This window comes from Carcharodon carcharias, chromosome 10 (assembly GCF_017639515.1).
Source record: "Carcharodon carcharias isolate sCarCar2 chromosome 10, sCarCar2.pri, whole genome shotgun sequence".
Classification (NCBI taxonomy): domain Eukaryota; kingdom Metazoa; phylum Chordata; class Chondrichthyes; order Lamniformes; family Lamnidae; genus Carcharodon; species Carcharodon carcharias.
The window spans coordinates 148,896,226-149,040,404 of record NC_054476.1 but is presented as its reverse complement, the minus strand read 5'-3'; the positions used below and the strand labels follow the sequence as shown (position 1 = coordinate 149,040,404).

Sequence of the window (144,179 nt, the reverse complement as noted above, 5' to 3'; positions counted from 1 at the left end):
CCCCACCACAGCCACCTCGAGGGCAATGTGCAGAGTGGTGAGACTCCTGGCGTGTTGGAAGGATCTGACGGGGAGGGCCTTTCTCACCACCAGCCAAACTACATCTTGGTGCTTGTTGGAAAGTTCTGGCAATGAGGCATTCTGCCAAATGACTTTGACAGTCTGCTCAGGGAACCATCCCACAGGATCCATCCTCTCCTTTTCCCTCAGGGCCTCTAAGACATTACGTGTCGACCACTGCCTGATGGACTTGTGGGCAAAGGTGTTTCTCTGCATAAATTTTTCCACGAGGGACAGGTGGTATGGCACGGTCCAACTACTTGGAGCGTTCTGCAGCAACGTGGCCAGACCCATCCTTCGCAACACCGAGGACAGGTAGAACCTCAGCACGTAGTGACACTTGGTGTTTGCGCACTGAGGGTGTACACACAGCTTGATACAGCCGCACACAAAGGTGGCCATCAGTATGAGGGCAATGTTGGGAACGTTTTTTCCCCCTTTATCAAGAGGCTTGTACATCGCGTCCCTGCGGACACGATCCATTTTCGACCTCCAGATAAAGCGAAAGATGGCTTGGTTGATCGCCATTGCACAGGAGTCTGGAATGGGCCAGACCTGCACTACATACAGCAACAGTGAGAGTGCCTCACACCTGATGACCAGGTTCTTACCCACAATGGAGAGGGAGCGTCACTCCCACATGCCCAGTTTCCTTTTCACCATAGACAATCACTCCTTCCAGTTTCTAACGCATGTCCCGGTCCCTCCGAACCATATCCCCAGCACCTTCAGGCCGTTAGGCCTGACGGTGCAGGGGACAAAGGATTGGTCAGCGCAGTTCTCAAAGAACATGGCCTTGCTCTTCCCACGATTTACCTTGGCTCCCGAGGCCAGTTCGAACTGGTTGCAGATGTGGATCAGTTTGCGCACCGACAGCGGATCCAAGCAGAAGACGGCGACATCGTCCATGTACAGGGAGGCTTTGACCTGAGTGCCTCCACTGCCTGGGATCGTCGCTCCTCTTATGCCTGGATCCTTCCTGATGGACTCAGCAAAGGGTTCTGTGCAACACACAAACAGGACAGGGGAGAGAGGGCAGCCCTGCCTGACTCCAGATTTAATAGAAAAGCTATCTGATTCCCACCCATTGATTGAGACTGCGCTACTGATGTTAGTGTAGAGCAGTTGGATCCATTTGCGAATTCCCTCCCCAAACCCCATTTTGGAGAGCACATCCACAATGTAGGTGTGCAATATTCTGTCAAAGGCCTTCTCCTGATCCAGGCTGATGAGGCAGGTATCCACACCCCTGTCCTGCACATAGACAGTCATATCCCTGAGCAGCACGAGGCTGTCAGAGATCTTCCTGCCCGGCACAGCACTGGTCTGGTCAGGGCGGATCACCAATTCCAGAGCAGACTTGGCCCGATTGGCGATGACCTTGGATAGAATCTTAGAGTCCACATTCAACAGTGAAATGGGTTACCAATTTCTAATTTCCTCCCTTTCCCCCTTGTGCATGTAGATGAGGGTGATGATGCCTTTCCTCATGGATTCTGACATACTGCCGGCCAGAAGTATACTCTCGTATACTTCTAGCAGGTCTAGGCCGATCCAGTCCCACAGAGCCGAATACAACTCCGCCGGCAAGCTGTAGTTTCCTGGAGTTTTACTCTTCTCGAAGGACTCAAGGGCCTTAGTCAGTTCATCAGGAGTTAGTGGTTTGTCCAGGCTCTCCCGTGTAGTGTCGTCTAAGACCTCCATAATAGAGGACAGGAAAGACTGGGAGGCCGTGCTGTCTGTGGGCTTCACGTCATACAATCCGGCATAAAAGGATTTGCTGATCCTCAAAATGTAAGACTGTGATGACTTTACTGAGCCGTCTTCTTCCTTCAGGCTGCTGATCACAGAGCTCTCTCTGTGTACCTTTTGGAAGAAGAAACGTGAGCATGTCTCGTCCTGCTCCACGGAGCGGACTCTGGAACGGAAGATGATCTTGGAGGCCTCCGAGGCAAAGAGCGAAGATTGCTGGCTCTTCACCTCTTGGAGATCCCCCTTGACGTCGACCCCCATCGACTGCAGCCGGAACAGGTTCTGCATGTTTTTCTGGAGTTGGGACATTTCCCTCTGTTCCTTTCTAGCTTTCTGGGTGCCTTTGAGGATGAAAAACCTCTTGATGTTTCCCTTGAATCGCTTCCCACCAGTGTGTCAGAGACTCAGAGAGGGGTTTCATGGTTCTCCAACCTTTGTAATCCCTCTTGAGCTCCTCAATGTTCTCTGGGGTCAGCAGTTGCACATTTAGCTTCCATGCCCCCCTGCCCACCCTCTGGTCTTCCTGCAAGTGACAGTCAGCCAGTAGGAGGCAGTGGTCAGAGAAGAACACCGGCTTGACGTCAGTGGATCTGACTGCGAACGCAGGGGACACAATCAGGAAATCTATCCTGGAACCGATGGACCTGTCTGGCCGCGACCAGGTGTATCTATGCTGTGCTCCATCTGCAGGGTCGCTGAAGACATCGTGCAACTTGGCATCCTTAACTGTTTCCATCAAGGATCTGGATATAGCGTCCAATCTGCTGTCAGTCCTGCCGGATCGTCCAGCCACATCAATGATGCAGTTGAAGTCACAGCCCAGCATGACCGGCCTGGAAGTTGCCAGCAGCAATGGGAGCTGCTGAAAAACTGCCAGCCGCTTGCCCTTTTGTGCCAGGGCGTACACGTTAATTATCCGGAGTGGAGCATTCTTGCACATTACGTCTGCTACGCGGAGGCGCCCGCCCACCACCTCCTAAACCTCGGAGATGATGAAGTTGCCTCCCCGCAACAGAATACCCAGGCCGGAGTAACAAGAGTCATTTCCGCCTGACCAGATCAATGGCCCATGGGACCACCATCGTGACCATTGCCTGTAGGAGCTGAGGTGCGGTTTCGCACACTCCTGCAAAACAACAGGTCAGCTTTGACCTTGGCAAGGTATTCCAAGGTCACAACTCATCGCGTAGTAGGTTTAACGCTACGCACATTTATGGATACAATCTTTACACCCATTTTAAAGCATTTAGTCTCTTACCAAACCTATTGCCTTTGAGAGTTCCAGACCTTTGGTCTGCTCCTGCATACCCAGAGTGTTCACAAATTGCCTCACTTTGGATGAGCTGAGGAAACTGTCCTGAACCACCCCATTGGAGATGTTCCGCTCAGGTGGCATCTAGGGGATCGTGCCAGGAACAAGATTTGAAATGTTCTCTGTTGGAGAAGACTCTCCGATCCTCTCCCCCTTTGGGGTGTTGCTGCTCCCGGCTTCCCGGAGCTGGAGTGCGTTGAGCGCTTCACTGCTCCCAGATTCCTGGGGCTGGGGTGCGCTGGCCTCTTCGGGTTGTGGGCAAAGTTGGGGTGCGCTGGTCCCTCATTGTCTCCAATGTTCTGGAGCTCGGGTGTTTCGTCCTCTGACTCCCTAGAGCTTTGCCGCTTCTTCTGTAGGTGCGGCCCTTGCCCTTCTTAGTCTGAAGAGCAGCTGCCCTTGTCATCCGTGTCGGATGGGAGACACCTCTTGCCACTTGTCTGGGAAGTGGCTTGGTCCCTTCTTACCCCGTTCTTTTTTTTGGCTCTCTTCACCAGCTGCCACTCCCCCTGATGATTTTCTGCTGCTTCCTCCTCCATTGATTCGCTCTCCTGAGGAGTGGGAGGTTCAGGGGGCAGTGCAGTTGATTGGCTGTCTGCTGCCTCAATCTTTTCCTCCACCTTGTCTCTCTCTATGCCCTCCTTTGTCTCGTTGTTCTCACTGGGGGCCTTGGTGGTTGGGGAGTTGCAAGTGTCCTCGGTAGTAGTGACACGAAGCATTTCATCTGCTTCCCCCTCATTGGCTTTGGCTGCCTGTGCATAAGTGAGGCAGTGTTTGGGGCAGTTCCTGTAGAGGTGGCCTGCCTCGCCACACAGGTTGCAGCACTTAGTCTGTTTGCAGTCCTTTGTCTGGTGCCCTTCCTGTTTGCAGTTCTTGCAGAGGGCGGTGCTGCAGTTGGCCGCCACATGACCAGACTTGCCGCATGAGCGACAAAGTTTGGGTTGCCCAGCGTAGACAAGGTAGCCACGGCTTCCCCCAATAGCGAAGCTGGAAGGAGGGTGGAGGATGGCTCCCTTACCATTGGTCTTGAGCGTGACCTTAACCTGGCATTTGCATGTCCAAATCCTAAAGGTGTCTCTAACCTCAGTGCAGCTCCCAACCTTGTCGACGTACCTTACGAGGAAGGTGAACACATCGGCCGCAGAGACGTGGGGGTTGTAGAGATGCACTGTCACACACGGTGCCTTTGCAACAGCATAGCAAAGAGCGACTCCGCTGTCAGGATCTTCATCTCCGGCTGGTCTCTCTTCTCCTCAAGCACCTTCTGGAACTTGACGGAAGCTGCCACACTCCTGAAAATCACGTCGAAAAATCCAGCATTGGGGAAATCTTGCAGGGAGTAAATCTCCTCCGTTTCAAATCCGCATGCCTTCAACAGGATCCGCTTGATGAAGAAGGCCTGATCCATGGGTGCTCCTCCTTCGCTGTCCTTCACCACCACCCGAACAGTATTATGTACCCCATGGTATGGGGCTCGACTGGTTATGGCCATCGCTTCATGACTACACTTGATCTTAGCCAAAAGGCCGAGAAGCGATCACCTTGGTAAAGAAATACATGCATAAATATTTAGCTCTTGTTTTGAACATAGAAATGAATCAAAGTTTGCTGGAGCCTAAATCCATGACTAGCCCACTGGTATCTTGTATAATTTCTCCAAATCTTCCTGTACATCCAGCAACCACTGGATTGCTGAGAGGTGATCCCTCCTTTGATTTTTATCTGGCTGCAGTCTGTTTTCTGATCGCACCCAATGTGTGAAAAACACATTTCCTTTCTTTTCTGTGGAAGGCAATAATCTTGACCAAATTTGGTGTTCACTCTTCTTGCCCAAAAAGACACAATTTTCTGAACTGCCAGCATTTCTTACCTGCCCACTATGTAGAACCTAACAGCTTATTTTTTTCTGTTTTACATTTGGAATTTTATACAGAACTATTTAAGCTGCTTCAAATGTCTCCAGCCCTTAAAGCATTCTTTGGCTTCTTCTCCCCAGACACCAGTTTGTTAACTCAGCTTGTTACTGTATCTGAAATACAATATGCCTGAAACAAAAATACCTGGAAAAACTCAGCAGGTCTGACAGCATCTGTGGAGAGGAGCACAGTTAACGTTTCAAGTACGAATGACTCTTCATCAGAACAGTCATTCGGACTCGAAATGTTAACTGTGTTCCTCTCCACAGATGCTGTCAGACCTGCTGAGTTTTTCCAGGTATTTTTGTTTTTGTTTTGGATTTCCAGCAACTGCAGTTTTTTGTTTTTATTACAGTATGTCTGATTTGCTGCTGCAACATTGGACAATGCGAGATGGAGCTTCTGCCAAACCGTTTGTGATAATACAACTTTTAGAACTCTAGAAATGGATAATTAGGCTGTGAATGTCTGATAAATGTAACAGTTTTCTAAAGCTTTTATTAGTTTTATACAAAGTAACACTTTTGAAAACCTCTCAGGAACTGTTCCTCAGTCATGGCAAGATCACTGTTTATCCTATATCCTAGCTTGCTCAAAAGCAACTGCTCTCAAGACACACAATCGTTTTGATAATATATAAATTGGGGTAGTATTCTCAGCTCTCACTTCTCTACGAAAACTTGGAGGCACAATCCACATGATTTTCTGACCATTTAGAATGACTATAAGGTCATGCACAGAGTGTGCCTGAGTTTCCAATACGTGTTCTTGCTGGGTACAAAAGAAAAGGAACAAGTTGGAAAGTTAGCACTTTGATTACTTGCTTCCCTGGCAGAGGGGAGACCATGATCAAGAAAGTGGAAGATGCGCTTTGGTCTACCTGAAACTTGCTGGTTTTCAGTGTCAGTGACCGAGTGTTGCAGACTGGCACATTCCAATGTCCAGGACTATGTGCAGAGGGGCGCTCTAAAACTTGGGGTGGTCACTGCAGGGGCACATTTGGAAAAGGCCACTTTCTAAAATCTTTCAGACATAGTACACCGAGGGACTAGATCCTGTGTAAAACCCACCAGGCTGTTTTTGACATGAAATGAATATTGTAAATATAACCTCTAAGTATAGAGAGGCAACTCAAAGTGCCACATACTGTGTGGAAAGAAACTGCTCTGTTTGTACTTTAGGTAATGTTAAATTTGAAGTCCTATGAAATGTACAAATTTTATGAATAAAATGCTTTTTGGAGGGGAAAATAAAAGCCCTTTGATTTCATCCATAGGTGTAGTACTGATTTTCTTTAACTCTCCTTTGCAGTGTTGTTCAAGCAGCAGAAATTGAAATGATCACGGAGTTAAACCTTAATCAGCCAGCCCAAACACTGAACGGTGCTCTGTGTAAAGATGAGATGTAAGCAGTTATTTATCCTTGGAGAGTGATTTTTCAACCTAAATGGATATGTGCAGGTTTAATCAAACTATCTACTAATTGTATAGATAGGCCAGCAGAATAACTCCCCCAATTTCACACCTTCCCACCTAAGAGCTGCTGGTTTCCTTGTAACAAACTGAGAGCCAGAATCTTTACATCATTATAGTACTTTTGGTGTAACCAATTCTTTGTAACCAACTGTGGAACACCTTGTCTTTGATTAGAAGAATTTTACTAGTGAAATAATAACTTTCCTAATAATTGCTAATAGAAAATAATAACATAAGAAATAGAAGCAAGAATGGGCCATATGGCCCTAGAGCCTATTCCGCCATTTGTTCAGATCATGGATTATCTTCTACCTTAACTCCACTTTCCTGTCCTAATCCCATATCTCTTGATTACTCTAGAGCCCAAAAAATGTTGCTTTGCAACCTTTGCTACAACGAACAAAGATAATGTTGATGCCCTGTCCATTTCCAAATCATAATCCTTCTTGAGAAGTAAAGCAGTGCTTGTATTTATGATTTCTTTCACTTGAAAGACCAAAGCAATTTTTTTTGATTTAATTAGCAGCATTTTCCCCTTTGATGGTGAAACATTGGTTGCTCAATTTATATTTTTTTGTACAATTAGCGCAATATGTGAAATGGTCGCCTTTTTCAAGATACACATTGTCATATTTGTAACCTCTGTTTCTCTTTTTAATTGAGTATATGCCTGAAGTGTTGTATGGTTTATATGTACCTCTCTACATCAAAAGTCAGACAAAAATGAGGTAATTTGTCTTCAACTGATTATTCACTGGATTCCTTCTTGCTAGGCACAGTACACACAAGATTAAGATTAGATAATGTTAGCTAATTCGTCAAATGGCAAGAAGTACCTGTTATCTGTAGGAATTTAAGTATGTCTCTAATTTGTTCTGGTGGAATAAAAATTGCTTTCATAAGCTAATGTCTGCTAAGTACAAAGCCTGTAGCTCTATTCTTTTCAGAACAGTGTCCCTGGTGTTAATTTTCTGAAGTCGCATGTGCTTAATTGGAAGGTTCAAGAAATTCCCTGAACAAGCAAATGCCCTATGTATTTAGCATGCTTTGAATGGCTGACCACCTCATGTCCTTAGGAGAAATAGAGAAATGTAATTGCTTTTCATTCTTGAAATCTTCAAAGCAGTTTGGAGCTATATCGTGAACTGCTTTGGGTCAACTAACCAATCAGCTGGAAGCCATCAGAGCTGCAAGGCTAATCAGAAGCTCCATGGTAACAGATAGTCATGTAGAATGTAAGTCACCATGTTTCAAAGGCAAGTCTTATGTTAGCGCAGCAGAAGCACCTATGTTGCTATTGATACAAAAATGAGAATGATAAGGTATATAATTACTGTAAATCTCAACTCTGTGTGATAACATGCCCTTTGAGACTGGGTTTCAGTAACGTAATAAAAAACTACATTAAATCTAACAGATTACTGATAAGGGATGTTGTTAATTTGCCAGGAACATAACATTGTGAGGATAGATTCTAGAAAAGATGCAGTTTTCAGATCAATAGATAGGTCCACAAATGAAAAGAAGCAACTTGATTTATAAAGCAGCTTTCATGATCTGGGTTGTCACAGCCAATGAAGTACTTATAAAGTGCAGTCACTGTTGCACTGTTGGGAATGCAGCAGCCGGTTTCTGGTTTGTAGACAGCAAGGTTCTACAACATCAACTTGCATTTTTATGGCACCTTTAATGTAGTGAACCATCCCAAGGTGCTCACAGTGGTATTATAAAACAAAACATGACACCGAGCTACATAACAAGATACTAGGGTAGGTGACCAAAAGCTTGGTCAGAGAAGTGGGTACAAGCAGCATCTTAAAAGAGGACAGTGAGGGAGAGACAAAAATAAAAATATCTGGAAAAGCTCAGCAGGTCTGGCAGCATCTGCGTAGAGGAACAGGGTTAACGTTTCGAGTTTGTATGACTCTTCAACAGAACTAAGTAAAAATAGGAAAGAAGTGAAATATAAGCTGGTTTAAGGGGGGGTGGTAGAGCTGGATAGAGAGCCAGTGATAGGTGGAGATAGCCAAAAGATGTCATAGACAAAAGGACAAAGAGGCGTTGAAGGTGATGATATTATCTAAGGAATGTGCTAATTAATTAAAAGCTGGACGAGCAAGGTACAGATAGCTCTAGTGGGGGTGGGGTGAAGGGAAGGGATCGAAATAGGCTAAAAGGTAGAGATAAAACAATGGATGGAAATAAATTTAAAAATAATGGAAATAGGTGGGAAAAGAAAAATCTATATAAATTATTGGGAAAAAAAGGGGGGATCGGAAAGGGGGTGAGGAGCCTTCCGGACTGAATATTGAGTTCAACAGTTTTAGATCATGAACTCTCTCCTCCATCCCCACTCCCTTTCTGATCCCCCCCCCTTTTTTTTCCAATAATTTATATAGATTTTTCTTTTCCCACCTATTTCCATTATTTTAAAATGTATTTCCATCCGTTGTTTTATCTCTACCTTTTAGTCTATTTCAATCCCTTCCCTTCACCCCACCCCCACTAGAGCTATCTGTACGTTGCTTGTCCTGCTTTCTACCCTTAATTAGCACATTCCATAGATAATATCACCACCTTCAACACCTCTTTGTCCTTTTGTCTGTGACATCTTTTGGCTATCTCCACCTATCACTGGCCCTCTATCCAGCTCTACCACCACTGCCCCCCCCCGCCACCTTAAACCAGCTTATATTTCACCTATTTTCTATTTTTACTTAGTTCTGTTGAAGAGTCATATGGACTCGAAACATGAACTGTGTTCCTCTCCGCAGATGCTGCCAGATCCGCTGAGTTTTTCCAGGTATTTTTATTTGTGTTTTGGATTTCCAGCATCTGCAGTTTTTTGCTTTTATCTCAGTGAAGTAAAGAGGTGGAGACAGGGAATTCCAAAGCTTAGAGCCTAGGCAGCTGAAAGCACAGTCGCCAATGCTGGAGTGATTAAAATCAGATGCTCAAGAGGCCAGAATTAAATGACTTTAGATATCACAAAAGGTTGAAGGGCTGGAAAAGGTTACAGAGATAGGGAGGTGGCACAAACCTCAATGAGATAAATGACCAGGGAATTTCTCTTAGTGATGTTAATTAAGGGATAAATGTTTGCGAGGATTTTGGGAGAACTCACCTGCTCTTCTTCATAAAGTATTGCTGGATCTTTTACATTCATCTAAGGAGCCAGCCATGCTTTAACGTCTCAATCAAAGGCAGCACCTCTAAGTAGATTATGTGCTCAGATCTCTGGAGCGCAGCTTAAACCCACAACCTCCTGACTCAGGGGCAAGAGTGCTATCCACTAAGCCACACAAGTGACAGTAATTAAAGAAATTACAGTTATAAAAATGCCACATTTGTAATTGTGTCCAGCCCACATATGCTGCATTTCCTGCTCACTGAAATATGGAACTCCATCTCAGGGACATATTCTCACCAACAAAGTGTCAGTGAAAATGTCAACACTGTCTTCACTGTGAATAAGATCCTGACACTAAAAAGAACTTTCCTGTACTCTTAAAATATCCCTTTTTTACATCTTTTCCTTTCCTCCCTCATACTTTAGATTGTTTTCTGATATCCAGGACCTTTCCTGTATTTCATGTGATGGACATTTCACTAACCACCTTCTGTTATCAAAAACACCTGTATCAACACTCGCTCCTATCGATAACAGTACTCCATATTCGCTCAGCACAGGTATGTGGCAAGCATAAGGAGCTGTAAAAAGCAATTACTTGCTGTAGCTCTTTTAAATTTATAGCAAACTTGACATAACTGGAGCCCAACATATTAGTATATCATCACATTGTGCAGAAGGGTAGCAGGAATTAATAACGAGCCGCCTGCCTACACATTATGGGTGGGGGAGGCGGGTGTGGGTGGTGGGGTTGAAGCACATGTTATATGTTATAAAGAAAATATATTTTAAAAAAGGATAGAAGTTTATTTTCAATTAAAACATCTAGTCTGTTACAATAACAGGTATGGTGCAGCGATGTTCATTATTTACCCACTCCATAACTATGTAAAATATCCCTCTCGTAGAAATACATTGGTATATGTGCAAGTGTCACTTAATAGAGCAGTAAGAAGGGCAAAAGAACCTTCCTCCTTTAGTTGATGTGTCCTTCACATAAAGAAATGATGGGTATATATTGTGCTCAAGAAAGTGCTTTGTATGAAAAATACAAAGTGCATTGATGTGCATGAAGTGTACATTTGTTGCCCTATGTATTGTATCCAGTACGGGAAAGTGCTAGTATTATAACCATGTTTGACACTCACATCATTAACAGTGATGAAGAGAGCCAGGTAAGACATGTCACAATAAAAATGTGTTCTGTTTGATTACCTTATGCATAGCTGTATATCAGAAATAATACGATTCTGTTGTGTGCTGTTATTAGAGTGTAGGACTAGGATAAAGCTCCTAACTCTGGAGTCCACTGCACACATATGCACGTACATATTGCACTAGTCAGGAATATTTTCTAATAACTGAAAAAAAGTTGATATTGAGATTATACTTTCTATATAAGAAGAACTTGCAAATTTTGGAACTACACAGCAAGTTCATTGGCACATTTTAAAAATTAATTTATGGGATGTGGGCATCGCTGGCTAGGCCAGCATTTATTACCCATCCCTAATTGCCCTTGAGAAAGTGGTGGTGAGCTGCCTTCTTGAACCACTGCAGTCTCTGTGGTGTAGTTACACCCACAATGCCGTTAGGGAGGGAGTTACAGGATTTTGACCCAGTGACAAGTCAGGATAGTGTTTAGCTTGGAGGGGACCTTCCAGGTGGTGGTGTTCTCATGTATCAGCTGCCCTTGTCCTTCTAGATGGTAGCAGTCGTGAGTTTGGAAGGTGCTGCCTAAGGAGCCGAGGTGAATTTCTGCAGTGCACCTTGCTTGTAGATGGTACACACTGCTGACACTGTTCATTGGTGGTGGAGGGAGTGAATGTTTGTGGATGGGGTGCCAATCAAGCAGGCACCTGGATGGTGTCAAGCTTCTTGAGTGCTGTTGGAGTTGCACTCATCCAGGTAAGAGGAAAGTATTCCATCACACTCCTTGTGCCTTGTAGATGGTGTACAAGCTTTGGGGATTCAGGAGGTGAGTTACTCACCACAGGATTCCTAGCCTCTGACCTGCTATTGTAGCCACAGTACTTATGTGGCTGGTCCAGCTCAGTTTCTGGTCAATGGTAACCCCCAGGATACATGGGGAAAAGATGTAGCACTTCATTGCAGCATTGAAGGAGGTCTGCACTGTCACAGTCTTTCAGTGGAGATGTTAAACCGAGGCCCTGTCAGCCCTTACGTGGATGTAAAAAATACCAAAGGCATTATTTGAAGAAGAACATGGGAGTTCTCCCTGGTGTCATTTGTTCCTCAACCAGTGATCTGGTTATTTATTTCACTGCTGTTTGTGGAAACTTGCTATGAGTAAGTTAACTGCTGCATTTTCCTACATTACACCAGTGACTACACCTTAAAAGTACATTATTGCTGTGAAGAGCCTGAAGTTGTGAAACATGTTTTTTTTTTCTTTTAGATGCATCACTAAACCTTGAAGTGATTAGTACAAATGCATTAGACCCAGTTAGGAAATCTATCCTAATTATTGAAGTGTTTATTTTAATTGTATGAAATAATTAAATTAATGTGTTCAAATACAGGGAAGAATGTTTCCTCAGGTCGGTGGCAGCATCACACTGGATATAAACCAATGGTACTACAGACTAAGACTTTAGAGACTTCTCTATGGCCCAGCCCTGATTCAAGTGCAATATCCCCTGGGACATTTACCACAGCTTGCGATGAGACCAACAAAATGCAAACCCCAATCACTACACCTGAAAGTCACTCCACAACAACAGTTGGACCTGTAAGTATATTTCTTTTCTTTGTCAATAACAGTATATAATCGCCATATTTCTTCTATTTTCTCTTCCTTTATAGGTTAAGCCAGGTTGTCTCCCTCTTGCCCTCCCTTTCCCTACACCCAAACAAGCTGTTTGCAGACCCCAGCAACTCCAGCAGGCAATGATTCTTGCCTCTGATGTTTCCATCTCATTCCTCCACTCCCCACAGTGGAAAGTGTTTGGCTCCTTCCTGTGCCTTTGTGAGATGAGGAACTCAGTGGAGTAGGCATTAAGCCTGTGTCTTTCCACTTAGAGAGATATATATACTATATATATATTTCCAGAATAAGGTTGTATATTATTTATAAAAACAGTGCCCAAATAGCCTTGTAGCAATGTAGGACCTAAAGTTTAATGTGCTAGACCATCAGATTGAATGTAACTGTACTTGGTGCTGCATAGGGGAGAATTTTCTCCCCATGGTGGGGGGGGGGGTGGTTGGTGGGATTGTGCAGGGGTGGGCGCGCAGCCGATCGGCGCCCCCAATCGGCTGGGCGCCATCATTTACATAGGCGGGCCAATTAAGGCCCGCCCAGCGTGATGTGCGCCCAGAAGCACTGTGCGCTCCCTGTACGAGGGAGGGGTTGCCTGAGTCGGGAGTGTGCTCTTTCACGCATGTGTGCAAAAGAGCACAGAAATCTCCCTGAAGCACCTCTGTGCCTCAGGGAGATTAGTTTTAAGTTTAAACAGTTTAATAAAGTGTTGAAAAATTTTTATGACATGTCCCCTCATGTGAAACTGTCACATGAGCTGGGACATGTGCATCAATTTTAATAAAAAAATTTCTGAAAATTTTAAGTCATTCATGAAACCTCGTCCTGCCCGTGGATGAGGTTCCATGAAAAATGCAAAGGCTGCCTGGGCTCTTTGCCTGCCCGCCAACCTTAAGGTTCGACGGGCAGCTCGGTTGATTGCCTTAATTCCTTTTTAACAGGCCTTAATATCCCTTCCCCCCACCCCACCCCCACTAGGGCTATCTGTACATTGCTCGTCCTGCTTTCTACCCTTAAAGTCACCTATTAGCACATTTCTTAGTTAATATCACCACCATCAACATCTCTTTGTCCTATTGTCTATGACATCTTTTGGTTATCTCCACCTATCACTGGCCCTCTATCCAGTTCTACCTGTCCCACCCCCCCTTAAACCAGCTTATATTTCACCTCTCTTCTATTTTTCCTTAGTTCTGTTGAAGAGTCATACGGACTCGAAACGTTAATTGTGTTCCTCTCCGCAGACCTGCTGAGTTTTTCCAGGTATTTTTATTTTTGCTTTTGTTTTGGATTTCCAGCATCCGCAGTTTTTTGCTTTTATCTTAGCCCTTTGACAGTTCGGTGGGCGTGCAGCTGACACAGCTGCCCGCCGAACTGAAAATCTAAATGATGCGCAGTGACGTTGGGACATGCGCCCGACCTCACCCCATCATTTTACGCCTCGGCAAGCGGGCCCCACCCCCGCACGCCGAGCCGAAGATACTGCCCATAATGTTTTAACCTCACACCAGTGCCCTGTCTGTTGATTAATAATCATAAGGAAACTTAAAGAATGATGGATCAGTGAGAAAATCCATTGCGTGGTGAGATACTAAGGAACACAGTTCAGATCAGGGTTTGATTCCGACTCCGTGATGTTACCTAATGTTAGTTGACGCAGCAGTGGTGGCGTTACAGTTATGCAGAGAGATTAGAGAAGCTGCGGTTGTTCTCCTTGGGTCAGTAAAGGTTAAGGGGAGATTTAATAGTTCTTCAAAATTACAGAGGATTTGATAGCATAAATAAGGGGAAACTGTTTCCACTGACAGAAGGGTCAGTAACTGGAGGGCACCCATTTAATATAATTAGTAAAAGGACCAAGGGGGAGATGAAGAGAAATGTTTTGCCCAGCGAGTAATTGTGAAGTGGAAAACACTGTCTGAAAAGTGGTGGAAGCTGATTCAATAGTAACTTTAAAAGGGAATTGGATAAATATTTAAAAAGGGAAAAAAATGCATTGTTATGGGGAAAGAGCAGAGGAATGGCACTAATTGGATAGCTCTTTCAAAGAGCTGGCAAAAGCACAATGGGCCTAATGGCCTCCTTCTGTGCTGTATGGTTCTATAAAGTGAGATGGCAGAGATCCAGAATCCATTGATCCATAGCTCATCATGGGTCATTGCTTTCAGTGAAACCGAGGGATAATTGGAAGATACAGATTTGTTTGTGTCATCAAATAATCAGAACAAAACATAGGGACGACTGGTTGCAGCTTTGAAAAGGAAATTCACTGCGCCAGGTTCAGCTGTTACAGGATTTAAATATCATTACAATTGGCATCAGCAACACCTAGTAGCAGACAGTTGGGATCAAGTGCCAAACCAACGTAGCCTAATATGTGACTTTCAATGGTTAGTTACATATCAGTGAGAATAAGGTCTGGTGCCCTGAATCCAAGATAGTTGGAAACTTGAACCTTGATACAAAGTTTAAGCTTAGCTTCTTCAGGCCATTTCACATTAAATTCCAGCCTGCACTGTTTTACAGCAGTACTTTATTCACACTTTATTCCCTTGTCATAGACAGCTACTTAAAATGTAGATCATTAACCACTGCGCTAACGAGAGCATGCCATGGAAAGCAAACCCTTTCCTGTGCCTTTCCATTCAAAAAAGTAAGTTCTTGGTCATTTATAAATAATATAGCTGCTCTGACACAGTGCAGTGACATGCGTATGAGTGAATGAAGATTCATGTGGTATATAGAGTGGATTTTATTAATCAAGTAATTACAATAAATCTGTACTTCCTTTTTTTGTAACTGAGGAACTTAAGTAACTTGTTTTATTGTGTTCTTAAGAATTTTTATGAAACGTTTGTACATATTGCTGTAAGCACTTAAATATATTTTATGAAGGTACTATATATGTATATAATATTTGTCCTCATATGCTATGACGTTATACAATACCTTCACAAATATATTTCATGTGCTAGTATACAGAAGGTCAACTTGAGTTTAAAAATTTTTTAGACAGTAGGTAGCAGGAGACTTGAGGGGAATGGGTTAGTTAGAGTCGGAGATGGTGCAGTGAGCTGTGATCTCAGCACATCCTGGACACAACAAGATGAATGTAATTCTAGGATGGCATAAATGTGCCTTAGCAGGAACAGAGGGGAAAGTTCAGAAAGACAATGAGCATTGTGGCATCAATTATACAGAGAAAGACAAGAAAGGTTTGGATTGAGAGAGAAGTTGTAGACTAGAGGTGAGAGAGTGAAGGCCCAACTTTTTTGTATCCAACAAATTATAGAATTATTCCATGTACAGTTCAGAGTATAATTCAATGCCCATCATATACTACAGAAACCCTTAAAAGGGAGCCCCTTATTGAGTCATCCCATTACTTAGAGATTGTAGAAAAGATTGAGGAACTGATGTCCGATAAAAAGAAGCAATAATGCCAGAAGTTAAAGGTGAAAGCAAAATACTGCGGATGCTGAAAATATGAAATAACAGAAAATGCTGGAAAAGCTCAGCAGGTCTGACAGCATCTGTGGAGAGAGAAACAGTGTTAACATTTTGAGTCCGCACGACTCTTCTTCAGAGCTAAAGAGAAGTGGAAATGTGATGGAATTTATACTGTTTAGGGGGTGGGGGGGGGATGTGGGTGAAGCAGGTAAAGCAGGATAGAATGTTAGTGATAGGTGAGGTGACCCCACCCCTTGTTCATTGTTATTTCTTGTCATATTACACTCCAATGAGGTGCTTGGGATGTTTTCCCATGTGAATAGAATTATGGAAATGCAAGTTATTTGTTATTGGCAGGATTCATTATACAGAAACAGTCCTTAAGTATAACATTGCCTGTTAAAGTGTTCATCTATAGTTTTATCAAGTAGAGAATGGCTGTCAGTATTCTTCTGATTTTAGATGGCCCCATCGGCGCTCGGTGTCGGTAATGCCGCATCGGAACCAGTCAGTGAAAAGCTGTGTGCAGCTCTTCCCAGTTCCCCTGCCCTGCTGACAGGTAGAATCTCTCTTCAGTAGCTCGATTTAGTCTCAATAATTAAACAGAGGAAAGTCTAGGGGGAGTACTTTCTGTTTAGCGCTGCAGTGAAACTTCTGCAACAGGGATTATATTGCAGTAGTGAATGGATTGCACATCATAGAGCACAGTGTAATCATGGCCTGGAGCAGGTAGGACCATCATTGTTCTTCAGTGCAGCTTCCAATTGCCATTACACATGGTGTAAAAGTTCAGTAACTCACTGTCAAACCAGCTTACGATTTGGAATAATGGCTGATTAATATTTTGTTGCAAATATCTTGTTCATAATTCATATGTTCTAGAATATAAGTTTTAAGAATTAAAATTTTAACTAAATAAATGGGGTCTGGTTAAGAAGTTGGTAGGCATCTCAGGTGATTACATTTTAAACAAGTTTAAGGTTAATTACAGTTAAAAGCTAACCTATATTTATCTTACAAGGCCAGGTGATAGAGTATAAAACTTGAACAATGAATAACCCATCTCTGGGCTAGTAATGGAGCCAGAAGGTCTACACTTAATTTCAATAAAAATATTAAATTATGTACCTGGTTCCCAGGTCAAAAGAAGTTAAAACCAGGTCGTAAACAAGAGAGTCAAGAGAGTTTCTTAACAGGGCCAGCAATTTTGGAAGGAGTTTGGGGTTGGGGGGGGTGGGGGGCAGAGACGCTGGTGTCCTAAAACTCCATTAGCAATATAAATTATTCTTATGGGTTACAGAATAAAAGAGTTCTGTTGAAGGTAAAATAATTTGTTTGTATTTCTGTTTGAACCATCCCAAAGCATGCTCATGGGATGTGAGCATCGCTGGCTAGGCCAGCATTTATTGCCCATCCCAAATTGCCCTTGTTTAGAGGGCTCTTAAGAGTCAACTACATTGCTGTGTGTCTGGAGTACATGTAGGCCAGACCAGGTAAGGATGACAGATTTCCTTCCCTGAAGGGCAAGAGTGAACCAGATGGGTTTTTACAACAGTCGTCATTATCAGACTTCTAATTCCAGATTTTTATTGAATTTAAATTCCACCATCTGCCGTGGTGGAATTCAAACCTGGGTCCCCAGAGCATTACCCTAGGTTTCTGGAATACTTTTCCAGTGACAATACCACTATGCCACCACCAATACTGCCTTGCCCCTTCCCACGCTCACAGATTCACATCCTTTTTCTCTGCCTAACAGTGAGAAAATGCTGTCCTAGAAGCAAATTCATAGTGACCCACAGTTTGTCTTTGGAAGTGACGTTAAATTGTGGTTACAAACATAAATTGCTGGTAATATTCAGCAAGTCAGGAAGCATCTGTGAGGAGAGAAACAGAGTGAACATTTCAGGTTGATCTTTTCCCAGAGCTATGCCCCTGTCTGCCTGCTCCACTGCTTCAGCTGAATATTAAAGACTCCATGACCAGAATATTGCCGTCGGCGTTCGGGGCTGGGCCTAACATGCCGATGCGCAAAATAACACGCGGTGACGCCTGGCGTGCATCCCAACGTTATTGCGCGTCAATTAGATATTTTGTTCAGCGAGCACGCACTGGAGGTGGCTGCGCGCCCACCGAACTGTCAACAGCCTATTAAGCCCATTAAAAAACCAATTAAAGTTGTTAGCAATGCTGCCTGTCCAACCTTAAGGTTGTTGGCAGCAAAGAGCCCAAGCGGCCTTCGTGTTTTTCAGGAAACTTCATCCACAGGCGGGATGAGGTTTCCTGAATGTTTAACAAAATAATTAAGTAAAATTGGTTAAATGCACAAACATGTCCTCGCTCATGTAACACTGTCACATGTGGGGAAATGTTTAAATAATTTTTTAGCTCATTTATTTAAAGTTTTCATTACCAACTTAATCTCCCTGAGGCAGCTCCGTGCCTCAAGGGGATTGCTGTGCTCTTTAGCATGCATGTGAAAAAGAACGTAGGCCCCGACTCCTCCTCCTCCCTCCACCTGCACAGGTAGCGCTGAGCGCTACTGGCCACGTGTTACACTTGGCAGGCCTTAATTGGCCCACCCACATAAAATGGCAACACGCAGCTGATCGCAGGCAAAGATCAGCTCTGCGTCCGCTCCCACCCAGCCTGCCCGACATAGGTAAAATGCAGCCCCATGGCGCTATTCAGAGAAAAGCAGGGAGAATTCTCCTGTTGTTCAGACCACTGTCCTTTCAACCCACAACACCAAAAACATGATTTTTTTTCAAAACATATATTTTATTCATAACATTTGTAAAAGTACAAAACAATTCAATTTTAATATTACATTAAGTGCAATTTCTTTTAACACTGAGGTGCCTCACTACAATTACAATTTATATTTACAATGAACATTTCATATGAAATATGAACCCGAGAAAAGGATTCCAACCCTTCAGTATATTATGGTGCAGGGGCCTTAGACAGGCCTTTCCCCATTGAGCTACCACAATGGCTGCCTCAAGCTTTAGAGTATCCCTCAGCATGTAGCCCTGGACCTTGGAATGTGCCAGTCTGTAACACTTGGTCGTCGACAGCTCTTTGCATTGGAAGACCAACTTGGTGAAAGATGCTTTTTGGAAACTAAAAGCAGATGAACTGTTCAGTTATCTCACAGCTGTTTGTTGGACCTTACTATGCACAAAATGATAATTTGGCGACACAGTAACCATCCTCTTTATCCTTGGAATGTGCTGTAGTATCCAAGCTTTCCTGCAGGGGAACACCAGGCTTCAGGCCTAATCCCAGGCCAGCCTGAAATACCAACTTCCAGTGCAGCGAATGCACTTGCTCAAGAACACAAAAGGCCCCATCTGGTAATGTCCATCATTAGAGAGGAAAGTGACACTGCGAATGAGTGGCTGTCGGAGGGTGAAGAGATACTGTCAGGATGCTGCAAAAAACAATATTTCATGGCAGCTAACAAATACATATATTTAGTTAAGGACAGGGAAGTGAATATTTTGAACAGAAGGTGCTTCCTCAGAGACTTTCCTTCCTTTTTAATATAAATCCAAAGTTGCAGTAATTCTTTAGGATATTTATAACAATACTGTATAAGCGTTATTTAACTTGTTCAGACTTTAGCAAAAAATGCTCTGTATTTATCTCGAAATGTACATTTGAATGATGCAATAGAGCCCAGTTAACAGACACTCACCAACAACTTATTATCAAAGGGGGTTAAATTTAACTCTGGGGAGAACACAAACCGGATGGTAATGGATCAGCCGACTATTAAACATTCTGTCTTATTTTCCTTTTCGGTGTGTCAAAGAAGGAGAAGGTGCAGCGAACGTTTAATGGGTAGTCGATGTCCACAGCCAGTTTTTCACCCCTGCCAAAGTTAAATTTCACCCCTCCCCACCTCTAAATATTTTACCTGACACTGCTTTAAATAAACAGCAAGACTGCAGTCTGGAAACTGCTGGGGCTTTAGTCCAGATTGCCCACAGTTATCCAGTACACAGAGTTACCTTTCACCACATTCCCTTCTCCTCTGGCAAAAGAGTTAAAATTTTCCTGAATCATTTTTCATTTCACAGACGCTGTTGCAGGCCAGGGTGAGGAAGTGGTAAAGTTGTCAGAACTCAGGATCCCCAGTGGCACATTGCCCAAGGGGCAGGTTACTGCCGTGGCAGCAGGTGACAGTGCCCACTGTGATAGCCAGTGCTCCACGTTGGTCAGCAAAGCTTATGAAGAGGCAATTGGAATGCCTGGAACATGGGACAAAAACAAGCAAAATCAAGGTAAGTGCTGTGAAAACTTGCTGCAGCTTAAATACATCCATCGTGGCTCAATTAGTATGTGAACAGCCTGTTTGATCAGAACCCCATCTCCTGATTTAAATATCTACTTCCTCCACTACCAACATACAGTGGCAACATTGTGTACTACCTATATTTGACGTACTGCAGCAACTTGCCATAGCTCCTTCGACAACCTTCCAAACTCGCAACTTTCATCACTTAGAAGGACAAGGGCAACAGGTGCATGGGAACACCACCACCTGCACGTGACCCTCTGAATCACACACCATCCTGATTTAGACATACGCTACCATCGTCAAAATCCTGGGACTCCCATCTTAACCCTGCTTTTTTTTTAATTTATTCACGGGATGTGGGCTTCACTGGCTGGGTCAGCATTTATTGCCCATCCCTAGATCCCTTGAGAAAGTGATGGTGAGCTGCTTTCTTGAACCACTGCAGTCCATGTGTTGTTAGGAAAGGAGATCCAGGACTTTGACCCAGCGAAAGTGAAGGAACGGCGATATATTTCCAAGTCAGGATGGTGAGTGACTTGGAGGGGAATTTCCAGATGGTGGTGTTCCCATGTATCTGCTACCCTTGTCTTCTAGGTGGTTGTGGTCGTGGGATTGAAAGGTGCTGTCTAAGGAGCCTTGGTGAATTCCTGCAGTGCATCTTGTAGATGGTACACACTGCTGCTACTGTGCATTGGTGGTGGAGGGAGTGAATATTTGTGGATGTGGTGCCAGTCAAGTAGACTGCTTTGTCCTGGACGGTGTCCAGCTTCTTGAGTGTTGTTGGAGCTGCGCTCCTCAAAGCAAGTGGGGAGTATTCCATCACATTCCTGACTTGTACCTTGCAGATGGTGGACAGGCTTTGGGGAGTCAGGAGATGAGTTACTCGTTGCAGGATTCCTAGCCTCTGACCTCCTCTTGTAACCACAATATTTATATGGCTTGTCCAGTTCAGTTTCTGTTCAATGGTAACCCCTGAATGTTGATCGTGGGGAATTCGGTGATGGTAATGCCATTGAACATCAAGGGGCAATGGTTGGATTCTCTCTTGTTGGAGATGGTCATTGCCTGACACTTGTGTGGCACAAATGTTACTTGCCATTTGTCAGCCCAAGCCTGGATATTGTCCAGGTCTTGCTCCATTTGGACAAGAACTGTTTCCGTATCTGAGGGGTCGCGAATGGTACTGAACATTGTGCAATCATCAGCGAACATCCCCACTTCTGACCTTACAATGGAAGGAAGGTCATTGATGAAGCAGTTGAAGATGGTTGGGCCTCAGACACTATCCTGAGGAACACCTGCAGTGATATCCTGAAGCTGAGACGACTGACCTGCAACAACTACAACCATCTTCTATAAAAACAAAAAAACTGCGGATGCTGGAAATCCAAAACAAAAACAGAATTACCTGGGAAAACTCAGCAGGTCTGGCAGCATCACCGTCCAAGGACCCAAACACTCCTTTCAAGTGAAACAGCATTTCACTTGCATTTCCCCCAACTTAGTCTACTGCATTCGTTGCTCCCAATGCGGTCTTCTCTACATTGGAGAGATCAAACGCAAACTGGGCAACTGCTTTGCAGAACACCTGCAGCCTGCCTGCAAGAATGACCCAAACCTCCCTGTCACTTGCCATTTTAACACTCCACCCTGCTCTCTTGCCCATATGTCTGTCCTTGGCTTGCTGCATTGTTCCAGTGAAGTTCAACGCAAACTGGAGGAACAGCACCTCATCTTCTGACTAGGCACTTTACAGCCTTCCAGACTGAATATTGAATTCAACAACTTTAGATCTTGAACTCCCTCCTTCATCCACACCCCCTTTCCGTTCCTTCCCCCTCCCTTTTGTTTTTTCCAATAATTTATATAGATTTTTCTTTTCTCACCTATTTCCATTATTTTTAAATCTATACCTTTTATGCCCGGTTAGTCTTATTTCACCCCACCCCCCACTAGAGCTGTACCTGTGTGTCCTGCCATCTATTCTTAATTAGCACATTCTCTTAGATAATATCACCACCTTCAACACCTCTTTGTTCTTTTGTCTGTGACATCTTTTGATTATCTGCTCCTATTACTGCTTGCTTGTCCCTAGAACGACACCCCCCACTTCTCTCCCCCCCCCCCCAACCTTAAACCAGCTTATATTTCACCCCTCTCCTAATTTTACTCAGTTCTGTTGAAGGGTCATGAGGACTCGAAACGTCGACTTTGTTCTTCTCCGCCGATGCTGCCAGACCTGCTGAGTTTTTCCAGGTAATTCTGTTTTTGTTTTACAACACTCTTCCTTTGTGCTAGGTATGACTCCAACCAGTGGAGAGTTTTCCCCGATTCCCATTGACTCCAGTTTTGCTAGGGCTCCTTGATGCCACACGGTTAAATGTTGCCTTGATGTCAAGGGCAGTGACTCTCACCTCACCTCGGGAGTTCAGCTCTTTTTTCCATGTTTGAACCAAGGCTGCTACAAGGTCAAGAGCTGGCGGAACCCAAACTGGGCGTCAGTGAGCAGGTTATTGCTAAGCAAGTGCCGCTTGAAAGCACTGTTGCTGACCCGTTCCATTACTTTACTGATGATCAAGAGTAGACTGATGGGGCGGTAATTAGCCAGGTTGGATTTGTCCTGCTTTATGTGTACAGCGCTTCCTACTTTTGTGCCTGCCGACTGGGCGTTTCTGCTTGTGAATTCCATGTTCTAACAACTTTCTGTTAAATGGAAATCTTAACTTCTCCTCTTGTTCTTTTGCTGAGGATTTTAAATGTATTCCCCCTGACCAGTGGGAATAGATTGTCCCAATTTGTTCACTTTGAACACCTCCATTAGATTTCCTCTTAACTGAAACATATACCTGCCACTAAACCAACACAGACTTCATTTGTATCTGCAGTAGTTGGAAGTGAAGGTTCAATGGGCTGGAAATGCATATTGTGCACTTTTTATCTCCGTTAATAGATAACTGTCATTTTTTAAGGGGTGGGTATAAATTAATTCAAAGTGGTTTCGGGGATCATGAAAGTGATACTTTTTTTAAACACATTTTCTAATCTGAAGTTCAAGATCTTTTTCCAGGCTGGTGGATTTGTTAAAACCGACTCTTTCCTGATCTTGACAGTAGAAACTCCGCCTCCCAAATCCCCCTGCTCTTCATACTGCAAGTCCGGTCGCAAGATCACATTAGAGAACCCATGGCAAAAGGAAAGAACAAGGCTGCCACCACAAGGCATTTAGGGGTACTACAGTATTTTGCAACATGCACTTTAAAATACACAAATACGAAATGGAGTGTTTACAAATCTGTTTCCTTTTTTTTAACTCGTATGACAGGGGAAGCAGTTACATTTCGATGTTGAGGTTAACAATCCATTCAACGGCTCCAACTGATGCAGTGTGAATGATTGTAATGCCACCAGAAATGGATCTCTCAGGACAGAAGTTCAATATAGACTCATAGGCCAGGATTTTGCCCTCGTTGGGCAAGCTCGGCGGGAGCAGTCGGGAAGCTGACCACTGCCCGCGATCAGGGCCTCAATCGTGATTTCACACTGGCAGGCCAATTAAGGCCCGCCCAGCGTGAAACACATGCTGCAGTGCTCAGCGCTGCCTGTGGGGGGTGTGGGGAGGAGAGCGAGTGGGGAATTTCACGAATGCATGCAGGTGCGCACAGGAAAAGCTCCCTGAGGCACAGAGCTGCCTCAGGGAGGTGAAGATTTTAAAAATTAAAAATAAGTATCTTTAAAATGTTACAAAACATGTCCCCTCATGTCACCCTGTTACATGAGCAGGGACATGTTATTAATGAAATATTAACATTTTTATTTTATTTTTAATAGCTGTTGGAAACCTCATCTCACCCACGGATGAGGTTTCCTAAAAAATCTAAAGGCCGCTTGGCAAAAGGTTGGACAGGCAATGAAAAATTTAATGGCCTTAGTAGGCCTTTTAATTGTCGGTGAGCGCACTGCTGACACGCCATGTGCCCGCCAACCCAAATATCACACGAGTGCATGATGACGTTAGGACACTCGCCCAGCGTCACCGTGTGTCATTTTATGCTCACTCAGGTTGGGCGTGCACCCACCCGACAAGCTAAAAATTCTGGCCATAGACTCGTACACATTTTCAGCACAGAAGGAGGCCATTCGGCCCATCATGTCCACGTCGGTCAGCAAAGATCTGATGGCACTAATCACATTTTCCAGCGCTTGCCCATAGCCCTGGAGGCTATGGCAACGCAAGTGAATATCTAAATACTTCTTAAATGTTACGAAAGTTTCTGACTCAACCACCCTTTCAGGCAGTGAGTTCCAGACTCCCACCACCCTCTGGGTGAAGAAATTTCTCTTCAGCTCCCCTCTTAGCCTTCTACCTCTTAACTTAAATCTATGCCCCCGGTTATTGACCCCTCTGCTAATGGAAAGAGGGCCTTCCTATCCACCCTATCTATGTCCCTCATAATCTTATACACATCTATCAGATCCCCTTTCAACCTTTGCTGCTCCAAGGAAAACAACCCCAGTCTATCCAATCTTCCCTCATAGATCAGACCCTCCAGCCCAAGCAGCATCCTGGCAAATCTCCTCTGCACTCTCTCCTGTGCAATCACATCCTTCCTATAATGTGGTGACCAGAACTGCACGCAGTACTCCAGTTGTGGCCTAACCTACAGTTCCAGTGTTACCTCCCCACTCTTGTATTCTATCACTAGCATTTCACTTGCATTTCCCCCAACTTAGTCTACTGCATTCGTTGCTCCCAATGTGGTCTCCTCTACATTGGAGAGACCAAACGTAAACTGGGCGACCGCTTTGCAGAACACCTGCGGTCTGTCTGCAAGAATGACCCAAACCTCCCTGTCGCTTGCCATTTTAACACTCCACCCTGCTCACTTGCCCACATGTCTGTCCTTGGCTTGCTGCATTGTTCCAGTGAAGCCCAACGCAAACTGGAGGAACAACACCTCATCTTCCGACTAGGCACTTTACAGCCTTCCGGACTGAATATTGAATTCAACAACTTTAGGTCTTGAGCTCCCTCCTCCATCCCCACCCCCTTTCTGTTTCCCCCTTCCTTTTGTTTTTTTCCAATAAATTATATAGATTTTTCTTTTCCCACCTATTTCCATTATTTTTAAATATTTTAAAATCTTTTATGCTCTCCCCACCCCCACTAGAGCTATACCTTGAGTGCCGTACCATCCATTCTTAATTAGCACATTCGTTTAGATAATATCACCAACTTTAACACCTATGTGTTCTTTTGTTCTATTGTTGTTGACATCTTTTGATGATCTGGTTCTATCCCTGCTTGTTTGTCCCTACAACCACACCAACCCCCTCCACTTCTCTCTCTCTCTCTCTCTCCACCGCCACCCCCCCCCCCCCACACCTTAAACCAGCTTATATTTCAACTCTTTCTTGGACTCGAACTCAAGTTCTGTCGAAGGGTCATGAGGACGCGAAACGTCAATTCTTCTCCGCCAATGCTGCCAGACCTGCTGAGTTTTTCCAGGTAATTCTGTTTTTGTCTTGTATTCTATGCCTCGGCCAATAAAGGCAAGTATCTCATTTGCCTTCTTAACCACCTTATCCACCTGCCCTGCTACCTTAGGGATCTGTGGATATGCACACCAAGGTCTCTCTGTACATTCTCTTCAGTATATTCCAGGGTCCTACCATTCACAGCATAATCCTTTGCCTTGTTAGCCCCCCCCCCCACTAAGTGCATTATGTCACACTTTTCCAGGTTGAATTCCATTTGCCACTGCTCTAGCCACCTGACCAGTCCATTGATATCCTCCTGCAGTTACAGCTATCCTCCTCACTATTTACCATCTTACCAATTTTTGTGTCATCTGCGAACTTCTTGACCATGCCCCATACATTTAACAGCAAAGGCCCCAGCACCGAGCCCTGCGCAACTTCACTGGAAGCAGACTTTCAGTCACAGAAACATCCCTGTACCATCATGCTCTACTCCCTGCCTCTGAGCCAATTTTGGATTCAACATGCCACTTTGCCTTGGATCCCATGGGCTCTTACTTTCTTGACCAGTCTGCCATGAGGGACCTTATCAAAAGCCTTGCTAAAGTCCATGTAGACCACATCAAATACATTACCCTCATCAACACTCCTGGCTACCTCCTCAAAAAATTCAATCAAATTTGTCAAACACAACCTTCCCTTGACAAATCCATGCTGACTATTAATCTGTGTCCCTCCAAGTGCAGATATATTCTGCCCCTCAGAATTCTTTCTAGTAACTTGCCCACCACCAAGGTCAGACTGACTGGCCTGTAATTTCCTGGTCTAGCCCTTCCTCCCTTTTTTAATAATGGGAAAACATTAGCAGTCTTCCAGTCCTCTGGCACCTCACCTGTGGCCAAGGAGGATTTGAAAATTACTGCCAGGGCCCCTTATATCTCTTCCCTTGCCTCCCCCAACAGCCTGGGATACATCTCATCCGGGCCTGTGGATTTATCCACTTTTAAAGCCACTAAACCCGCTAGTACCTCCTCTCTCTCTCTCTTTATGTTAATTTGCGAGAATATTTCACAGTCCTCCACCCTGATGTCTATACCTGCATTGTCCTTTTCCATTGCAAAGACTGACGCAATGTATTCATTGATGACTGTCTTCTGGGTCCACACACAGGTTACCTCTATGGTCCCTAATTGGCCCTACTCTTTCCCTAGTTATTCTCTTACTCTTTATATATTTAAAAACCCCTTTGGGTTATACTTTGTTCTATCCACCAATGCTTTCTCATTCGCTCTCTTAGCTTTTCTAATTTCCTTTTTAGTGTCCTCCTGCACTTTCTTTACTCCTCTAGGGACTCAGCCGTATTGAGCCGTCGGTATCTGCCATAATCTTCTCTTTTTCTCTGAATCCTAACCTTTATGTTCCTTGACATCCTGGGTTCTCCAGACTTGGTTCCGCCCCCCCCTCCACCTTTGTCTTTACAGGAACCTTTTTGCCCTGTACTCTTGCTATTTTTTATTTTTGAAAAAATACTTTATACATAAAATATCTGGAAGAACATTACAAACCATTTCTAAATTGCCATCACAAAAGGTATAATCAGATTCAACTTTTGCACATGGATCACGAGGTGCTTAAATACAATCAATGAATATTACAAACATTTCAATATGGTCAATACGGACAGTCAGACGGTGCAATGGTATTGAAGTTATCAACATACATAATGTTGCACTCTGAGGTGCTTCAATACAATTATAATACAATTAGTATTCAAAGCTTCCATTCATTGTGAGAAGTGCAGCCCGAGGGGTCTATACAGTTCCCAGCCCCTCGGTGCACTGTGGCAGAAAGGTCTTAGACAGCGACCTTTCCCCATTGGGCCTTTACGGCGGCTGCCCTAAGCTTTAGTGCGTCCCTCAGCACGTAGTCCTGGACCTTGGAATGTGCCAGTCTGCAACACTCGGTCGGGGACAACTCTTTGCACTGGAAGACCAACAAGTTTCGGGCAACCAAAGAGCTTCCTACACTGAGTTGATGATCCTCCAGCTGCAGTTGATGTCTGTCTCGGTGTGTGTCCCTGGGAACAGCTCGTAGAGCACAGAGTCCTGTGTCACAGAACTGCTCGGGATGAACCTCGACAGAAACCACTGCATCTCTCTACAGACCTTTGCAAAGGCACTTTCCACAAGGAGGTGAACAATGACCTCATCCCCACCACAGCCACCTCGAGGGCTACATGCAGAGAGGGTGAGACTCCCGGTGTGTAGGTAGGATCTGACAGGGAGTGTCACAGGTGTGGATCAGTCTGCACACCCGACAGCAGATCCGAGCAGAAGACGGCAACATTGCCCATGTACACAGAGGCTTTACCCTGAGTGCCTCCGCTGCCTGGGATCATCACTCCTCTTATGCCTTCCTGATGGACTCAGCAAAGGGTTCTGTGCAACACACAAACAGGACAGGGGAGAGAGGGCAGCCCTGCCTCACTCTAGATTTAATAGGAAAGCTATCTGATTCCCACTTATCGATTGAGACTGCGCTACTGATGTTAGTGTAGAGCAGTTGGATCCAGTTGTGGATTCCCTCCCCAAACCCCACTTTGGAGATCACATCCACCATGTAGGTGTGCGATATTCTGTCAAAGGCCTTCTCCTGATTCAGGCTGATGAGGCAGGTATCCACACCCCTGTCCTGCACATAGGCAATCGTATCCCTGAGTTGAATGAGGCTGTCAGAGATCTTCCTGCCCGGCACAGTGCAGGTCTGGTCGGGGTGGATCACCAATTCCAGAGCAGACTTCTCCTGATTGGCGATAACTTTGGACAGAATCTTATAGTCCACATTCAACAGTGAAATGGGTCGCCAATTTCTAATTTCCTCCCTTTCCCCCTTGTGCTTGTAGATGCGAGTGATGATGCCTTTCCTCATGGATTCTGACATGCTGCCGGGCAGAAGCATACTCTCGTACACTTCTAGCAGGTCTGGACCCATCCAGTCCCACAGAGCCGAATGCAACTCCACCGGCAAGCCGTCGCTTCTGGGAGTTTTACTCTTCTCAAAGGACTCAAGGGCCTTAGTCAGTTCATCTGAGTTAGCGGTTTGTCCAGGCTCTCCCGTGTACTGTCGTCTAAGACCTCCGTGATAGAGGACAGGAAGGACTGGGAGGCTGTGCTGTCTGTGGGCTTCATGTCATACAATCCGGCATAAAAGAATTTGCTGATCCTCAAAATGTCGGACTGCGATGACTTTACTGAGCCATCTTATTCCTTCAGGCTGCTGATCACAGAGCTCTCTCTGTGTACCTTTTGGAAGAAGAAACGTGAGCACGTCTCATCCTGTTCCATGGAGTGGACTCTGGAATGGAAGATGATCTTGGAGGCCTCCGAGGCAAAGGGTGAGGCTTGCTGGGTCTTCACCTCTTGGAGTTCCTCCTTGACATTGACCCCCATCAACTGCAGCCGGAGCAGATTCTGCATGTTTTTCTGGAGTTGGGACATTTCCCTCTGTTCCTTTCTAGCTTTCTGGGCACCTTTGAGGATGAAAAACCTCTTGATGTGTCCCTTGATCGCTTCCCACCAGTGTAACAGGGACTCAAAGAGGGGTTTCACGGTTCTTCAACCTTTGTAATCCCTCTTGAGCTCCTCAATGTTCTCTGGGGTCAGCAGTTGCACGTTTAGCTTCCATGCCCCCCTGCCCACCCTCAGGTCTTCCTCTAAGTGACAGTCAGCCAGCAGGAGGCAGTGGTCAGAGAACACCGGCTTGACGCCAGTGGATCTGACTGCAAACACGTGGGACACAAACAGGAAGTCTATCCTGAAACGGATGGAACCGTCTGGCTGCGACCTGGTGTATCTACGCTGTGCTCCGTCTGCAGGTTTGCTGTAGACGTCGTGCAGCTTGGCATCCTTAACTGTTCCCATCAGGGATCTGGACGTAGCGGCCAATCTGCTGTCGGCCCTGCCGGATCGTCCAGCTGCATCAATGATGCAGTTGAAGTCACCACCCAGAATGACCGGCATGGAGGTCGCCAGCAGCAGTGGGAGCTGCTGAAAAACCGCCAGCCGCTTGCCCTTTTGTGCTGGGGCGTACACGTTAATTAACCCAAGTGGAGCATTCTTGTACATTACGTCTGCTACGAGGAGGTGCCCGCCCACCACCTCCTTAACCTCAGAGATGGTCAAGTTGCCTCCCCGCAGTAGAATACCCAGGCCGGAGGAATGAGAGTTGTTTCCGCCTGACCAGATCGATGGCCCATGGGACCACCATCGTGACCATTGCCTGTAGGAGCTGAGGTGCGGTATCGCACACTCCTGCAGAACCAGCAGATCAGCTTTGACCTTGGCAATGTAGTCCAAGGTCGCAACACGTCGCGTAGTAGATTTAATGCTACGAACATTTATGGATGCAATCTTTACACCCATTTTAAAGCATTTAGTCTCTTACCAAACCTTTTGTCTCTGAGAGTTCCAGACCTTTGTTCTGCTCCTTCATACCCATAGTGTTCACAAATTGCCTCATTTTGGATGGGCTGAGGAAACTGTCCTGAAACACCCCATTGGAGATGTTCTGCTCAGGTGGCATCTGGGGGTTTATGCAGAGAACAGGATTTGAAATGTTCTCTGTTGGAGAAGTCTCTCCAATTCTCTCCCCCCTCTGGGGTGTTGCTGCTCCCGGCTTCCCAGAGCTGGGGTGCGCTGAGCGCTTCACTGCTCCCAGATTCCTGGGGTTGGGGTGCACTAGTCTCCTCATTGTCTCCAATGTTCTGGAGCTCGGGTGTCTCGTCCTCCAACTCCCTAGAGCTTTGCCGCTTCTTCTGTAGATGCCGCCCTTTCCCTTCTTCTTCTGAAGAGCAGCTGCCCTTATCATCCGTGTCGGATGGGAGACACCTCTTGCCACTTGTCTGGGAAGTGGCTTGGTCCCTTCTTAGCCCCTTCTTCCTTTTGGCTCTCTTCACCAGCTGCCACTCCCCCTGCTGATTTTCCACTGCTTCCTCCTCCTCCATTGATTCGCTCTCCTGAGGGGTGGGAGGTTCAGGGGGCAGTGCTGTTGATTGGCTGTCTGCTGCCTTAATCTTTTCCTCCACCTTGCCTCTCTCCATGTCCTCCTTTGTCCCGTTGTTCTCACTGGGGCCTTGGTGGTTGGAGTGTTGCAAATGTCCTTGGTAGTAGTGACACGAAACATTTCCTCTGCTTCCCACTTGTTGGCTTTGGCTGTCTGTGCATAAATGAGGCAGTGTTTGGGGCAGTTCCTGTAGAGGTGACCTGCCTCGCCCCGCAGGTTGCAGCACTTAGTCTGTTTGCAGTCCTTTGTCTGGTGCCCTTCCTGTTTGCAGTTCTTGCAGAGGACAGCGCTGCAGTTGGCCGCCACATGACCAGACTTGCCGCATGAGCGACAAAGTTTGGGCTGCCCAGCGTACACAAGGTAGCCATGGCTTCCCCCGATGGCAAAACTGGAAGGAGGGTGGAAGATGGCTCCCTTACCATCGGTCTTGACCTGGTGTTTGCATGTCCAAATCCCAAAGGCGTCTCTAACCTCAGTGCAGTTCCCAACCTTGTCGATGTACCTGGCGAGGAAGGTGAACGCGTCGGCGACAGGGGCGTAGGGGTTGTAGAGATGCACAGTCACCACACTGTCCCGTTGCAACGGCAGAGCAAAGAGCAGCTCCACTATCAGAATCTTCATCTCTGGCTGGTCTCTCTTCTTCTCGAACACTTTCAGGAACTTGACGGAAGCTGCCACACGCTTGAAAGTCACATCGAAACAGCCAGTGCTGGGAAAGTCTTGCAGGGAGTAGATCTCCTCCGCTTCAAATCCACACGCCTTCAACAGGATCCACTTGATGAAGAAGGCCTGATCCATGGGTGCTCCTCCTTCACTCTCCTTCACCGTCACCAGAATGGTGTTACGTACCCCATGGTATGGGTCTCGACTGGTTATAGCCATCGCTTTACGACTACCCTTGATCTTGGCCAAAAGTCCGAGAAGCAATTGTCTATGACATCTTTTGGCTATCTCTACCTATCACTGATCCTCTACCCAGCTCTACCTGTCCCACCCCTCCCTTAAACCAGCTTACATTTCATCTCTTTCCTATTTTTCCTTAGTTCTGTTGAAGAGTCATACGGACTCGAAACATGAACTGTGTTCCTCTCCGCAGATGCTGCCAGACCTGCTGAGTTTTTCCAGGCATTTTTATTTTTGTTTTGGATTTCCAGCATCCGCAGTTTTATGCTTTTATCTTCCTATTTAGTTAAGATCTGTCTGGGGAGCTCAGTGCTGTGATTTGCACACGCTCACTATGTGGAAAATCCTAGATGTATCACAACCAATAGGACCAATAGGAGTGGCAGAATGCTGAAATGCAGCCCCGCCTCACTCATATCCTTTGTTCTTATTGGGCTAATAGACAAAAATGTCCTCATTAATTTGAATATTGTTAGATTGTTTCTCTTCTGAGTTTCTTGCTTCAGAATGTTAATTCTTTGGTATATTCATTGTTACTGTAACGTTACCCATTGAAAACATTCTAGATAAAGTGTGGTCATGCTTGCCACACTTGCACTGTGATGTGTATCTCTAGCATTGTGAAGCCATATTGTGGAGCATAGTAGTTAAGACTATACTTTTAGGGATCATTTCTATAGTATTTTTCTTGAGAAGTGTGTTTCTAAAGTGTTTGGTCTCACAAACCATGAGGAGGATTTATAGTGTTCTCTTCTGAGCAGGAAACAGACATTGTGTGTTGCTTTTAGCGGCTGCACTTTGTCATTGATGAGTGTTCCTTCTCTCTCTTATAGAGAGTTGGAGGAAGAGAACACAGTCTGAGTGGTTTGTCTATCAATTAATTAAAGAATAGTGTTGTTTGTTCTCTAGAGCAATGTTGTGGATGCAATGAAGAATCAGGTTATTTTGGATCTGGTAATGAGGCAGGTTTAGTAAATTATCTCAGAGGAACAGATGCTTTTTTTTTGCAAAAATATACTTTATTCATAAAAAATCTTCAACAACATTTCAAACCATTTCAAAATCACCATTACAAAAATACAATCAGGTTCTACTTTTACAACGTGAATCACAAGGTGTATATCAGTGCAAACAATGAATATTACAATCATTAGCAGACATTCATTTTGAGCTGTACATACCGAGGGACTCTACACAGTTCCCAGCCCCTCGGTGCACTGTGGCAGAAAGGTCTTAGGCAGCGACCCTTCCCCATTGCGTCTTTGTGGTGGCTGTTCCAAGCTTTAGTGCGTACCTCAGCACGTAGTCCTGGACCTTGGAATGTGCCAGTCTGCAACACTCGGTCGGGGATAACTCTTTGCGCTGGAAGACCAACAAGTTTCGGGCAGACCAAAGAGCGTCTTTAACCGAATTGATGATCCTCCAGCTGCAGTTGATGTGTGTGTCCCTGGGAACAGCCCATAGAGCACAGAGTCCTGTGTCACAGAACTGTTCGGGATGAACCTTGACAGAAACCACTGCACCTCTCTCCAGACCTTCTTTGCAAAGGCACAATCTACAAGGAGGTGAACAACGGTTTCTTCCCCACCACAACCACCTCGAGGGCAACGTGCAGAGGGGGTGAGACTCCTGGTGTGTTGGAAGGATCTGACAGGGAGGGCCTTTCTCACCACCAGCCAAGCTACGTCTTGGTGCTTGTTGGAAAGTTCTGGCGATGAGGCATTCTGCCAAATGACTTTGACCGTCTGCTCGGGGAACCATCCCACAGGATCCACCCTCTCCTTTTCTCTCAGGGCCTCTAAGACATTACGTGCCAACCACTGCCTGATGGACTTGTGGGCAAAGGTGTTTCTCTGCATAAATTTTTCCACGATGGACAGGTGATACTACTACTTGGAGCATTCTGCAGCAGCATGGCCAGACCCATCCTTCTGTTTTTATTTCTGTTTTTCTGCTCCCTCTGTATTTTGCTTTTGGCTAGAAAAAGGGATTGTTCCAATGGGGTGATTTATTTCCCAAATAATCCTCTTGTTAAAAGTGTTCATGAAATAATTATCATTCAAAAACAATGTTGAGTGAGAATGTGAGTTAAGAAAACAGTTGATTTTTGTCTGCAGTTTTGTTCCTGTGCTGTCACTAGTGGAGCTGTTGATTTCTGTCCTGGCTCCCGCCCCATTGTTCAGGTGTGACCCTTATCGACAAGTAACCTTGGGCTATGCAGTGGTTAACGGAGAGCTTCACAACCAATAGGAGTGGCAAACTGCAGAAATGCAGCACCGCCTCACTCATATCCTTAGTTCTGATTGGACTAACGTATGAAAATGTATCTCATTAATTTGAATATTGTTAGATTGTTTCTCTTCTGTGTTTCGTGCTTCAAAATGTTAATTCTTTGGTATATTCATTGTTAGTGTAACCTTATCCATTGAAAACATTGTAGATGAAGTGTGACCCTGCTTGCCACACATGCACTGTGATGTGTATCTCTTGCATTGTGAAGCCATATTGTGGAATTTAATAGTTAAGACTATACTTTTAGGGATCATTTCTATAGTATATTTCTTGAGAAGTGTGTTTCTAAAGTGTTTCGTCTCACAAACCATGAGGAGGATTTATAGTGTTCTCTTCTGAGCAGGAAGCAGACATTGGGTGTTGCTTTTAGCAGCTGCTCTTTGTCATTGATGAGTGTTCTTTCTCTCTCTTGTAGAGAGTTGGAGGAAGAGAACACAGTCTGAATGGTTTGTTAATTAATTAAAGAATAGTAAGGTGAAAGCAAGAAGCTGCAGATGCTAGATATTTGAAATGAAACTACATGGAAAAACTCAGGTCTGACAGCATCTGCAGAGAGAGGCACAGTTAACGTTTCAAGTCCAAATGACCCTTCAACAGAACTAAGTAAAAATAGAAGAGAGGTGAAATATTTGGGTCATGAGGACTCGAAACGTCAACTCTTTTCTTCTCCGCCGATGCTGCCAGACCTGCTGAGTTTTTCCAGGTAATTCTGTTTTTGTTATAGAGGTGAAATATAAGCTGGTTTAAGGGAAGGGTGGGACAAGTAGAGCTGGATAGAGAACAAAAACAGAATTACCTGGAAAAACTCAGGTCTGGCATCATCGGTGGAAAAGAGCTGACGTTTCGAGTCCTCATGACCTTTCAACAGAACTAGGTGAACCCCTCTCCTTGGATTCACCTAGTTCTGTTCAAGGGTCATGAGGACTCGAAACGTCAACTCTTTTCTTCTCCGCCGATGCTGCCAGACCTGCTGAGTTTTTCCAGGTAATTCTGTTTTTGTTTTGATTTCCAGCATCAGCAGTTTTTTGTTTTATCTTTTTTGTTTTTATTTTTAGAGCTGGATAGAGAGCCAGTGATAGGTGGAGATAACCAAAAGATGTCACAGACAAAAGGACAAAGAGGTGTTGAAGGTGGTGATATTATCTAAAGAATGTGCTAATTAAGAGTAGAAAGCAGGTCGAGCAAGGTACAGATAGCCCTCGTGGGGGTGGGGTGCGGTGACGGAATTGAAAAAGGCTAAAAGGTAGAGATAAAACAATGGATGGAAATACATTTAAAAATAATGGAAATAGGTGGGAAAAGAAAAATCTATATAAATTATTGTAAAAAAGGGGGGGTCGGAAAGGGGGTGGGGATGGAGGAGAGAGTTCATGATCTAAAATTGTTGAACTCAATATTCAGTCTGGAAGGCTGTAAAGTGTCGGAAGATGAGGTGCTGTTCCTCCAGTTTGTGTTGAGCATCACTGGAACAATGCAGCAGGCCAAGGATGGACATGTGGGCATGAGAGCAGGGTGGAGTGTTGAAATGGCCAGCGACAGGGAGGTCTGGGTAATGCTTGCGGACAGACCGAAGGTGTTCTGCAAAGTAGTCACCCAGTCTGCGTTTGGTTTCTCCAATGTAGAGGAAACCGCATTGGGAGCAATGAATGCAGTAGACTAAATTGAGGGAAGTGCAAGTGAAATGCTGCTTCACTTGAAAGGAGTGTTTGGGCCCTTGGACAGTGAGGAGAGGGGAAGTAAAGGGGCAGGTGTTGCACCTTCTGCGGTTGCATGGGAAGGTGCCGTGGGAGGGGGTTGAGGTGTGGGGGTGATGGAGGAGTGGACCAGGGTGTCCCGGAGGGAATGATCCCTGCGGAGTGCCGCCGGGGGGGTGAAGGGAAGATGTGTTTGGTGGTGGCATCATGCTGGAGTTGGTGGAAATGGCGGAGGATGATCCTTTGAATGCGGAGGCTGGTGGGGTGATAAGTGAGGACAAGGGGGATCCTATCATGTTTCTGGGAGGGAGAGGAAGGTGTGAGGGCGGATGTGTGGGAGATCGGCCGAACACGGTTGAGGGCCCTGTCAACCACCATGGGTGGAAAACCTCGGTTAAGGAAGAAGGAAGACATGTCAGAGGAACTTTTGAAAGTGGCATCATCAGAACAGATGTGCTGGAGGCGAAGGAACTGAGGGAATGGGCTGGAGTCCTTACAGGAAACGCACCGACAGCGGATCCGAGCAGAAGACGGCGACATCGTCCACGTACAGGGAGGCTTTGACTTGAGTGTCTCCACTGCCTGGGATTGTCACTCCTCTTATGCCTGGATCCTTCCTGATGGACTCAGCAAAGTGTTCCATGCAACACGCAAACAGGACGGGAGAGAGGGCAGCCCTGCCTGACTCCAGATTTAATAGGAAAGCTATCTGATTCCCACCCATTGATTGAGACTGCTCTACTGATGTTAGTGTAGAGCAATTGGATCCAATTGCGAATTCCCTCCCCAAACCCCATTTTGGAGAGCACACCCACCATGTAGGTGTGCGATATTCTGTCAAAGGCCTTCTGATCCAGGCTGATGAGGCAGGTGTTCACACCCCTGTCCTGCACATAGGCAATCGTATCCCTGAGTAGCACGAGGCTGTCAGAGATCTTCCTGCCCGGCACAGTGCAGGTCTGGTCAGGGTAGATCACCAATTCCAGAGCAGACTTGACCCGATTAGTGATGACCTTGGATAGAATCTTATAGTCCACATTCAACAGTGAAATGGGTTGCCAATTTCTAATTTCCTCCCTTTCCCCTTTGTGCTTGTAGATGAGGTGATGATGCCTTTCCTCATGGATTCTGACATGTTACCGGCCAGAAGCATACTCTCGTACACTTCTAGGAGCTCTGGGCCCATCCAGTCCCACAGAGCCGAATAGAACTCAGCCGGCAAGCTGTCGTTTCCTGGAGTTTTACTCTTCTCAAAGGGCTCAAGGGCCTTAGCCAGTTCATCAGGAGTCAGCGGTTTGTTCAGGCTCTCCCGCGTACTGTCGTCTAAGACCTCCATGATAGAGGACAGGAAAGACTGGGAGGCTGTGCTGTCTGTGGGCTTCATGTCATACAATCCGACATAAAAGAATTTGCTGACCCTCAAAATGTCGGACTGCAATGACTTTACTGAGCCGTCTTCTTCCTTCAGGCTGCTGATCACAGAGCTCTCTGTGTGTACCTTTTGGAAGAAGAAACTTGTGCACATCTCATTCTGCTCCACGGGGCGGACTCTGGAACAGAAGATGATCTTGGAGGCCTCCGAGGCAAAGGGTGAGGCTTGCTGGGTCTTCACCTCTTGGAGTTCCTCCTTGACATCGACCCCCAGCAACTACAGCTGGAGCAGGTTCTGCATGTTTTTCTGGAGTCGGGACATTTCCCCCTGTTACTTTCTAGCTTTCTGGATGCCTTTGAGGATGAAAAACCTCTTGGTGTTCTCCTTGATTGCTTCCCACCAGTGTGTTAGGGACTCAAAGAGGGGTTTCACGGTTCTCCTACCTTTGTAATCCCTCGAGTTCCTCAATGTTCTCTGGGGTCAGCAGTTGCACGTTCAGCTTCCATGTCCCCCTGCCAACCCTCTGGTCTTCCTGTAAGTGACAGTCGGCCAGTAGGAGGCAGTGGTCAGAGAAGAACACCGGCTTGACATCAGTGGATCTGACTGTGAATGCACAGGACACAAACAAGAAGTCTATCCTGGAACAGATGGACCCATCTGGCTGTGACCAGGCATATCTATGCTGCACTCGATCTGCAGCGTTGCTGAAAATGTCGTGCAGCTTGGCATCCTTAACTGTTTCCATCAGGGATCTGGACGTAGCGTTCAATCTGCTGTCGGTCCTGCTGGATTGTCCAGCCGCATCGATGATGCAGTTGAAGTCACCGCACAGAATGACTGGCCTGGAGGTCGCCAGCAGCAGTGGGAGCTGCTGAAGGACCGTCAGCCGCTCACCCATTTGAAGGTCTATACAGTATCCAGCCCTTCAGTGCGCTATGGCTGAAAGGCGCTGCTGACTGCCTGGCTTGGGATCCTCCTCTCGCACTTTCCTCTGTGGGCGATGGTCTGCCTTGGATGGTGACAGTCACAATTCGAGTTGTTCCTCATGTTCCACTCATGTGCAGCGAGTGGCCACATCTTCCCTGGCCCATCCTCAAGCAGTTGAGAGTTGTCCAGATTTTCTGTGGAAGGTTGAAATCTTGAACTTCATCATTCAGGTCAGTTACCAGGTTGTGGTTGGTGATGTTTGCAGTCAACCAGGAGGTGTGCCATCGAGGGGTGGCACTGTTGTTTGTTTGTAGGGTGTGAAGTGCATTCCTATAGGGACTATGGGATTTCAGACAAGTGCATGAGATTTTTTTGAGGTCACGTGGCAATGGGAGGTCCCATCTCAAAAGGTAGAGCCTATCAGAGATATACATGGTAACTTGTGGGTCGATGCAGGATGTGGGCAGGGTTCTCAATGAGCACTTTGTTTCTATCTTCCTGAAGGAGAGGGATGATGCAGACATTCTGGTTAAAGAGGAGGAGTATGAAATATTATACACAATAAGCATAGTGAGAGTGGACGTACTACTGACTGGCATCCTTGAAGGTGGATAGATCGCCAAGGCCAGATGGGTTGTATTCCAGGATGTTGAAGGAAGCCAGGGAGGAAATAGTGGATGCTCTGAGGATCATTTTGCAATCCTCACTAGATACAGGCGAGGGAGGATTGGAGGTCTGCAAACATTGTACTATTATTTAAAAAGGGTGCAAGGGATAGGCCAGAAAATTAAAGGCCGGTCAGTCTGACTTCAGTGATGGGCAAATTATTGTAAACAATTCTGAGAGACAGGATAAACTGTCACTTAGAAAGGCACAGATTGATCAGGGATAATCAGCAGGGTTTTGTTAGGGGAAGATGGTGTCTTAGTAGCTTAAGAGAATTTTTTGAGGAAGTAGCAAGGAGGATTGATGAGGGTAGTGTAGTGGATGTTGTCTACATAGATTTTAGTAAGGCATTTGACAAGATCCCACGTGGCAAACTGATCAGGAAAGTGAGATCTCGGATACAGGGGAAGGTGGCAGGTTGGAACCAAAATTGGTTCAGTGATGAATTATTTTAACTTAAATGTGGGATGCAAGATTGGAAAATTTGCAGATGACACAAAAATTGGCTCTGTGGTTGATAGTGAAGAGGATAGCTATCGACTCCAGAGTGATATCAATGGTTTGGATGAGTGGGTGGAGAAGTAGCAAATGGAATTCAATCTGGAAAAGTGTGAGGTAATGCATATTGGGAGGGCAAACAAAGCTAGGGAATACTCAATAAACAGGAAGTTATTGAGAGGGGTTGAGGAAGTGAGAGGCCTTGGAGTGCATGTCCACAGGGGTCCCTGAAGGTGACAGGACAGGTGGATAAGGTAGTAAAGAAAGCATATGGAATGCTTTCCTTCATTGGATGAGGTATTGAATACAAAAGCAGGAATGTAATGATGGAACTGTATAAAATGCTGGTTAGGCCACAGCTGGAATTTTGTGTACAGTTCTGGTCACCACATTACAGGCAGGACATAATTGCTGTGGAGACAGTACAGGGGAGATTTACAAGAATGTTGTCAGGGTTTGAAAATTGCAGCGATGAGGAGAGATTGGACAGGCTAGGGTTGATTTCCTTAGAACAGAGGAGGCTAAGAAGTGACCTAACTGAAGTGTACAAAATTATGAGAGGCCTAGATAGGGTAGAGAGGAAAGACTTGTTTCCCCTAGCTGAGGGGTAAATTACCAGAGGGCATAGATTTAAGTGACTGGTAGAAGGATTAGAGGGGACATGAGGAAAACCTTTTTCACCCTGAGGGTGGTGGGCGTCTGGAATTCACTGCCTAATTTGGTGGTTGAGTCTGAAACGCTCAACTCATTTAAAAGGTACCTGGATCTGCATCGGAAGCGCTGTAACCTGTAAGGCTACAGACCAGGTGCTGCAAAGTGGGATTAAAATGAGCGGCTAGTTTCTTTTTTCTCTTTTTAGTCGGTGCAGACACGATGGGCTGAATGGCCTCTTTCTGCACTGTAACTTTTCTATGGTTCTATGGGAGTGCTTCTTTAGCTGTCAGCCAGTGGTGTTCTTTGTGGAGGTAAAACATTATTTAATTTGGTCAAACTCAAGACTTAATGCTAATAAAAACTGCTAATTAGTGACACAGTCTAAGGATGGTAAAGATATTGGGATATTCCACTGCACCAGTCTGCCTGTGGAGGTGCAGGGGACAGAACTCCTGTCCACCACTCACCCAACATTGCATTTATATGGTGCATTTAATGTAGAAAAAGGTGCTTCAAATGAACCCACATTCAAAAATGGATACCAAGAAGAAGGAGGTAAATAGGAAGTGTGACTAAAAGCTTCTTCAAAGCAGTAGGTTTTAAGGAGGAGGGAAAGGTAGAGAGGCAAAGAGGCTTAGGGATGGAATTCCCTAGCTTGGTGGCTAGATGGTTGAAGGCACACCCAGTGTAGGTTTTAAATGTATAGATTACTTTAATCCTTAATTATGCAATTATCTGACATCAAATTTAACTCAACAAACTCCAATAAATCATTTGGTTTGAACAAGACATAGCCATAAGCAAAGATGGATTCTCGAGTAGTAAATTAAAAGAGAAAGTTTATTTTAAAAAGGAAAAAGTATACTTAACAGCACGAAATAGACTTTACAACTTCAAACGAGTGATCAGGTTGCTGAAGAGTAAGCCTATCCTCCTGTTCCTTTATTGACAGCAGTTCTTTCAAATTCTGCATTGGGTGCATCCAGTATGTGACTTGCTAGCAAAAATGTCATTCAAAGCCTTTCCTTTTATCCCCTAAATTATTAATACCTCATCTCAGATCATGTCTGTGTAGTTTCATAATTGGTTAATTTAATTGTTGGTTTGTTTTTATTGGAGTTTGAGTACCTATGTATATCATCTCTTGAAAGGATGATGTTTCTTTTGCAGTATCATTTGCTGTTGACTTCGAAAATACGAACAAGGAGCAGGAGTAGGCCATTCAGCCCCTCAAGACTGCTCCGCCATTTAATAAAGGTCATGGCTGATCTGAGAGTAACCAGAAATCGGCATCCCACCTAATCCTGATAACCTATCACACCCTTGCTTACCAAGAATCTGTCCACCTCTGCCTTAAAAATATTGAAAGACTCTGCTTCCACTACCTTTTCAGGAAGAGAGTTCCGAAGACTCACGACCCTCTGAGTGAAAAGACTTCACCTCATCTCTGTTTTAAATGAGCAACCCCTTATTTTTAAACAGTGACCTCTAGTTCGCACAGTTGTCTATTGTCCATTTGGTTATGGCTTTTGCTGAACTTAACACAACATATCTGATTGATACTCATCCAAAGCAGACGTATCAAAATAGTGTTTAAACTTAAGGTTTTAAATCCAGCTTTAACATAACTACTTGATTAATTACTATTTCTTCAATTGTAACTTAATTGAGGCATACTATTTGGTCAATTATCTGTTTTTGGATGGTTCCTAATTATGTAATAGCTCTTAATTAATACGTGAGCGATTATAAAGTACAGAACACAAAATGGTTTTTTATGTCAGCACAAAATGTTGTTTTGACCTTGTTACTTTATTACAATGAACATAACATGAAATTAATCTAAAAATGGTTGAGTTACACTAAAACCCAGGCTTACTTACATCACCAGTGGTGGGGTGAAGAAGATAGGGGAATGCACAAAAGGCCAGAGTTGTAGGAACGCAGAGATCATGATGGATTGTAGGGCTGGTGGAAGCTACAGACACAGGAATGAGTGAGGCCATGAAAGGATTTAAAAACAAAAGATTAAAATTTTAAAATTCAGGCTTTGCTGAACCAGGAGCTAGCAAGGGTCACCGAGGACAGAGGTGAAAGGTGAACGGAATGGTTCAAATTAGGATTGTGGATGGGGTGCCAATCAAGCAGGTGGCTTTGTCCTGGATGGTATCAAGCTTCTCCAGTGTTGTTGGAGCTGCACTCATCCAGGCAAGTGGAGAGTATTCCACACACTCCTGGCCTATGCATTGTAGATGGTGGACAGGCTTTGGAGAGTCAGATGAGTTACCCTCCGCAGGATTCCTAGCCCCTGACCTGCTCTTGTAGTCACAGTATTTATATGGCTAGCCCAGTTCTGTTTCTGGTCAGTGGTAACCCCCATGATGTTGAGAGTGGGGATTCATCGATGGCAGTGCCAATGCCATTGAATGTCAAGGGACGATTCTCTCTTGTTGGAGATGGTCATTGCCTGGCACTTGTGTAGCACAAATGTTACTTACCAGTTGTCAGCCAAGCCATGATATTGTCCAGGTCTTGCTGCATTTGGACATGGACTGCTTCAGTATTTGAGGAGTCGCGAATGGTGCTGAACATTGCACAATCATCAGCAAACATCCCCACTTTTGACCTTATGATGGAAGGAAGGTCATTGATGAAGCAGCTGAAGATGGTTGGGCCTAGGACACTACCCTGAGGAACTCCTGCAGTGACGTCCTGGAACTGAGATGACCTGAACTCCAGCAACCACAGCCATCTTCCTTTATGCTAAGTATGACTCCAACCACTGGTGGGTTTTCCCCGATACCCATTGACTCTAGTTTTGCTAGGGCTCCCTGATGCCACACTTGGTCAAATGCTGCCTCAATGTCAAGGGCAGTCACTCTCACCTCACCTCAGGAGTTCAGCTCTTCTGTCCATGTTTGAACCAAGGCTGTAATGAGGTCAGGAGCTGGGTAGCCCTGGCGGAACCCAAACTGGGCATCATTAAGCAGGTTATTGCTAAGCAATTGCACTTGATAGCGCTGTTGATGACCCGTTCCATCACTTTACTGATGATGGAGAGTAGACTGATGGGGCGGTAATTGCCCAGGTTGGATTTGTCCTGCGTTTTGTGGACAAGGCATAAAAAGGACAAATCCAACCCAGCCAATTACCACCCCATCAGTCTACACCTTCAGTTACCTTCCCACTCTTCTCCCAGTTTTCTGCTTGGTTTCTGGTACTGCCACCTCCTGCCCCCACCCACCCTCCCTTCACCCCCTCTCCCTGAAACTCTTGAGGATAGTAAACCATGTTAAATGCACTATAGAAATGCAAGTTGTGCTCCCTGCCAATGCTGATGGACCTGCAGTGTATTTCCAATTATATTTGATCTTCAGTTTCAAACATTTGTAATTTTTAAATAATTCCTTTTAATATTTGTAAATAGAACAAGATGTGTAAGAGTTAAAAGTAAGTGTTTCCAACCTAGTCCTAACTTTTAATATGTAAACAATTGTCCGCTCATCGGAACATGCAAGGTTCTAAAACCAAGCTTGTTTGCAGAAGAAAAGGTGAATCCGACGCCAGAGGGAATAAAGCCAGGAGGGATCTTTCAGGAATCTGCAGAAGGTCCGAGAGAGGACCAGATTGTACCAGAGAGGCAGCAGGAAGCAAACCGAGGCTTGTTGGAACATCCCAGTGACTGGAAAAGGTGCAGCATGCAGAAATCCATGGAAGAGACTGAGAGGTAGAGAAACAAAACAAACTAATATCCCATGGCCGGATTTTTATGGCTCCGTTGGAGCGGAGACAGGGCCCCTGTAAAATGCAGCAAGCTATTCTTAGTTCTATTGACTTCGGCAGGAACAAAAAATCCCACCGTGTGTTCAACTGACAGTGAATGATGTTTGTATTAGGACTTTAATGATTTAAAGTATTTTCTTTTTAAACTTTACCATTTTAATGTTATTAGTGAACAGTGGAAATCTTGCCAGTCTGGAGAGAATGTCACTAACAGATAATGGCCAAAGAAAATGGCTCATGGTTCTATCTGCAAGTCACCCCTGAACCTCAGTGATCATATACTGACATGTAATGTTGTTCAGTATATAATCTCATGTAGCCTGATTTGGGTTGGGAAATTCACCCACCCGCCTGGAATTCAGCTTCTTTGCAACTTTGTCATGACTCAGAAAAAAAATTAGTCTTGCCAACATGCAGGTACTTTTGCTGGCTTTGCTTTTTAAAATCTCTTGCAGCTTTTCCCTACCCTGCAGACCAGATCACCTTACCAAAGGCCTATTTGAGTCCTAAGATTCACTTTGCTTTTTTTTATTAAAAAAGGACTCTCTTCTGCAGTTAATTTAGTCCCAAAAGAAGTCTCTCCAGTTGTAAGGCAGAATCCTTTGCTTAGAACTACATTTCTGGTGACTGAGTGAAGGCGAGGCATGGAAATATAGTATACAGGACATCTTGTACCCAGTACGGTATCAGCATTCCTCACTACCAATTCATTACATTATGGGTCAGACCAGAGTAAAATCTCCCATCTGTTCGGCCCCAGCAATCTGCATTAACATTATCATCAGTGCCCAATATTGCACAAGTCTGTATTTTCGAATTTCCATATCAGCAATCCTTGTGGTATCTCTGACAAGTCTGCACTTTGTCAAACTGTGTCAAATCACAGTGGGAGCTGGAGGTTTGCCCAAATCCATTCCATTTAAAGCTAGTCATACTTGGCAGATTTTCAACCCATCGGTGTGGCTGAATTGAATTATAATTACACACAATTCATTTTAATTTTGAGAATTAAAACTGATGGGATTATCCCAATCAAGTAATACAAAGTTAATAGCAATAAATAATCTTATGTAAAAGTTATGTTTTTCCTTAGAGCTCATTCTACATTGGATAGTGTTCTAGAGGAGATATTGGAATTGCAAGATCAGTCGAAGGGAAAAATAACCAAGCTATGGACAAGTAGAAACAATGTACATGGAGGAGAGGCCTTAAGGTTTGTGCAGCTGCTACAGATGCATTCATTAATGAGACATGCAAATTGCTAATTATCCTAATTTCCAGGCTGAAGCAAGGGGTTTGTTCTATAGGAACAGAAACATCATCAGGGACGTTACAATGATGGTCATCTTTGCATGCCAGTTTTCCTTTGCATCAGTGGAGAAAAGTGTAAAACAAGATACACCCTGACAGTAGTCTTTATTGTTCCTGAGACAGAAGTTCATGCTCAGGCTGGTTCTACATGAGTCTAATATGCAACCATTATAACTTATAGAACTGCAGCAGTGGTTTAATTTGAATTAACAAGTTGAGAGTCATACTTGCATTCAGGTCTGTAATATCATAAAAGTTGGTGCAGTAAAATTATAACATTTTCAGTTGACAATACAACTGTAATGTATATCAAGTTTTAGCATTCCAGGGTTTTGGGGCATGATAACTGAAGGCTCAGCCACTGATATTGGGTAGATGGATGGACATTGGAGTCAAAACAGCAGAGGGTGCATAATAGAATGTAGCGATAGAAAAGATTGCAGAGGTAGAATGTGACGTTTTAGGGAGTCAGTGAGCAATAGGTGTGGAATAAGGGATTAGCACACACCACTTAGTCACATTAATTGCTAACCCTGTTTCTGGCTTTACATCAAGCTCCGGATTAATTATGTAAATATATAATCAACATTTGGATTTATTTCAGTTTCAATCTATGTCTAAATATGGTATCCAGTACATACATTGGATGTTTATAAGATCACTTGTTACTAATAGTGTTTCACAGAAAGAAGAATGCAATGGAATGCAAACCAATATCGCAACTGCACAGGGAGAATCGAAGGGAGACCCAGACAGCAGAACATCAGAAACTGGTGTTTCAGTTGCTCCTGCAAGTAAGAAATTAATACAAGAATTGGGAGATTCCAGTCATGATCACAATTATTTTCCAACATTAGTTATTTTTTAATATTCAAAAATAGTCAACTGAATACATTACTGGATCTGTAAACAGAGATACATGATATAACATGAATATAAATCCATTTCATGGCAGGATAGTTAAAGGATTTAAAAATTCATTGCTGGTAGGTAATCTGTATTTATATATAGCAGCTACCACAAATCAAGCATGATAAATACTTGGAATGTCAGCATATTGATCATGTTACTGGACTAGCAATCCAGAGGCCTGTACTAATTATCTGGAGATAAATTCAAATCCCACCACAGCAGCTGGGAAACTTAAATTCAGTTAACAAAAAAGCTGGGAAAGCTATTATCAGTAATGGTGACCATACAACTATCAGATTGTCAGAAAACCCATTTGATTACTAATACTCTTTAGGGAATGAAATCTACAATGTTACCACCAGCACCCCCGCAAGCCTGGCCAACATGTGACCCCAGACCCACAGCAATGTGGACTCTTGACTGCCCTCTGAAAAGGCCTAGCAAGCCAACTCAAGTTAAAGACAACAAATATTGACCTTTGCCTCTGACACCTATGACTAGTGAAGGAATTTAAAATGCAGAATAATTTATCACTGTTAATAGCTGACCTAATCCTCATTCTTCTCTGAAGTTTTAGTGAGTTGTGAACTGGGATTTAATAACACCCCTCCAGAATATTACACTGTAGCCTTCATCACTACATTAAGTGGAATCGAATGCTCAGTGAATGTATTTTGCTTTTAAACTATTCTAGTTCAGTGCAAAGGTAGATTATTGGTCAAATTCAATTGAGATCACCCCTCATCAGCAGCCATGTGCAATTTGAACTGTGCACAAGCCAAGGAGTGGTGTAACTTCTAGTGTGCAACTTTATCAACTGCTGTTTATTTCTTACGTCTTCAGGTAGCCTTAGCGAGGAGAGTTCCAATAGAAATCAGATCCAGAGAGCAAACTGGAATCAGCCTCACAGGTATGGCTTTCTGCCAAAAAGACACACAAGCCAAGAAGCAACAAGTTGTTTCATGGAATGGTGTGTAATGCCTCCATCTCTATTCTTTATTTTCTTGGCTTCCATTAGCAGGTGAAGGTGTCCGCACATGTCAAAATGCAAATTTGTCACCCAGTGGAACACCTTCAACTCACTTACTGTAAATCTGCTGTTACAGAAAAATGAGCTTTTATACCCATAGCACAGTAGCTCTTACTCTGCAGGTTTAAAAAGTCTGCACACATGACAGTTATCCACCAAACAGCATCAGTGACGGGGAAAGTTCCATTGCGCTTTACACAGTGTAACTGCAGTCATACCATACAACAACACAAACAATAGCCCACACATATTTAGTAGCGTTTTTAAATTTTAAGGAAAATATCTACAACAAAGTATTTTGATAAACAGTTATTAGTACACTGGAAATTAAATAATCAAACTTACAAATGAGTGAGTGGAGGAAGGAAAAACAGAGTTAACATGAGGGTACATGACACCTGGACATTGTCAAACACACCAGTTCCACAGTGTATCATAAGGGAATTGATTAAAAGGGCAAGTACCAACCCTGATCTCCAGGAATTATTTTACTGCAATATTTCACCTGTGATTTGTTTTGGCAGGGTCATCATCTTGGAATAAACTAGCACTTGATGTTAAATTCCACAAGCAAAGGAATTGCAGCTCAAGAAAATATATAGCACACCTCATAATCCAAGGATACTGTATCCCCAAAATCCTAATACAAAAAGTTCAATTATCACCAAGCATAATAAAACAAATATGATTGTTTAAACATGATGCTTGGTCCAGATTACAAATGGCATCATAGGTTAGTGAAACTCGATCAGAAATCAGCAATGTAGATAACAGCATAATGTCATTTATGTTGCAAATGAAAACTGATGTAACAGAGGTCGTTAAGATGTTAAAAGGGATTCGATGGGGTAGATAGAGGAACTTTCCTCTGATGGGGAATCCAGAATAATACAACATACATTAGGGTGAAAACAATAAGAGCTTTTTCCTTTACCCCCCACCCCTAATTTACCCAATGACATAAAGAAGGGTGGCACTCTGGAATCCCCCCCACCCCCAGGACATTAAGGCAGGTAAATGCAGTAAAAGCAGAGCAATCATGATGTAAACAAACAGAACAAACTTGAGGGGCTGAATGGGCTAATGCTGTTCCTATGTTGTTTCTTCCTTTTCATTGGCTCATCTTTACTTCTAGTCGGTTTTCCAATTGGTTATTTTCTTATTACTATATCGCACACTATCTTTCCAAGATGCACTTAAAAGATGTTGGGAGTTATCCTGCTAATGGTTTTGGGAGCTGGGACATGAATTTCACTGGAGTGACCCTACATTTCAAAAAGGCATTTTGTGAATTTGAGATCAAGCTGTTCCACATAAAACTTAATCCTCTGGCCAGCAAGTTAGTCTTTTAAAAAGTTACGGTGTATAATATGGACTAGTCAGTCCTTTGGGCATTTCATTTATGTTGGATGTATGAGAATGCAACCCACATCCCTCCCTCCATCAACATTTAACTGTAGTAATCTGGATGTTCATCTGCACAATACATAAAATGATGCTACAGACTGCAGAAACCACTCACGAAGCCACTGATGAGGGAGGACAGAAGAATGGAGAATAAGTACGCACAGTTTAATAGACAATCAAATAATACTGATGAGAAAAACAAAAAGATACAAGTGAAATATGGGGTTTCAGTGGAATGTGCGGCAACTGATTCCATCAAGGAAATGCTGTAACTCTGCATGGTACCATCTCACCAATATTTACCAGTACAAGATGGGGAATTATCCCTATACTGAATTGTGGCTGTAAACCCACATCCTATCATTGTATTCCTCACTGTTGCTCTTCCCCCACTTCACTAGGGGCTAAATATAAATTTGGTCTAAAATTGGGTCAGCATGGGATTTTCCATTACCACTGCTCTATAATTAATTCAACTCGGGACTGTACAAACAATGCAGCCAAATTCAAAAAGGAGAATGTTCAATTCCCCAGTGCAATCATCCCTAACCAAGGCCGCACAAGCAAGGAAGAAAACCCATTACAACCTCATTTCACTTTATTCAACACCAAAAATTGACAAGATCTAACAAACTAACCACAAAATACCCTTTCATGCATGAAATGCTAGAACATTGTTACCTCATATATCCATGCAATTATACAAAAAAAAACAAAATCAGTGTAGTCCAAAGAATTTGTTCACCTTGAAAGACAAACAAAAAGTAAGCATTAAGCAAATCTTGAGTTCATCTCCTCTGTTGGTTACAGGAAAATCAAATATACAATTTAAGAAGCTTCAGAAACTGATTGTACTTCACTTTTTCCAAATTTCACATTTTCTTCAGCTCAGTCCAGACAAAGAACAATGGAAGCATAAATTTGATTGTGCATGGCATTTGATGAACTAGGAAGTGACAAAGTTAAAATATTATATAATCTCTCCACACACCTAAATTACCAAAAGATGATAATTGGTACAGTTGTTGCATCTAATGAGTTTTAAAATTTTTTAAAAGTTATTTCCAATGACAAGGATAGAACTTTCTGAAAGGGCTCTACAAATGCTACGGAGCTGACCATTACAAGGTGAACAACAGCTACTCAAAGGGAAACAGTTTCTGTGGTCCGTGTAGAGGCACTGTACGCAGCATCTTCCCATGGTCTAGACCAACCATGTCTGAGTTTGAGTGGAGTGGACAATGGAATAATTTACAGGTACAAACCCACATCCCACCACTTTGTACTGCAACTCGCTTTACATTTTTCTAGGTGATTTGACATGACAGGTGGCAACTTCACCTATCTCCCTCCATCAGTCACACTCCCTATTGTAAACAATCTAGATTCCAGGAACCAACAGCACTGAAAAGACAAGAAAATATGGTGCATGATTCTGTTGCTGATTAAGGTGAATCTTGGGAACCAGTCACCTGTACCAGCACTGTCTCTGAATTAATAGTTGAGCGATGCACAGTAGGTAGGTCATTCAACTGAACGCAGCTAACCATTGATGCTTGACTTATGATGTTAAAACATCTCAACAGCTGCAGTTTCCAGATTGCGTCCTCCCTAGTTTTAAATTCACTGGTCCAAAGATCTTTGAACTTACATCTTAAAACTTGGAGACCTCTGAACCGGACAGAGCTACAGAAAGGGGGTTACTGCCGTCTGGAATTTATACAAGGTCCAATTGGGACAGTCCGCTCTGGTAGAAAACACTCAGCATTTAGGACATTGCATGAAGAGCCGAACTCGTCCCTTTTTGTCTAGTTGAAGGATTTCAAGAGCTTTCAATGTTTTTAACTTGGATTCGGTTGCTTTCATGTTGAGCTTATTCATCTGTATCACACTTAGCGCAGAACTGAAGGAAAAGGAGACATTTATAACAGCACAGGTTAGTTGTCAATTAAGTTTTGACTTCATAGCTTTCCCTTTAAATGTTTGAAGACATTAAATGACAAAAAAGACTGACAAGAAGCTACATGCATACCTGATTATTGGAATTCAGGCAAGCACAAGTTAAAAGCCCTATAAAATCCTCCCAATCCAACCACAGGAATGTCATATATGGAAGTCATGAACTGGATTAATATCCTTGAGCTATTCAAATGCTTTTGGTTATAGAGGAACAATAAAATTTTGTCATCTGTGCAATAACTGGATACAAACTGATTGTACTTCTAGGAAAATAAAACCACAACCCAACATCCCCCTGACCCCACTCAATCCAAAATTACCAAGTCCTCAACTGCTGTGGCAGAGGATGCTGTCTTGGAAGGTAGAGCAATGCACCAGGAACGTGAGGCAGGACAGCAGTAATCTGGTTGCCAGTCAAATACAACTTAAGCTGACAGGGACTGTGAAATAACACAGGCGCAAGACATTGGCTGGGATTTTCTACTCCTTCCCGCAGCAGGCATCATGGTGTTGCATTGTCATAAAACCAGTTTGCGATCGTCCACTCCAGCCCTCAGTGGTGGGCTGCGTTTCCAGCCGTGGCACATGAAGTCTTTTTAATATATTTACATTTCATTATAAGGGCTGCCTCCAGAATCACCCCTCCCCTTGCTGGATCAAGATCAATTGGCATCCAATTAAACCAACATGCTTCACAATGGTATATAAGTGACATGCACTTGGCGACCTGCACTTTGCTGGTGACCTTGAGATTCATTCACTTACCTTGCATCATGCAGTGCTCACAGCAACTCGGACTCAGAGCCAGGCTTCGCAGTCAGCATGACATCGCTTTCAGGGGTGTGTCACAGGCTTGTCTCTACCTACCAGACCAGCAGTAAGGTGGAGATGGCTGGGGTGGAGGTGTGTGTGTGCGCAGGGAAGCATCCTCTGTGCAGGAGAGGGAAAGAGTTTGTTACAGAAGGACGTAAGTGAGTTGGGGCCAGAATGGGAGGATCATTGACTGAAGAAGCACTTCAGTTTATATTGTTGAGCTTGCAAAGACTGTCCTTGTCCCAGTCCGGGGAGGGAATGTCAGTCAAGCCCAGCATGTTGTGCGCAGGGCGTGGTCATAACCTCACGTCCATCAGTCCGGGAGGGGGTGGATTTTAACATCATGCTGGGCTGCAGATGGCACAGTCAAGGGAGGCATCGCAGCCTATAGATGGGGAAGAGGTATTCTGCGGCAAAGGGTTGGGGGCAGATGCTGTACATATTTCACTGTGCAAGTGGCCTCAAGATAGAGGGGAGAGATCCAGACAGGGCATCAGCACATCTATCTCAAAAATATTCAGAGGGTAACAAAGGAATATCTGCTACAATCATGAGATCAAGGAATACAGGGGCAAGATCCAGAGGTCTTGCAGGGAGGGAAACCTGAACATTAAGCTCCTCCATGGATTTCCAGACTCATAGGGAGTTAGTGAGACCTCAGCACCACCATCTTCCAAACTACAGTGGTGGTGCAAAATTAAAATGAGGAGATTCTCTGCTGGTGAGGGCTCTAAGAGCTGATTGGAAACCGGTGCACCCACTGGGGTGGCTAATTAAAGGGGCACCCAAGTGAACTGTGCATTCCCAAATGATGAGAAATGCACAGCCGAGACATATTAGGATCCTTTCAATGACAATGCAGGGAATCAGGAGAGTGAAACAAGCAAGTGCATTCATACAAGATTAATCCTGAAAAGTGGCACTAATCAATCTCTTTGTATTAACCCCTTGTTCACAACGTGGAAATCCTGAGCAATTGGCCAACTGGACAAGCTTCAGATGAGTGTTAGAATTGTGGCACTAGCATGTTCACACAACAGATGCCTCAGGCCCCCCTCAAAAAAATCTCAGTAGTATTAGAGTGCCGTGAATGAGGATCCCAATGCCTGAGCTGAAAGCAGCACATCCAAGTGCCTGGCCAAAGCAATCTCAAAGCAGTTGGTCATGTGAAGGGAGAGGGGTGGAGGAAGAGGGGGACAAATAGTTGCCAACACTGGAACCAAGCTCTTGAACTCACATTCACCAATGAGCCAACAACAAAAACAAGACCTTTGGATGCTAATGCTGACTCATGTTTGTTTCTCGTTGATGCTGTGGAGAGGAGAACTTCAGGAAGATGGAGGCTGGATTTATTGCTACCTGCATAATTGCATACAAGTGGGAGAGGAGGAGGAGATTGCGAAAGAGGCGCCAGCCTCACCAAAGGGAGCAGCTTCACCCTGATGAGCAAGGAGCAGCAGGGCCCCCTCCGTACACAGAGGACAAAACTCACAGAAACCTCGTGCGTAGGCAGCTCACAAGACCAAGGATGTACAGAACCGCATGCCTTTTCTGCAGAGAGAGAGTGCGTCACCAATGCCTCTGCACGTCCATGGATCTGGTGCCAGACATCTACCACATTCTGCAGAAGTTGATGCCATGGGGACTGGGAGGACATCCACTGCCAGTGGCTCAAAGTCACCGTCACTCTTAACTTCTACACAAGTGGCTCTTTCCAGAGCTCCACAGGAGACCTCACGTAAGATTCCACACAAGTGCATATAGGAAGTAACACATACCCTTTTTTCCAAGACCCACAATTGCATGAATTTTGACAAAGATTAAGCAAGCAAGGACTCTAGAGCACTGGACTTTGCTGCAATTTCAAATTCCCACAGGGGTAGGGTACCAGCGACGGCACTCACGTGGCTATAAAAGCTCCCTGGCAACAGGCACTCCAATACATAAACAAGAAAGGCTTCCAATCCTTTAATGTTCAGCTGGAATGTGAGCATAACAAACAAATCCTGAAGGCTTGCACCAGATCTTGACATCTTAGAGGGCTCACAAAGGATCTAGGTTTGGCTCCTTGGTGACAAAGGGTACTCGTAAAGGATGCGGCTGATGACACCCGTGCAGCAGCCACAGAATCCTGTAGAGAGAAGGTACAGCAATGCTCACGTCAAACATTGGTAAAGTACACCATAAGCATCTTAAAGATGCGATTCTGATGCCTGGACAGATATGGTGGAGCACTCCAGTACATGCCCCAGAGGGTCTCACAGAACATCGTGGCCTGCTGCCTGCTTTACAACCTGGTGCTGCAAAGGGCGGGGGACTTGTCAGATGCCAACACGGAGCTGCAGGTCTCCTCTGATGAGGACAGCAAATGCAATGAGGTTGAGGAAGCACAGGCTGCAGGGGAAAGACAAGGCAGGCATGCACGCGAGGCCCTCATAGCTACCAGATTCCTCGAAGAGGATGAGGAGTTGCAGTGAGTTTTCTCTTGGATAAGTGTCCCCCCCACCATCGTGGGCCAACATGAACACCAGTGTTGCTATTGCTCTCATTTCAACCATCCGCTTCTATACGAGTGAATAGTTATACATCAGGCTCACATTGTCCTGATCCCTTAAAGGATGAAGCAGCTTTGGAAGCATGCGCCCTTGCCAAGATGAAGTGCTAACTGGAGGAGGGCATAATGGCATCAGATGTCAGAAGATACTGCTTCGTCAAGCGCCTCTCCAGCATTCCAGTTGCTACAGCAACTTATGAGAGGCAGCAGCTGTTCCACTATCCTCAGTGAGCTCATAGCTGTATGCCTTCAGTCTGACAACACTCCTCAAGGCGATCCATCTCCAACAACTGGACAAAGTATTCTGCGTCACCTCAATGGTGAAACTGACAGCTGACACTTGGACCAAGGCAGCCAAGGGCATTCCACAGGTGTCAATCCATCAAGATGACCGAGTCCTCTGTCATCTTCTCAATCACATTGACATCCAGCATTCAGTTAGGGAGGCTGGCCTGCATTTATCCTCACCTTTCTATAGATGTGGACTATCTTAGGAAGACAACGACCAAACACTTGCCTGCCAGACATGAAATGCTCCTCTTTAACAGTGTGCCCTCATGGCCAGCCCTGCCCTTGCAAACTCCAAAATGCTCAGACACCACGAAGCCCTCAAGGTCACACATCATTGCTAAAAGAGTAGACCAGCTTCAGTACATCCTTGCTCTTATCCCATTGCTCCCCTCAGCATTGTCTAAAGCTACCATGTGCGCTTCCAGAGCATGCTCAAAGGCTCCACTGCCTGTCAAAATCACCATTTGGAATTAGCATCACTGACCTCAGTGTATAGGTGAGAGGATGCACAGCTCTGCATCCCTACATTGTGATGAGATACAGACAACTACAGGGTGAGAAAGGCTCATGGTTGTAGGTACAAGCACCAGGACAACAATATAGTTGATGAACACAACTTCGGCACATTGAGGTGGCAAGGTGCTCCCACTTATTGGCGAGCTTAGCAGATGCACACTCGGAAAGTTGTAAACACACTTGGCAGACAGGAGTACACATGAGCCCAGCGTGTGGGCTCATAGCATGAAACCCTGCTGGATGACAAAGTACATGGAGTTCCAGGATATACGACCCTTCTCTATGCATCAAAACATCTCTCCTTGTACACTACACTTTCATCTTTTAATGATGCAGACGACATGGGAGAACACCTCTACCTCAACCTCACACAGCCAAGAATGAATGAATATGACATGACCTTGCAAAGCATGTGAACAAGGATCTTTCCACAGCACACTTTACATTAAGGACGAGGCACCACTGATGCCGGGAATGATCTGAGAACGGGTACACACTGTGGTGAAATGGAAGCAGACTACATAGACAAGAGGCCAATGATAACAAAACCTGTGATGTGGAGAGGAGGGACCATGATGTCACATCTGATTGACAACACAGCTCATCATAAAAAGGAGGCATATACAAGAGGAAATGTGAAATGGGTGCAATTCTATTTACATTTGTGAACATTTTTTCCATGCGATGAACACCTGTGCTCCTAATATTTTTTAAACTTTCCTAACCCTACCACTACATAAGTGCATCGTGACAGCCACAGTGGAGGTGGAGGCAGCCTGCTGACTGCCAAGCCCTGTTGTCTTTGATGACTTTGGTGGACGTCCTCTGGGGTGTTGAGACCTGGAAGGCCCCAGCCTGCTTTGGGTGACCTGCTGTAAGACAGATGAACGTTCCTCAGCTTGTAGAGCTAGAGGTGATGGGGCCACAGGAAGAGGAGATTGGGATTGGTGCATGGCCCCAAGGTGTCCAGCAGCTGGTCCCCCTCCCTATGGGTGCCTGAGGGCCATGGTTGACTCCTTGAGGAGAAAGGGCATGGTTGACTCCTCGGGGAGAAAGGGCAGCTGGAGTGAGATAGAGCTGCCCTGGCCCCCCCCCCACTCACAGCCACTGATGAATGTCATTAAACCTACCGTGATAGTGTGCAACTCTTGATGCAGTGCAGGGCTGATGTACTGGACCAAGGTATCCATAGTGGACGCCACCCTGCCAGTGTTAACATCAGTGCGTTGGCATGCCGGCGCTATACCTCAGGCTGAACACGGAAGGACTCCATTGTAAGTTGAAATCTGAGGAATGCAGCTGACATCCCTTCCTGATATTCTCATGATTGTCACTGCAACTCCACCAACTGATTTAGGACCAAGTCATCTGACTCAGACTCCACAAATTCCTGGCCTCCAGCAGTCCTAGGTGCTGCCAACCTTGGATGTCCCTGCCTCCGTTTGGTGTGGGCCAGATTCTGTGCTGTGCTCACCAGATTGTAACCGAGGCTGCTCTAGAACGAGGTCCCACAGAGGTGCGTGTCTCCACACTGCTGGAGAGTATGGGTGAGCGCTGTGACGGGTCTTCTATGGTGCTCTGTTTGTGTTCCAAAGTGTTGTTGGGGCTGGGGCTGAGTCCCTGGCTTGTGGATACCCCCTCAGGCATTTTCCAGGGTGCCTATGAAAGAAAGTAGAGATAATTAATGTACGGCAGGCAACTCTAAAACATGACAATGCACTCTCAGTATCGTTGTCTGAGGGATGAATTGGTGCAGATTCCTCACTTGGGTGTGCACCACGCAACTCACCATCATCGCAGGCATGTCTACATCCTTCAAGGTCAGTTTGATGGCTCGGTTCTCACAGGGAGCGAGGACCTTAATTTCAGCCACTCCACACCCTAGTCTGAGATCACTCCCTTCAAATGCGAGCAAGCCTGTCCTGCATAAATACAGATGGAGTGAGAGAGCAGGATACATGCCAGTGCAGATGACAAGGATGCCTGCCATGTGTGGGTGGTGAGTGGAGCCATGGACGGGATGAGGATGTAAACTCCAGAGGATATGAGCCCAGATGGAGTTTTGAAGGTGCAAGAGAGGGGAAGAGTGGTGATGTCCCTTGAACAGGCAGCGTCTGAGATCCCAGGGAATGTCTGATGGGCTGGTGAGTGAGTTGAGCGATGAAATGATAAATTTACCCTGGCAGCACCGATGAGGTCATTAATCCTCTTTCTGCACTGGGTGACTGACCTCTTCTGTGCAGCAACGGCACTGACCACCACTGCCACCATCTCCCAAGCTGAAGTGCTGAGGTTAGTGGACCTCTGGCCATTATGGGTGTAGAGGACATCGCGACGAGTCTCAACTGCATTCAGAAGGCAATCCAGGGAGGCATCACTGAATTTGGGTGCAGTTGTTTCCTTCCCTTTTGGGGCCATCTCTCTCATCTGTACCAATCCTGGGCTGCAGACATTGAGAAAGCTGTGCAACTGTGCCATTTAAATATAGCATTGAGTGAGGAATCAGTGAGTTCACTGCGAGCGAATCAGAGGCCACCTGCCCGCAATCTGGTATGTTTTCAGTGGGTGTATTAACTAATGAGGCAAGAAACAGACAATGTGGCATGAAAACCCTCCATTGTGGCCGGCAGGTAAAATACCAATTTTCATGCCCGCTACTGTACTTATGCACAGAAGGGAAAATCCCACCCGCTGTTTCAGATCAGTCTACCCTGGGCAAAGGATAGTGAAAGCAGACAACAAATTATATTAAGTGACTAAATTAAGAGGAGTTTAGAATTTTGTTTTTTCCTGCACATTTTAAAAAAGGTCACTAATCAAATTGGTGCTGTACACCATACTTGTTAATTAAAAAGGTTCAGGAATTAATTCCTAACTGCAAATTTGGCAAGTTTGATTGGGGCAAAACTAAAATTTTTTTAAAAAGGCAGCTGTCACAAACTTTTGATTTCCTAAGAAAGCAACTAGTCCAAACCAAGCACCAGTCACAAGCTGACTAAAATTGTTATAGACAATTGATACAGACATTGGGAGAGATACAATCTCTGAACCAGAAGGACAAAAACCAGCAATTGCCAATGTCAGATGGGGGCTGAATGAGTAAACAGGAGCATCCCAATACGGTAATTGTACTTGCATCTTTCTTGTTGGATGTACTAAAAATGCCAATATTATAGATTCCCAATTTTTCTGCCTTAGCAGCTCCTGGATTCAAACTAGGGGTAAACACACAAACTCAAGAAAAAAGGAATAGGAGTAGACCATATGGCCCTGTCGAGTCTGTTCCGCCATTCAATACAATCATGGCTGATCTTGGCCTCAACTCCATCTTCCCCTCGCTCTCCATGTCCCTTCCCAAAAATCTCTCTCGCCCAGCCTTAAAGTATCCAACGATGGAGCATCCACAACCCTCTGGGGTAGAGAATTCCAAAGACTCTCAACCTTTGAGTTAAGTAACTTCTCATCTCAGTACTAAATGATTGGCCCCTTCACCTGAGACTGTGCCCCCATGTAGGACTTCGCTGTAGCCATGGTCACCCTTCCAGTACATTCTTCCCAGAGTTACCATCAGTGCTAACCAAGAGATTACAAAATTCAAACAAGTTCATTAGGAGTTGCACCCTCACCTATTTTTGTTCCTTATGAAGTGGTCAAAGAGTTGTTGATAAAACGCGTTCAAGTCAGCAAGCTTCACAGTCAGCCTCACGCTTTTTGGTACAGACATGAACATCTTCTCAGTGATCGGTTCAAACTCAGCTGAAACATAAGCAACATAGTTCACATTTCATGAAAAATAAAGGCAGCTGATCAGACATTTCTGAAGCACCAGAGAATATAATAGCCAGCATTTGTTTGAGATTGATTCACTGGATATTAATTCACTGGGTATGGTCATAAATTGTTAGTGATATGCTGTACAAATGTTTAATGCATTTGTAGAATATTCTATGATATTATTTTATCCTGCTGATCAACACCTCTTTTCAAACAAACAGAAGGTATAAGCTTTTACCCAATAATTTGTAGAGTTAACTTTAAATAAAAAAAATCAACTTATTTTGGAAGCTGGTCTAACAGATTTAATGTCACACCAGGAAAGCCCAGAAGAAAGGTATTTCCCCACTGGGAGGGAAAGAAATCCAGAATCAGCCTAATAGCTCATGTCTTTCTTCTCCCAGTTATAGCAGAGCAGCCTGCAAACCAGATCACATTCTCAAACAGTCCACCAAGAATGGAGAAATGTGCATAAGACAGGAAGAAATGCAATGCATCATAATCACAAAAGCTCTTTAATACTGAGCAGCAAGAGTTGAATACTGGGTCAGAATGCCATAAATCAGCTTTTAGCTCTACTTCAAATTGACAATGGCAGGTCAATCGTACAAAGTAAAACATTACAAGGGTAGTTGTATAGCGAGTCAGAATGCAAAGTACCAGTCTTATGAAACAACTGAGTTACACCTGCAAAATAAAGCAATACAGAAGTCCACAAGTCTGTACTCATCAGTCTGATCTCAGCCTTGCCAGGCACTTGACCGAGCAAGAGAATCTCATTTCAAATCACCCAAGTATAACCCAGGAAAGTGGAGAAAAGGAGGGGAGACTTTTTCTATATGGAGCAAGGGATACATTTCACAATGCAAATAGCTTCAGCCAGAAGCATCAACTTGGGTTGGTTGGGAGCACTCAGAAAACCAGAAGGCTTGACTTGAGCACACAAGTTTCTGCAGTGAGGGTGAGGGACTGTTGCATTATTGCAAGAAGTCTTCCTGATATGATGTTAAACACTGGGGGTGGTGGAATGCCACCTGCCTGCTCCTGCAGTCCATGTACTCAAAAGATCCCCACAACACTATTCAAAGAAAAGCAGGGAGCTCTCCTGGTATGCTGCCCAACAGTACCCCCTCAACCAATAATCAAACTGGTCATTCAAATGCTGCATGGGAACCTGCTATATGAAAAACAGCCTTGCAGTGGCTCAAGTGACATACGATGGGCACTGCATAAATTGAAGTTTTCTTTTACAACATCCACAAAAATATTCCAGCTGCTGCCAAGTTTAGATGCTGAACTAAATTGTTTAATTTAGTTTTCACAGCTCCTGAGCAATAGTGAATTTTGGTCATTTATTAAGGAGTCACAGGTGCCAACTTATTTCCTGAATTCCAGTGTTGAGGCAATTGAAGCAAAAATTGAAAGATGACCAACAAAATTCTTCTTTTACCACCTTAATTTTTTTATTCATGGTTTTTGCTCCAAGTTATTTTCTGCACAGAGCTGCCAAGAATGTCTGATAACCTTAGCCAACACTCACCTTGGCACTTGGGTTAGTCACATATCATTCTGTATAATATTTATTAACTGTATACCTGGAGGAGAGAAATCAGATTTGGCTCTCCTGATTCTGGGAACGACTGAGCCACACCAATCAAGTTTGATCTCTGGACTACGCTGAATTTGTAGATGTTAGAGGAGGTATTAGAATTATCTTTAGTGTATCAAGACTGGTGGTGTGGGGGGGCAGTATAGAGAAGAGAAAGCCACCTTGGCATTCTGGCTCCCTAAATGTGGTTCACTGTCCACAATAGGAAGTTAGGGGAAAACCACATCGGCCTTAGTTGTGAGCTTCACACAGACAGATCGGAAACTGTTTAGAAAGTATATAGTTTTCCTTCATTACTTCTGTCTGCACACCTACCTTCCGCCTGTTGTGGTACTGGAGGCTTTGCACAAGGCTCCTATCAAAGTGAAAAGATCAGTTATATTCAATAGACAGAAAGTAATCAAAACACACCCACTGGAGTCAGAGCTTTAAAACAATGGCAGACACACCACAGAAAGCAGATTAAACTTTCCACAAGTTGGTTGAACTACAGTGCCCTGAAGTAACTGTTGTACCCACTCAACCTTTAATTTTACCTTTTTAAAATTAAGTTAGCATAATGCATTTTAAAGCTGATATTTCATTCAGGAAAACATGATTAACTGTTTTATTTAACTGCTTTCCCCATTGCCCCATTTTCAACTGTCCATTCTCAGTTACACATTACTGTGATACCAGGAAATATCAGATGCAAGTCAATAGTCTGGAAAAAGTTACTGAATGATTCTCCCCATCTCTCCTTTGAGGAGGTAGAAGAATGATGAAAGGAGCATACACCCTCATCGGGAATAGTCACATGATAACGAACTGGTCAGCAGTGCTGAATGTCAAGAGCACCAATATTCAATGTCATGGATTGATCTGATTATAGGTACAATGTTAACTAATCAGCTCCCAATCTGAGCCACACCAATGAGATGGATAGGATTTCCCTGCTGGAGGGAGGGGAGGTGTTTACAGAAAGAGTAAAGGAGCAGAGAGGAACTGCAAGTAGAAAAAAAAAATCACTGCCTGAGTATATTTGGAGCAGAGATCAAGTTTCAGGAAACACAAGCACGAAATGGAAGGAAGTTGAGGCAGATTTGAGAAACGGAATAACTTGCACATACATAGTGACCAAAATTTGGATAGAAGAGTTCCTTCTGACTCAGCAAAAGGGGGGATACAAATCCATTCATGACCATTATTACCATAAAACCACCTCTCTGTCCACCCAACCTTCTGAAAAAATAACCAAAGCATGACTTTTGAGTGAATTAGATCAAGAATTCCAAGCAGATTAGTTCATTTGAGTTTTATATAATTAGAACAAGGTGATAAGCTGGGAAAAAACACTGAAGTGCACAGCAATTAAAACACCTGCAACAGTATAATTTAAATGGTTAAGAGGTTAATTTTAAACATTTAATGTCAAACCCATCACTGATCCTATTGATATAAAAACACCTAAATGGGAAAAGTAAATGCACTTAAGAATGGTACAACAGTAAAGCACAATGTACCTCACTGGGTCCTGCTTCAGTCAAAACCTCAGATTTCAGAACCTTCTGCATGGCCCATTGCTCGTTCTCAGTCAGTGGACAAGACTGGAGAAAAGCAACAAGAAATAATCAAATTATGAAAGTAGAATCCCCCATACACAAGGCAAGTTGTTCCTGGTTTCACCATAGGGCAGACTTCCAGCACAGAGCAAGATAAACACATCAGCACCCACAGGAAAAACTCACTGGCAGCCAAGGCCTTGCTTTCAGATTATCTTTAAGCTAACATACTTCAAAATTAAAGAAATGCTGGATATGCACAGATTAGTCATTACCTTGACGAGAAATATTTTAGGTGATCCCTTCAGAATGGATAAGACTTCTGTTTTGAGCACTGTTGAGAGACCTCTGCAAAACCTTATAGGGCTCTGACACTGAGCGATCAGTAAACCATTTCAGCATTTTCATTTTTGACTTCACATTTCCATCATTTACAGTCTTTTCATCCATTGTTCTCAAAATCATCAGAAGCAAAAATCAAACATTTTCCCCCACTTCGTATTCAGTAATAATCCTAACTAACCATTGTTAAGGCAGCACAAGAATCTCAGTAATATTTGGAGTAGTTGAGCTCCAGACAAGGTTTGAGAGTTTATTTCACCTGTGTCCCTCAGGAGTTAGTGAATGAATTTTCAGAATTCTACTGAAATGGTTAAAGCAATCTCTTAAGAGCTACATCCTCACTGCAATGTGGTAGGATGGAGATCCAATTATACAAGGAATTGCAGAACAAATCTCCATCAGAGGCAACCCAAGCCCGTTTCTGCATACCTTCTATAAAAGGTGGACAACAGATTAAGTTGTTGTGGAAAGTGAAGGAGGAAGGAGATGGTAGGGGCCAGCCACAGAGAAACAGTCCAATTTTCCTCTTCCTTGCCCGTGGAGAGGGTGTCACTTGAAGGATACTCATTACCACCCTAACTGATTGCAGCAGCTAACTCAGGAAAGAACAACAACTGAACTTAGCCCAAGCCCGTTCCTTATCAGCTTCACAGAGCGAGTGGATTTCATCCACTCTGGTGTTCTGAAGCCTTGGTTCTCAACATCTTTCCCCAAGCTCTCTGCACTTACGATAGTGGACATGCATGATGGAGACAGTGTGGTTTTATTCATAGCTTTATTACACTTGGCACAGCAGGTTTCTGCACACAATGGACACCAGCCAATTAAAAACACCACACTCAAAAATAATCCGCTGTATCACTCAATAATATCTTCTTTTGGTGACAACATAGCTCAAAATGAGCATAGCCATTTAAAATGTTTCCTGCAAGGATCAAGGTCACCTCAAGATGGGCAATTATAAAGATTTACCTTGAGGTCGCTCTGTTCCCGCAGTTTCTGGACTAAACGCAATGTGGTAGCAAGATGTGAACGGATGAAATCCACAGCTTCTTTTTGTTCACTGGCTATCTGATCTGCTTCCACAGATAACTCATGATAATGAGATTTTATTACCCTCAGTTGCTCCAGCAGTTTTACTGGATTTTCCTAAAGCACAGGTGGGAAATATAGTAAGAGCTGTAACGTACAGAAACAATGTAAGCTAAAGTGGTGTTGAATTAGCCACTCCCATACACACACACACACACACACACATACCCCTATACCTCTGCTAGTGGGTTAAATATGATTCAGTGTGCAGCCAAAATAATTCAATAATATAACAATTGGGAGAAAAATATCCAAGGTGATGCATAATGATAAAAACAAGCTCTAGAGTAGTTCTTGCTTCAGCAAAAATCAGTCAGGTATGCAGCAAGATTTCCTCCAACAGTAAGAGTCTCCATCGCCAATCCTCAGCTGAGAAAATTCTCACTGGATATCATATGGCTGAAAGGCAGCAAAACAAAAAGGTGATTTGCCCTTTTAATTTGCTGACAAGTCAAAAAACAAGCTGGTTAAATATTTTTAAAAGTGAACAGGAACAGTTACAAATTGCACAACTACAGCTAGTGCTCAAGGACATTTTACAATTAAACTCTCAGCCTCTTGTCACCACACACATTTTGGAACACGAAGGCTTCCATGTAAACCACAATTCTTTTTTTAAAAAGTGCATTTATGAAGTAACTGACATATTCCTGGATACTAGTTTTTAAGAAATGGTTACATGCTGGGGTAGAACACATAACCAATTTCTTTATCATTTCAATGACAGACAAGTCATGATAATGCCCCACAGGCATGAAAGTCTACAGAGGTTAATCAAATGCAAGCTTTCTCTAAGGTCAGTGCTCTGATAAGACAACATCTGTACCTGTGTCGGTGTACTCTGAGGAAGATTTTTCACTATTTCAAACTCTAGTTTATGCTCGATATAATCCAGGTCAGACTCTGCCTTCTGGAACTAAATTGAGGAAGGAAAGTAAGAAGTTAAATATATTGCTTTCTTTGTCAAGAGATCACATCACTGCTCATTATCTGCACCATCACTCCCTCTAGGAATTCTAACACTGAGCCAGCAAGAGCTCACACCTAACAGTGATGCTGCAGCATCAGTCAATTCCTGAATTCCAAACCTGTAACCATTAACGGCAGAATTAGAGGGAGGGGATGTAAAACAGCTTAAGGCACAAGTTTTCAAATCACATTACATTATGGCCGTAAAGCTTACTATACACAAATTTAGAGAGTGGACATCAGCTCCAATCAAGCAATTGCTCAGCTCTTCAATCAATCCACTCAGGTTAGTCTATAAAGCTAATCAGAATAACAAGGCCAGGATAAATAAGTTAAATACTAGAATGTCTGAAATTTACAAATTACCACAAAAAATTTGTTAAAGGAATGGGGGTGGGGAACAGTGGCAATGGAGTGTCTTTTTTAAACTCACCCCACCTCAGTGCAGCTCAGGCATAGTTTATCCAATAGCCATTGTTTGTGGTTCTGTTGCTCTACTCTCTGCTCTACAGTCTTCTCCAACACCGCTACCTTATCTCTGGCTCCCTGCCCACATGCTACGGGGAGCAGCCAGCTTTTTGTAAAAAAATCATTGCCTTTCCTAGATCAGTGGTTCCCAAACATTTTTGAAGGGCCCTTTTCAAATGAAATAGAAAAATCACAGACCACCCCCCCACTCAATTCATTTAAATTCTAATACTTTAAATTAATATACTAATGTATATTCAAAACATGCAAATTCTGCATGCAATGAGCATTGCAATAATGCTTTCAAGAAAACAGATATTTGCTCAGATCAGCGAGCAGGAGGTGACTGCTTAAAAGTTTAAGAAACCCTTTTCTGAGCAAGGCCGAACTCACGTGGTGACCACCGCCAGCTTGATGTACCTGCTGGCCATCTTCTTGCTGCTCTCAGCGTTCCACCATGCATGTTTCCCTCGAAGTGAGACAGCCAGACAACTCTGCACTGCACACATGGTGACCACTCATTCGCTAATGCACAGGCCCCCATCAAGTCTTTACAGACCCCCAGAAATCCATGGACCCACATTTGAGAATGACTGCTCTGGGGAGTTACGATAAGTGACCCTAAAGTGAAATCAGATTTTTCCTTCCTGTGTCAAATGAAAGTGTTTTAGTGTGCGGTGGCAAGGAAGAGGCCATCGCATACACAGTATCAAATCACAAATGAAAAAAAGTGTTAAAAAGGTATTGCTTCAGCAGCAATCTAAGAATAGAGGAGCTGTAAAAACGAGTTAGGCTGAAAAGTTACAGCATTTGCTGAGATCATTAGCCAAGGTGCAGTTTAATCGGGAGTTAGTGCTAGAGCATGTTGGTGCCTGCCAGCCACACAGTTCTACTGTGTACAAGTCTCAGATGCCAAATAGCCTTAAGGGGATTCACAGGAGCACAGATATTCAGTTAATCTGCCAGCTGTTACACAAGAGACACACTGAGAAGCCCTTAGGAAAACTGTCACAAAACTCATGCTCAAACACCTGGTTTTTGGCTTTAAACCGCTCAGTGCCCAATTCCCAGGTGTGCCATTCTAACTTGAGCTGCAAATTGTACACTCCCTCGCACAAGCCAACAAGTACATTCCATTTTCCATATATAAAATTTATTGCCTCAACACACAAAGGTACCTTGCTGGAATTTTGAGAGCACCCCTTTTCCCAATGGCTCAGCAAGCCAGAATACCTGAGCCACAGTGATTCAATCCCTGGTTTGTGTCAGGTTAGCTGATTTCAGCTGGGCAGGGAGGGGGACTCAAGCACGATTTAGTCAGGGTAAGGGATTCTGCGCCTTTACTAAACGGAGACCACCTTCTGCAAGTGGAAAAATGACTTCTGTTTTTAAAATAGTGCCTTTCACAACCACAGGACTATCCAAAGTGCACCACTGTTGTGATGTTGGAAACACTGGAATTTGTACCCAGCAAGATCCCTCGAACAATGCGAGATCAGTGCCAGAAAAAGATTTTAAGTGATGCTGATTGATAAATAAGGATTGGCAGAGCAGCAGGGATAACTCCGAAGTATTTCTTTGAAACAGCATGGGATCTTCTACATCACCCAATGAGGCAGACAAGATCTCAAAGACAGCACCACTGGCAATGAAACTCTTCCTCAGTACTATACAGGAATGTATGCCTAAACTTTTGTGCTCAAGTCTCTGGAATGATTTGAGACCATAGCCTTCTGACTTGGATGAGAGTGCGATCAACTGAACCACAGCTACCACTGGGATTAGACTCACTGGTCAACAGCTTGCCCATACAGACCAAACCTGTACATAAGTTTTGGGGGGGGGGGGGGGGGGGGGGGGGGGGGGGGGGCAGATGGCCTCTGCCTAACATTATCCAGCAAATGTTACACCTTAAGAGAAAGGGAATGTGAGAGGAGAAAAATGACATCGGAAAAAAAGGGGGAAAAAAAAACAGTTGTCCTTAGACTCTGCTTTCCACCTTGAAACCTGGTTGGTAGTGCAAATTACAATATTTCCCACTCCGCTGCCTTCCAACATTTGGTTGGTGCCGGGGGTGGGGGGGTCCGGTGCGGAGATTGTCTAGTTGTTTAAAGATTTGGAATGGTATAAAATTTGTGCACCCACTTGCCAAGAAAGAAAGATTTGCTACTGGATGAACTACACGAACAAATGTAATGACAAAGTAGAATTAAGACATTGTGTTAATATTAAAATGTTTGATGTAAGGGCTCACAGTCCTGAAGGAAGTGAGACAGTTTGCAGTACTCACATTTCATCGTCAATTATTAAAAAGGAATTGCATTCTATAGTGTTTCTTGTGCCAGAGATTTCCACAATTTTCTTTATAATTTGAAGTTCTAAAGAAAAGGCCAGTCATGGAAAATGAGGCATGGACAGAGAGTGGACCGAAATTAAAACTCTAGCCTGTTAAGCAAATGCTTGGGGCATTCCAATGTAGGATTCCAAGGATGAAATTAAAACCATTCTCTACTTCGCGCTGAGATTTCTCCCCCTCCTGGAGAGAGATGGGAAACAATGAAATACATTTGTCCAAACCATCTGTGATCTACCAGGAACATGAGAGTTATGGGGTAACATCATTGTACGCTCATAGCAGTAAGCTTTGTTTTGATGATACTAGACTCTGTGGAAGCCATCGATCCAGTACAAGAGCAGGGAACCCATGCATTCCATTAAATTAAACTCTTCCATCTAAAATATCAACAATGTGCACTTTGCCTATGTTCAGGCACATTGACCCTTCCTCTGCCCCAGGGTTCTGGGTTTTCAATTTGTAAGAATTGTCAGACAAAGATCACAATTATCAGCATGCAGTGTATCCATGAAGTTGGCCCACAAGTTGGGAGGGTTTGAACTAACTTAGCAGGGGGACAAGATCCTGAGAGGAGGTTCAGCAGGGGGAGATGTACAGCCAAAATTAGGAGAGAGTGCACAAGTGAGTCTAGAAGGCATAGAAATTATAAGCTAGTTAAGGCACAAGGAAATTTGACAAGGTTGTATGGTATTTATTTTTATGCAAGGAGTCTGACGAATAAGGCATTTGAATTGAGGGCACAAATTACCACATGGAAGTATGATGTCATTGCTGTCACAGAGGCATGGTTGAGAGGGGGGCAGGATTGGCAGCTCAAATGTTCCAGGATATAGGGTCTTCAGGCGAGACAGGGAAGGAGGTAAAAGAGGAGGGGGTATCGCAATATTGATCAAGGAATCAATTACAGCAGGAAAGAGAGATGACATATTAGAAGGTTCATCAAATTAAGCCACATGGGTAGAACTGAAAAACAAAAAAGGAGCAATCACATTGCTGGGTGTGTACTATAGACCTCCAAACAGTCAGTGAGAAACAGAAGAGCAGGTATGTAGGCAAATTTCAGAGGTGTAAAAATAATAGGGTAGTAATAGTGGGGGGTTTCAACTTCCCAAAGTTAGTCATAGTGTGATAGGTTTAGAGGGAGCGGAATTCTTAAAATGCATCCAGAAGAGCTTTTTAAGCCAGTACTTAGAAGGTCCTACAAGAGAGGGGGCAGTTCTGGACTTAATTTTAGGGAACAAAGCCGGGCAAGTGGTAGAGGTATCAGTGGGAGAGCATTTTGCAGATAGTGTTCATAGCTCCGTTAGATTCAAGGTTGCTATGGAAAAGGACAAGGATGGGCCAGAAATCAGAGTTCTAAATTTGGGGAAGGCCGATTTTAATAAGGTCAGATATGATTTGGCCAGAGTGGGCTGGGAGCAGCTACTTTTAGGTAAATCTGCATCAGAGCAGTGGGACTCATTCAAGGAGGAAATAGGGAGAGTACAGGGCCAACATATTCCAGTAAAGATAAAGGGTGAGACCAACAAATCCAGGGAACCCTAGATGTCGAGGGACATACAGGATTAGATAAAGAGAAAAAGGAAGGCTTATGGCAGATACAGAGGGCTCAAAACAGCAGAAGCCCTAGAGGAGTATAGAATGTGTGTGTGTGTGTGTGTGTGTGGGGGGGGGGGGGTGCTTAAAAAGGAAATTAGTACAGCAAAAAGGGGGAATGAAAAAACATTGGCAGGTAAAATAAAGGAAAATTCAAAGTTATTTTACAAATACATTAAGAGTAAGAGGATAACTAGGGAAAGAGTAGGGCCCATTAAAGACCATAGTGGTAATTTGTGTGTGGAGCCGGAAGATGTAGGCAGGATTCTAAATGAATACTTTGTGTCAGTATTCACAAGTGAGAGGGACGATGTAGGTATGGAAATCAGGCAGAAGGACTGAGATATAATTAAAGAAATTAGCATAGAAAGGGAGGAGGTTCTAAGTGGTCTGGCAGGCTTAAAAGTAGATAAATCTCCAGGCCCAGATAAAATGTATCCCAGGCTGTTGAGTGAGGCAAGGGAGGAGATAGCAGGGGCGCTGGCAATAATTTTCAATACCTCTCTGACCACGGAGAGGTGCCAGGGGACTGGAGGACAGCCAATGTGGTACCGTTATTCAAGAAGGGAAGAAGAGATAAACCAGGGAACTACAGGCTAGTCAGTCTAACCTCAATGGTGGGGAAACTATTGGAAGCAATTCTAAGGGACAGAATTAATCTACACTTGGAGAAGCAGGGGTTAATCAAGGATGGTCAGCATGGTTTTGTTAAGGGAAGGTCATGTCTGTCCAATTTGATGGAATTTTTCGAAGAGGTGACCAGGTGTGTAGATGAGGGCAATACATTTGACACAGTCAACTTGGACTTCAGCAAGGCTTTTGATAAGGTCCCGCATGGGAGACTGATAATGAAGGTAAGAGCCCATGGGATCCAAGGCAATTTGGATCCAGAATTGGCTGAGTGGCAGGGAGCAAAGGGTGATGGTCGAGGGGTGTTTTTGTGACTAGATGCCTGTGTCCAGTGGGGTTCCACAGTAATCAGTGTTTGGGTCCCTTGCTGTTTGTGGTATATATAAACAATTTAGGTTTGAATGTAGGAGGGTTGATCAATAAGTTCGCGGATCACATGAAAATTGGTAGGGTGGTAAATAGTAGGGAGGATAGCCTTAGATTACAAGAGGATATAGATGGGCTGATCAGTGGTAAATGGATTTTAATCTGGATAAGTGTGAGGTGATGCACTCAGGCAGGACAAACAAGGCACGGGAATACACGATGAATGGTAGGACCCTGGGAAGTACCGAGGATCAGGGGGACCTTGGTGTGCATGTCCAACGGTCCCTTAGGGTAGTGGAACAGGTAGGTAAGGTGGTTAAGAAGGCATATGGGATACTTGCCTTTATTAGCTGAGGCATAAATTATAAGAGCAGGGAGGTTATGCTGGAAACGTATAAAACACTGGTTAGGCCACAGCGAGAGTATTGTGCGCAGTTCTGGAATCCACATAATAGGAAGGATGTGATTGCACCAGAGAGGGTGCAGAGGAGATTTACCAGGATGTTGTCTGGGCTGGAGAGTTTTAGTTATGAGGAGAGATTGGATAGACTAGGGTTATTTTCCCTGAAGCAAAGGAGATTGAGGGGGGACATGATTGAGGTGTATAAAATTATGAGGGGCATGGATGGAGTAGACAGGAGGGAACTTTTCCCCTTGGGGGAGGGATCAATAACCAGGGAGCATAGATTTAAGCTAAGGGGTAGGAGGTTTAGAGCGGATGAGAGGAAGAATTTTTTCACCCAGAGGGTAGTGGGACACTGGAACTCACTGCCTGAAAGGGTGGTAGAGGCAGAAACCCTCATAACATTTAAGAAGTATTTGGGTGTGCACTTGCGATGCCATGGCATACAAGGTAATGGGCCTAGTGCTGGAAAATGGGACGAGAATAGTTAAGTACTTGTTTGACCAGCACTGGCTCGATGGGCCGAAGGGCCTTTTTCTGTGCTGTAGACCTCAATGACTAAGTTTACAAACATTTCTATTGTATTAGGTGAGAAAAGGTAACAAGAAAATATCCATACTTCAAGCAAATGTTCAAGCAAATTACATGAGTGTCAGCCATTACCTGCAATTTGGATCCCACAATTTTCTGCTTCAAGTTATGTTCCACCTCAGGACCAGAGCACAATCTGTTATGACATTTTAGTACAGTATTGAGAGTGCCATCTTTTGGATGGCAGATTAACCCAAGACATGGTCTACCCCCTCAGGTGCAAATAAGATCCAATGGCATTACTTGACGAGGGTCCTGGATCAGTGGTTTCCCAAGAATTGACTGCCCTTGCGCTTTTTATCTTGTGTGCGCATCCAGGTGAGGGATGTTAAGGTTGACCAGACATTGTCCATATTGAGCTCATCCAGTTCAACTGTAACTTGAAGCTTAGAGTAAAGTTTCATCTTGTCTGATTTCTTACAGTATCCAGTGTCTTTTTTTACCATCAGCATGTGCCCACAAGAAACTGACTTGAAACAGGCCTCTGGCAATTTTAAATAATACACCTTTCTCCAGCCCTTCAGTATTCCTACACAACTGGCCTTAATTTTGCCTTTGATAGAGCAGCAGTTTTATAAGGTATTAACATATTTCCAGCATTCTGTAGCGTAAGCAATATAGGTAGAAATCTCATGTGGCTGCACTCTACTTAGTTAAGGGTGGGGAGATATATTCTACTGAAATTTACTAATGTCAACTTGAATATTGCTAAGACGACTTGCTGTTGAACTAACAAAGGTTACTGCTATGAGCATAATAAACTCTGCTTGAAATTAACCTACGTCACCCCATAGTAAATCACAGATGGTTTGGGCAAATGTATTTCATTGTTTTCCATTTCTCTCCAGAAGTGGGGAGAAAACTCAGCTCGAAGGAGAGAATGGTTTTAATTTCATCCTTGGAATCCTTCATTGGAATGCCCCAAGCATTTGCTTAACAGGCTGGAGTTTTAATTTTGGTCTACTCTCTGTCCATCCCTCATTTTCCATGACTGGCTTTTTAATTTAGAAATTCAAATTAAAAAGAAAATTGCTGAGTTCTTCCAGTGTAGAAGCCAATATCCATCCCTCAAATGAACTTCTCCAAAAACAGATTATCTGGTCATTTATTTCATTGCTTACAAGGTTCCACAAACTGGTTGCCATGTTTGCCTCCCAAACAGTGACTGTACACAGTGAAACTAGACTACATTCTTGGGTCCTGCAGTAGGTCATGCACACTCAAACTTCTAACCCTGAGGAAAGGGAGCTACCAACAGACCAAAGTGAAACATTGTTTTCTTAATACAAAGAACATTTCTTCCACATGCTATTTGTCACAAATAGAGCAGAAGTGCAGACCAATGCTAGAAAGAGTTTCTAACCAAAGAAACAATTAAAATTAAGAAAAAAAATCATAGGCTGTCAAGTGCTTTAGGACATCCTGAGGACATGAAAGGCTCTATATTATGGACCAAAATAAAAAGGCTAAAAAAAGATAACATATTGGACTGCTAGCCAAAGACCAGCAACAGGGCAGGAGTGGTCAAAACACAGGCATTGAACTATACTCCCAAATCTGGGAAATAAAACAGCTAGTTAGCTGTTGCAAGCGTTTCAGCTGGTTTGTTGACCTTACTAATCTCCTTACTGGCCATCTCCAGATCCTGCTTGAAAAGCAACAGCCACTTTGACCGACCTTGTGAGCTGGTCATCCGATACCACAAAGCCGCTATTTAAAAATAATCAATCACACTAGACAAGAGAATTTTTACCCTATAAATTTAAGAAATTAGATGAGTGGCACATATGTTCATAATTAGTAACAACCAATGATTTTAACTATTTTTGTAGCCTCTAGCAAATTCAGTTAAGATTTCTGAAATTTACTTCTCCGTTATACCACCTCATGCAAGAACATGAAACATCACTGTTCTTTAATCACAAAGCCATTTGCACTGCTCTTCTTGGGATCTGCACAATGCACAGTATAAATTATTCAGTGACGTTCAATTATTGAAAAAGAAGAATGCAGTCAGTGCTTTTAGAAAACCAAATACTTCCTTACTTTGAGATGATCCAGTTATTGTTTGTAACTGAAAACCATCTCTTGAAACAATACAGGAGAAGTAATGCTACCAAAAGGAAAACAACTAGTTTGACTTGCCCACATATATTCATAGCATTTTTACTCTTTGGTGGCAAGGAACCAGAGTAACTAACAGCAGTTGTCAGGATAATGGGCTCCCAATTTTCAACAAGGTTTTAGCTATTTCTCAAACACTTCATTATTGTTTTTACATTAACGTAATGCTGTTTACTCATGACGAGCATTCCACATATCCAACAGCACCATATAAAGCAAACCTATCAGTTCCACATACCCATTCCTTCCAATGCTACTGCCTCCAATGAACCAGTTGAGCAAATTTATGCCAAATATATACACAAGTGGTTAATAACTTAAGCACATATCGGATCAAATACAAGACACATACTAGGGCAGCTCAGCATCTGCTCCTGGACTGTGTACATTTTTTGTTAATAAATTACAGAAATCCAATATGATACTGTGCTTCTACGCTCCAATGGGCCTGTTAGAGGAGGCCTACTCAACAGACATGCAGGTGTCATTTCCAGATTGCACTATGCTGCGCATGCTCTGCAATGTTTGGTGACAGTCCTCCTACATTTCTTACATTAAATAAAGATTGGGACTAATTCAACCAGAAATATAGGACTTAATGCCTCTGTGCACTTCCAGGGTGACAATGCTCTTACAACATTCAGAGCAAAGATTTGGCTCTATGGTAGCACTCTCTCCTCCAGGTCAGGTCAGGAGTTCATACTCCATTCCAGAGTTTTGAGCACTGACACTTAAGGGAAGGACTGAGTGCTGTGGTATTGGAGGTGGAGTCTTTCAAGTGAGATGTTGACAAAGGTCCTGCCATTTAACCTCATGCATAACAGATCCCATGGCATTGCATGAAAAAGGAGTTCTCCCAATGTCCTGGCCAATATTTATCCCTCAACCAATACCACTGGAACAAATTATATGGTCATCATCTCATTGTTATATGTGGAGAGCTGTGTGCAAATTGGCTGTGATGTTTCCTACACAACAGTTAACACTTCAAAAAGTGCTTAATTTGGTGTGAAGCACTATGAGACACCTTGATCTTTTGAAAGGCTCTCTAAATTTATAAATTTAAGTCCAATTAGCAACAGTCAATAGCAAAAAAGCTGGGAATTTTCTATTCACTGCCAGGAGGCTCCGACGTTCAATTTGCAATGTGCGCTAATTACAGCAATGCTTGTGAAAAGGCATTGCAGGTCCTCAAGAGAAAGGGAGGTTCACAGGAGAGCGCTTGAACAATGGGCAGATCAAAAAAAAACACAGAACTGGACTTGGGTATGTCCTTCCTTATTGACAGTTACCTCCAAACAACACCTGTCTAGGCTCACATGATAAATTTGGTGAAGTTACCTAAGCACAGCTAGCATCCTTGATCTGGTGGGAAGGTTTTAAGTGGAGCTTAAACCATTACAAACTAGCTAGCTCCTAACTTTATTCAAAATCTTCCACATACATATTCTTGGCATTGACATCATCATGTGGCTACAAGAGCAGGTCAGAGGCTGGGAATTCTGCAGCAAGTAACTCACTTCCTGATTTCCCAAAGCCTGTCCACCATCTACAAGGTGCAAGTCAATGATGTGATGGAATACTCTCCACTTGCCCAGATGAGTGCAACCCCAAGAACAGTCAAGAAGCTGGACACCATGCAGGACAAAACAGCCTGCTTTATCAGCACTCCATCCTCGGGCTTAAACTAAATTCATTCCCCTCTATTACTGATGCTCAGTGCCAGCAGTGTGTACCATCCACAAGGTCATTGCAGCAATACACCAAGGCTCCTTCGACTGCATCTGCCAAGCCCACAACCTCTACCACTTAGAAGGTGAAGGGCAGCAGATGCATGGGGACACCACCACTTGCAGGTTCCTCTCTAAGTCACACACCATCCTGACTTGGAGCTATAATTACTGTTCCTACACTGTCACTGGGTCAAAATCTTGGAACTTCTTAACAGCACTGGTGTACCTACACCACTTGGACTGGAGCTCACCACCACCACCTTCAAGGGCAATCAGGGATAGCCAATAAATGCTGGTCTTGCCATCAATGCCCACATCCCAAGAAAGAAAAAAAGAGTAGCAACCCTGAATGATTACCCTTCCATGATGCTGTAGCCAACTGCAGCACTTACATAAATCAGATTACTTATAGAAATGACCAGCTTAGTGTCGCACATCTTCCCTCATTCTCTTTCCATCACCAGAAAAATATACATGCACATGTTTTCATCAGCTTTTGCACAGCTTTGCTGATGTGAGTACTGAAGCATTCCACTCAAGCGATGGGCTGTAAGCCAGGCCGCTGCAATTCCCAAACACTGAAACCCTATAAGCAATATTGCACTACTCACAGCTATCTACAAAGCAGAGGCAATATCGATAGGGTCCCAGTACCTGAGCATCAAAAAAACCAGGTCATTTCTTAAAAGCACCTCCTGACTGTAACATCTGTTTTTTTTTTTAAAATGCTTGCAAACCAGAGACAAGTCTAGAATTTTTTTTTTTAAATCACACTTTAGGATTGTGTTGCAACCCATCAATTTGACAAAATGACATCATGTTGTACATTATGAATGATCCATTTACAAGAATTTGTAGGATAATTTTCTTACATGCTCACACTGGTAATGAGGGTAATATATTTGGTTAGATATTGATTATGAAATTCACCATATTGGTACAACATGGAATACTATCAATCCAATTCAATCGATTATTTTTAGAATGTAGAATGTAGTCCAGTCACCAGGAAAACTTTGGTTGGCCAGTTAGTTGGTCGAGATGCTGCCATGGAGAATACAACAGGAAGCATTGTTCCTCATGCTTTAGCTTAATTTAAAAAGGCACAATGTCTGGACACGTTCAGAGGTGACTGATCAACCAATCAACACCCTTTTCTCATCCTGTGTAAACTGTTGCGTCCTTTGAAATTTGGCATTCTTGTGTCTGTCCTGATGAGTTCAAGACGAAACGCTTCAACAGCAAGTATCTCTTTGAAGCAATGTTCAAGTTCAGACATTAGTAAATTTCAGTAGAATATATCTCCCCACCCTTAACTAAATAGAGTGCAGCCACGTGAGATTTCTACCTATATTACTTATGTTACAGAATGCTGGAAATATGTTAATACCTTATAAAACTGCTGCTCTATCAAAGGCAAAATTAAGGCCAGTTTTGTAGGAATACTGAAGGACTGGAGAAAAGTGCATTATTTAAAACTGCCAGGGGTCAGCCTCAAGTCAGTTTCTTGTGGGCACATGCTGATGGCAAAAAAAGACACTAATTGGATACTGTAAGAAATTAGACAAGATGAAACTTTATCCTAAGCTTCAAATTACAGTTGAAGTGAATGAGCTCAACATGAACAATGGCTGGTCAACCTTAACATCCCTCACCTGGATGCACACACAAAAGATAAAAAGCATAAGAGCAGTCAATTCTTGGGACTTATAAAAAGTGAACTCCACAGCTCAGTTTATGGTTCTTAAGCAGGCAAGAGATATTTTGTAAAGGAATGCATCTTACTGGAGGGAGGAAGGAATGAGAGAATATCAAGCTACAGCAAGATTATCTGGAAATTATCCAAGAACTTTCTTACCCAGCTAAACAGTGTTACTGATTGCCAGAAAAAACACTCCAAAAACCAAGAAGAGTTAGTTTTGCATTTATATAGCACTTTTCGTAATCTCAGGATGTTCCAAAGCTTTACAGACAAGTACTTTCCGAAATAAAGTCAGTCAGTCAGTCAATCATTGTTGTAATGTCGGAAGTGAGTGCTTTCAAAACATTTTGATTTGCTGGACTAAATTTTATTTCTCTTTAAAATTCTGAATGACAGATTATAGTGCCTGGTGCTTGAATTTGGTAAGCACAATTGGAATAGCATCTGCCATTTCGACCCCCTGTACAAAATGGCTCCTAATTAATGAGTGTGTGTTGTAACCAAACCAGCATGAGTGTGAAAAGTTAAACACAAACCTGCTCCCAAGCTCACTCCAATAAAAATATGAGTTTGTTACTGTCCCTTTACAATTAGTGCACCAAACTCTTAGTGTTCAGTGTCATTGAAAGGGACTGGAGGGGGTGTGGGGCGGATGCAAAGTTAACACTTAACATTTGCCACACCATGGTCCAAGAGTATCAGTGTACAAACAACTTTCTACTACCTCCTACTGGCTGACTGTCACTTACAGGAAGACCAAAGGGTTGGCAGGGTTGGAAGCTAAACGTGCAACTGCTAGAGAACCTAGAGAACAATGAGGAACTCAAGAGGGGTTACAAAGGTTGGAGAACTGTGAAACCCCTCTTCGGGTCCCTGACACACTGGTGGTAAGCGATTGGAGAACATCAAGAGGTTTTTCATCCTCAAAGGTGTCCAGAAGGCTAGAAAGGAACAGAGGGAAATGTCCTGACGCCAGAAAACCTGGCAGAACCTGCTCTGGCTGCGGTCAACGGGGGTCAAGGAGGAACTCCAGGAGGTGAAGAGCCAGCAAGCCTCACTCTTTCCCCCAGAGGGCTCCAAGATCATCTTCCAGTCCAGAGTCCACTCCATGGGGCAGGATGAGATGTGTTCACATTTCTTCTTCCAAAAGGGTGCACAGAGAGAGCTCTGATCAGCAGCCTGAAGTAAAAAGACGGCTCAATAAAATCATCGCCGTCCAATATTTTGAGGACCAGCAAACCCTTTCATGCTGGATTGTATGACGTGAAGCCCACGGACAGCACAGCCTCCCAGTCCTTCCTGTCCCCTATCACGGAGGTCTTAGACAACAATACACGGGACAGACTGGACAAATTGCTAAGGCCCTCGAGTCCTTGGAGAAGGGCAAGACTCCCAGAAGCGACAGCTTACTGGCTGAATCGTATTCGGCTCTGTGGGACTGGTTTGGCCCAGACCTGCTAGAAGTGTACGAGTATGCTTCTGGATGGCAGTATGTCAGAATCCATGAGGAAAGGCATCTTCAACCACATCTGCAAGCAGAAGAGGGAAGGGAAGGAAATTAGAAATTGGTGACCCATCTCGCTACTGAATGTGGACTAAGATTCTGTCCAAGGTCATTGCCAATCGGGTGAAGACTGCCCTGGAGATGGTGATCCACCCTGACCTCTGACAGCCTCGTGCTACTCAGGGATATGACTGAGTATGTACAGGACAGGGATATGGATTCCTGCCTCATCAGTCTGGACCAGGAGAAGACATTTGACAGGGTATTGCATACCTATATGGTGAATGTGCTCTATAAAACGGGGTTTGGGGAGAGAATCCGCAACTGGATCCAACTGCTGTACACGAAACATCAGTAACACAGTTTCAATCAATGGGTGGGAATCAGAAAACTTACCAATTAAATCTGGATTTGGGCAGAGCTGCCCTCTCTCCTCTGCCCTGTTTGTGTCTTGCATAGAACCCAGCAGGAAGGATGCAGGCATAAGCGAAATGACGATCCCAGGCAGTGGAGGCATTCAGGTCAAAGCCTGGACGATGTCACCGTCTTTTGCTCAGATCCACTGCTGTTGCGCAGACTGATCAACATCTGTGACCAGTTTGAACTGGCCTCAGGAGCCAAGGTAAATCATGGCAAGAGCGAGGCCATGTTCTTTGGGAGCTGGGCTGTCTGATCCTTTATCCCCTTCGTCGTCAGGTCAGACTGCCTGAAGGTGCTGAGGATATGGTTCGGAGGACCAGGGCATGCGTTAGAAACTGGAAGGAGTGAGTGGCTATGGTGAAAAGAAAACTGGGCATATGGGAGCAACACTCCCTCTCCATTGTGGTTAAGAACCTGGTCATCAGGAGTGAGGCGCTCTTGGTGTTACTTTACTGCCCATTCCTCACTCCTGCGCGGTGGCAATCACCTGAGCCATCTTTCGCTTTATCTGGAGGTCGACAATGAATCATGTCCGCAGGGACACGATGTACAAACCTCTAGGTAAAGGGGGAAGAACATGCCCAACATCATCCTCATCCTGATGGCCACCTTTGTGTGCGACTGCATCAAGCTGTGCGTTGACCCTCAGTGCGCAAACACCAAGTGTCACTACGTGTTGAGGTTCTACCTGTGCTCAATGTTGCGAAGGATGAGCCTGGCCACGCTGCCGTGGAACGCTCCAAGTAGTTGGACCGTGCCATACCACCTGTCCCTCGTGGAAAAATTTATGCAGAAAAACAACTTTGACCACAAGTCCATCAGGCAGTGGTCGGTCAATATCATCCTAGAAGCCCTGCAGGAAAAGGAGATGGTGCATCCTGGCAGATGTTCCCTGAACAGTCTGTCAAAGTCATTTGCCAGAATGCCTCATCGCCAGAACTTTCTAACAAACACCAAGACGTAGCTTAGCTGGTGGTGAGAAAGGACCTCCCCGTCAGATCCTTCACACCAGGAGTTTCACCCGCTCCGCACATTGCCCTTTGAAGTGGCTGTGGTGGGTAACATAACATTGTACACCTCCTTGTGGAATGTGACTTTGCAAAGAAGGTCTGGAGAGAGATGCAGTGGTTTTTGTCCAGGTCCTTCCTGAGCAGTTCCATGACACAGGTCTGTGCTCTACAGGGTCTTCCAGGGGGACACACCGAGAGAAACATCAACTGCAGCTGGAGGATCATCAACTCAGTGAAAGACGCTCTTTGGTCTGCCCAAAACTATTGGTCAAAGAATTGCCCCCAACTGAGTGTTGCAGACTGGCACATTCCAGGTCCAGGGCTATGCGCTGAGGGACGCACTAAAGCTTGGGGCATCTGCCACAAAGGCATGATGGGGAAAGGTCACTGTCTAACTCCTTGCAGCCATAGTGCATAGTGGCTGGGAATTGAATAGATCCCTCGGGCTATATGACTTGCATTGAACGTATGCAGTGAATACTACGTGTATCACAATTGCATTGAAGCACCTCAGAGTGCAACATGATCTACGTAGACAGTGCAATGGTAGTTAAGTTGTCTGACTGTAACGATCATGTTGAAATGTCTGTAACGTTCACTGATCGTATTGAAGCACCTCATGATCTATGTGGAAAAGTTGAATATGATTGCACTTTGTGAGATGGCCATTTTGAAATGTATTGTAATGCTCTTTCAGGTATTTTATGAATAAAAAAACTAAAATCATAGTTAAAAAACATACACATTTGACAGTTACGAAAGAAAGTGCTGTTAATAGGCAAATACAGAAATCATTAGCAAATTAAGCCACTATATTGTTTTTTTGTTGGTTTTCCTTTCATTCGTTAACAATGATATCACCAGTCAATATCTAAAAGAAAGAAAAAAGCAAAATACTGCGAATGCTGGAAATCTGAAACAAAAACAAAAATAGCTGGAAAAACGCTTGAGGTCTGACAGCATTTGCGGAAAGGAACATAGTTAACGTTTCGAGTCTGTCTGACTCTTCATCAGAACTAAAGAAATATAGAAATGTGGTGAAATATAAGCTGGTAGAGGGGGATGGGACAGGTAGAGCTGGATAGAGGGCCAGTGATAGGTGGAAGCAAAGAAGAGATTGCCAAAGATATCATAGACAAAAAGGACAAAGGGGTGTTGATGGTGGTGATATTATCTAAGGAATGTGCTAATGATGACATTAAGGGTGAAAGCAAGACAAACAAGTGGCAGATGGCCCTAGTGGGGGGATGGGATCAAAATGGGCTAAAAGGTGGAGATAAAACAATAGATTTAAAAATAGATGGGAAAAAAATATATAAAATATATAAATTATGGGAAAAAAGGGGATCGGAAAGGGTGGGGATGGAGGAGAGAGTTCATGATCTGAAGTTGTTGAACTCACTGTTAAGTACGGAAGGCTGTCAAGTGCCTAGTCAGAAGATGAGGTGCTGTTCCTCCAGTTTAGGTTGAGCTTCACTGGAACATTGCAGCAGGCCAAGGACAGACATGTGGGCTTGAGAGCAGGGCGGTTTGTGGAAATGGCAAGCGACAGTGAGGTCTGGGTCATGCTTTCAGACAGATCGAAAGTGCCCACACTATGTCAACAGTTTCCAGTTGTCTGGCCCCAACCCCTTCCTCTTAATCATGGACACCCAATGCCTCTATATCTCCATCCCCCACCAGGATGGTCTGAGGGCTCTCCGCTTCTTCCTCGAAAACAATCCCCATCCACCACTGCTCGCCTCCGTCTGGCTGAACTTGTTCTCTCACTGAACAATTTCTCCTTAAATTCATCTCACTTCCTCCAAATAAAAGGTGTGGCTATGGTTACCCGTATGGGCCCCAGTTATGCCTGCCTCTTTATGGGGTATGTGGAACATTCCTTGCTCCAGCCCTACTCCAGCCCCCTCCCACAACTCTTTCTCCAGTAAATCGATGACTGCTTCGGTGCCACTTCATGCTCTCATCTGGACCTGGAAAAATTTATTAATTTTGCTTCCAATTTCCACCCATCATTTTCACATTGTTCATCACTGACAGTGCCCTTCCCTTCCTTGACCCCTCTGTCTCAATTTCTGGTGATAGACTGTTCACCAATATTCATTACAAGCCTACCGACTCCCACAGCTACCTCGACTACAGCTCCTCACACCCCGCTTCCTGTAAGGGCTCCATCCCATTCTCTCAGTTCCTTCGCCTCCGTCGCATCTATTCTGATGCTACCACTTTCCAAAACAGTTCCTATGACGTCTTCCTTAACCGAGGTTTTTCACCCACGGTGGTTGACAGGGCTCTCAACCGTGTCCAGCCGATCTCCCGCACATCCACCCTCACTCCTTCCTGTCCCTCCCAGAACCATGATAGGATCCTGCTTGTCCTCACTTATCACCCCACCAGCCTCCACATTCAAAGGATCATCCTCCGCCATTTCCAGCATGATACCACCACCAAACATATCTTCCCTTCACCCACCCACCCCCAGCAGCATTCCCCAGGGATTGTTCCCTCCGGGACACCCTGGTCCACTCCTCATTCTCCCCCGACACCTCAATCCCCTCCCACTGCACCTTCCCATGCAACCACAGAAGATGTTACACCTACTCCTTTACTTCCCCCCTCATCATCGTCCAAGGGCCCAAACACTCCTTTCAAGTGAAGCAGCACTTCACTTGCACTTCCCTCAATTTAGTCAACTGCATTCACTGCTCCCAATGCAGTCTCCTCTACGTTGGAGAGACCAAACGCAGACTGGGTGACCGCTTTGCAGAACACCTTCGGTCTGTCCGCAAGCATGACCCAGACCTCCCTATCGCTTGCCATTTCAACATGCCACCCACTCTCAAGCCCACGTCCGTCCTTGGCCTGCTGCAACGAAGCTCAACGCAAACTGGAGGAACAGCACCTCATCTTCCGACTAGGCACTCGACAGCCTTCCGTACTTAACAGTGAGTTCAACAACTTCAGATCATGAACTCTCTCCTCCATCCCCACCCTTTCCGATGCCCTTTTTTTCCCTCATAATTTATATTTTTTAAATATATTTTTCTTTTCCCACCTATTTTTAAATCTATCGTTTTATCTCCACCTTTTAGCCCATTTCGATCTCCCCCCCCCCCAAAACTAGGGCCATCTGCCACTTGTTTGTCTTGCTTTCTACCCTTAATGTCATCATTAGCACAGTCCTTAGATAATATTACCACCGTCAACACCCCTTTGTCCTTTTGTCTACGACATCTTTGGCAATCTCTTCTTTGCCTCCACCTATCACTGGCCCTCTATCCAGCTCTACCTGTCCCATCCCCCAGCTTATATTTCACCACATTTCTATATTTCTTTAGTTCTGATGAAGAGTCAGACAGACTCGAAACGTTAACTACGTTCCTCTCCGCAAATGCTATCAGACCTGAGTTTTTCCAGTTATTTTTGTTTTTGTATACAAGAAAGAATTTTCCTTATCTTTCATGATTCAAGGACACCAAAGCAGTTTACAACCAAACAAGACTTTTGAAGTGAAGTCACTGTTGTAATGTAGGAAACGTGAAGCCAATTTGCACACAGCAAGGTCTCAAACAGCAATGAAATAAAATGACCGGGTCATCTGTTTTGGGTGTTGGCTGGCAGAACAGATGCTGGCCAGGGCATCAGGAGAACTTGCCTGTTCTTCTTCAAACTAGTGCTGTGGGATTTTTCTACCTCCACACAAAGGGGCAGAAGTTTTAAAATCTCATCCAGGAGACAGCACCTCAGGCAGTGGAGCAGCACCCTAAAGTGTCAGCGTGGATTATGTACTCAACTCCCTAGAAAGGACTTTAAGCACAATCTTATCAAGGCAAGTGTGTTAGCACTGAGCCAAGGCTGACAAAAAAAATGGAATACACAAGGCATATTTCACTCAGGGAATAAATTGCACTTTTGCAACTGGCATTGACTAAAAGTCAAACAAAATAAAGCTCCATCTTTTCATGATGGAAAGAACACATTACCAATGCCATAAACTCATCTATACAGAGAGCAAAATGAATGGCTAGGTAGTTGACTAGTGTATTCCCCCACCCCCTCTTGGTTATCTATATAGGATTTGAATAGTTAAAGCCTGAAGATGACCTGCCATCCAATATACATTTGAAGTAAAAAGAGAAAATGCTGAAAATATGATGGATTTTATACTGTTTAAAGTGGGTGTGGAGCAGGTGGAACAAAACAGAAGGTCAGGGATAGGTGGGAGCTCAGGAGAAATTTGACAAAGATGTAATGGACAGAAGGCAAAGGGATTGTTAAGGCCAAAGAAGGTGCTGACAGTGGCATAAAAACGGGATACCTCTATGTGCATGCATGGGAGGAGCGGGAGGAGAGAAGAATGGGGGAACAATTGGATTTTAAAAAGGGGTAAAGATGGAGGTGTGTGTTCTGGTCAGAAGTTGTTGAACTCAATGTTAAGTCCAAAAGGCTGTGAAGTGTCTAAATCAGAAGATGAGCTGCTGTTCCTCCAGTTTGCATTGGGCTTCACTGGAACACTGCAGCAGGCCAAGGTTGGACATGAGCACAAGATGGTGTGTGGAGATGGCAAGCAACAGGAAGGTCTGGGTGACGCTTGCAGACTGAACAAAGGTGTTCCACAAAGCAGTTACCCAGTCTGCGTTTAGTCTCCGCAATGTAGAGATGACCGCATTTGGAGCAACAAATACAGTGGACCAAATTGAAGGAGGTGCAAGTGAAGCACTGCTTCACCTGAAAGGAGGGTTTGGGGCCTTGGACAGCGAGGATGGAGGAGATGAAGGGGCAGGTGTTGCAGTTCTGCATTTGCATGGGAAGGTGCCGCGGGAAGGGGGATGAGGAGTTGGGGCCTATGGAGGAGTGGATCAGGGTCCCCTGGAGGGAATGATCCCTATGGAATGCTAGTGGTGGGGGGAAAGAGAGAGGGAGAGATGTGTTTGGCGGTGGCATTGTGAGGACAGGGGACCCTCTCATGGTTTTTTTGGGTGGGGGTGGTAAGAGGTGCAGGAGATGGCTCAGACATGGGTAAGGTCCTGAGAACCCACAGTGGGGCAAACCTTTGCTTCAGGAAAAAGGAAGACATGTCAGAAGTGCTGTTTTGGAAGGTAGCATCATTGGAACAGATACGACAGAGGTGGAGGAACCGGGATTATGAGATGGAGCCCTTACAGGAATCAGGGCTTGAGAAGCTATACTTGAGATAGCTGTCGGAGTTGGTGGGCTTGTAATGAATATTGGTAGACAGTCTATCACCAAAAGTGGAGACAGAGAGGTCAAGGAAGGGAAGAGTCAGAGATGGGCCATGTGAAGGAAAGATTTGTATTGATACTACTCTTACAGTAAAATACAGCAACAAACCATCTCAATGCCCCAGGAATCTAAAGCCCTCCCTCCTGCACCATCTCACCAGCCATACATTCATCTGGCTTTATCCTTCTGTTCCTACACTCACTATTGCATGGCATTGGGAGTAATCCAAAGATTACTACCTTTGAAGTCCTGCTTTTCAATTTCCTACCCAACTTCCTAAAGTCTGCTTGCAGGGCTTCATTTCTCTTTCTTCTTAGGACCACAACCTCTGGCTGTTCGCCTTCTCCCTTCAGATTATCCTGCAGCCGTTCCGTGACATCCTTGACCCTGGCAGCAACGTACCATCTGGAGTCATGTCCACGGCCGCAGAAGCACCTGTCTACTCCCCTAACGAATCCCCTACCACTATTGCCCTCACACTTCTGCCCCCCCCCCCCCCCAAAGGCAGCTGGACCACCCATCAGTGCCATAGCCTTGGCTCTGGTTGGCGTCCACAGAGGAACCGTCACTCTCACCGTTTTCCAAGGCTACAGAATGGTTTGCAAATGAGATGCACTCACAATCTGCCTGGTCCCCTTTTTCTATCTGACGGCCACCCACTCCCTCTCTGCTTGCACTTCCTTAAATTGCAGTGTAACCACATCTTGAAATATGCTATCCATGAACCCCTTCAGCCTCATGAATGCACCGTAGTGCCCCCAGCTGGCACTCAAGCTCCAAAACCCAGAGCTCAAGTTTCTCCAGTTGGAAGCACCTCCTGCACACATGGTCATCCAGACCACCAGAAGCATTTGGGATTTCCCACATAGCGCAGGATATGCAAATCACAGGACTGAGCTCCCCAGACATATCTTAGCTAAATAGAATATGGACCCTTGCTTTTGTTTTACCCTTACTCCTACTTGAGTATAGACTAGATGCTAGATCCTCTAGATAGGCCAGATCCTCTAAGTGCTCCTGACTGCCTGTTCTAGGGTCCTCCTCTTGCACTCTCCTCTCTGGTACATACAGCCCAGCAAGTTCTGTACAGATTCCAGCCCCTTGTCATACTATGGTAGAAGGACATTAGAATGTGACCAATCCTGTTCGAGCCCTTACAGGGACGGCTCCAAGCTTTAGGGCACCTAAGTACGAGGCCCTGGACCTTAGAATGTGCCATTCTGCAATTTGCAGTCATGGACGACTCTTTGCACTGGAAAACCAATAAGTTTTGGCTAGACAAAAGAGCATCTTTCACTGGATTATTGGTCCTTCAGCAGCTATTGCTGTTAGTCTCAATGTGTGCCATTGGGAACGGCCCATAGAACAGAGTTCTGCATTAAGGAGCTGCTCAGAATGAACCTTAAAAACCACTGTGTCTCTCTCCAAGCCTTCTTTGAAAGAGCACAGGATGTGGATGATGGTCTCTTCCTCCCATAGCTGCCTCGAGGACAGTGCGTGGAGGCAGTAAGGCTCCGGGCTTGTAGGAAGGATCTATTGAAGGACCCTTCTCACCACCAGCTAGGCCTGGTGCTTGTTTGAAAGTTTTAGCAATGAGGCATTCTGCCAAATGACTGTCAGTCTGTGTGGGGAACCATCCAACAGGCTTTGCAATCTCAATTGACCACAAGTCCATCAGGTAGTGGCCCATGTGTAATGCCCTTGAGGACCTGCAGGAAAAGGTGCTTTTCTGCATAAGCTTTTCAACAGGGTTAGGGGGCTCAGCATGGTCCAACTGAACGGAACATTCCATAGCATTGTGGCCACACCCATCCTTCACAACACCAGGACAGATAGAGTCTCAGTACAATAACACTACAGGCTACACTGTTTAGATAGCAAAATTACAGCTGAACATTTTGAGATAGCTCAACCCAACCCAGCCTGTTCAATAAACACAGGCTCCTGGCATCACCTGAGCCTGAAGGAAGCTGAACGAGATTCAAGTTTCCACTTCTACTTCAAGTATTATTAATTTGTAACTTGTCCATGAGAAATATCACACCCGAGTTGAATTCCATTTTTTTTTTATCTCGCAGCTGCACAAGTGCTCTCCTGTGATCCTCCCTTCCTCTTGAGGACCTGTAAACACCTTTTCTTTTTTAAAAAGCACCACTGTAATTGGTTACCTCAGCACACATGCAAATTGAACATTGCAGCCTCTGATGTTGAATGGAAAATTCCCAGCATCTTTGCTGTTGACGGTCTCAAAAACTAGACATAAATCAAATAAGAGAGACAAGAAATAGCGAAGGAAAGTATTCACTGGCAGGAATGGTAAATGGGTCCCCTGTCAGTAGGACTGAGTATAAATTTAGAAATAACGGAGGTTGGTAAGAAAGGTGCAGCTAAAATCATTGGTGATCTTAATCCAAATATATAGATTGGTGGCAGAAATAGCCTGGATCAGGGTTGGGGAACCTAAAGCTCAATTTCATCTGGCCCGCAGCAAGACTTCTAAAAACATAGTGCCTTCAAAATAGCATTTATAGCATTGTTACAAATGTGCTTTGGATAAAAGCATCAGTTAAATTACTACAATAATATTTAATAATACAATACAGTAAAGTCCCACCATTCGCAGGGGTTCCATTCCCACGAGATCGCGAAGGTTGAAATCACAAATGGAGAACACAGTTTATAGTGGAACTGAATTCTATATGTTCTAGCCATCCCCAAATTTCACATTTTTACATAATGAAGTCAATAAAAACTATTAAATGGACAATTTCTTCAGTAAAATTGTCCTCAACAAGAAAACAGGAACAATTTAAAATTACATACCTGTAGTAAATTTACAAGTCACGGTACTGTACAGTACAGGTACCGTATTTTGAGAATGGACGTAGGTGGAGTGGGTGACATGGCTGTTGCAAGGCTTTGATGTGGACGATTGGATGAGAAGACCATTGTTATTGTTGACTGCTTCGCCTTTCATTTTTCAATTTTGTAAAGTTCTCTGTAAGGAGCTATAGCTGTCAATCATTCTACAAAAGGTGACGCTTCTTTCCATGCTTATATCATGGTCAGTTGCATGTTTTTTCAAATCTTTGGCTGACCTTATGCGATCTATCATCACCTAAGTTGCGAACAGAGCCTTTTTAGGCTCTTCTTCCCGCTCCTGTTTAGGCTCATTTAATCTCATCAGTTCAACCAATTCTTCTGTAGAGAGTTCCTCTTGATGAGATTGAAGCAACTCATCCACTTCAGCTGTGGTGATGTCTTCAAATCCCACCCCTCCAACTTGTTTTGCCAAGTCAATAATCCTGGCCACTTTAGCTTCCACACTGGGGAGCCCTGTGAAATCATTCACAGCCTCATGCCAAAACTTCTTTTCTAGCAGGCATTTATGGTTGAAGCTCTAACTTCATCCCATGAGTCCTTAATTGTGCCTACTGCTACGAGAATGTTGAATTGCTTCCAGCGATCAGAGACTGTGGTTGAAGAGTCTGCTTCCAGGAGATGGAAGGACATGGCTGAAACTTCTTCAGGTGCAGTAAGTCTTGAATGAGGCAATGACTCCCTGGTCCTTGGGTTGGACAAGTGAGGTTGTATTTGAGGGTAAAAAACAAAATTTCAACATCTGGATGGTTCTCGGCAGGTTCTTCACCCTCAGATAAACGTGGGCCTCTGGCAGGAAGGAACTGGCAAACCAGACTGCTGCTGTAACCCAGGCATTGCTGTTAGCCTTCCAAAAGACTGGAGGATGAAATTTATTTTTCCTTTTGAAAGCTTGAGGGTTTTCTGATCTATAAACCAGCACTGGTTACGTTTAAAACCAGCCACATTAGCACATAGCAGAAGTGTCAACTTGTCCTTTTTTCTGCTTTAAACCCAGGAGCTGTGTGTCTTCTTTTGAAATGTAAGTCCTCCTTGGCAGCTTCTTCCAGAACAGGCCAGTTTCACTGAGTTGAAGGCCTGCTTTGCCTTGTAGCCTCTCTCCTCAATGTATTCCTGCAGCACCTTGGAGAAACTCTCCTGCAGCTGCATGATCAGCTGAAACAGCCTCCTCCACTAACTTCATATTATGCAGCCCAAAACGCTTTTCAAGCCTTCCCATGCTGGCTGGGAATTGTTTGGAAAAAGGAGGAAACACCTTCTGCTGCACCCTCATGATCACTGGTGACACTAGGACTACCCTCCTTACTACTCTATATTCTGGTACAATTCAAGGGTTTTGTTTCAAATGACAGAACCCATTAACTGGGGTCCTCCTTTGATGCTGATGCTATATCCATATGTTGATTAACTTCCCCATTCCCTCCAAGTGTGGGTCTCTCTCGCCTGCTCACAAAAGTTAACTTGACAGTACAACTACTAGAAACACTAACATTGGCCCTTATTTTGTAGATTCATTCACAGAGTATTTCCTGGCTGGCATGGAAGCACTTGCACCACTTTGCAATCTATCTAGGACTGTGACTTTGTTCAAGTGTCATCACCTTCCTGGGATGTTTTCTGCTTGGCTCTGACTCACATTTTTAAAGTGCTGTACTGCCTTGTAACTGTGCTGCAAAAATACTGCACTACTGTATAATCTTGTAAATCATGGCAACCCATGTGCACATGGAGACTGCATATGTGCAGTGAAGGGACTTTGCAGTGCACACTTAGAGAAGAGAACAAACAGTTTTTTATGGCTTCTGATATAAGGAACAGTAAGCTCTTTATTAACCTTGTGGGACCATGTGCATGTGTGCTATTTAAATGTCACTGTGCACTTGTGGCTAGGCTACATGAACTTGAAGCACAGAAACAGCAAATTTGCTCAGCTCAAAGATCTGCAAAAAGCGGTAAATCTATGCCTCTCAAGTGTCTTTGTTTTTTTGGTTTGACTTTTCCAGATTGTGACATTTTTAATCATGGATGAGCGAAGTTTCAGGGGCACAAACTGCGACTGGAATACACAAACAGATTTGCACAGGTAAACAAAATAACAAAAAGGCTGGTGGGGGTGCAAACGGCAGGAGTTGACTGTATTCAAAAATTCAGCCATCGCATTTAAACAGATGAGTTGAACGTTTCTGCATTCTCTCTGAAATAACTAAATGAAGTTGATTTTTGTGCATGTGGCCCACAACTGATTTTGTCTACGTGTGAATGGCCTGTGAAAAGAAAAAGATCCTCCTGACCAGTGGTGGGGATTGAGTTCACAGAGTCCATATGGGACAGTTTCTTAGAACAAAATGTTCTGGGACAACCAGGACTTGAAAAATGTGTAATGAGACAGGATTAATGATGTCATAGTAAAGAATCATCTAAGTAAGAGTGATCATAACATGAAGAATTTCACATTCATTTTGAGGGTGTAAAATTTGGGTCTGAAACTGACATTTTAAACTTAAAGGCAATTGCAGGAATAAGATGACAGAGTTAACTAAAGTGGACTAGGAATATAGGTTGAAAGCAAGATAGTAGAGAAACAGTGGCAGCCATTTACAGAGATATTTCATGATATATGCCATTGTGAAGGAAAGAGGCGATGAGAAGGATGCACCATTGCAGCAAAGGAACATAAGGATGGTACCAAATTGATTAAGACATATAATGCTACAAAGATTAGTGATGGCCCAGAGGATTGGAAACTTTTTAGAAACTAGCAAAGGATGACTAAAAAATTTTAAAAGAGGGAGAAAGCGAGAGAACTAGTAGGAAATATAAAAACAGTGAAAACACCATATCAAGTAGCTAAAGTAAGCGTCGGTCCCATTGGGGAATAATGGGAAACAAGGAAATGGCAGCAACTTTGAACCCAAGTATTTTGTATCTGTTTTCATAGTAGAAGACATGGAAAGCATTCCAAGAATAACAGAAAAATCAACAGGTTTAAAAAAAGGGAGGGAGGAACTTAAAAACAATGATCACTAGATAAAAAGCAGAGTAAACTGTGTTAACTGGCACTCAACCAGAATTCTCTAGTAACTGGAATTTCTGATAGTTCAATTTTTTTTTAAAAGCCAGTCACTTTCAGTCAGGTAATGTATTCTTCAAAAAAAAAACTAACAATAAACAGACTGGAAATCTGCAGATGTGTTCTCAGGCCTTCCAGTGAAATTATTAAATTATTGGGTCAGTTTTGGTTATTGTGCCTGAACAAGGATATACCGCTTGAAGCGACTGTTGGGGAAACCAACAGCTGATTTTTTTTTAAAAAAAGCCCATCTGAAGGTCATGACGTCAGCTTGGTCCTCAGTTGTGGTGGTTTTCACTGTAATGCCCTGCTGTGCTGGGGCCCTAGACTGCCCAGCTGCTTCCCCTCTCCCCTCGAAGACAGAGCAGCACCTTGCCCGGTGTCTGAAGTCATATATCTCCCAGTTAACTACATTTTTGATTAACTGGCACCACCTATTCCCAAGCATGCTGGATAACAAAGATTTTACTGTAGGAGGAAAACTAACATGACTAAAGACTGACAAGTTCTCTGGACCTGATGGCCTGCATCCTTCGATGTTAAAGAAATAAAGGGGCTGCAGAGATACAGTGGATGCATTGGCTGTAGCCTTCCAAAATTCCCTAGACCCTGGAAAGGTCCCAGCAGACTGGAAAGCCGCAAATGTAACACTTCTATCCAAGAAAGGTGGAAGACAGAAAGCAGGAAACTATAGACCAGTTAGCCTAACATTTGTCACTGGGAAAGTGTTAGGATCCACTACTGAGGAGATAGTATTAGGACATTTAGAAAATCATAATATAGTCAGGAAAAGTCAACATGGTTTCATGAAATGGAAAATGAGTTTAGCTAATTTATTAGAGTTCTTTGAGGATGGGTGAGTAAAGAGGAACCAGCAGATGTAGCGCATTTGGGTTTCCAACAGGCATTTGATAAAAGGTGCCACAGAAAAAGTTACTGCACAAGGGGTGATATATTAGCATGGATAGAGGATGGCTAACAAACAGGAAACAGAGTCAGGATAAATGGGTCATTTTCAAGTTAGCAAACTATAACCAGTAGAATGCCACAGGGATCAGTGCTGGGGTCTCACCTGTTTATGATCTATATTAATGAACTGGATGAAGGGAATTGACTATATTGTGGCCAAATTTGCTGTTAATAGGTAGGAAAGTAAGTTGTGAGGATAAAGAGAGTCTGCAAAGGGATGTAGATAAATTAAGTGAGTGGGCAAACAATTTGCAAATGGAGTGTAATGTGGGAAAATGTGAACTTGTCCACTTGGGCTGGAAGAAAAGCAGAATATTATTGAAATCAAGAGACTGCATAATTCTGCAGTACAGAGGGATCTGGGTGTCCTTGTACATGAATCACAAAAAGTTAGCATGCACATACGTATGGCAAATAATTAGGAAGGCAGATAAAACGTTGGGCCTTTTTTGCAACGGGGTAGAGTTTAAAAGTAGGGAGGTCTTGCTACAGCTGTACAGGACATTAGTCACGCCACACAGAGTACTGTATATAGTTTGGTATCCTTGAGGGATATAATTGCATTGGAAGCAGGTCAGAGAGGTTTACTAGGCTGACTCTTAGAATGAAGGGGTTGTCTTATGAGAAATGTTGGGTGTACTAGGCCTATACTCATTGGAATTAACAAGGTGATCTTATTGAAACATAAGATGCTAAGAGGGTCTTGACAGGGGAGATGCTGGGAGGATGTTTCCTCTCATGGGGGAGATCTTGAATTACAGGGCACAGCTTAAAAAAAAGTCCTCCATTTAAGACAGAGGGGGAATTTTTTCTCGGAGGTCGCTAGTCTTTGAAACTTTCTATCCCAGAGAGCAGTGGAGGCTGGATCATTGAAAATATTCAAGGCTGAGTTGGGCAGATTTTTGATCAGCAAGGGACTTAATGGTGGACAGGCAGGAAATGGGGGACAGGCAGGAAAGTGGAGTTAAGGTCACAATCAGATCAGCCATGATCTTACCAAATGGCAGAGTAGGCTCAATAGGCCAATTAGCCTACTCCTACTTCCTACGTTCTTATTCTGGTCAACACGGTAGAGACACAAGCCAGATCTATAGATCTTTAGCATAATTTTCAAAGTGCTCTGAACTAGTTGACGGAATCACACAGAATACAATTCATTGTCCAGTACAGATTCTCCACCCTTACTAGCATGCAGACCAGCAAGTTTGCAGCTGCAAAGAATTCCCATCATACAGCAATCTTGCTGTGTTGCATATATTTAAGCAGAGAAATCTGCTTGCATGTGGCAGTCTTAAAATTATATTCACTGAAATCTCCATTCTTAAACCAAACTATTTTGATGAGAAGTAACCAAAAGCATTGGATGCTTAGTTTCAAGAATAGCATTATTATGGTTTTTTGGTAGAGTGTCAAGCCAAACTAACCTTGCAAGAAAAAAGCCATACAGTACACAGTTTGAGCCCTTACACATCCTTTACAGGTAGGCCACTTCACTAAAATATACATGGCAATGATTTTTATTTAAATCTGCACATTAATAACAGAAAAACACCCAACTAAGGCAGTGCCAAAGATTCCCCGCTAGCACCCCTATGAACAAAGCTTTCAGACTGTAGCTGTATTTGGTGATCTAGGTTGCAGCAATCAACATCAAAATGATAGCACTGTGTGTACAGGAAGCATGCATGACATTAAGTGCATGAGCTCAAACTGCCTTATGAAAACTGGCACGTTAAAGCCTAACTATAATAGCACGGGTAGCCATGCCATGAAATTTGAACAATAGAGTCAGAAATCTTCCAGCTTCTGATCTTCACTCTCAGTTACACGGTGAGACCCAGAGATAAGAGAACGTAAAAATAAGGACATCAAAAAAGGGATTGGTCAGTTGATGCAGACAAAGGAATTTTTGACCCAAAGAGAACTGAATGAAATAGGTCAGCTAATAAGCCTAATTAATCTCAGATAAAAAGTGCAGGAAAGCATGCAACATTTACATTAACCAATGTATATGCAAGTAAAGACTGCAAAACACCATACAACATGCACATCAACATATCTATTAAAAAGGACTCTTCATACAGAACAAGCCTTCATGGAAACATATGATATCACCACCAAGAAAAATGCAAAAACATAAAAGGTTGTAATAATTTTATCCATTGAAATAAACAAGGTTAAATGGGGGAATTGAGTAAACAGTGAAAGATTGATACTTTTGCTTTGCGAATCAGTCAAGGGGCATAAAAACTTGGGATTGTACAGTATAATGGGAAGGCTACAAAATAGTTAATAGAATGTGAAATGTTTTCGTCAGTGACAATAGAAACCAAGCCAATTATGGACATTAAGAAAAAATAGATAAACACTTTTAAAAAGATTGTTCCAGTAGTTACAACCAAGCAGTGGTTCAAATTGCCTCCCTTTATACCTAAAAGGGTATATAATACTGCTATCCAATTTTTGTAATTGGAAAACAGCAAATTTTACTCAATTGTTGCAACAGCATCCTGGTGTATATATGCCTGTCATGAAGAGATTAATGTCCATATTATTGGAAATTATTTTAAAATTGGAAATGTTTTGGGGTCTGAGTCTGTGTGCGTGGCTTAATTGGATTAACGCCAGCAAGTCTGGGTGCTTTGATGCACAGCAGTTTGAGATGTCAATTAGATAAACGTAAGGATAGAAGATAAAGAGTACATTTGCATTTGCTGAATAAACCATTCAAAAGAATGGGTAAAATCTTGCACCTAGCTAGGAGCCACCAAGCAATGTGTTTATATTACTAATAAAATTGGTGTAATGAAAAGATCATTGTTGGCAGAGATAAAATTTTTTTAAAACCTAGTAATACAATGAAAAATTTACATTCAAAGGGAAAGCTGGGTATAAACCAAGAGGAGCTTGTGAGAGTCAGGTGCATTAAACATCTAACCAGCCTGTAAACCTACAACTGTCTGCAAAGGAACCAAATTGCAAGGGACCTCATTTTGAATTTATACGGTCAAATGTGCTTTGCCTGTCTGTTTAAAGTCTATGGGTTATTGTTGCCTTGGTGAAGATTTACCTGGGAGTGATTAATTTGGGGATTTGTTTAAAAGTTAATATGATAGTAATTTGTAGGCATGTAGTGTGTGTTTAATTTCTTGTTAAATTAATAAATGTTTAATTTAGTTTTATATAAAAAAAACCTGAGGTTTGGTGGTCTTATTACTGAATTCAGAGCTGCATCTCAAACATACCAATTGAAAATATAGGTTATGACAGTTGTTCAAGTTTCCCTCTGGGGTTTAAACAAGTCAGCCTTTACCAACTGCTGTATCATAATAACGCCACAATGCTTAAAATGTTTTTAATTTGAAATGGTCTATGCAGGCAAGGAAATGTCATTTTATAAAATTAATGGAGCTTTTACAGTAGTGTACCCAATATCCATATAGCAACCATTTCAGTAAACACATCAAAATGTTGTAACACTTCTCTTCCCTCCCCCCACCTTTCATAAAAAAAGCTAAAAGTTTGAGCAACTGCTGACAATTTAGCACAATCTTATTCTGAAAGACAGGGGATGGTTGATATCGAAGTTATATTTATAAGTAGGTTCTTCTGAAGAGATTGAGCACAATGTTGGCACATAGATGCGGGAACTTTTACTCTGTAGCTGGCTGTGTTATACTTAAGCTGCCAAGGCTTGATTCTTCAGATGAAAACGAATCGTTTCAATCCATAACACATTTTGCATCTTGAAAAAAATTAGTGCATTTCTATGTCACATTTCAGGCCAAACACCTTACAGCCAATTAAAATATTTTTGAAGTATCGGCACTGTTGTAAAGTAGGAAACACATCAGTCAATTTACGAACAGAAAATTCCACAAATAGCAATGCGATAATGATAATGAACAAGTATATTATTTAAAAAGTAATGTTGGTGAAGCTAACCACTGGATTCTCTTTAGTTGCTGAATCCTGTCAAGATACACTTAATAGCAATAATTGAGACCATAAAATTGGAATACTCCAAAGTGAGAACTGCCAAAATGAAGCTCATTTTATAGAATCATGATACAGTGCATGAGGCCATTTGGTCCATCGTGCCTTCGGTTAATTAATCCCACTCTTCTGTTCTTTCCTTAGCCCTTCAAATTTTTAGAACAAAACTCTCTTTTTTGAATGTTACTATTAAATTTTCTTTCACCAGAATACATAGAGTGCATTCCATATCACAACTCACTGAATAAGGTTTTCTTCATCTCACCTCTGGTTCCTTTCATGCACTAAATAATTACTGAGGAACATACATCTGATTGGCTGCTTAAGATTTTACTCCAAACAGTGTTTGTGTGATCAAAGAAATACATCAGGAGAACTCCAGATTTTGAGGGTATTAAAAAAAGAAACAATTTCGCAAACACAACAGCTCAACTTCTGGTTAGGAACCACACTGCCCCAAGTAATGCTTGTATGAAATTATTTTTCACTGATCACTTAAAAACAAAATTATCATGCAGAAAGCTACTGAACTCGTTTCTGTTCAGGCCTGCAAATACCCATTAAATTCAATTAACTTAAATTGTTGGAGATCACAGATTTTATTTGTATCAAAAGGACTTGCTGCTACACAAAAAGTTAGAGCATTGCAACAATTTAGAGTTGGAAAGACACCCAAAACTGTACTATACCTACATTTCAGCAAATATCTTGCCGCTGCAGTCAAAGCACCAGGTCATTTAGCACATACAATGTACTTTAAAAGGTATTCAATTTTTTAAAAAAAACTTTAGATTCTCTTCCCCACAGAAGAAACCCACCACCCCCCATGTTCATGCTAAGATTAGAAAACAATAAAAACCTTAAAAGCATAAGGATTACCACCATCCCACTATTTGCCACAGTACAACATCACAGTGAAATATTGTCAATTACTTATTTTGCACTGTCACTGCATGTTTCCTTATGGTACTCATATTGCACACTAGGAAAAAAGGCACTCAATAGCCAATTCTGCAACCATTTTTGCGCTTTACTATGCAGAATTCCAAGTGCTCTTCCCAGAATTTCTAAGACAGAAAAAAATCAAAAATAGCACTTGCTTGTTTCTCCACATTCCTACCTTTACAGTTTTGCAAAATGAGTGCTAACACTTGAAGCCAAACTACAAAACCTCAACCAGTAAATTGTCCATGGCGCTGCTCATGACCAGTTGGCGGCTTCACATCCTCTGCCAGTGGTGATCTGATCTACCTTCAGATGCTTTGACAATACTATTGCACTGCTAGTTGTGAAACACAGTAGTGCAATAAAGTCAGAGCATCCGTCAGCAGCAAGCCTGAAAAATTCTGTAGAACTTTCAACCGCCCCACCACAATGAATCTGTAAAGCAATCAATCAATCTTAAAGCACTAAGCCATTTCCTACATATATTAGCAACCTCAAATACTTCTGTTGAAAATTTCTATAAATAGTATCACATCTAGATATGATTTCTTTGATATTTAAAACATAGTAATCACTCAGCTCTAAACATTCTTCCTAAACTCATGTTTTAAGTATCTAGTTTAAAAGTAATATTGTTTACTTAAAAACAATCTCAACTGTGAGGTTGTCAAAACAGGAGAATTCAAATCTCAATTTAGCTAGAATATCTCTAACATCCTAACGTGTTGGGATAATTAAGATTACTAAAAAGGATTAATCAGACATTCAAGTCTAGAATGGGAGGCTTCTTGCTATCACATTAACCCAAGACTAATTATATACAGTTCATGTACCATGTGACTAAAACAGAAATTTAAGTTTATGAATTAGATTACCATCAACATGAAGTAACTAAGGGCCATTTACTTCTGTCTCACATAACAAATTTCTCCTCAGCAGGTCAACATGATTAAGACCAGCAAGCCTTTGTGTTTGGCAATCTCAGTTGGCAGCTAAATGTGCAAAAAGCCTTGGAGATCTCCCTACTCTCACCTTGTTCCAGTAGCAAAATGTATGCCTGAGTACTCATTATTCCACAGCAGCTCCCGTTGGTGTTCTAATACAGAGGTCAACCCAATTTATTTTATATGCAACACTCTCAACAGTTAAGGTTTACTACTTCAAAGCAGTAAATGTGTTAGGTGTGCCTTATGAGTTTCTTTGAGTTTTGTTCCATTAAACTGGACGAAATTTTACAGCATTATACAATTACTACTTGCATTTCAAACAAACAATGCAAAATTGCAATTTTTTTCACTAGTGATGATATTTTAGAATCAAAGAATTGTTACAGCGCAGGAGGCAGCCATTTGGCCCATCATGTCTGCACCTGGCTTTCCAAACGAGCAAATCACCTAGTGCCATTTGCCCACCTTCTCCCCATAAACCTGCATATTCTTCCTTCTCAGATAAGGGTCTAATTCCCTTCTGAATGCCTCGATTGAACCTGCTTCAGTTAGACCTGAACCGAGAACATCCTGCTCCTGGCTTGTCATCCCACATCCAGAATCAGCTTGACAATGTTCTGGACACTAATCCAACCCATCAGTGGATGGTTGAATTTCAATGAGATCACAGAAGGGCTCTCATTGTTCAATTTGGACAATCTGTAAATAGAATATGGCCAGGGATAGCACTGGAATTTTCACACATGCTGTAAAACATGATAATTAGCGGGTAATCTTTTAATTACTCGCTAGATTCCTTTACATATTAAAAAAAAAGTGCTCAGGTGTTTTCGCAGTAAGGCCTGAACATATAACTCAGGTCTACCTCACTGAGGGTTGGGGAACTACAGGTATTAAGCAAGATCATCTCAGTTCTATAAATGCAGACTTAAATGTTAATAAAACCCTCTGGGGTGCACTTGCACATAACACTCATGAAATTACTTTGCACCGACTCTGATGTAGTGAAATTTCAGGGATTCGCATTTGCCACATCAGGCCTCAAGTTTTATAATACAAAACTTCAATGTATTGGGAAACCACTGTGCACAAAGGATATTGTTGTGGTATAATGCTCCCTTAAGATGCCTGTCAAATCACATTAAATTTCGGTTCATCTTCCTAATGGAGCAATGGGTTGATTTCTTGCAAGGGTTTGCATTCTCAACACACCCATGGCATCACCCATCCAAATTATTTTAAATAAAAATTAATTGATGCGCATGCAGATTCATGATTTTAATTTATAGCACCAGATTTTCTAACTTTTTCCCAAAACTACCTCACCATAAAAATGGTACCAATATTCATCAGCTCCAAGTTACCCACCAACAAAATTTCCAGTGGCGAATCACCCACTCCTCTGCAAGCAAGTCCTTTTGGGGGGAGGAGGTGGTGGGAGGGGGCAGGAAGAGGAGGTGGGGAGCGGGTGGGGGAGGTCCACCAAACTGTAGCCCATACCTGCAACATTGACCTGGTCGCCAGCCAATGCCCTTTTAATATTGCACTGCTTTTTTTCTGTTATCACTAGTAGTACAACATAAAAAGGGCACTGGACGAACGGACAAAGGGCATCAAGTTCGATGGTAGAGTTTCCATTAGACATCACAAACATCAAAGCTGGAAAATAAAATCAACTTTAATCTGGTACAACCTTCAACCATCAGGATGGGGAAGCAAAACCTTATGAACTATACTCCAATGCCAGTTAGGCACTACAGAATAGAGCCACAATTGCAGTCCTCAATACACCGATACTTTAACACCAAGAGGTTTAATGGCTCATACTTGTGTTGGAAGAACTTAATTTTTAAATTCAAAAAGTGGTTTACACATCAAATCTGATTAAGACAGAACAAAAAAACTAGGCGTACCAAGATCAAAAATACTGTTTGTTTACTTTCAGGACATGCACTAAATGTGAAGCAATTTTAGCAAATGCAATTTAATAAAATGCTCTTCTGAAAGTATCAACTTCTTAAATGTCATAGTTCCATAAGTATTGGACACCCTTGAGTCTCTCAGCCTATTATTTGATTGACAGCAACCATCAACAGGCTTCATGATGAGAGGGAGCACCATCCCACCATCCCACATGTCCAAAAAGACATGTTTGCTGATCGAGAGTTCCCAAGTCCTCTGCAGCACCCTCCACTGCTATCCCAGCTGAGACAAGCTCACTCAGCACAGACCAGAGATCAAACGCACCAGGAAGATCCCATACATGGCTCAGCTGCTTCTTTAGATAGACTAGCCGAGTCAGTGAAGATAAATATTTTGACATCTTGACAAATATATTGAGGCAAATGATTGTTCTTCAGTTATAATCATAAAACATACAGCATTTGTACATTATTTTTCTCAGATACTATATTTGCAATGAATTAATCAATTTTAAGAGACATCACATAATATAGCTACACTCTGTATAAGCAAGAATGTGGGGAAAACGAGTACAGCGCACCATTTAAGTTCATAAAAAGGGACAATAAATATTCACCTTTACACAGCACATAGTCCAATATATTTCAATAATGGCAGCAGAATTCATCAGTAACATAGACCCAGTGATCCAAAACAGGTGATCTTTTAATGCTTCACTTAGAATGACTCAGCGACAGATCTTTTTTTAAAAAATCCTTTCTTAAAAGGACCGTGTTGGTCAAGGGGTATAGGCCAGAACACAGGGAGAACTCTCCTGCTCACTGAATAGGGCCATGGGAGCTTTTGCCACAGGAAGACAGGGCCTCAGTTTAACGTCTCATCAGGAAGTCAGCACTACTGATCTATCTGCTCATCTCACTACTTTCATCAGAAGTTAATAACTTATTAAATCTTGGCCCTGTCCATTTACTATTTTCAGAATTCTAAAGAATGGCTAGTTCAGTGACCTTTAGCCAAAGTTTTATCAGACATGAAGTGCCTCACTCAGTCTTTCTTCAACCCAAAAATCATTGCTTTGTAAAAAACAAGCTTTCCAATATTAAGATCTGCATACATTTATCTCTCAGAACACTAGCATTTTATAGGTTTGTCACCAATCATAAGAAAAGGGTGTATCAATTCAAAATAGATTCAACAAGAAAAGGTTGTCCTACTTTGAAATGAATCTGAGGCTGTTGTATTAAGGATTGAGAATCTTAAGTCTATCACATTGATCTACACGGTTTTAATTTTTCTTTTTCATCTCACCTCACGTAACTACAGTTGTGGTTCAGGTTATCAATTATCATGCTCACCCATGCTGAGCATCCACGGAGCCTATAGCTCTTCCTACATAATGATCAAGCAGTGGGCTTTTCCTAGTTAGACAGTGAACAATTTAAAATGGAACTGCTTAGTTGCAGTGTTAGAGGGCATTTGAAAAACAATGGATCTGCTCCTGGGTCCTGACATCTAATGCAATGGGTGTGAATTTTTAAATAAGATTTTCTCAAATATAAATACAGGAAATGCTCGACAAAGTTGCTGTAGCAACAGCAAACTTTTACAGCCATTTCTCACTACAATTTTAATTTAAATTCATTAAAGCACAAAGGGAAGTTTTTTTTTAAACAATGTAGTGTTACAGCAATTTAAATCATTTGTAACATTTTGTCAATTAATAATAAAAAAAATTAGGTTCAGTTATGCACAAAAAAATTAGTCAAAGATTTTCCCTGCTGAAATGCATGCTCCACAAAAGAAAATAAATACTTAAGAATATGACACTACAATATTGCAAATCCCTGCTTCCAGCAAAGTTTAATGAAACAGCACTTCTGATGCAACATTTCAGTCTTTTACACATGCATTTTCAGAAAGGCACCAGCTCCTTGGAGAGGGCCTTTTATGTTTTAAGTTGGTATTAATTAATGCAATATACAAGAGCTTGTAGAGAAATGTCCCATCTCACAAAACCAAGGCAAGCGATGGATATCAGGAGCTTTAAAACAAAACATTCTGCAATGGCTTCTTTCCCTCTCTAGCACTGTTACCCCTGGTGTCCTGAGAACTGATTCTTGGTCCCCCTCCTATTTCTTATCTACATGCTGCAACCTCAGTGACATTATCTGAAAATCCAAAATCGGTTTTCACATGTATGCTGTCGACACCCAACTCTAACTTACCACCACTGCTCTCGACCTCTCTCCACTACCTCTAAATATCAGACTGTTTGTAGGACATTCAGTACTAGTTGAGTAGAAATTTCCTCCACTTAAATATTTAAAAGATTGAAGCCATTATTTTTGCTCCCTACCACAAACCTCATCCCTCTCCCTAACAACTCTGAGGCTGAACCAGACTGTTTGCACCCTTGGTGTTATAGGTGACATAAAGATGAGCTTTCAATGATATCTGTCATCATTGAGACCACCAACATCACCTGACTAACCTGCCTTAACTCACATACTCCCAAATCCTTCTTCCATGCCTTTTGTTAACTTGAGACTTGACTATTCCAGCACACTCCTAGCTGGCCTCACATATTCTACCCTCCTCAAACTCAAGGTCATCCAAAACATGCCCTTACTCACACTAAGTCCCATTCACCCATCACTCGCTGACCCACACTGGCTCTCAGTTAAGTCATGCCTCAATTTTAAAATGCTCATGCTCATTTTCAATCCCTTTATGATCTTAGCCATCCCTATCTGTAATCACCTCAAGAAAGGTTTGCATTTATATAGCACAGCTCACACTGACCAAGAGCCAAAGAAGTATTTTTGAAATACTGTTGTAATTTAGGAAACACAGTAGCCAATTTGTGCACAGCAATGTCCCACAAACAGCAATGTGCTAATGACATGGTAATATGTTTTTTGAGGAAGTAATATTGGCCAGGGCATCAGGGATAAGTCCCTGCTCTTATTCAAAATAGTGCCACCCGAGGGTACAGACAGTTGCTTAACATCTTGGTTTAATCTCTCACCCGAAAGATGCATAACTGCACTCATCTAATCTTGAGTATCCTCGATTTTTACTTCTCCACCATTGGTGGCTATGCCTTCAGCTGCCTAGGCTCTGAGCCCCGTAATTCCTTCACTATGTTCTCCACCTGTCTCGCCTCCTTTAGGACTCTCCTTAAAACTTACCTCTTTGACAAAGTTTTTGGCCATTTGCCCTAAAACCACCTTACATAGTTCAGTGTGAAATTCTGGTTTATAATGCTTCCATGAAGCACCTTGGAACATTTTATTACAGTAAAGGCATTAGATAAATACAAGCTGTTGTGATCGAGAAAGGGAGGAGCCAAAACACGCACACATCCAATCCTACAAGGAACACACCTTCAAAACAAGGATATAAAACCCTGAGTAGATATTGCCAACCCCTAAAAGTACCATGCATTTATGTACAGCCATTTTTAACCTTGAAACTAAAGTTCTGCCGTAAATTATATTAATAGTCATTCCTTAGTTAGAACTTGAGTACTGCTGTTAAAAAAAAACACATCGAAGCTGTCCATCTTGTACTGAACAGGACACTTCACAAGAATACAAGGGAATAAGGGAAAACAACAATTTATACTGTATGTGAAGAGTGTTGATTGGTTGGCAAGTGGACTCTGATTGGTAGAGGTGTTGTCATTGAGAATGCACTAGTGATGGTGGCTGACAGTTAACTGCCAAGCATGCTTTGAAATTTAAACTTGATCCTGACTCCTCAGGACAATGCCTTGACCAATGAATCAGGGAATGGCTCACTTATTTTGTTTAGACGAAGCAGGCAGAATATGTGTACATGTCCTTCCTGTCTGCAAAGAACAGGGCCCTGTGTATTATTATATATAGTTTCCAGTACATGCAAATGTGCCACATTATCAGTCACCATCACTGGTGCATTCTCCATGGCAACGCCTCTACCAATTAGAGTCCACTTGCCAACCAATCAGCACTCTCTTCATATACAATATAAATTGTTGTTTTCACCTCATTGTATTGTTGTGAAGTGTCCTGAGTACAAGACAAAAAGCTTCGACATCTTTTTCAGCAATACTCGAGTTATATTAATTTTTACAATACACTCATACAAGTTTTCCTCAACAAAGAACTTAAAAAGATAGCAAAATACCTCTGAAGCTTAAACAATTTTTCAATAAGTGCTTTCTACTATCAAACACTGGCTCTTAGTGAATTGTACTAATTGCAGTGAGAGCTCAAAATAAAACTGTCTCCCCCGACACAACTTAGTTTCAAGGGTAACTAATAAAAAAATTACAGACCTCAGAACTTCATCCACAATTGCTAAACTAACCCCTAAAATTTCCCACTTTCAGCTCTGCCCTAGACAGATGCCGAACAGGGCATACGAGAACCAAGAGTCTTATATGTAGAAGCAAATTTAATCACAGATCTGAGCGTTGCACAGATGAAAATGTTTGACAAGTAACATGACCATACTTTGTGCGTATGCCAGGATAGAACATACTGCATAGCTCTGGCAACGTCAGCAGTGGGTCTAAACTTCAGCCTGCCTTACACAGTAGAACACCACCCACCCCCCCCCCCCCCACCCCCTTATCCCCAAACTCCTGAAGGTGTTTTTTTTTGTGTGAAGTTAAAGAGGAAAATAAGTCGAGGTAACATTGCATTTGTCCAAAACCGATGGTTCCACTCGGCTTCTGGAGCTCAAATGCTTCGCGTCTCATTTAGCTGGCCAAATAAAATGGTGAATCATCGGTTCAATGCAGGGGAATGGGTACAATTCCCTAGGAGAAAGAGCTTCCAACAGTGAAATGCTGCAAACAAGCATGTAAAACATACAACTACAATACCCCTCTCGGGGGCGCGCACACGAGCTTCTCCTACTATTGGGAGGGGTGAAGAAGAATTGCCGTCGGACAAGATGCACCGGAGCTCATTTGTCTTCTTTAATCAGTTTTGTTGCTTGTAAACAAAGAAAAAGGTACCAAATCAAACACACTACCAAAAAAACCCAATGAAATTAATAATCTGGTCGACATTTTAAAACAGGCGGGTCATATGGACGCGCGCAACGCAGCGACTAGCTGTCAACGAGCAGTTCGGCGGATAACAGCAGCGGCGCGGGGGAGGAGGAACGTGCGGGGGCAGGTGGTTCGTCGGGAAGGCGCACGCCGCGTCGTCGCTTAGCGCTCGAGAGGCAGCTGCTCCTCTCACTACAGGACGCGCGCGCGCTCGCGAGAGGGGAGGGGGGCGCGCAGGAGCCGAATGAAGAACGGGCGCGAGCGACAACACACGCCGGGAACGCCTCGCCCATCCTCCCATCGCACCCCGCACTCCTCCAACCCGCACGATTCACCACAGAATCGCAGCTATTTCTCGAATTCGAACTAAAACCCGACGCTCTTGAGGTGATTCCATTCGGAACGCAAAAAGGAGTCAAACCTGCCGCTACCCAGAGGTGGAAAAATCCCACTCCCGCCATTTTCGCACCCAGTTACCCGGATGCAAATCAGGACGGGGCTTTCAAACAAATTAAAGTTTCAACCGAAAAAAAACACCGATCGCGCGCGCGCAGAATTTTTTAAACTTTTTTCCCGCGACCGCGAGGTTTTACTCTACCCAATGCAATAGGTTTCTTTTGATGGAAGCCGATCTCCACCATTAAATATTTTTTTTTAATTTTTAAAAAATCCTCTTACCATCGCTTCCAGCTTGTTGACCGCGGCCTCCATATTGAATAGTTTACATTCCGAAGGCAAACCGATAAAGGCCCCTGAAATAAGATGAGACGGCGCTTCTGATTGGATGGTCGCTGCATGAAATCAGTATTCCCATTGGACCGGATGGAACACTTCCTTCTGATTGGATTAGTTGTTTCGCCTCCGGCCGTTTGACATAGACTTTCCGATTGGACAGCAACGGCATGCACTCCCGGCATTTGATTGGATAGTTGGAATACGGGCGACGTTCCATTGGAGCAAACCGGCTGAAGTGCGGCAACGGATTGGCTACAAACGCAAAGGGCTCAAGGCGCTGGTTCTTCCCTACTGGTTAGATCCAGCTGGGCTTGCTGTTGAGAGGCCCGACGCGGTTGGTCGAGACTGGCAGCCGACCGTGGCTCATGAAAGGCAGGTTCCTATTGGGGAACTGGCACGAGCTTTTTAATTTTAAATTTCGCCGCCGTTAAGCTCCGTCACGCTGGTGAGTTTAGATTAGTGGCGGTAAGTATGGGGGTGGGGGAAGAACTGGGGAATTCTTATTATGTTTGGTCGCTATGCTCCTTAAAGATTTAGTAACTTGCTTTAAAAGAACATATTTTTTCTTTCAGGTGTTAAGGAACACGAGCTCGAACAACTTATCGATACCAAATGCCCATCGGGGACCCTCCATCTCCTCCTGTTCCTCTGACCCCATCCCTCCTCCTAATCCCAGCCCTGTATTCACCATATCCTCTGACATTTCCCTCTCTCTGAGCTGAATGCTCTGTAATCAGCAAAGGATTGTTTCATTCTATTATGCCCACATCTCAATGAATTTCAGGCTTGGCGTGATGCTGAACTCATCTTCTGTTGCGTTAACCTCTGTGCTCACTTCTTTGCGGCAGGAGCCCTCTCCACCCGCCCCCACCCCCACCCATTCAGCGGATCCTTTCACCTGCCTCCAGTGTCTTCCCTCCCTCTGGCCTCTTACCTGCTCTTGGACTGTTCATTGAGAACTGCCAGCCTGACATCGGTTGTCTTAATTTCTCTGCTCCTCTCGCCTCCTCCAACCTGTCTCCTTCTGAACTTAACTGCATTCAGTTCTTTCAGGTCAAGCCCTGACACTGTTATCATACCTGCTGACAAGGGTGGTGCTGTTGTTGTCTGGCGTACTGACCTCTACCATGCGGAGGCTGAATGCCAACCCTCAGACACTTCCTCCCACCTCCCCCTGGACCATGACCTCACCACTGAACATCAAGCCATTGTTTCCAGGGCTGTCACTGACCTCATCTCCTCTGGAGATCTTCCCTCCACAACTTTCAACCTCATAGTCTCCCAACCCTGTACAGCCCGCTTCTACCCCCTACCCAAAATCCACAAATAGATTGTCCTGGTAGTCCCATTGTGTCAGCCTATTTCTGTCCCACAAACCACATTTCTTCCTATCCTGACTCCATTCTCTCTCGCTTTCTCCAGTCTCTTCCCGCCTACATTTGCAATTCCTCTCATGCCCTACGTCAAATCAACAATTTCCAGTTTCCTGGCCCCAACTGTCTCCTCTTCACTATAGACGTCCAGTCCCTCTACACTTCCAATTCCCCTTCCCCCACCAGGACAGTATGAGAGCTCTCTGCTTCTCCCTTGAACAGAGGCCTGAACAATTCCCATCCATTACCATTCTCTACTCCACCTGGCTGAACTTGTTCTCCCACTGAACAGTTTCTCCTTTAACTTGACTCACTTCCTCCAACTAAAAGGTGAGGCAATGGGTACCCACATGGGCCCCAGCTATGCCTGTCTTTTTGTGGGTACGTGGAGCATTCCTTGTTCCAGTCCTACTCAGGCCCCTTCCCACAACTCTTTTTCGGTACATCAATTATTTTATTGGTGCCACTTCATGCTCTCGTCTGGACCTGGAAAAATTTATTGATGTTTGCTTCCATTTTCCACCCGTCACTCACCTTCACGTGCATCTCTAACACTTCCCTTCCTTGACCTCTCTGTCTCCATTTCTGGTGATAGATTGTCTACCAATATTCATTACAAGCCCACTGACTCCTGCAGCTACCTTGACTCCAGCTCCTCATGCCCTGCATCCTGAGAGGACTCCATTCCATTCTCCCAACTTCTCTGCCTCCGTCACATCTGTTCCGATGATGCTACCTTCCAAGACGGCACTTCTGACATCTCTAACTTTCTCATTGAGGGATCCCCCCCACTATGGGTGACAGGATCCTCAAACATGTCCAATCCATCTCCTGCACCTCTGCCCTCGCCCCTTCCCCTCCCTCCCAGAACCATGATAGGGTCCCCTTTGTCCTCACTTTTCAGCCCACCAGCCTCTGCATTCAAAGGATCATCCTCTCCCATTTCTGTTCCCAGCTCCAGCATGATGCCACCACCAAACGCATCTTCCCCTCACCCCCCTGTCAGCATTCCATAGGGATCATTCCCTCTGGGATACCCTGGTCCACTCCTCCATCACCCCCAAATCCTCATCCCCTCCCAACGACACCTTCCCATTCAATTACAGAAGGTGCCACACCTGCCCCTTTACCTCCCAACTCTTCACTGTCCAAGGCCCCAAACACTCCTTTCAGATGAAGCAGAGCTTCATGTGCACCTCCTTCAATGCACCTACTGCATTTGCCATTCCCAATGCAGTCTCCCCTACACTGGGGAGACTAAATGCAGACTGGGTGACCGCTTTGCAGGACACCTTCACTCAGTCCTCGAGCATGACCCAGACCTTCCTGTCACTTGCCATTTCAACACACCATCTTGCTTTCGTACCCACATGTCCATCCTTGGCCTGCTGCAATATTCCAGTGAAGCCCAACGCAAACTGGAGGAACAATACATCACCTTCTGTTTAGGCACTTTGCAGCCTTCTGAACTTAACGTTTGAGTTCAACAACTTCAGATCATGAACTCTCTCCTCCATTTTTATCCAATTTTTTATTTTTTTATTTCTAAAATATTTTTTCATCTATTTTTCTATACTCTTTTCCCCAACCCCCACTCCCACACACACATGGCCACCTGTCACTTATTTTAATGTTTTGCTTTCACAGAGTGCTGACCCTTGTTCTGCTATTCCCATATTCTGCTATCTTCCCTTTATGCCATTATCAACACTTAAGCCTTTAAGACTGTCATTAACACTTTTTGTCCTGCGTCCTTAACATCTTTGTCAAATTTCTCCTTAGCTCCCACCCATCCCTGACCTATTTTGGTCCACCTGCTTCACCACTCTTAAACAGTATAAAACCCATTGCATTTCTACTTCTCAGCTCTGAAGAAGAGTCAGTCGGACTCAAGCCATTAACTCTGTTTCTCTCTCCACAGATGCTGCCAGGTCTGCTGAGTTTTTCAGCATTTTTTTGTTTTTATTTCAGATTTCCAGCATCCTCAGCATTTTGCTTTTATATTTTAGCATCAGTTGCTTTTGAGCAGTGAGTGTGGAAGCAGCTCTGGAACTACAGATTGCCAACCCCAAGCCAAGTTGCTGTCACTTAGCTCCTGTCCTTTTAGGCTAAATACACCCTGCTCACTTGCTAACTTCTTCTGCTGCACCACAAGGACATCTTTGGTTGTGCCAGTAGCATTTATTCAGTGCTTCTGTGTCAACAGTGTGGGACATAGCACTCTTTCTTGCCTTTGCTTTAGGAGGTTGTGAATTCAAGTCCCATTCCAGAGACTTGAACACACAATCTAATCTGACACCCCAGTGCAGTTCTGAGGGAGTGCTGCACTGTTGGAGATGCTGCGCCTCAGATGAGGAGTTTAACCAAGGTCCTCTCAGGTGGGCATAGAAGATCCCATGCCATTATTTTGAAGCACATGGAGTGAAATGCTGTAAACTGCAAAGTTATGGACCAGGTGCTGGAAAGTGGGATTAAAATGAGCGGCTAGTTTCTTTTTTTTTCCTTTTTTTAGCTGGTGCAGACATGATGGTCTGAATGGCCTCCTTTCTGTGCTGTAACTTTCCTATGGTTCTGTGGCCCTGGCCAATATTTATCCCTAAACTACTCCTCCTCTTTCAGGTACCATTCCCTAAGAGGGCATTGGCAACTATGGACTTGCAGTGATTGGTCCATGATTATGCTTGGCACAGTTCTGCAGTGGTTTGTTGTTGCCTTCTGCAGTACGGCTGACCAGGAAACTCTCCTGCTCTTACTGCCTGCCTTTGGGCATATTGGGAGGATTTACAGGCTGAGAATCAACCTCTCTGGCCACATTCTGAACACGTCTTCCCCTGCCATCGAGTCCCAGAGTGGGACTTGAATCTGAAGCCTCTGACCCAGAGGTAGGGACGTTACCACCGTACCACAGATCTCCTTCCATCCCTCAATTAATCACTAGAAGATAGTGGATTAACTGGTCATTATCACATTGCTATTTGTGCAAGCTTTGTCACCTGTTCTAACAGCACCTTCTTTAGCTCAGTGTCAATTTTTGTCTGATTACACTCCTGGCAGGAGCCTTAGAATGTTTTACTACATTTCAGCATCTGTCTGTGTATGCTTGTGACTTCATAAATTGAGGCAGAGTGTGCAAAAGCAAGAAAGTTGTGCTAAAGCAACACATTGGTTGGGCTTCCACTGCAATATAGTGGCCTGTTCTGGGCACTTCACTTTTGGATGGATGTCAAGGGACTTGCAGAGGAGTTTTTCTAGTATGGTACCAGGGTTTAAATACTTTCATCTGGAGACGCTGGGGTTGTTCACCTTAGAGCAGAATTTTAAAAATAAGTGCAGGAGTAGGCTGTATGGTCCCTTGAGCCCGTAAGATCGTAACTGGTTTTCGACCTCAACTCCACTTTCTCACTGTATCCTTAATTCCCTCAGAATCCAAAAATGTATTGATTTTGTTTTCGATATACTCAACAACTGAGCATCCACAGATCTCTGTGGATGCAGTAGAGAATTTAAAAGATTCACCACTCTTGATTGAAAAAATTCTCCTCATCCCAATCATAAATGGCTGACGCCTTATCCTGAAACTAAGCCCCTTGCTTCTACATCCAGCCAGGGTAAACGTTTGCATCTACCCTGTTGAGCCTTCTCAGAATCTCATACGTTTCAATGAGATCAGCTCTCATTCTTCTAAACTTCAGACATGGTAGGCCCATTCTATTCAATCACTCATCAATATTCTCATCCCAGACCCAATCTACCAGCTGCCTGGGCTCTTAAGTTCTGGAGTGCCCTGCCTAAACTCTGCCTCTCTGTCTTCCTTTCCTCTTTCAAGATGCTCCTTACAACCAACTGTTTTGATTGATGTTGGTTGCTTGCTCTTTTGGTGTCAAATTTTGTTTGATAACTTTCCTGTGAGGTGACCTGGGATGCTTTACTCTGTTAAAGGTATTATATAAATGCAAGTTGTTTTTCATTTAGATAAAAAGAAAAACATTTTTATTTTAGCATCTTTCATAACCTTTGTAAATCCCAAAGTACTCAACAGCTAATAAAGTACTTTTTGAAGTTTAGTCATCGTTATGATGTAAGAAACATGGCAGACAATTTACGAGCAACAAGATTCCACAAACAGCAATGTGGTAATGCTGAATAATCTGTTTTAGGGTGAGAGTTGATGGATAAATATTGACCAGGGCACCTTTTTAATAATTTGGTAATAGGACACCATAATGCCACTGATCTTGCCTGTCTCCCCTGTGCACTTCGTGGTGGCCTGTTTCAAAACACCATTGACAAAGGTTATAGATGTTGTGAAGATATACAAAGAAGAGGTATGATGAAAGGTATTTCAATCCCAAATGGATTGGCGCAGTGCTGTGATAGAATTGCAAGTTCTGCTGGAATCTCTTCTGCAAATTTGAAAATCCCACCACCACATTGTCGATCAACCAGCACTGATCAGTTGAATGTTTTGAAACAACAACATCCAGTTTTGAGGCGTTTGATTGTTGCATTAAGTCGTTTTGCATGTTTGCATTATGGTGCCTGTTAGCATTCTATAACTTCTTTTCTGCAGCAATGCACAAGTTGAGTCAGCGTCGCAGGAAATGGAAGATCATGAGAAAACAACAAGCAATGGAAAAGGCATGGAATGATAGTAAGCGACGATTACTGGCAAAAAACAAAAGGCATTTCTGCAAGACAAAGTCAATTACTGCTGAAACTACAGGGTGAGCAGTTCTGTGACTGATCTTAATTAGCAAGGCTTGCTTGTGAAGGTGGTGTGGATAACTTCAGAATCATACTATAAGTGAACAATATTCATTTGCTTGCTTTCTCCTCATCCCCAAAAGAAATGTACAGTATTGAATTGGTGATTAGAATTTTTTTTAAATCCTTTTTCAATTGATTTTGGAGCTTTTTATGGATAGGTAGAATTGAAACAATTTCCTGTTTGATTTTTCTTCCTCTTGCCACTGCCATACCCAATCCCAAAGTAAGCTTTCTGTCAGTCGCAACCAATCCTGTTCGGGAATGGTAATGATGACATTTAGCTCCTACTCTATACACTACTGCTAATTGCAGTGATCCTCTCGCTGCCCTGCTTGGAATGTACCTGACTCGAATGGCTCAGATCCACATTGGGAATCATTATTTCTAGTTTAGATTGTCAGTTAATTGGGTTGCTGCACTGTGGCTGAAGGATCTTGAGCACATAATCTAGGCTGACACTTCAGTGCGGTATTCGGGGACTTTCTGGACAAGGTGTCAATCCAATCACATTTGACCCCTCTATTGGACGTTAAAGATCCTATGGCACAATTTGAAGAATTGCAGGGAAGTTTTCCTGATGCCCTGGCTGTCATTTGTCCCTCAATCAACATCACTAAAAATAGATTATCTGATCATTTATTTCTTGCTGTTTCTGGTGTCTTCCTGTGCTCAAATTGGCTGCTGCATTTCATACATTACAGTAGACTTCAGTGTAATGTACTTCATTTGTTTTGAGGCATTCTGAAGTTGTGAAAGGCACTATATAAATGCAAGTTAATTCTGTCCTAATTTAACCGTATTTGTCTGGCAGTATGTAGCATTTCACGAGTTGCCTGCTACTACGCGATACAAAAATTATTTGACGTTAATGTTTGTTCTCACTTTGTGGATCGTTTGTAGGATGCACATAATTCACACACATTTCTTTTTGTTTTAAATCCAGGAAGAAGGAAACACCAGTGTCTAATAGCAATTGCTCCCAGCATGAGCCTGTTCCCATCAGGCTCATTTCTTTAATGAATGTGGAGAATATGTTGAATCCTCTTAAGGCTGTGGTTTCCTCCTTGTACAGTTGGTGGCTGTACGGCATTAGGCAGGTATAAATGCAAGCCAGACCTTCCCTAGTTCACATGCTAAAGGTTATTTTGATTTTGCACAGCTAGTTGTGTAATTATCTTTTGTCCATCAAATTGAACGTGTTGACAATAATTCTCAGCTTTGACATTTTAAAAACAATTGTTTTTCCAATTCCCATTCTGGAATTGTTCAGCCAGTTTTAATTTGTCTCTTGGTACACTGGAATCAGGGGGTAAAAAATTATTGAAAACTTTCTGCTTCAAAATTACTTCTTGCTAGTTTTAGTTGAGTATCTTCAGCTACCTGTCCCAAGCAGCTTTTGATGTACACCTCAACAGTGACAGTAAACGGGCTGTTTGACTGCGAAGAAAGAATGCGCTAAAGCACACAGCTTCACCAAACTTGTTCTTCTCCAGGTTTGCAATTTTGCTTACTTCTTCCCAACTTCGATGCTATTCAGTCTCCATGGGCTTGCTGACCCAGACCCCTGTTTCTAATAAGAACTTTCTGACTTCTATCATTCATGTGTACTCCAGCTCATTTATGAGCCAGTACCAAATCCACTGTAGGTGAATAAGCTTGATCTGAAGTAAAAGTCTCTTCAAGGCTTGATTCTGGCACCACATCTTCCCTTCCACTATCTCCCTTCTGGTATACAAGCCCCTATTATCAGCTCAAAGTTCTGAACCCCAGTTTCTTTTAAATATGCAGATTACTCACATCTCAAATTGTTTCTCCTCAGATCCCCAAGTCTAAGCAGGTTAATTTTGAATTTTGTATTCTCTAGCCTTATTAAAAAGTTCTGCAAGATGAGATGTACATGAATACAGTGGAAAACATATGGGGGAAGGTAGAGATTTTATAATGCATGCGAATGGGTGTACAGATGGAAGAGGCTTTGAGACAAATGGTACAATGGTAAGAGGACAAGCAAGGTATTAAGGTGTTGGAGAGGACACAAGTTACGTAAGACGCCAATGTTTATTTTATCCATGAGTAACATCTTAGGAAATCAGTTTGTCCTTGTTTAATAAATTGTGGGTGAGGTATACCAGTCTTCATTCAACCCATCTGAAAACATTCTCTTGGATCGCAGCCAATTTCCCTGTCCTCCTGCAGCTCATTTGGCTAAGGTTGAATCCACTCCTTCACTGGAGGAATTTAATCAGTTTTGTCTAAAAAAAAGCTTATAAAACAGTGATAGCAAGAATAAATTCCTCCTTTGTCTCTTTTTGCTTTCTTCCACCCAACCCCCCACCTCCCTGAATCTTGTTAGATTAAGGTTCTGCAAGATTTGGGTGCCTTGAAAACCCTGTCTAGGTGCTCTTTTAATTTGCAAGGGTAAATGATGAATGCTGTCAGGTTGTTAAAATGTATGGAAGTCATAGCCAAACCCAATCCTGTTCTCACTTGGCATTGAGACACACACATTTTTTAGCAGGGGTTACTGGATTCTGATCAAGCAGAAATCTAGGCTCTTTTTTTCCACCTCTTCTTACCACCCCCCACAACTTTCCTAATTATTGCAACAATTAAGCCTGGTGTTTTGCCCTTTCTACCATTTGGTTGCAATCAGCTAATCCTGAGACTCCAACCAGGACCTTTTTGATCTGTGTTTCAGCTGCATGCTGCCTTTATGAAATGAACCAGAAGACTGATACATCAAATCTTATTGTTTTTACAATGATTTGTTTCTCCTGTGTTTACAGGGTTTAGAAGTAGTGAAGGACATATTATTTCCTTCTCGTGTTTATTTGAGGGAGCTGAATGCACTGCGGCAACACATTGAGACACTTGAGATGAAACTAACACAATTGCGAGAAATCTTCAATGTAAACCTGGTAAATAGATTACCTCAATCAGGATATGTTTCTTTTGTGTACTGTATCCACAGTTAAAACAGTACAAAATACTTTGCTATATGTTGAAATTCTTATGTTAGGCAAAATGACTTGGATGATTTGACAAGCACCATCTGAATTTATTGAACTGAGTAAAAAAACTTCCACAATTCGGGTTGCCTGTGTTTCTGTGCTAAATAATCATCAGTTGCAAATATTGAGAACGTCAGATGGCCACAGAATAGAAACCAGCAATGTTGTCTTTCTGGTGAAATAAGAATTGGAAATGCATTTAACAAAATATTCTTATGCTGACAGGACCAAATAAAACTATATTCAAGGAAATTAAGGTACACGTAAAGGAAATTGTGATTGAAATTTCTTGGCTCATTAGGGACAGTGTTCTGACCACAAAGTTGGAAAGCAACATCTATGTTTTTAAAATTGTCAAGAAATATGATTCTTGCTACTAGAGGCTTATTAGCTTTTCACTCTATAGTGGAAACAACAGTTATTTTTCAGATGGGTAATAATTAAGTATGTTTTAGGACAAGGAATCTGAAATATAATTGGCTTAGTTATAGGAAACCGGCCAAGGTAGGTAGCTGTAATTGATCATGTGAACAGCAGATATTTGCTGTTCTTGTATAATATTTACAAATAAATTATTTTTCTTAACAAACACTATTTTCAATAATCTTTATCAGATGATGCCAAGTTAAGTGAGAAAGCAAAGCTTTTGCTGGAATTGTTTTTAATTGTGTGCAAAGACTTGACGAAGTGAGAAAATAAATTGGAAATTAAATTTTGAATGCTTAAAAATTACAAGCATACTTGTGTGAAAATGGATGAAATGATTGGCGAGATAAGTAATATTCTTTTCCGTTGTATCTGTGCTTGTAAAAAGATAGAGGCAGCAGAAAATTTATCATCTCCAGATTATGAGCTATGAAGTTGTGGTGATGAGTTGAATCTATTGCATTTTGAGGGAGAAAGATTTTAAGAGAATGTGATCCACGTTTTAGGAAATGGATAAGGTGAAATAACCAGAATATGTGAACTAGACATCTGGCTTAGTCGTACACTCACTTACTTATCCTCAATCATTAATTTCTGGAATAGACCACCATCTAGTGGAGTAAATACTGTTTGAAAATCTATCTGTTGTGATGTTGTCTAGTTTCTCCTCTAACCCACACCATGTGGCCAATCATATATGGTGCAGAGAATTATTTTGCCATTTGAAATGTTCCTCTACCTTTTGAAATAAACGTTCTTCCTTATTGGTTTATAGATGTTACATAATGTTCTGAGTTCTCCATAACTAGGATTGCATAAGGCTATTGAATGATTAATCAGAACAGGTTCAGGTCAGCTCTCAGGAAATGATGTAGGTTTGAATTGGCTATTTTGCATCAGTATTCCCTACAGCAGGTGATGCTAAGTTATCAATCCACATAGTGAGGTTGATGCTAGAATTGAAAGTGTCAGAGTGAATACTAACATAATACGGACTGAAATAAGGGGTTCTCAAAAGAGATCAAATTGCTGGTCCTGATTGAGGTCCGTTAGATAAATATAAAGAATTGGGAGCCTGCACTGTAAGCCCCTTGGTAATATACTTAACTAATTAAGACCTATTATTGTCCCCATGGACTAGAGGAAGGCTCAAATGCTGCCATTATTCGAAAAGCAAAATAGTTAAAACTTGGGAATTACGTGCCAATTGTCATAACCTTTGTTAAAGGTAAGTTGTTGGATGGGATTATTACAGATACTCTGTGACCACCTCAAGAGAGGAGGAGTTATTAAATACACTCAACATGACTTCCGGGGGAGGGAAGAAAATCATGTCTCACCAACCTTGTTGAGTAAATTACTAGGTTGGAAGATGCAGATAGCCTGATTGACAAATTTGTCACTTTCAAAATCAAGCTGCCCACATAATAGGCTACGAAAAATGATAGAGTCCTGTGGAATTAGTTAGATGAGAAATTGATTGCATTCCTGTATGCAGATATTTGTTATTAATGACAGTGGTTCTGCATGGGAACCAGTTACTCAAAGTCTCACTCATCACAATCTGTATCTAATCTATGATCTGGATAAAGGTCGAGAAGAACTATCTATATCATATATAATTAATAATATAGAGATCTGCGCATTACAAGCATGTATATATGCCAGGCAGGATTGTAAACTCCAGTCAACATCAAATCCAAAGTGGTTTGGCATGCACATCTCTGTAGAAGTGGCACTATGACTCAGACTGCCAGCATGTAGATCCCCATATTGTGAGCTTCCCTTTCTCCATGATAGTCTCGCACAAATTCCAATTTGCACAATTCCTTTTATTTATTCAGAAAAAATCCTTCATTTATTTAGGAATTATCTACACTAAATATGAAAACTTAATAGAGGTATAATTGCACACACAATGGAAGAATTCATTGTGTTATGCAGTAGAGCATAACTTTTTGAATTTGTATCAATGGGAATGTCACTTGATAGTTTTAAATCTTGTCCATTGTTCTTGAATTCTATCCTTTCTATCTTTTACAGGAATCTAATAATGCAAAAGCTTCTGACATGTGTTCCTGTCGAAAGTGTGTTGATTTCTCCACAAGCCCCGCAAAAATACCAGTATGGCCAGTCCAGCCAATTATTAGTCGTCCCATGCTGCCAAAACCATTCGGGGCCCTTCCTCCTCCACTTCCGCCACCCCCTCCTCCACTGCCACCTCCCTCTGTGTTTGTACAGAAACCTCTGCAGATTCAGCGAAAGAGTAGGAGTGAAATGTCTTTGCAAGTGAGTATGCACCAAGATATGGAATGTGTGATTTTATTTTTAAATTAAGACATGATGTGCACTCTTCTTAATGTTTGTTTACAATTGTCAAAAAATGTTAATTTTTGTCTTCAAATTATTCTACAACACTTGTAAAACTAAAATCTGAGAGACTTGAAGTTTGTTTACTCCAAATCTTTGGGAGGATCTCGATGGATTTAGATTGCGCTGCATAAGTGAAATACTTGAATCATATCACAAATGCAGGGTGAGAAGGCAGTCTCCTAGATGCTTGAACTCTCATAAATCCATACCTGCAGAGTTCCAACTTGGCTCCATTTTTGGTATTCTTGCCCCTGTTCATAGGGTCATCCTGAGGATTGAACCCTCGATGGAGTAGAAGAGAGAATGTTGCCTTATTAGAGGTTTTATCTTTTGAATAAGATACTGAGCTGAGGTCCTATCCAGCTGGATTATTGTGTACAGTTCTGGGCACCACACTTTAGGAAGGATCTGGACACATTGGAGAGAGCACAGAAGAGGTTTACAAGAATGGTACCAGGGATGAGAAACTTCAGTTATGAAGGTAGATTGGAGAGGTTGGGACTGCTCTCCTTGGAGAGGAGAAGGCTAAGAGGAGATTTGATAGGTGTTCAAAATCATGTTTAAAATATCCAATGGCATAATTTGAAGAGTAGGGAGTTCCCATTATTTCCTGACCAACCTTCATCCAGGTTCAAGTCTTGTTCCTCGATCAAAGTTGGATAAAATGAGAAAAGCAGAAGATAGCATTTCCATCAGCAGGCAGTTAGGAACAAAGAAAAATTCTGTGAAATTTCTCTGAGAATTAAAATTGAGTCATATTAGGCATACCATTCTATGCTGATGCCCTGTGCGTCAGAGTCATCACAAAATAGCAACCCAGGATGGAACAACTAACATTTGGAACACATTTTGGAGACTAACAAAACTTTAGGGAATTATGAGTTATTCTTATTAAAGCTGTGGGCAGCTTTTAAAGGAAGTAAGATACTAGTTAGACCTCAGCTGGAGTATTGTGTACAGTTCTGGGCACCACACTTTAGGAAGGATCTGGACACATTGGAGAGAGCGCAGAAGAGGTTTACAAAAATGATTCCAGGGATGAGAAACTTCAGTTCTGAAGATAGATTGGAGAGGTTGGGACTGCTCTCCTTGGAGAGCAGAAGGCTAAGAGGAGATTTGATAGAGGTGTTCAAAATCATGAGAGGACTGAACAGACTAGATAAGAAGTGTTGCTGCTCATAAAAGAATCAAGAACGAGGGGGCACAGATTTGAAGTGATTTGCAAAAGGAGCGAATGTGATGCACCTTTTTCACAGTGAAGTGAGTGGTTCAGGTCTGGATTGCACTGCCTGAAAGTATGGTGGAGGCAGGTTCAAGAGAGGTATCCAAGAGATTATTAGATTATTTGAATAGAAACAATGTGCAGGGTTATAGGGAAAAGGCAGGAGAATAGCATTGAGTCATAATGCTCATTCGGAGAGCTGATGCAGACTCTATGGGCCAAATGGCCTCCTGCACCATAACAATTCTGTAATTCTCTGAAAAGTTCACTTTCTGCCTTTAGTTGCTACATCGCGTAAAATTAGGGTCATTTTCCTGTACACCATGAAAATCTAATTCTCATACTTCTGATTAGCATTGGTGAAAGGGAATAACAATGAGAAAGTTTACTCCAGCATAGGACTAAGGAGCAGGAGTAGGCCATTCAACCCTTCAATCTTATCTGTTACTTGCTATCTAGCCAATAAATGTAATTCTCTAATTTTTGGAAGCTTTATCCATGACAGCATTAATCTGGGGCATAATCTTAATAGATAATTTCTAAACAAAATAATGATATGAATTGCAGACAATTTATTGCCAGCTCTTAATTCATCCACAGACTCTCTCTGAGGAAGTTAGCAGATTGCCGTCCATAACTATGAAAGATTTACTTAAAGTAAAACTGAAGAAGACTGCAGACAGATTTGAAATAAACAAGGTTAGTGTTATTAATATAAGACTATTTGTTCTATTAGTAGAGACTGTATGCTTTATAACACTTTTTGTGGCATTGATAGACTGTTCCTGAGAGGATGGATGGACCATTATCTGTGACAGTAAAGGATTTACTTGAGGTGAAACTGAGGAAGACCCAGAACAAATTGGAAGAAGCAGAGGTGAGCACTACACACCTTTTCATTTCAAGCAAATCTTTCTGGAATTCTCAAAAGAACATCAGAAGGAACAGGATAGTTATCAGTCCCACTGTTGCATTGCTCATATCAAACTAATACACGCACAAAATATTGGGTCCAATTTTTAAGTAACAATTTTAAACCACAAATAATGACTACATTTATCTCTTGGTTAGCCATGTCATGAAAATAATGTTACTTAATGATAGGAAAACTTTTCACTTCAGAATTGCACTGTCTACCTTTTTAACTGTTACATGATCAACATCCTGCAGGTTACCATTGACCAGAAACTGAACTGGACTAGCCAAAGAAATACTGTGGCTAAAAGAGCAGGTTAGATGCTGGTAATTCTGCTGCAAGTCATCTCCTGACTCCCCAAAGCCTGTCCACCATCTATAAAGTCCAAGTCAGGAGTGTGACGAAATACTCTCCACTTGCCTAGATGAGTGCAGACCCAACAACACTCGAAACTCAACACCATCCAGCACAAAGCAGCCCACTTGATTGGCACCCCATCCATTACCACCTACATTCATTTCATCCACCACTGATGCACAGTGACAGCAACTCACCAAGGGTCCTTTGGCAGCACCTTCAAAACCTGCGAATTCGACCACTTCGAGGATCAAAGGCAGCAGATGCATTGGAACATCACCACCTGAAAGTTCCCCTCCAAGTCATTCACCATCCTGACTTGGAAATATATCGCCGTTGTTTCACTGTTGCAGGGTCAAAATCCTGGAACTCCCTCCCTGACAGCACTTTGGGTGTACTTACACCACATGGACTGCAGTGATTCAAGAAAGTAGCTCACCACCAGTGTCTCAAGGGCAATTAGGGAAGGGCAATAAATGCTGGTCTAGCCATCAATGCCCACATCCCGTGAAACACTTTTTAAAAAATTCTGATAGACTACAGATATAAAGACATGGAAATTCAGCTGTGTGAACATTAGTGTCATTTTTAACTATTATTGACTGTGTATTGTGATTCATACTTTGTTCACAGATGAATATACCAGGAAGGAAAAGATCTCCTTTAGTCACAATCTCTGATCTACAAGGCTTTAATTTGCAGGATAAAGCTAACCAGCTGCAGAAACCAGCAAAAATGATGTAAGCCCATGAGGTTCTTTAGTGACTATGATCTTGTGAACTCTAAACAACATAAAATCATTCTGCAATATATTTATTAATTGTATGTAATGTTTTAGTATAATCATTCTATCTGCAATATGTTTTTAAGCAGGTGGAAAAAATCCTTTAGTTTTGAACATTTTAATTATAATTGTAAATGTGAATTTTCACCTTTATGGAAAAAGTAAAAAAATAAAGACTATGCCTTTCAAGACAATGTTTTATAATTTGATGAAATACTTTTGAAATATGGTCACCATTGTGTTGTAGGAAATGTGGCAGTCAATTTGCGTGCACATCCAACAAAGAACAATGCAATAATGACCAGATAACCCTATGTTAGTTGAAGGATAAATATTGAGCATGATAATGGTGAGATCGTCCCTGCTTTCAATTAGTATCATGGGATCTTTTGTATCCACTTGAGAGGGTAGTCAGGGCCTTGGTTTAATGTTTCATCTGAAATACGGTGCCTCTGATACTACAGCATTCCCTCAGTACTGCACTGGAAGTGGCAACCTAGATTATTTCCTCAAGTCCCTGGAGCAGGACTGGAACCCACAATCACCTGACACAGTCAAGAATCTTTATCATTACTTGAATTGCCAGCCCTGATGATGAACAATTCCTCAAAACAGTATTGTTCTATTTATATTTGAGGGTATCATTAAATCTGAATAGGACAATATTGTTTCAGAAATTATTAATATTCAGGATCCCTTTTCAGCAAGGAGTCTGAGGCTTACTCAAACTATAACAATGCTTTTATCTAATGTTCTAATTAAAATCCACTTCCATTTTTCAAAGTAAATAAGGGGAACACCTCTACATGATCTTCCTTTTGCCAGGAAGGCTTGATGTTCTAAGCTTTGAACTTTTCTGCAGTTGCTGCTAATTAGGAATCAGACTGGCTGAGTAGAGCCAAAGGTGAAAGACATTATTGGTTCAAATCTTGCCAACAGAATGTGGAGTCCTCTGTTTTCTGTTTTTTTTTAAAAAGCTAGCTATCTAATTATAGTGTCTGCATGAAATACAAGACTTAAAGTACTAAACTTGAAGGTGATACTTAACTGAAGAAATGGTTAACTGCAACTTCAATATTTGTTTTTATTTTAGAACCACTCCAAACAAACCTGTAATGGATCTTCGGCAGCGTCTAAAGAAGGTAGCTATAGAAAGGTAATATTAACTAATAAAGGTCATTATTCACATAGTTAAATACTAATCTTTTTAAACAAGCTATAACAAGCCATGTTCATTTCAACCACTCACGCCTAACTTCATTAGAAAAGTAATGAAGTAACTTCTGTTCCACTTGTTCCAAGTGCACCATACAGACTCAGCAGAACAACGTTTCAATGATCTGGTGGCACAGTACCCCAATGTACTCCTCTGTAGTAGCAGTTGACTCATACCTTGGAAAATAACCTTCCCTTTCTTTTCCCCTCATCCATGAAGACATTTACTCCTTCCTCTTCAGGTACGGTTTGAATTTGAATGGGTTGCCATCCTGTATTATGCCCACATTACTTCAAGTGATCTGAGGTTGGCAAGCTGCTGGACTGCGGGTGAACATCACTGTAAAGTCTGAATCTGATTACCCCAAAATTCTACACACCTACTTTCCAATAGGCTGTCACTGGGTAATTATTGAGGGAAACTTGCTTAATTCTCTCACCGCTACCCCACCTCCATCAAATAAACTGTAGTCCTCTTGTTCAAATTGGCTAGCTCAATTGTGTAGGAACATGGGAATTGTTGATGTCTCTTGCATACCCATGCACCTTTTTACTACTTGAACCATTGGGAAACTTTTTCACTTTAAAGTCTCCCCTCACTTGTAGTTATTTTCATCTCTCTTGGCAAGTTTTCTTTTCTACCCCATTCCCTTCCCAAATGGTAGTAAGGTGTCAATCCAATTCATCTTGGAAGGATCAAGGTTTAAATTGCTCGACCTGAAGAAGGGAAGAAACCTTCACTCACAGCATTTTCTAGTGGCTGAGCCAGAAACAAAAGGTAAAATGCTGTGCATTTATATTGCTACACAGGATGAATAATTTATTAAATCTGTTGTTTGAAGCCTGAAATTAACTTAAACTTTTCCAGAAGTAGCTTTGTGTTGAATGATGAAAGTTTTATTATGGGAAGGTATTGAATACTACAATTGCTTACCCTATGAAATATTTGGATGCAGGAGCCCTGGCGGAACACCTCTCTACAAGGAGAACAGAGACACCGGGACAGGACTGACACCAGTTATGACGCAAGCACTAAAACGGAAATTTGAGGTATTTTAGGTAGAAGCAGTTCAACTGGTTTGTAATGTTCCTCCTCTAGCCCCACTGAGAAATATTTTCTTTTCCTTTCCAGCATTGCTCCTGAAGGGATTGAATCCTTGCTGGGATACATTCCATGATTGTTCACTAGTACTCTCCCAAGTAGCCTTGCTTTATGTACAAGGATAGAGTGTAACTTTCAACAGACTGTACTTATGCTAGGACATCTGAGATGAGCCAAATACAAGACTCCACTTCTGCACTCTTTAACTTGGTGTTGCTGGTTAGTGACCAGGCTCTTTAGCTTGTCTGCCAACCTCTGGTTGGAATCCGCTAACTCAATAGCCTTGGCTTAAACATGATATGTTTAGTCTGTGTGGTTCAGCTTTCAATGTCCCACCTAGCTCAACCAAACATTTACAAACTAGGGATTATTCTGGGGTGGTGGGGTTGGGAGGGTGGGCTTGCACGGAGAGAATTCATTGTATGTAGCTAATAAGTAATGGGTGCAAGATGTATTTTCTCCATTGGTGGCACTGTAGCACTGCCTGCAAGTCTTTCAGGCTGATTCCTGATTTCACCTTACCTGAACTCCTATTTATCCAGCTTACAGAGAATTTCCCAGCTTCAGTTTATAGAAAGAAAGCTGTTCCCCTTTGTGTACCCCTGTGCAGCATAACTCTATTTTTGGAAGTGTTCATGACCCCTCGGAATCCATGCTGCCATAGAGAAATAAATGGCAAATGTTGCTCCATTTCTACCCCCCACCCCCACCACCTTGCAATTCTGCCTAAAGATTTGTTAAGTTCTTTGCCCCAAGCTTGGCAGCACTATGGATTGTCCTTTTTTGTTTAGTCCCTGTAGTGAAATCTGCATAAATCCTTGGGTGCCTGTGATGTTTACAGGGAGTACATAAATAAGCATCCTTTTTTTAAAAAAAAATTCTCTCCGTCCCAAAAATACTTTGTTGCTCAGTTCTCTGCCCTTTCCTAGAAAGTTAATTTTGCCCTGCATGGATTCAGTGTTGCTCCTTGCTTGGCATCATCTAAAATTGAGAAAAAGTTCAATAACTACCTCCCTAACAGCATTGTGGGTGTACCTACACCACATGGACTGCAGCAGTTCAAGAATGCACCTTACCACCACCTTAAGAGCAATTAGGAATGGGCCATAAATACTGGCCTAGCCAGTGATTTCCACATCCCGTGAAAGAATTTTTAAAAACGGCGTTAGCACTTGAGAGTTCCCACTCAAATCTCTGCAGTGAGGTTTAGCAAAACATGTTTGAGAACCTCTGACCTAGACTAAAAGAAAGTTAGAAAGTAATGCCTGTGTATAACAGATGCTTTGAAACACCTGCTGTTGAGTTAATGAGCTTTCTACTCTATTTCAGATGGCTCGTCCCAAAAGTCCTCCTTGCTGCTACTCTCCGAACGCCAGCTTTGATGATCAAATTGCAAACTAATGTTCTTTGAGCAAAAAGTTTTTACTTTTAAAATTGCAAAGAATGTTAATGCTTTTGTATGTGTTTTATATATGATAAATAAAAACTGTAAATTTCACACGCATAATTTGCAGATAAATGGACCCTGGCTGAAGGTGAGTATACTGTGCTCTCCGGTATGGGCACTTTTCATGTGCAGTCACTTTTCATGTGCAGCCGACATAGCTGTGATGTTGTTGGACTCCTATGGTTAACTGGGGGTGCTGTTAACCTAATTGCATTGTGTGCACTATCCCCAGCGTGTAAATCTGAAAGCTCAAGATTGGGAAAGAGGTTTAAGCCAATTTAAACCACAAGGCAAACAGTCAAGTGTTTTCATTGTTTCTTTCTGGTAAATAGCTCTATTTCAGCATTGAATCTACATTATACTGTAGCAATTAATTGCCTGACTTGTGACACGGTTAACTGTTCACACAGCTCTGCTTTGACATTTTTTCAAATTGCAGTTTAAGAATTTAAAAATAGCTCAACTCACAGCCCATTTTCCAGACCTATGGGTTTGCTCTGTTTTTAATTAACTCTAATTCCCCTACATTCTTTAAGTATTAAACTCGAGATAATTCCCATGACCTTTTGGGGTGGGATAAAATAAAATTCCAGAAACAACTGTGTTCATCTGTGGCCTGTTGCCCTTCAGTTTGATTTATGCAATTTATTGGAGCTGATAGAATATAGTGGTGCTTGGGGTCTTTGATTCAACATGTACCTGACTGGAACACAGCAGTATAGATTATCAATTAACCAAATGACTAAAAACTGCAAATCCTCTTACCAATAGCACTTTATAGCAAAGATCTTCATAATTTGCACTGGCAGCTAGTAAATTATTTGCATTTGCCACCCTTTGTTATGTGGTAACGATTAAATCTAGATCACATTTTTATTAGTTACTAGTTCTGGGCTAATTGCAACATATTTAGAAAAAGTATTTTACATTTACTACAATATAAAAGCACACCTCTGTCATTTTTAATATGTTGCTACCATTAGTATTTCTCTACACTTCACCGTTTTATTTTACAAAGTTGCGACACAGAGCATGTTTATAGTAATCAGGCTATTTACATGATGCAATTGGAAGATCTGGATAGTCAGCTTTACTACTTCAGTCAATGGAAAGTAAACTCATACCCAAAATATTTAGCATTGGGAAATAATATGGGAGTGTAGGGATTCCCCTTTTCTATCTCTCTCTCACTGTTTCATGCTTTTGCTCTGTCTCAAAAGGTTGTTGTTGTTTACTACCAGTGGAAATACCGCTATTTCAAAAAGTACATCTACAGAAATGTAACCATGTTTTTTTAACCTCAACTTGGGGACTGAAATGTTAACTTGAGTGGTGACATGCATTTTCTGATTCAAGTTCTCTGTGTGAAGCAATTCTGAGCTGCTATATGCAGCTGTGCATGTGCTTTTAATAAAGTGAATACTGTCTAATGACTAACTGTGTACAAACCTTCTCATGGAATGTGCTCACTTCCATCATTCTATTTCTTAATGGGTTGGGGTAAATGATCACTATATTCCAAGGTAGTCAGGATAGGGTTAAATGATATCTTAAATATATGTTTAATGATTTCTTCTGCTTTAGTAGTGCTGGAAAATAAATGACTTGGCTAAAAACAAAAAAACTGCGGATGCTGGAAATCCAAAACAAAAACAGAATTACCTGGAAAAACTCAGCAGGTCTGGCAGCATCGGCGGAGAAGAAAAGAGTTGACGTTTCGAGTCCTCATGACCCTTCGACAGAACTTGAGTTCGAGTCCAGGAAAGAGCTGAAATATAAGCTGGTTTAAGGTGTGTGTGTGGGGGGCGGAGAGATAGAGAGACAGAGAGGTGGAGGGGGTTGGTGTGGTTGTAGCGACAAACAAGCAGTGATAGAAGCAGATCATCAAAAGATGTCAACAACAATAGTACAATAGAACACATAGGTGTTAAAGTTGGTGATATTATCTAAACGAATGTGCTAATTAAGAATGGATGGTAGGGCACTCAAGGTATAGCTCTAGTGGGTTTTTTTTTATATTTTATATAATGGAAATAGGTGGGAAAAGGAAAATCTTTATAATTTATTGGGAAAAAAAAAGAAGGGGGTAACAGAAAGGGGGTGGGGATGGGGGAGGGGACTCACGACCTAAAGTTGTTGAATTCAATATTCAGTCCGGAAGGCTGTAAAGTCCCTAGTCGGAAGATGAGGTGTTGTTCCTCCAGTTTGCGTTGGGCTTCACTGGAACAATGCAGCAAGCCAAGGACAGACATGTGGGCAAGAGAGCAGGGTGGAGTGTTAAAATGGCAAGCGACAGGGAGGTTTGGGTCATTCTTGCGGACAGACCGCAGGTGTTCTGCAAAGCGGTCGCCCAGTTTACGTTTGGTCTCTCCAATGTAGAGGAGACCACATTGGGAGCAACGAATGCAGTAGACTAAGTTGGGGGAAATGCAAGTGAAATGCTGCTTCACTTGAAAGGAGTGTTTGGGTCCTTGGACGGTGAGGAGAGAGGAAGTGAAGGGGCAGGTGTTGCATCTTTTGCGTGGGCAAGGGGTTGTGCCATAGGAGGGGGTTGAGGAGTAGGGGGTGATGGAGGAGTGGACCAGGGTGTCCCGGAGGGAGCGATCCCTACGGAATGCCGATAAGGGGGGTGAAGGGAAGATGTGTTTGGTAGTGGCATCATGCTGGAGTTGGCGGAAATGGCGGAGGATGATCCTTTGAATGCGGAGGCTGGTGGGGTGATTAGTGAGGACAAGGGGGACCCTATCATGTTTCTGGGAGGGAGGAGAAGGAGTGAGGGCGGATGCGCGGGAGATGGGCCGGACACAGTTGAGGGCCCTGTCAACGACCGTGGGTGGAAAACCTCGGTTAAGGAAGAAGGAGGACATGTCAGAGGAACTGTTTTTGAATGTAGCATCATCGGAACAGATGCGACGGAGGCGAAGGAACTGAGAGAATGGGATGGAGTCCTTACAGGAAGTGGGGTGTGAGGAGCTGTAGTCGAGATAGCTGTGGGTGTCGGTGGGTTTGTAATGGATATTGGTGGACAGTCTATCACCAGAGATTGAGACAGAGAGGTCAAGGAAGGGAAGGGAAGTGTCAGAGATGGACCACGTGAAAATGATGGAGGGGTGGAGATTGGAAGCAAAATTAATAAATTTTTCCAAGTCCTGACGAGAGCATGAAGCAGCACCGAAATAATCATCGATGTACCGGAGAAAGAGTTGTGGAAGGGGGCCGGAGTAGGACTGCAACAAGGAATGTTCCACATACCCCATAAAGAGACAGGCATAGCTGGGGCCCATGCGGGTACCCATAGCCACACCTTTTATTTGGAGGAAGTGAGAGGAGTTGAAGGAGAAATTGTTCAGCGTGAGAACAAGTTCAGCCAGACGGAGGAGAGTAGTGGTGGATGGGGATTGTTCGGGCCTCTGTTCGAGGAAGAAGCTAAGGGCCCTCAGACCATCCTGGTGGGGGATGGAGGTGTAGAGGGATTGGACGTCCATGGTGAAGAGGAAGCGGTAGGGGCCAGGGAACTGGAAATTGTTGATGTGACGTAAGGTGTCAGAGGAATCACGGATGTAGGTGGGAAGGGACTGGACAAGGGGAGAGAGAAGGGAGTCAAGATAACGAGAAATGAGTTCTGTGGGGCAGGAGCAAGCTGAGACGATCGGTCTACCGGGGCAGTTCTGTTTGTGGATTTTGGGTAGGAGATAGAAGCGGGCCGTCCGAGGTTGGGCAACTATCAGGTTGGAAGCTGTGGGAGGGAGATCCCCAGAGGAGATGAGGTCAGTGACAGTCCTGGAAACAATGGCTTGATGTTCAGTGGTGGGGTCATGGTCCAGGGAGAGGTAGGAGGAAGTGTCTGCGAGTTGACGCTCAGCCTCCGCGTGGTAGAGGTCAGTGCGCCAGACAACAACAGCACCACCCTTGTCAGCGGGTTTGATGACAATGTCAGGGTTGGACCTGAGAGAATGGAGTGCAGTAAGTTCAGAGAGAGACAGGTTAGAATGGGTGAGAGGAGCAGAGAAATTGAGACGACTAATGTCGCGGCGACAGTTCTCAATGAAAAGATCGAGAGAAGGTAAGAATCCAGAGGGAGGATGACTTGGCTGTCTGGGTGGACCTTTGTTTTTTATTGCATGGTAAATGGATACAAGCCCTTGATCTGTGTACATCTGGTCAACAGGAAGGTGCTTGCCATAATCCAGTAATCCTAAAAATGTAAGCATTACCTATGGCCCATCTCCAGATGAGTACTCTGCAGCAAGTTACATTTCCTTTTTTAACAGGGGCACGTAGTTTCAAGGCTGAATCAGAAAGAACTGTGAAGGTTGGGGAAACTTTGAGACCAATGTTTTATTTCCAGTTATCAATTGCCTAGAACATTGTTTTACATTTTACAGGAGCATATAAAGACAGCTGCTTGGAAAACAAAGAAAGCTGTCAAATTAACCAAAAACCTCCAAGTATTGTGTGTTATCTGCCCACATTAATAAGGAAATTGTTTATAATTTCATATGTTTCTGTCTAATACCATGAAAATGGCATTTTTCATTTGTTTATATTGCTTGCCTGGCTAGTGAGCAAAATGTCTTCAACTTACAAATAAGATTTATTTTCATCAACATTGTGATTCTGATTATTCTAATTTTCCATGAGCTCCTTAACTGTGTGGCCATGAAGAAAGGATATGTTTTGCAAGAGTTCCTGGGGATTCCATTACACGCAGGTTTCAAAATGGAGGTTCTAAATGGAATTTCACTGGGTTAGAAGTCTGAGGTGCTGTGATCAATTCTATCTACAAAGTGCCACTACGTTTTAACTTTAAATACCCTGAATGTCCTTCATTAAACTGTTCAAAACACTACGATGGGAGAAACGTGTTTTCTTTGAATGTCAATTTTCTGAGTCTGAGGACAGTGGGTGCATCACTCCACTCTGGGATCAATGGGTGGGTCCAACCCTGTGCATCTTAGAGTCAGTTAACTGAAAACAGTGAGAGTATATGACTTCTGACCCACATGGAAATTGCTCTGTGGATGCTACACAGGGAGAAGAGCAAGCGAGACAGTCAAACCAAAGTCCTGTACCTTTTAAAAATTATATTATGGGGAATTTTGAACAAAAAATCCTTGAGAAAGACTTAGAAAAAATGGTTTTGCAGACATCTTTGACTAAAACTTGCACATGTGTCTATATAGTAGCATATGGGCATGGAGCTTGTGGGTATCAATAAAGATAGAGTATTGCTGAAAAAATACATGTCTAAGCTTTTCACCTTGCACACATCAGGACACTTCATAGGAATACCAATATATGGGGAAAACAACAATTTATACTGTAAGTGAATAGAGTGATGATTAGTTGACAAAGTGGACTCTGTTAGAGACATTGTCATAGAGAATGGACCAGTGTTGGTGACTGACAGTTAATGGCTGAGCATTGTTTGAAATTTAAAGCAGGCAGCTTGACCCTGCTTGGTTAAGGCATTGCCCTTAGGACTGAGTCAGCAAATGGCTGTCACTTATTTTGTTTAGCTGAAACAGGTGCAATCTGTGTACATGTTCTTTCTGTCTACAAACAACAGGGCACTGTCTATTAAGATATGTAGCTTCCAGTACACGCATATGCACCACACTGCATCCTAAATCTTAAATAGATTGTCAGCGTAATTTTTAGCACACTGAGGATTATTTAGTAAATGTCCAATTGCAGAATTGCATCAAATGTTGGACACTTTGGAGTTTTGCAAGCACGGGCTGGTTGAGTACAGTTTGTACTTGCCTGTTGGGAACAGTGGCTGGGACATGCTATTTGGGATGTATGGCCATTATAATGTGGCAGATGATGTGTGTCAGGTGGACCAAATCCACAAGGGAAACTTGGTCATGCTATCACAACAGTTTTACAATTTGTATTTATTACGAGAAGCGTGCACTGACTTCAGAAGTAATGAGTCCACTAATGCAAATTTCCTTTACACTTTATATGCTAACACAATATCCATGTTTACTCATTAGCATTTCAAGTACATTTCTACACTACACCTAACTTCTTTTGATAATTTCAAGCTTGTAGTCTCCCTGACTCCAAATGTAATTAAATCACACAGACAAAACCATCTGCACTCTCACTGATAAACCTACTTGACAATAAACTAGAATAATATTATGAACATTATTATACTTTTGTAACAATGGCCTACATACCTAGTATCATACTGGCACTGAAATTCATATATCACATTACTCATTTGTGTAATAGGCAAAACATCTTTCGGGCTTGACGGCAGCATCTTGTTAATAGCAAATACCACTTATTGTTGCTACTGCATAATAGCAGTGTGAAACAGCTAGCTTCACCTGTTGCTCAAATTTTTGAGATACCTTGCCTTTCCAGGGTAATCTGAGGTAGGCTGGGCGTTTTTCAGGCCTGCTCATGAGTTTGTGTAATATACAGCGCAAAAAGTTCTGATCAGGGTAGCCATTATCCCGCAGGATGCCTTTGATACACCTATTTCAGCATCAAGCATTTTAAGTCTTGGCTGTATTATTCCAGTGCATTAATATGCTTTGTATGTTTTTTTAAATTAACAGCCAATAAAGTCTTGTACTGTAATTCCTTTCTTGATCAAATGCAGAGCTAAAGATCTTATCACGAGTCTGAAAAGGAAACCACAATATTGTCAATGGAGGAACCACCAGTTAGTTAAACGTTGTCTTCTCTGAATCCCTGACTACAGACAGATGACTGGAGAATATGAACACAAAAGCACTGCTTTCCTGTCGATTACCTGATTGAACGAAGGAACCCTTTTCCACTAATTTCAATACAACTGCCTTGTCTTCAATTTTTGTTCTGGGCTCATGGAATTGAACAAAGCTACATTGTTCTTGCTTTGGGGGAGATGTGACATAGTCACTGGACCAGTAATCCAAAGGCCCAAGTTAACACTCTGGTGATGTGCCTTCAAATCCTACCACGGCAGCTGGTAAAATTTAAATTCAATTAATAAAATTTGTAATTGAATGCTCAGTAACAGTGACCAAAACACTATCATCAATTGATGTCTTTTAGCAAAGAAAATCTGCCATCCTTACATAGCCTGGCTTACATATGACTCCAGACCTAGGTGTTAGAAACTAGAAGGAGCAAGTGGCCATGGTGAAAAGAAAATTGGGCATGTGGGAGCGACGTTCCCTCTCCATTCCGGGTAAGATCCTGGTCATCAAGTGTGAGGTCTGGCCCAATCCTCACTCCTGTTTGGTGGCGATCACCTGAGCCATCTTTCACTTTATCTTGGTCGAAAATGGATCGTGTTTGCAGGGATGCAATGAACAAGCCTCTAGATAAAGGGGGGAAAAAAACATGCCCAACATCGCCCTCATCATGATGGTCACCCTTGTCTGTGGCTGCATCAAGCTGTGTGTAGACCCTCGGTACGCAAACACCAAGTGTCACAACATGCAAAGGTTCTACTTGTTGCAAAGGATGGGTCCAGCCACACTGCCACATAATGCTCCAAGTAGTAGTACCACCTGTCCCTCATGGAAAAATTTATGCAGAGAAACACCTTTGACCACAAGTCCATCAGGCAGTGGTCTGCACATAACATCCTAGAGGCCCTGAGGGAAAAGGAGATGGTGGATCTTGTTGGGTGGTTCCCCAAGCAGAGTATCAAAGTCATTTGGCAGAATGCCTCATTGCCAGAACTTTCCAACAAATACCAAGATGTAGCTTGGCTGGTGGTGTGAAAGGCCCTCCCTGTCAGATCCTTCTTACATGCCAGGAGTCTCAGCCATTCTGCACATTGCCCTCAAGGTGGCTTGATGTGGAAGAGACTGTTGCTTACCCCCTTGTGGAATGTGCCTTTGCAAAGAAGGTCTGGAGAGAGATGCAGTGGTTTTTGTCGAGGTTTGTCCCGAGCAGTTCTGTGACACAGAACTCTGCTCTACGGGCTGCTCCCAGGGACGCACACCAAGACAAACATCAACTCCAGCTGGAGGATCATCAACTCGGTGAAAGACGCTCTTTTATCTGCCCGAAACTTGTTGGTCTTCCAGTGCAAAGAGTTGTCACTGACTGAGTGTTGCAGACTGGCACATTCCAAGGTCCAGGACTACGTGCTGAGGGACACAGTAAAGCTTGGGACAGCCACTGCAAAGGTGCAATGGGGCAAGGTTGCTGTCTAAGACCTTTCAGCCACAGTGTACTGAGGGGCTGGAAATTATAGAGACCTCTTGGGTTGTATGACTCACATTGAATGTGTGCAGTGAATATTTCATGTAGCACAGTTGTATTGAAGCAACTCAGAGTGCAATGTGATCTATGCAGGCAAATTAAATACCATTGCACTGTCTGTTATGAGAATGTTGAAATGTCTGTAATGTTCCTTGATTGTATTGAAGCACCTCAGTGTGCGACATGATCTATGTGGAATACATCAATATGTTTGTACTTTTTGTGATGGCCATTTTGAAATGTTTTGTAATGTTCTTTCAGATATTTTATGAATAAAGTATATTTTTGCAAAAAAATGTAGTGAACTCTTAAATGTTGCATCATGCATGAAATTCCTCAAAATGTTTGAGGAGAAGAGAAACCTCCCGCAGTTGTGAATCCTCACAGCAGAACTATTATTTACTTTGCTGTCACAGCAGAAAGGGTTATGACTGTGCATCTCTACAATCCCCATTTTCCTGTCCTGAACGTGCTTGCCTTCTGCACCAGGTACATCATCCAGGTTGGGAACTGCACCAAGGCCAAGGATGTCTTTGTGATTTAGACCAGCAATTGGCAGGTCGAGGTGACTCTTAAAGGTGGCTGGTAAGGGACCAATTCTCCGTCCTCCCTCCAGCTTCACTATCATTGGAAGCCAGGGCTACCTTGTCTATGCCTGGCAGCCCAAAGTTTGCCATTCCTGTGGTAAATCTGACCATGTGGCAGCCAACTGCAGTGCCAACATCTGCAAGAACTGCAAGAAAGAAGGTCACCTACAAAATGCTGCAACCTACCCAAAATGATGCCTCAATTATGCACAGGTGGTGAAAGTCAGGAAGGGGCATGCAGACAGAACGATAAGTGCGACTACCACCAAAGAGACCTGCAACCCTCCACCCACCAAGCCCTCCAGCTAGTAGAATGGGACAAAGAAGGATACATGGGGACAAGAGGAAGGAAAAGAATGAGGCAGCACACTGCCAAACTTCAGCACTGTGCCGAACCTCCCACTCAAGTGAACTGAATCAATGGAGGAGGAACCAGCAGAGAGATGGCCAGCGGGGTGGCAGCTGGTGAAGACGACCAAAAATAAGAAGCGACCAAGCTAGTTCCCAGACCAGCGGCAAGAGGCAACACCCATCTGACAAAGGTGACAGGGATTGCTGCTCTTCAGATGAGGAAGGACAAGGGCGGCACCTGCAGAAGAAGCAGCAAAGGTCTAGAGTTCCAAAACATTGGAGACAGTGAAGAGGCAAGCGCACCCCATCCCAGGAAGTGGGAGCAGTAATGCCCTGAATGGGAAACAGATGGGAAAGTCTTCTCCAACAGAGAGCAGTCCAAACTTCGCTCCTTGCATGAACCCCTCCATAGTCACCCAAGCAAAACAATTCTAACTGGGTAGACAGGGACGATTTTTTCAGTCCATCACAAATGAGACTATTTGTGAACACTATATGTATTCAGGAGCAGACCCAAGGACTGGAACTATCAAAGACAATAGATCTGGTAAGCAACAAAATACTTTAAAATGGGTATAATGATTACTTCCACTCATGTGCTTAACGTCAAATCAAATACGCGATGTGATTCAACCTCAGTTTTCCTAGTCAAGGTTAAAGCTGACCTGTTTCTGCAGGAGTGTGGGATATCACACCTCAGCTCCTATAGGCAATGGTGGTCCCATGGGCCATCGATCCAGTCGGGAGGAAATGACTCATGTTCCACCGGCCTGGGTATTCTGCTGCGGGGAGGCAACCTCACCATCTCCGTAGCATGCCCCCTCGTAGCAGGCGTATTATACAAGAACGCTCTGCTCCGGTTAATTACCATGTATGCCCCAGCTCAAAGCAGGAGTGGCTGGCTGTCCTTCAGCATCTCCCACTGCAGCTTGTGATGTCCAGGCTGGTTGTTCTGTGTGGTGACTTCAACCGCATCATTATGGCGGGGAGACCCGGCAGGGATGAGAGCAAACTGGACGCCATGGCCAGACTCCTGATGGAAACGGTAAAAGATGTCAAGTTGCATTGATGTCTTCAGCCAGCCTGCAGATGGAACGCAGCATAGATGTACCTGTTCATGGTCAGACGGATCTCTCTGTGCCAGGATAGACTTCCTGTTTGTGTCCCGCATGTTCAGTCAGATCCACCAACATCAAATCGGTCTGCTTCTCTGACCACTGCCTCCTACTAGCCAACTGTCACTTACAGGAAGACCAGAGGGTTGACAGGGGGACATGGAAGCTGAACGTGAGATTGCTGACCCCGGAAAACATCAAGGAACTCAAAAAGGATTACAAAAGTTGGAGAACTGTGAAACTGCTCTGCGTCCCCAATGCTCTGGTGGGAAGCAATCAAGATGAACATCCAAAGATTCTTCATCCTCAAAAATGATCAGAAAGCTAAAGAAGAGCAGAGGGAAACATCCCAACCACAGAAAAGTGCGTAGAATCTGCTCCGGCTTCAGTTGGTAGGGCATTTATGTCAAGGAGGATCTTCAAGAGTGAAGAGTCAACAAGACTCACTTTTTGCCTTGGAGGCCTTCAAGATAATCTTCTGGTCCAGAGTCCACTTTGTGGAACAGGATGCGACATACTTGCGTTTCTTCCTCCAAAAGGTACACAGAGAGAGCTCTGTGATCAGCCTGAAGGAAGAAGGTGACTTGGTAAAGTCATCGCAGTCTGATACTTTGAGGATCAGCAAATCCTTTTGTCCTGGGTTGTATGGCATGAGGCTCACAGACTCCCAGTCTCCCCTGTCCTCAATCACAGAGGTCTTAGACAAAGTATGCAGGAGATTCTGGACAAACCACTAACTCTGGATGAGCTAAGGCCCTTGAATTTCTTTTACAGTTATTCATGGGATGTGGACATTACTGGCTAGACTAGTGTTTATTGCCAATCCCTGATTGCCCTTCAGAAAATGGTGGTATGCCACTTTCTTGCACTGCTGTCATCCATGTGGTGTAGAAACACCCACAGTGCTGTTTGGGACGCATTTCCAGGATTTTGACCCAGCAACAATGAAGAAATGTTTATATAGTTCCAAGTCAGGGTGATAGTGGCTTGGAAGGGAAATGAAGGTGGTGGTGTTTCCCATGCATCTGCTGCCCTTGTCCATCTAGGTGGTAGAGGTTGTGGCTTCACATTATGTTTCCTTTTGAAATAATCCCATTGTAAAACCTCCTTCAAAATTTATTTGAAAACCATAAGTCACAAGGGTTAGAAGTACCAGCTATTTAGGGCCATGTAAGTGTTTGAATTCTCACCTGCCCCTGCTCAACATTGTTCACATCATCACCTAGATGATCCTACGGAGGGGTGGGACAGTGGGACTAACTAGTAGGTCCTTTAAAGAGTCGGCACAAGCAAAATGGGCAGAATGGCCTCACATTCTATGGTTCTAGGATGTTGTCAATGTATAACAACGAAAATAATATGCTTGGACATTAACAAATATCGATTTAATTATTTTGCTCACAATGCGCAAAGTGTCTGGTTGCAGACAAATAGTAATCTGTTGACTTTGCAGACACTTGGGATATCCCTCACTCGTTTTTTAAAAAAACAAAACAGTCCGTACGCACACCGAAGAACGGCCAAAGGTGAAATCGCAGTGCAACCACAGGATCATATCCAGTAAGAACAAATCTCACCAGGACAGGGTAAGGGGAGAGAAGCAACAAAAAAAATGCATACTAACATCCATTTTTTTGCTCTTCCTCCCTGGAGAATCGTCAATTAGGTTCATAGAGAATATTTGTAAAGGTTTGTATGATGTGTTTCTAATGGTTTTCTAAACCAAATAATTATAGTTGATACGAAATTATGCAATATGCTAATTAAGTGTTCGTTCTAAAGGAGCTCCACTTTGCTACACAGCCTTGAACAGCCTTTGCAAATGAATAATTCATGTTCATAGAGTCTATTATAAATATGGTAATCAGCTAGCTTTTCAACCATCATTCAACAATGATGAGACATTTTAGCTGCCCTATTTTCTCTCTAATTGTAACTTGTTCCCCATCCCCCCAGCCAGTAACACTAGCGCTAGAATTTTTGAAAAAAAAACTTATTTGTCCACTTGCCTTTTCTGGATAAATGTGGATTTTGCTTCGACCTTTGTTTCTGGCTAACGACCCTCCGCAAAAATGAAGGGAACAGGGGAAATGGGACTAAGTGGATGTTACTTTCGGCAGATTTTAATTTTTGGGTGAGAGGATCCTCTTGACAATCTGCAGGGCACTTTTATTTTTAAATAGTTGCCTTTCAACAGAGCTGTTCACATTGGGGGAAATGTTAAGAGTAAGACTTATGATCAGCGATGGTGACGTTTTAAACTGGTTATTGTGAGTAATTTCATGCCCAGTGATTGACTTTGCCAGGTCTGTCTCCTGTCACCTTTATTTTTAAATGTTAAAAATGTGTCAGCTGGCAAAAGCAGTTAAATTTTTAACATTTTAACATTTTTCAACATTTTTAATGTTAAAAATGTGTCAGCTGGCAATAGCAGTTTGCAGCTTGGTGCTAGGGGACCTGGAAGCACAGTTATTACAGTGGGGCTCAAGGTGGGAGAAGATGGGAAGGGAAGAGACGATCTAATTTTTCCTCTGCAATTTCTAAGAAGCAGACGGGAGGGGCGGGGCCGGGGGTTGTCATTCGCTGTTTGTTTCCGGCCGGATGAGATGAACGGCGGGACACCCTGCCCGGAACGGCCGTGGGCGCAGCAGTTCCTCCGCCGGACTGGGTTGAGAGTGGGACGGCGAGCAAGATGGCGGCGGCCAGGGCGCTGAGGGCCGCGTTGGCCTCGGACGGGGAGGAAGCGGCCTGGAAGGACGAGGAGGTGTGCGTGGTGGGGATTTTCGGCAAGACCTCGGAGCTGAGCGCGCAGAAACACGCCATCATCAACACCCTGTGCGACAAGCCGGTCTTCCCTTTGTACCCGGGGCTGGCCGCCGGGCATCAGCAGGGCAACAACTTGCTGCAGTGTTACTACAACCAGGACAGCAAAGTCCTCTACCTGCTCCTCACGGCCGTCTGCGACAACCAGCAGCTGCTGCAGGCCTGCAGGGCCTTGGCCGATGATGTTTCCCACGCCGAAGCCCACGAGTTCTGGAAAGGGGAGGAGAAGCTCCACTGCATCCATCTGCTGTACCTCTTCTCGGTCTCCCACATCCTCCTGCTGGTCCACCCCACCTGCTCCTTCGATATCACCTACGACCGTCTCTTCAGAGCCCTGGACACCCTCCGGCAAAAGGTGCTGCCCTACCTGAAGAACGCGATTAAGGATTGCCCGGTAGGGAAGGAGTGGAGATTGAACTGTAGACCTTGCCCGCCGAGACTCCTCTTTATTTTCCAGCTGAATGGGGCGTTGAAGGTCGAGCCCAAGTGTCTCGACCCCTCAATTCTGGATAAGCCCAAGAAGCATTCCCCTAAAAGGAGGCTGCAGCATGCCCTGGAGGATCAGATCTACAGGATTTTCAGGAAGAGCAGGGTACTGACAAACCAGAGTATTAACTGTTTGTTCACTGTCCCTGCTAACCAGGCATTTGTTTACGTGCTGGCTGGGCAGGCGGACGACCCAATCAGTATGCTGATCGGGCAACTGAAAAACACCTGTGCCATCAGAGAGCACGAGTCCCTCCCTCTGCCTGGGTCACGGCGCTATCAGATGATGAGACACGTCCGCCAGCCGTCCTTCATACTGGAAAGCAGCGTCAACAGTTCCAGTGGCCAGCTGGTGGACTGCACCTTGAAAGAGTTTCTGTGGCAACATGTGGAGCTGGTTTTGACCAAAAAGGGATTTGAGGATAGTGTGGGGAGGAATCCACAGCCGTCACACTTTGAACTTCCAGCCTATAAAAATTGGCTGACAGTGGCCTCAAAACTCTATGATGTGATGATAAGTGGGAAGGATGAAGACCTTGGTTTTCTTGCCGGGGATCTTTCCTCCAAGATACATGGTCAGCTGAAAGGTCTGGAAGGATTTTTGGATGCAGATAATAAGTTTTCAGAAAACCGTTGCCAAAAGGCCCTGCCTCTGGCTCACAGTGCCTATCAGTCCAATCTGCCTCACCATTACACCACGACTGTCCACAAGAACCAGTTGGCACAGGCCCTACGTGTCTACAGCCAGCATGCCCGTGGGCCAGCCTTCCAGAAGTACGCCATGCAGCTGCATGAAGATTGCTACAAGTTCTGGAGTAACGGGCACCAGTTGTGTGAAGAGAGGAGCTTAACGGATCAACACTGTGTTCACAAATTTCATCTACTGCCTAAATCAGGTGAGTCATAAATTAGAGGCTTTCATTTTGGTAGGTGGAGAGAAGTTAGTAAATTGCTCATGAATGCAAACAACCTATCCAGTTGTGGCAAAGTGATGGAGTCTGGCATTGCACTGCAATGTTTATACCCAGGAGATATATTGCCTTATTATTTTATTATAGTCAAAGGAAGTTTACACACAAGAGCAAACCATGAGTCTGTATTTTTATTGTAGTTGGGATTAGTAGGAGCAGTGGTAAGGACCTTTTAGTCAAATGCCTAACTCTGTGCATTGAATCAGCTTTGTGCTGAGAATTTAGAAATTCTCATTGAAGTGAAACAGCTCTATAATTGACATAGGTTGGCTTCAGTTTTCAATAGCTATATGGATAAGACAGCCTACATCAGCAAGAATCTTGACTTTCAATGTCAGCAGCAGAGAGATGGATAACAATGTACCACACCATTATTAAAGTGTAATATGCTATGTGCATTGTTAAGTGTGTTGTGTTAAGCCCTGTATATTTAATAAAGCGTAATAAACTATTGAAATAGGAAAACTCCACTTTATTTTTAATTTCTACAGTAAGAGTTCAGTAGTGTGGTTCTGGCACTGGATTAGCAGTGAATAAATTGCAAGGAGTAAAATTGAATTCAGTAACTCTGGTTATTTGTGGGCTCATACCATGAAAGAAAATGAGCATAAAAGCTACCATTTTGTTCTTAATACCCGACCGTTTCACTATCTCCTTCCTCCCCACCTGTCCACCCCAGATGTTGCTCCAATATCACGCATGTGGTTGGATCTTAAAACCTTCCGACTGGCCTTGCTTTTCGCAACATTTAGGGATGGGCATAAATGCAAGTTTGGCAGTATTCCACAGAAAAATGCAGCAGTAATATACAATATTTAAGCAATTAAACATAGTGTTCCTAATGTTGTTAACATTTATATGGTGCCAGGAGTCAGCCAAGTCATGTATGCGTTATTATTAACATTAATTATAGAGTAGAAGGTGTTTATATCTCATCATCCATACAAGGGAGACCAATTTCCAGAATCAAGGAAATCTTGCAAACTTCCGGTTGACTGGGAGGGCAGAAGCTGAACGCTCATCTAGTCATTAAATCTGAGCTACAGAAGATTGAGCATAGGGATTGACAGTAGAAGTTGAAGACAAATGAACAGTACAGGAATAAGAAGAAGCACCAGAGCTATATCAAATTGGCAGCAGGACTAGGACCTCAGAGAGGCTGAGACCCAGGAGATCACCCGTCCCACAAGGGGGAAGTCCCAGAAACTCTCGCCTGCTTCCTTTACACCAGGTATTTTTCTGAAAAATGTCTTTAATGAGCTTTGAGGGATATGGGAGGGCAGAATTATGGAGCAATGTGTTACAGTGCTAACATCTTGCATCACGGTCTAGACAGTGATTCCCTGCATAAGTGCATCTCTACTCTTAGTCACGGGGAGATGAGGATTAAGATCCATGGGCGTTCCCCTGAAGGAAAGGTGATAGTCCCTCTGGACCACTTACCTGCCCCACGTATTAGCTGATGGCAGAATAACACTGGCATATTTATTTGAAAACCACTCACACAAGTGTGAAATAGTAAAATATTGCTGAAAATTGAAATAAAAACAAAAATATTTGGATACACTCAGCCAGTCAGGCAGCATCTGTGGAGAGAGCAACAGAGTTAATGTTTCAGGTCAATGAGCTTTCATCAGAACAGTGTTGGCTGTCTACTGACAATTTGTTTTATTCCCTCCCTCTATAAACATTTTGCTATTGTTATCCTGTTGGTGAGAGACCAGGAGAAATCCTCTCATTGTCCAGGGGCCGATGATGCACCAATGTTATAGGCTGGCTGTCCAGCATGGAACTCGTTCAGAAATGTCCTTTAAATGGGTCTTTGAACCAAAACCCCCATTTTCTGTTCCCAGTGGTTCAAGAGAGCATCAACAAGAACTTGCATTTATATATTGCCTTTGACGTTGCAAAAAGTCCCAAGGCTCTTCACAGAGGTGATGATCAAATTTAGGGAACTATTTAAAGAGCCGAGGCTTAGTCCAGTTCTAGTCTAAATCCATTAATCAAACAATATTACCCCAAACAAAACAGATTACCAGTCATCCATATCAGAAAATCCTAAAGTGATGCAGCACAGAAGGAGGCCATTCAGTCCATTGTGCCTGTGCTACTTTGGAAGGACAATCCAATTAATTTACACTCCACATAGCTAGTCCTGGAAATTATTTTCCTTCAAGTATTTATCCAATTCCCCTTTGAGTACTATTGAATCTGCTTCCACTGCCCTTTCAGACAGCACATTCCAGGTCACAACACCTTGCTGTGTTTGAAGAGAAGAATTTATTCATGCCTCCCCATGTTCTTTAGCCTTAAATCAGTGTTCTCAAGATATCGACCCTGCTACCATGGGAAACAGTTTCTCCTTATTTCAACCTTCATGATTCTGAACACCTCTATTAAATCTTCCCTTAACCTTCCCTAAGGAGAATAACCCAGTTTCTACAGTCTCTCCACATAACTGAAGGCCCTGATTCCCAGTTCTAGTAACTTCTCATTGCAATGTCTGGGATGTTGCTTACACTGAACGCAGTTTGCATTTGCTTACATTATAATTGTTGCCCCTCAAAAGTAATTAATTGTCTTTAAAGCATTTTGAGACAATTTGACTTGGTGCGGTGCAATGTTAGTACAAGCAACATGTCAGCATTAACCGAGCCTGGATGTATGTCTCTTCCCTTTACTGACCATAGATGGAGGTGTACCAATAATGAAATATCTAATGATACTTGAATACACTTTTTTTTGTGTGTCTGTGCGTCTGTCTCTTTCTTTGCAGGAGAAAAACCAGAACCTGACAGGAATCCACCTGTGTTGTATCACAACAGCCGCGCTCGCTCCACCAGCTCCTGCAACTGTGGCCGCAGGCAAGCCCCTCGAGACGATCCTTTTGACATCAAGTCAGGCAATTACGATTTCTATCAGGTATGGCAGGCATTCCTGCATGTTACAGGTAGACCTAAATATGGACAAAGAGGCAAATATCTTTGTAATTACAGTGTCAGTGCAACTTCTTTCTCCATCAATTTCTTCCCAGTTGTAGCGATGGAAATAAATGGGGAAAAATTTTGGTGGCTGATGATGGAAGTAGATGCCCGGGAGTGGGGCTGCTCTTTTTGAGCTGCGCATCATGCTTGGTGTGTGCTTGCTATAGAATGGGCGCAGAAAAATAAGAGTGTTGCATTTGTATGATGACCTTTCACAACCTCAGGACATTCCAACACAGTTTATAGCCAACAAAGTACTTTTGAAGTAGGAAGTATTTTCAATGTAGGAAACGCCACAGCCAGTTTTTTTGTTGTTCGTTCATGCACAGCAAAGTCCCACAAACAGCAAGAAATTCTTGGTCAGGTAATTTGTTTTCTAGGGATGTTGATTGAGGGATGAATGTTGGCCAGGTCACTGAGGAGGACTCCTCTTTGAATAACGTCAGTCTTTTACGTCCACCTGAGTGCACAGGCGGGTCTTTGATGTAGTGTCTCTTTTGAAAGATGGCGTTCCTGACAGTGCAGCACTCCCTCAGTATTGCAATAAAATATCAGACTGGATTATGTGCTCAAGTCCTGGAGCGTAATGTGAACCCCCGACCTTCTGACTCAGCAGCGGACAAGTTAACTACCACTGCACCAAGGATAATACCTCGATCCTGGCTGACACTTACATGCAGTAATGATAGTACTGCATTGTCCAAGCTGCTGATCTTCAGAGCAGATCTTATGGCAAGGCTCCTTCTGCCTTCAGGGAGCTTAGGTGAACGTTAAAGATCTTGTGGCAATCTTAAAAGAAGTGTGTCCTTTATTTCTCAATCATGTAAATATTGAAACATATAAGATTCTGAGAAAACTTAGGTTAGATACTGAGAGGCTGTTTTCCCCAAGCTGGGGACATAGTTTCAGGATGCCATTTGGAGTGAGAAAATAAATTTCTTTATCCTATATGAAAACAGAATTACCTGGAAAAACTCAGCAGGTCTGGCAGCATCGGCGGAGAAGGGTCATGAGGACTCAAAACTTCAACTCTTTTCTGCTCTGCTGATGCTGCCAGACCTGCTGAGTTTTTCCAGGTAATTCTGTTTTTGTTTTGGATTTTCAGCATCTGCAGTTTTTTGTTTTTATTTCTTTATCCTATGCTTTGTAAATCTTTGCAAATTTCTACCCTAAAGACCGGTGGTTGTCAGCTGTCGAGTATATTCAAGAATGAGATTGATGGGTTGTTTTGCACTAAGGGAATAAAGGCATATGGGTTTCTGTTGAAGATAGCCAGGCAGTGAAGGATAGAACTGGAGCCTAATCTTTTCACTCTTATAAGCTTTTATTTACAGAAGGTATGCTTTACAACCATATAACCATCCACAGTTAATGCCCACTACCTGAATACAATTAATATACAGTTAACACTGGGGATCGAGCGTGAAGGTGAAGTTGAGTTCAAGGATCAGGAGTGATCTTGTTCAATGGCAAAGGGGGTTCGAGAGGCCATGTGGCCTATTCTTGCTCCTATTTCTTATGTTCTTAACCACCATCATCTCATTGTCTGTGTTTGCATTGGTTGTCACATTTATTTACTTGCACAATGCGGATTTCTCAACACGAAGCACTTTGCTGAGAGATATAAGGTGCCATATAAATGCAAGAATTTTGCCCAAAACCGTATCCTATATGAGTCACACAGAACATTTAGCTTCAGAGAAAATGTTAATTTGCATTCTTCACTTTAGAAATATTTCTCTCAATGCTTTCTGGGGTGAAGAAGATCATTTTTCAGATCTTTTTGATTTCTCTGCTCTGGCACAAACATCCCAGTATCTCAAGTCTCTTTAACTATCGTTTCATGTCCCTGACATTATTCTGCTGAATCTATACTGTGCAATCTTAATATTTTTCTAAATTATCATTCTATCAACCACAACTTGCATTTATGTAGCATCTTTAACACATTGAAACATCCCAAGACACTCCATAAGGCTGTTATCGAACAAACCTTGTTCGAGCCAGATAAAGAGATATGGTGGCCGGTGATCAAAAGCTTGGTTAAAGAGGTAGCTGTTAAGGAGTATATTAAAGGAGGAGAGAGGTGGAGAGGTAAAGGAGGAGAGAGGTGGAGAGGTTTGGGGAGGAAATTCCTGAGCGTGGAGCCTAGTCAGCTGACAACACAGCTGCCAATGATGGAGCAATGAAAATTGGTGATGCATGAGAGGCTAGAATTGGTAGAGCAAATATCTAATCTGCAAATAGCCTTGCAGCTCTCAAAGGCTAGAGGAGGTCACAGAAATGGGAAGGGACGAGGCCGTGGAGGGACTCGAAAACAAGGATGAGAATTTGAAATTGAGGCATTGCCAGAAAAGGAACCAATGTAGATCAGCAAGCAGAGGGAAGAGTGATTGGTGGACAAGACATGGTGCGAATTAAGATACAGTCAACAGAGATTTGGGTGTAAGCTCTGTGGAATGTACTCCAATACTTGATGTAGGAGCAATGTAAATTATGTTATCTGACTTTCTGTTTTATTATATCTTTGTAGCTTCAAGAGGAGAAATGCTGTGGGAAGCTTGAGCACTTCTATTTTCCCGTCTTCCAACCGAGCACTCCTGACCCGGCTCCAGCCAAGAATGATTCAATTGTATCATCACTACCCCCGCAAGAGGGCGAAGGAGAGAAAATGAAAGAAAAAGAGGCCCAGACCCAGGGAGAGAGCACCAGTCTTAGTCTGGCACTCAGTCTTGGACAGTCCACAGACAGTCTGGGTACATTTCCACCTGACCCCCATGCAGGGGGAGACAATCCTGACGCCCACGGCCAGGGAGGGGAAGCTAAACCAGAAAAGAGGCCCAGTCTTGTGGATCGACAGGTGTCAACAGTGGAATATCTACCTGGCATGTTAAATTCCAGCTGCCCTAAGGGACTTTTGCCTAAATTTTCTAGTTGGTCCTTTGTCAAACTGGGGCCTTCTAAAGCTTACAACTTTCACAGGGGCCTGGACCAGAGTGGCTTCATTCCCGGGACTAACTACCTGATGCCTTGGGACATAGTTATCAAGACCAGGTCTGAGGACGAAGTAGACATGGACAGTAATTCCTGGCCCGCCCCCAACAAATCCGTGCCGACCAAACGGGCTGGCACCGTGATCGGCCGAGGGAGGCGGCGGGATGACATTGCGCGGGCGTTCGTTGGTTTTGAATATGAGGATTCGCGGGGTCGCAGGTTCATGTGCTCAGGGCCAGAAAAGATCATGAAGGTAATGGGGAGTGGGCCAAAAGAGTCTGCCATCAAAGCCCTCTCCTCTGACATGCCCTTGTACATCCTGTCTCCGTCCCAAGGCCGGGGCCTTAAGCCGCACTACGCCCAGC

The 144,179-nt window shown here is 43.2% G+C and overlaps 3 protein-coding genes and 2 non-coding genes across 14 annotated transcripts in view; 4 read left to right on the top strand and 1 right to left on the bottom strand.

Moving 5' to 3' along the window:
• Positions 1–32,274: 32,274 nt before the first annotated feature.
• On the top strand, positions 32,275–32,491 carry LOC121283744. The gene has a single exon (XR_005944372.1). It is a non-coding gene; the product is annotated as a small nucleolar RNA U3 (small nucleolar RNA).
• Positions 32,492–34,148: 1,657 nt separating this feature from the next.
• LOC121283743 lies at positions 34,149–34,365 on the top strand. Its single transcript, XR_005944371.1, has one exon. It is a non-coding gene; the product is annotated as a small nucleolar RNA U3 (small nucleolar RNA).
• Positions 34,366–45,662: 11,297 nt separating this feature from the next.
• ska2 (spindle and kinetochore associated complex subunit 2) lies at positions 45,663–104,299 on the bottom strand. Of its 8 annotated transcripts, XM_041197573.1 has the most exons (10): positions 104,231–104,275; positions 103,416–103,493; positions 63,489–63,578; positions 62,543–62,719; positions 61,190–61,273; positions 60,003–60,042; positions 57,931–58,060; positions 56,094–56,226; positions 55,779–55,963; positions 45,663–50,074 (listed from the first exon to the last, which is right to left on the bottom strand). In XM_041197573.1, the coding sequence occupies exons 5-10, from the start codon at positions 61,238–61,240 to the stop codon at positions 49,933–49,935; spliced, it is 681 nt and encodes a 226-aa protein (XP_041053507.1). In that variant the 5' UTR covers positions 61,241–61,273; positions 62,543–62,719; positions 63,489–63,578; positions 103,416–103,493; positions 104,231–104,275; the 3' UTR covers positions 45,663–49,932. The 8 variants fall into 8 exon arrangements, 7 of the variants coding, with proteins under 7 accessions (XP_041053507.1, XP_041053503.1, XP_041053510.1 ...); XM_041197569.1 differs by lacking the exon at positions 103,416–103,493 and having other exon boundaries at positions 104,231–104,299; XM_041197576.1 differs by lacking the exons at positions 103,416–103,493; positions 104,231–104,275 and adding an exon at positions 103,974–103,998.
• A 310-nt stretch (positions 104,300–104,609) lies between these two features.
• prr11 (proline rich 11) lies at positions 104,610–124,713 on the top strand. 3 transcript variants are annotated; one of them, XM_041196797.1, is made up of 11 exons: positions 104,610–104,732; positions 110,231–110,384; positions 111,371–111,524; positions 113,214–113,345; positions 115,908–116,153; positions 118,060–118,158; positions 118,238–118,336; positions 119,366–119,472; positions 120,610–120,672; positions 121,688–121,781; positions 123,163–124,713. In XM_041196797.1, the coding sequence occupies exons 2-11, from the start codon at positions 110,233–110,235 to the stop codon at positions 123,232–123,234; spliced, it is 1,218 nt and encodes a 405-aa protein (XP_041052731.1). In that variant the 5' UTR covers positions 104,610–104,732; positions 110,231–110,232; the 3' UTR covers positions 123,235–124,713. The 3 variants fall into 3 exon arrangements, with proteins under 3 accessions (XP_041052731.1, XP_041052730.1, XP_041052732.1); XM_041196796.1 differs by having other exon boundaries at positions 104,697–104,752; XM_041196798.1 differs by having other exon boundaries at positions 104,697–104,752; positions 120,610–120,658; positions 123,163–123,246.
• Positions 124,714–136,234: 11,521 nt separating this feature from the next.
• Positions 136,235–144,179, top strand: part of smg8 (SMG8 nonsense mediated mRNA decay factor) — a 14,322-nt gene continuing 6,377 nt past the window's right edge. The window contains exons 1-3 of the mRNA XM_041198242.1: positions 136,235–137,761; positions 140,613–140,758; positions 143,354–144,179. The exon at positions 143,354–144,179 is cut by the window's right edge and continues 59 nt beyond it. Of these exons, the coding sequence (XP_041054176.1) occupies positions 136,249–137,761; positions 140,613–140,758; positions 143,354–144,179 (2,485 nt within the window). The 5' untranslated portion in view covers positions 136,235–136,248. The remainder of the gene's footprint in view (positions 137,762–140,612; positions 140,759–143,353) is intronic.

Excerpts from the sequence above, each read along its gene's own strand:
- ska2 (XM_041197569.1), bottom strand. The coding sequence starts at position 104,263 with ATGGAGGCCGCGGTCAACAAGCTGGAAGCGATG. Across the intron at positions 58,061-60,002 it reads AGTACCACAACAGGCGGAAG|CTGAGTTTGAACCGATCACT; the intron begins GTAGGTGTGCAG and ends CTTATGTTTCAG. Across the intron at positions 50,075-55,778 it reads GCAGCCTCGGTTACAATCTG|TTCTGCGCTAAGTGTGATAC; the intron begins GTGAGCACAGCA and ends CTTTTCCTTCAG.
- prr11 (XM_041196797.1), top strand. The coding sequence starts at position 110,233 with ATGCACAAGTTGAGTCAGCGTCGCAGGAAATGGAAGATCATGAGAAAA. Across the intron at positions 113,346-115,907 it reads AAATCTTCAATGTAAACCTG|GAATCTAATAATGCAAAAGC; the intron begins GTAAATAGATTA and ends TATCTTTTACAG. Across the intron at positions 116,154-118,059 it reads GGAGTGAAATGTCTTTGCAA|ACTCTCTCTGAGGAAGTTAG; the intron begins GTGAGTATGCAC and ends ATTCATCCACAG.